General features: G+C 44.8%; 2 protein-coding genes and 1 non-coding gene across 5 annotated transcripts; 1 reads left to right on the plus strand and 2 right to left on the minus strand.

Moving 5' to 3' along the window:
• Nucleotides 1–7,978: 7,978 nt before the first annotated feature.
• Nucleotides 7,979–111,589, minus strand: TDRD9 (tudor domain containing 9). Of its 3 annotated transcripts, XM_053595688.1 has the most exons (36): nucleotides 111,327–111,589; nucleotides 89,099–89,205; nucleotides 79,535–79,632; nucleotides 77,053–77,274; nucleotides 75,837–75,959; nucleotides 66,797–66,877; nucleotides 62,426–62,590; nucleotides 61,484–61,587; nucleotides 55,682–55,746; nucleotides 53,677–53,731; nucleotides 53,449–53,533; nucleotides 52,557–52,614; nucleotides 49,757–49,861; nucleotides 47,185–47,282; nucleotides 46,643–46,774; nucleotides 44,506–44,671; nucleotides 44,356–44,419; nucleotides 44,220–44,283; nucleotides 43,865–43,909; nucleotides 43,022–43,075; nucleotides 39,431–39,547; nucleotides 37,914–38,021; nucleotides 35,783–35,883; nucleotides 31,752–31,925; nucleotides 30,138–30,249; nucleotides 28,670–28,882; nucleotides 28,312–28,401; nucleotides 27,282–27,542; nucleotides 23,529–23,684; nucleotides 22,768–22,838; nucleotides 21,294–21,403; nucleotides 20,749–20,845; nucleotides 17,749–17,887; nucleotides 15,047–15,165; nucleotides 9,999–10,071; nucleotides 7,979–8,607 (listed from the first exon to the last, which is right to left on the minus strand). In XM_053595688.1, exons 1-36 carry the CDS (start codon nucleotides 111,581–111,583, stop codon nucleotides 8,506–8,508), a joined length of 4,191 nt encoding a protein of 1,396 aa, XP_053451663.1. In that variant the 5' UTR covers nucleotides 111,584–111,589; the 3' UTR covers nucleotides 7,979–8,505. The 3 variants fall into 3 exon arrangements, with proteins under 3 accessions (XP_053451663.1, XP_053451665.1, XP_053451664.1); XM_053595690.1 differs by lacking the exon at nucleotides 49,757–49,861 and having other exon boundaries at nucleotides 111,327–111,363; XM_053595689.1 differs by lacking the exon at nucleotides 22,768–22,838 and having other exon boundaries at nucleotides 23,503–23,684; nucleotides 111,327–111,363.
• LOC128589354 (U6 spliceosomal RNA) lies at nucleotides 94,829–94,935 on the minus strand. The gene has a single exon (XR_008380947.1). It is a non-coding gene; the product is annotated as a U6 spliceosomal RNA (small nuclear RNA).
• RD3L (RD3 like) lies at nucleotides 100,959–101,921 on the plus strand. Its single transcript, XM_053595691.1, has 2 exons — nucleotides 100,959–101,257; nucleotides 101,624–101,921. The coding sequence occupies exons 1-2, from the start codon at nucleotides 100,959–100,961 to the stop codon at nucleotides 101,919–101,921; spliced, it is 597 nt and encodes a 198-aa protein (XP_053451666.1).
• Nucleotides 111,590–113,374: the final 1,785 nt, after the last annotated feature.

The raw sequence follows: 113,374 nt of genomic DNA on the forward strand, positions 1-113,374 counted from the left end.
ATGGTTATCAACCTTCAATCTCCTAAAAGAAAACAATTTTCAGCCCCAGATCCTGTTTCCAGCTAAACTGAGTTTCATTTACAATGGAGAAGTTAAATACTTTAATGACATACACACGTTGAAGAAATTTGCCATAACCAAACCAGCTCTTCAGGATATTCTCAGACTTATCCTCCATAATGACCAGCATAATGCTCTACTGCCAAAGTAAACTCACTCTGAAATTCTTGATCAAAACCCAACTTCCACAGTGGGGAAAGGATTAAAAATGTCCACTGGGGGCAGCGCCTGTGGCTCAGTGAGTAGGGCGCCAGCCCCATATGCCAAGGGTGGCGGGTTCAGACCCAGCCCCGGCCAAACTGCAACAATAAAAATAGCTGGGTGTTGTGGCAGGCACCTGTAGTCCCAGCTGCTCGGGAGGCTGAGGCAAGAGAATCGCGTAAGCCCAAGAGTTAGAGGTTGCTGTGAGCAGCGTGACACCATGGCACTGTACCAAGGGCGGTACAGTGAGACTCTGTCTCTACAAAAAAAAAAAAAAAAAAAAATGTCCACTGGACTTTCAAAAAGCTTGACACCCAAAATACTACCAGGCTTATCAGTACTCTGAATTAATGTGAATGGCTTAAATTGTCCTCTTAAGAGGCACAGGTTGGATGACTGGATATAAAAACTCAGGCCAGATATCTGCTGCATACAAGAATCTCATCTTACCTTAAAGGATAAATGTGGACTCAGGGTGAAAGCATGGTTGTCCATATTTCAGATAAACGGAAATCGGAAAAAAGCAGGGGTTGCAATTTTATTTGCAGATACATTAGGCTTCAAACCAACAAAAGTAATGAAGGACAACACCGATCACTTCATATTTGTTAAGGGAAACAATCAACATGATGAGATGTCAATTATTAACATGTATGCACCCAATTAAAATACTCCTCAATTTATAAGGGAGACCCTAACAGACATGAACAATTTAGTATCTTCCAGCACCATAACAATTGGAGATTTTAACAACCCTTTGGCAGTGTTGGATAGATTCTCCAATACAGAACTAAGCACAGAAATTCTGGACTTAAACTTCACCATGCACAATTGAATTTAACAGATACCTACAGAACATTTCATCCTAACAAAACTGAATATGCATTCTTCTCATCAGCCCATGGAACATCCTCTAAAATTGATCACATCTTAGGTCACAAGTCTAACCTCATCAAATTTAAAAGTATAGAAATTATTCCTTGTATTTTCTGAGATCATCATGGAATAAAAGTCGAACTCACCAATAACAGGAATCTGCATACTCATACAAAGAAACTAAATAACCTTATGCTGAAAGATAGATGGGTCATAGATGAGATTAAGGTGGAAACTGCCAAATTTTTGAAACAAAATACTAATGAAAACACAAATTATCAGAACCTGTGGGATACTGCAAAGGCAGTCCTAAGAGGGAAATTCACAGTGTTGCAAGCCTTCCTCAAGAGAACGGAAAGAGAGGCAATCAATAACTTTATGGGACATCTCAAGAAACTGGAAAAGGAAGAACACTTCAAGCCCAAACCCAGCAGAAGAAAAGAGATAACTAAAATTAAAGCAGAATTAAACAAAATCAAAAAGAAAACATTATTCAAATGATCAATCAAAAACTTTGTTTTTTAAAAAATTCAACAAAATTGATAAACCTTTGGCCAACCTAACCAAAAATAGAAAATTAAAATCCCTAATATCATCAATCAGAAATTACAAAGGCAAAATAACAACAGGCACCTCAGAAATTCAAAGAATACTTAATGAATACTACAAAAAACTCTATTCTCAAAAATAACAAAATCTGAAAGAAATTGACCAGTACTTGGAAGCACACCACCTTCCTAGACTTAACCAGAAAGAATTGGAAATGCTGAACAGGCCTATATCAAGTACTGAAATAGCATCAACTATACGAAATCTCCCATAAAATAAGAGTCTGGGACCAGATGGCTTCACATCAGAATTCTACCAAACCTTTAAAGAGGAACTAGTACCTATATTACTTAACCTTTTCCAGAACATTCCTTCCTTTTCCAGAAGGAATACTTCCCAACACATTCTATGAAGCAAATGTCACCCTGATCCACAAACCAAGACCCAAAAAGAAAAGAAAATTATAGACCAATATCCTTAATGAATATAGATGTAAAAATATTCAACAAGATCCTAGCAAACAGAATCCAGCAACACATCAAATGAGATATATACCATGACCAAGTGGGTTTTGTCCCAGGGTCTCAAGGTTGGTTCAATACATGTAAATCTATAAATACAATACATCACTTAATAGAATAGTTTAAAAAACAAAGACTATATGATTCTCTCAATAGATACAAAAAAAGCTTTTGACAATATCCAGCATCCTTTCATGATCAGAACACTTAAGAAAATAGGTATAGAAGGAACATTTCTTAAACTGATAGAGGCCATCTACAGCAAACCCACAGCCAATATTGTATTGAATAGAGTAAAATGAAAACATTTCCACTCAGATCAGGAAGTAGGCAAGGTTGCCCATTCCTCCACTGCTTTTTAACATTGTAATGGAAGTCGTAGCCATTGCAATCAGGCAAGAGACGGCAATCAAGGGTATCCAGATAGGGTCAGAGGAGATCAAACGTTTACTCTTTGCAGATTATATGATTTATACCTGGAAAACCCCAGCGACTCAACTACAAAACTCTTAGAAGTGATCAAGGAATACAGTAGCATCTCAGGATACAAAATCAATACTCACAAATCAGTAGCTTTTATATATACCAATAACAGTCAAGCTGAAAAAACAGTCAAGGACACTATTCCTTTTACAGTAGTGCCAAAGATGATGAAATATCTGGGAATTTACCTAACAAAGGATGTGAAAGATCTCTATAAAGAGAACTATGAAACTCTGAGAAAAGAAATAGCTGAAGATGTTAACAAATGGAAAAACATACCATGTTCATGGCTGGGAAGAATCAACATTGTTAAAATGTCCATACTACCCAAAGCAATATACAAGTTTAATGCAATCCCTATTAAAGCACCAATGTCATACTTTAAAGACCTCAAAAAAATAATACTTCGTTTTATATGGAACCAGAAAAAACCTTGACTAGCCAAGACATTACTCAGAAATAAAAACAAATCAGAAGCCATCATGCTACCAGACTTCAGGTTATACTACAAAATCTATAGTGATCAAAACAGCATGGTACTGGCACAAAAATAAAGGTGTAGATCTGTGGAACACAACAGACAATCTAGAGATGAACCCAGATACAAATCGTCATTTGATCTTTGATAAGCCTATCAAAAACAGGCATTGGGGAAAAGAATCCCTATGTAACAAATGGTGCTGGGAGAACTGGCTAGCAACTGAGGAAGACTGAAACTGGGCCCCCCACCTCTCACCACTGACAAAAATTGATTCTCACTGGATAAAAGACTTAAATTTATGACATGAAACTATAAAAATATTACAAGAGAGTGCAGGGAAAACACTTGAAGATATTGGTCCTGGTAAATATTTTATGAGGAGGACCCCCTGCAGGTGCAGCAACACCAAAAATAAATTACCAGTATTTGATCAAGCGATCAAGCTAAAAAGTTTCTGCACAGCTAAAAGCACTACAACTAAGGCAAACAGGCTTCAGAATAGGAGAAGATTTTTGCATGTTATGATTCTGACAAAGGTCTGTTTAACTAGAATCTACAGAGAACTCAAATTATCAATAGGGAAAGAACAATCAACCCCATTTCTTTGTGGGCAAAAGTTGAACAGAAATTTCTCTGAAGATGACAGACAAATGGCCAACACACACATGAAAAAATGCTCATTGTCTTTAATCATCCAAGAAATACAAATCAAAACCACTTTCAAATATCATCTCTCATTACTGTAATATTAGTCCACATCACAAAATCCCCAAACAGCAGGTTGCTAGCATGGATGTGGAGAGAAGCAAACACTTCTGCACTGCTAGTGGGATTACAAACTAATACAATCCTTAGGGAAAGAAGGAGAATTCTCAAGAAACTAAAAGTTGACCTACTGTTTGATCCCACAATCTCATTACTAGATATCTACCCAGAAGAACAAAACTCGTTTTACCACAAAGACATCTGCACCAGAACGTCTACCACAGCCCAATTCATAATTGCCAAGCCATGGAAGCAACCTAAATGCCCATCAACTCACAAATGGATTAACAAATTGTGGTATATGTATACCATGAAATACTATTCAACCATAAAAAGATGGAGAATTGACATCTTTTGCATTTACCTGGAGTTAAAACTTTTTTTTTTTTGAGACAGAGTCTCACTATGTCACCCTGAAGTAGAGTGCTGTAGCATCACAGCTCACAGCAACCTCAAACTCTTGAACGTAAGTGATTCTCCTGTCTCAGCCTCTCAGGTAGCTGGGACTATGGATGTCTGCCACAATGCCCAGCTATTTTCTGTTGTTGTTATTTCAGCTGTCATTGTTGTTTAGCTGGCCCAGGCCCAATTCAAACCTACCAGCCTTGGTGTATGTAGGTGGCACCCTACCCACTGAGCTACAGGTGCTGCTGAAACACATTCTTCCTAATTAAGTAGCTTAAGAATGGGGAAAAAAGTATCCAATGTACTCAATACTATTATGAAAACAATATATAAACATGTACACATTTCATACAAATGATAAAACACAAACATACACTAGCAATGGAGAGAACTGAGAAGGGAGAGGGGAGGGAAGGGGGGAGGGTGACTGGAGGGAGAGGGGAGGGAAGTGGGGAGGGTGACTGGAGGGAGAGGGGAGGGAAGTGGGGAGGGTGACTGGAGGGAGAGGGGAGGGAAGTGGGGAGGGTGACTGGAGGGAGGTGGAGGGAAGTGGGGAGGGTGACTGGAGGGAGGTGGAGGGAAGTGGGGAGGGTGACTGGAGGGAGAGGGGAGGGAAGTGGGGAGGGTGACTGGAGGGAGAGGGGAGGGAAGTGGGGAGGGTGACTGGAGGGAGAGGGGAGGGAAGTGGGGAGGGTGACTGGAGGGAGAGGGGAGGGAAGTGGGGAGGGTGACTGGAGGGAGAGGGGAGGGAAGTGGGGAGGGTGACTGGAGGGAGAGGGGAGGGAAGTGGGGAGGGTGACTGGAGGTAGGGGGAGGGAAGTGGGGAGGGTGACTGGAGGGAGAGGGGAGGGAAGTGGGGAGGGTGACTGGAGGGAGAGGGGAGGGAAGTGGGGAGGGTGACTGGAGGGAGAGGGGAGGGAAGTGGGGAGGGTGACTGGAGGGAGAGGGGAGGGAAGTGGGGACGGTGACAGGAGGGAGGTGGAGGGAAGTGGGGAGGGTGACTGGAGGGAGGGGAGAGGGGAGGGAAGTGGGGAGGGTGACTGAGGGAGGGGAGAGGGGAGGGAAGTGGGGAGGGTGATTGGAGGGAGAGGGGAGGGAAGTGGGGAGGGTGACTGGAGGGAGAGGGGAGGGAAGTGGGGAGGGTGACTGGAGGGAGAGGGGAGGGAAGTGGGGAGGGTGACTGGAGGGAGAGGGGAGGGAAGTGGGGAGGGTGACTGGAGGGAGGTGGAGGGAAGTGGGGAGGGTGACTGGAGGGAGGTGGAGGGAAGTGGGGAGGGTGACTGGAGGGAGAGGGGAGGGAAGTGGGGAGGGTGACCGGAGGGAGAGGGGAGGGAAGTGGGGAGGGTGACTGGAGGGAGGTGGAGGGAAGTGGGGAGGGTGACCGGAGGGAGGTGGAGGGAAGTGGGGAGGGTGACTGGAGGGAGAGGGGAGGGAAGTGGGGAGGGTGACTGGAGGGAGAGGGGAGGGAAGTGGGGAGGGTGACTGGAGGGAGGTGGAGGGAAGTGGGGAGGGTGACTGGAGGGAGAGGGGAGGGAAGTGGGGAGGGTGACTGAGGGAGGGGAGAGGTGAGGGAAGTGGGGAGGGTGACTGAGGGAGGGGAGAGGGGAGGGAAGTGGGGAGGGTGACTGGAGGGAGAGGGGAGGGAAGTGGGGAGGGTGACTGGAGGGAGAGGGGAGGGAAGTGGGGAGGGTGACTGGAGGGAGAGGGGAGGGAAGTGGGGAGGGTGACTGGAGGGAGGTGGAGGGAAGTGGGGAGGGTGACTGGAGGGAGAGGGGAGGGAAGTGGGGAGGGTGACTGGAGGGAGGTGGAGGGAAGTGGGGAGGGTGACTGGAGGGAGAGGGGAGGGAAGTGGGGAGGGTGATTGGAGGGAGGTGGAGGGAAGTGGGGAGGGTGACTGGAGGGAGAGGGGAGGGAAGTGGGGAGGGTGACTGGAGGGAGGGGGAGGGAAGTGGGGAGGGTGACTGGAGGGAGGTGGAGGGAAGTGGGGAGGGTGACTGGAGGGAGAGGGGAGGGAAGTGGGGAGGGTGACTGGAGGGAGAGTGGAGGGAAGTGGGAAGGGTGACTGGAGGGAGGTGGAGGGAAGTGGGGAGGGTGACTGGAGGGAGAGGGGAGGGAAGTGGGGAGGGTGATTGGAGGGAGGGGGAGGGAAGTGGGGAGGGTGACTGGAGGGAGGGGGAGGGAAGTGGGGAGGGTGACTGGAGGGAGGGGGAGGGAAGTGGGGAGGGTGACTTGAGGGAGGGGGAGGGAAGTGGGGAGGGTGACTGGAGGGAGAGGGGAGGGAAGTGGGGAGGGTGACTGGAGGGAGGGGGAGGGAAGTGGGGAGGGTGACTGCAGGGAGAGGGGAGGGAAGTGGGGAGGGTGACTGGAGGGAGAGGGGAGGGAAGTGGGGAGGGTGACTGGAGGGAGAAGGGAGGGAAAGACATAAGAAAATGAAAAGCCACATACTGGAGGAAAATATTTGCAAACATGTACCTGATAAAGGATATCTACAATATATAAAAACTGTTAAAATTCAGTAAGAGAAGCTGATTAAAAATGGGCAAAAGATCTGAACAGACACCTCACCAAAGAATACATGTGGATGGCAAATAATCATTTGAAAAGAGACTTGACATCATGTCATCAGGGAACTGCAAATTGGACCATTGGGACACCACCGCACACACCCATGAGAACCGAGGGACACCGCCGCACACACCCATGAGAACCGAGGGACACCACCGCACACACCCATGAGAACCGAGGGACACCGCCGCACGCACCCATGAGAATGGAGGGACACCCCCTGTGCACCTCAGGACAGCTGCACACCCTCAGATATGGGACCAGCAGTCACACTCCTTGGTATTTACCCAAATGAGTTGAAAACTTGCGTCCACACAAAACCTGAACACAAACATTGATGGCAGATTTACTCAAATTGCCAAAAGCTGCACGTAGCCAAGATGCCCTTCCACAGGTGAATGAATAAAGGCAATGGTATATTATTCAGCAACAGAAAAGAGTTATCAAGCCTTGAAAAGACACAGGGAACCTTAAATATTATATAATATGTATTGATAAGTGGAAGACACCACTCTGAAAAGGATACGTACTATACAATCCCAAATATGTATCATTATGGAAAAGGCAAAACTATAGAGACAGTAACAGGAAGAGTGCTGGCCGTGGGAAGGGGGCATCACTGGTTTGAGGGCTGTGACTCTGAGACCGCAGCCTTTAAGGTCTCTCCCCAAGCCATGCACTGCGGGCCCCAGGTCTGCAGACGCTCCCACGGATGTGACAGTTTCCAAGACCACTACACAAGCTTCTGTCTATGATCCACTTTGGTGCCCAAATACACACGCTTCCCGCATTTCCTTGTGCTCTGTGAACTGCCCCCCTGGAGTCTCGCCTGTCACCTGCCACCTCACGTCTTTTGTGAGCTCGCTGCTACTCAGTCTTCCCTGGCTGTATTTACAAACACTCCACTTTTCAGACCAAACCCTGATATAAGAGTTGACTTTTAAAAGAGATTTATATCCTTGTATTAGTTTTGAAAACTTGGAAATTTTTTAGAACAAAATACATTTCAATCTCATCTGACTAAAAACCATCAGAAACAAAGCTTTGTATTGAATGTTTTTATTATTTTAACACAGATGTGTTCTTGCCAGGTAATCTGATTTCCAAAACATGGACCAAGAATTGCAACGTAACTAAAACTCATAAATATACAAAACTGAAGTTAGTTTTACCGAAATTAGGTATTTTCCCTCATACAAAAAGAAAATCAGAAAATACCAGGTAGTTTTTTAAAAAGAAAAAAACACCACAGTTTTTCCTTGTGGTAAACTGGAAGTCCTGGTTTTTCCTGTACTCCAGGTTTAAATCACTTAGAATATAGAAGGACATTCTGGAAATATACGTGTAAAATTAGCTACTTATATTTACCTTAATAAAGTCAAAGCAAAATGCAGCTCTTTTTCCAAATGAAGTCTTCTTTCAGAACAATTTTTCCAAAAATATTTAATACAGTGATTTTCTGTTTCTAGAAAAGACTAGAGTTCCCAATCCTTCCCACTGGAACAGAAACACCACTGTCCAACAACCACCCAAAGAGAACAGGAACCCGGTTGGAAGCTGCGGGCACAGGCTGCAGACAGGCCCCGGATCCACCCCTGGTCAGGTGCTGAGCACAGCCAGGCTGTGAAGCTGGTAGAGGAAGGTGTTCTTCCCTCTGCTGCTCTCCCGGCCAGCCTGCTCCATCACCAGCTGTGGGTCAATCTAATTGGACAGACAAGAGGACCAATCACAAAAGCCCGATGACAGGGCTTTTCCAGACATAAAATCTCCCACACACACAAAGACAGCAGAAAAGTAGTCTTTATGCTTCAAAAAAATATTTATAGAACACTTCTCTAATCCCACATTTTATACTATGTATTTCAAAATTCATTTTTTAATTCATGTTTAATAATACAGCAACATTTACTGACAGACCCATATAGTCCTATGTAAATGTGAACAGTAACGTTGTTTTAAGTATTTAAACATCTAAGTTCTAAGGCATACCAACCTTGAAATGAAATTCTGCTTTCAAACTAAGTCCTGCTATTCTATCTGTTTCAAACACCCCTGACTGAGGGCCACTGTGGCCAGTGCCATGTCCCCCTGGGCCAACAGTGGAGCTGGCTCCAGTGACATAAGCCCTGAGGGCCCCAAAATGGGAGCCCAGTGGGGAGCAGAGGTCTTGGCCTTGGGGAGCAGAGGACTCGGCCTTTAGATGCAGGTGGGAGACACAACACCCAGAGCACCCCCTCACTTACACTGCCCAGTGACCCAGAACTGCCCTCCCGACAGTTCACTTACCAAGATTGCCTGGCTCTGGAACGAAAACTTAACATTCTTTCCTGTTTCCTTTCCCTGTTATCACCTTTTACCCATTTCAGAGCCTTACACACAGGAAATGTCAGGAAACCTAGCACGGCCCCGCCCTGCGTCACAGCCGGTGTGAGTTCTCCACACGTCCCCAGGGTGAGGCCCTCACCACCACATGAGGGTATTTGATGGTCAGGGGCCTTGGGAGCTGATTAGGGATAGATGAGGTCACAAGAACAGGCCCCATAATGGGATCAGTGCCCTCGCAAAAGGAGACACCAGAGAGCTTGGTGGTTGTGTGCCACGTGAGGTCCCAGCAGGCACAAGCCCTCATGGAACTGGCCAGGCTGGCACCAGCTCAAGGACATCCAGCTTCTAGAACTGTGAGGGACAAGACCCACTGCCCAAACACCACCCACCTAACTGCTGTGGGCATTCTGTCACAGCGGCCTGGGCAGATGAGAACACACAGGACCTCCTGTGAGCTGCTGGCCAAAGAGTGTCTCGCACAGACCTGGAGAGCTGAAGCTCCAGCACAGCCAGTCCCAACCATTCTCTGCAAACGCCCAGGGCAATCAAGCCTGGTCTTTGGTTTCCACCACAGCATTGCAGAGAGGATGCTGCCTAGAGAACATCCACCTGGCCAGTGACATCCCCCATTCACCACTATAACCACGTACTTCACTCCTATCTGCTCCCTGGGCCCTTAGCCGGCCTGGTTCTGCGCCCATGTCTGCCCAGGGCCTGAGCCCTCGCCACGTGGCCAACTGCTCCAGGGCAGCCTGCTTCCCACTTACCTGATTCCACTCGTACGGCTTTTCATGCCACTTAGGAACAATCTTCTCTCTTGGTTTTAACTGACAGAACAAACTAAAATAGAAATGAAAAATTAAGTTACCTTAACTATACATTAGTAATTAAAAACATCACTGTGATTTTTATACAAAACGATGTAAATCTTATATTTCTCTCATAATTAGAACTACAATAAATTTTTAAGAGGCCAAAACCTCTATACTTACTATCAGAAAATACTTTAATCAACAGCACAGACCAGAATGGAGCATGCAGGTCCCCAGGGCCAGCCCACCCTTGATGCTCCTCACAGACCATGGCATCGCTGAGCCACGCTCTGTGGAATTAACAGGACACTTTACATCCTTGCTCTTAAGCAGCCATGACAAGTTGGAAACATCAGTAACTTAAAAGACAGAGAGACCGGGAATGCCAACAATGAGGTGAAGAGCTCTGCAAAGCCTTTCTCCCAGAAAACTCTAACACAGGACAAAACTGTCAAAAACAACCACTTAAGGGCAAATGACAAACAAAAAAGCATTCCTTTAAGAAAACTACCCGGGCGGCGCCTGTGGCTCAGTGAGTAGGGCGCCGGCCCCATATGCCGAGGGTGGCGGGTTCAAACCCAGCCCCGGCCAAACTGCAACAAAAAAATAGCCGGGCGTTGTGGCGGGCGCCTGTAGTCCCAGCTGCTCGGGAGGCTGAGGCAAGAGAATCGCGTAAGCCCAAGAGTTAGAGGTTTCTGGGAGCCGTGTGACGCCACGGCACTCTACCGAGGGCGGTACAGTGAGACTCTGTCTCTACAAAAAAAAAAAAAAAGAAAACTACTCAACTCCAGGTAGGAAGAGCAGAGTCTGCAGAGTCCCTGCCTGGAGCTGCTCCCACCCACCAAGCACCTGCCAGCTCAACACGGCTCCACGGTGCTACCAGGCCCAGGCTGGCCTTAAAAATGCAGCCAGGGGAGCTTGCTTTGAGTTGGAGCAGAGAGTGAGAAACCCTCCCCCCTTGTAGCTCTGTCAGGGCATTGAACACCTACAGACTGTCCTGAAACTGCAGAGGGAACTCCTAGGAAGAACACTGCTACAGATGGCTAGTAGCTCTCCACACGCCCTGCCCGCTAGGAAGGGCGCAGGCATGCTGAACAAGAATGGGCCACTGGTGAGGGCAGGAGCCTGGAGCTTAGGGTTTTAAGCACAACTTCTGGCTGTCACTGGCTGAGTGCTAAGCAGACACAAGCCTAACAAGCTAAGCTAAAAACGACAAGAATAAAAACAAACTAAACTAAAGGAAGAACCCAGGCATCAGTGACCTCACAAAATGGGGTGGGGACAGACTCAGTCCAGGCAAGCTTCTAACAAAATTAAAGCAACAACTCTGGGGACTTGCTACACCACATAATCTAAAATGCTCATTTCCAAAAAAAAAAAAAAAGAAAGAAAGAAAAGACACGCAAAGATACAGGAGTGTGTGGCTGCACCCAGCACAAAAGTATGCAGCTGACTGAGGCTGACTGAGTGGGCCTAGACGTGGCTTAGCACACGAAGACCGTGGTGCAGCCATTGTAGACGTGTTCAAAGCACCAGCAAACCATATTTAAAGAATTAAGGGAAAACTCAATGACTCAAAGATGACCTCAACAAAAATTAAAAACTATAAAAAATAACCAAATGGAGATCCTAGAGTTGGAAAGTACAGTAGTTGAAATGGAACATTTCCTAAGCAGATCATCATCTGCAAGGGTCTGAGATCACATGAAGAGTCAGAAAATACACAGACAGAGCCACAGAAATTAGGTAGTCTGGAGGAAAAGGAGGAAAAAGGGTAAAGTGACCAGAGCCCCACACACCAGTGGGGCAACATTAATTGTATTAACGTGTTTAATGCTGGTACACTAGCGTGTGTAATATAAACACACATGTGATGTGTGCACACCGATATACGTGTAATGGATTCACACATGTTACCCACACACTGGTAATGGTGTCATATATGCATCCAGAGACACTGTAGCTACTCACGCCAGTACATGTGTGCACGTGTCCTGCATGCACACTGACATGCCAAACACACTGATAGACGTGCCATGCATGCACACTAGCAGACATCATGTGTGCACCCCAATACACTGTACTGCATGCACCCTAATACATGTGTCATGTATGTGCACTAATACGTGTATAATGTAGTGTCTTCGAAAAAGAGAAGAGAGTAAGCATAGGGCAGAAAAAAATACTTGAAAAAAGTCAAAAATAAAGGGCAGTGCCTGTGGCTCAAAGGGGTAGGGCACTAGCCCCATATGCTGGAGGTGGTGGGTTCAAACCCAGCCCTGGCCAAAAATGGCAAAAAAAAAATTTTTTTCAAAAATGAAAATAGGTTATTAGTATAAAGAAAGAAAAAGGTATGTCATGCAAATGGTAACTAAAGAGAGCCAGAGTGGCTGCATTCACATCACACAAAATAGACTTTAAAACAAGAAACATCAATAGAAATAAAGAATGATATTTCATAATAATGGTAATGACCCCGAACACAGGGAATCCTTAAAAATCTACAAAAAACTAGAACCAGCAACACAGCGGGCCTGGAGCCAGCAGGACTGGAACCAGCGAGGCACGCAACCCATTGAAAAGCATGAAGAGACAACTGCAAAAACCCAGGGACTTTCCAAACCTCCCCTTTCCATAACTGACCCTGAAACCTTCCACCAAATCTCTCCCTCAGACACACTGCCTTGAGGTGGCACAAGGAGACAGGCTGGAGCCCATCTCCTGTCTCAGCTTCCTCACAATAAACCTCTCTCCACAAAAACAGGGCACTTTGCTGTTTGGCTCTCCACTGCCCATGAGCAAGGCCCCCGGTCTGGTATTGGTGTTACTACAAGGACAGACAGAAACCCACAGGGCAGATCAGAAAGTCTGGAATGCACAGACCAAACGTGCACTGCTCCACAGTGGACTGTGCCTGAGCAAAAGGCTACAACAGGACAGCCTTCAAAAATGCCAAGCAGAGCCCCAGAAGCCACATGACTTGGTGCCCAGAGCAGTGTCAGAGAGGCCCAGTCTGTAGAGACAGTGAGCAGGTCAGCAGCTGCCGAGGACTGGAGGGGAGAACAGAACTGTATGCAAATGGATGCAAGGAACTTGAGTTTTTACAAATAGCTTTATTGAGGTATAACTTACATAGCATAAAATTCTTCGATTTTAAGTGCACAGTTCAACAGTTTTAGTAAATTCATGGAGTTGTTCAAAAACCACCACCATTTCATTTTAAAATATCTGTCAGGGCTTCGCACCCATAGCACAGTGGTTACAGTGCCAGCTGTAGGCACCAAGGCTGGTGGGTGTGAGCCCAGCCTGGGCCAGCTGGACAACAATGACAACTGCAACAGAAAATGGCCAGGCATTGTAGCGAGTACCTGTGGTCACAGGTGCTTGGGAGGCTGGGGCAAGAGAATCACTTAAGCCCAAGACTTGGAGGTTGCTGTGAGCTATGTTGCCACGGTACTCAACTGAGGGTGATATGGTGAGACTCTGTCTCAAAAAATAAAAAATAAATAAATAATAAAATATCTGTCGAGCAAGTAGCATCTGATGGCTCATCAGTAGAAGTCTGAGCACCCTGTCCCTGCATCCTGGTATGGGAGCACTGCCTGGAAGGAGGCTTTGCTCACACAGAAAAGGGACAGAGCAAGACCAGTTTCAGTGGTGGCTATCGGTCCCCATGGCCAGTGGCTCCCCAAGCCGAGGCAGGACCCTGTCCCCACCCTGCAGTGAGGTTGACTAAGTGCCCCATGACACACATGCTCTCCCAGGACCTTTTAAAGGAGGACCCTCTGTGTCTGAGATGGAACAGCCTTCCCACATACAGCAAAATGCCTGCTCCGGCTGCCCTACCTCCATCCTGTGGGGAAGCTCTTCTGGCCCAGCGTCCATTCTTAGATGGCCAAGAGGAGTCAACACACTACAGTTATGAAACTGTCTTTCCCTCTAATAGTCATGAGTGACCTTTTGTGGATGATGGAAGTACTGTGAAAAGCTAGGTTTTGCTGATGGATTGCACAACTATAAATTCACTAAGATCAGTGAATTGTTTTTATGAAAGCATCATTTATGGCAAACAAGTACAGTTACTTGTTTGGGGGCACAGGGTTACAGAGGCTACAAGCAGACCCAAGAGGGAATCAGGTCCCTGCAGCCCCATCTCACCTGGCACTGGCCACATCACATGTGCTGGGCATCTCATGTAGGTTAAACTTCAACACAAATTTTGCATTAAAATATTTTTATGTAAAAGTAAAAGACTAAAATTGGCCTTTCCTATACTTTTCTAAGGCAGCTTTAAATATTTAATATCTTCTTACAAGTGCTTATTAAACCAAAAGAAATGCACCCAAAATATACAGGAAGGAAAGTCACCGTGACACCAGATGCCACTTGCTCCTGGACACCTCCAGGTCTGAGCCAGCCCAGGACAGTCAGGCAAGGAAGGACAGCCTGGCCTGGGAGGCTGGCTTTGAGACAGACACAGAGTGGATGGGCCGGTGCCCCCTGCTTCTCCTCTGGGACTCCACCCACTGTCCTCAGCCTTCCCTGGGCCCTCGTGTTGATGTGGGCTCACGGGCTATCCCAATAACTGAGTGTGGCCATGGAGAGTCCAGCAAGAGGTGTTGGGGTCGGTAGGGGAGGAGAGTGAGGTCAGGGAGCTCCTTCCCTGTAGGGAGAGGGCTCCACTCCCCGCTTCTCCCTAGAGTATCCACACTGGTCAAGGTGGACACAGTCCTGTATGCTGTGGGCTCCCTATATCCCGCCCACTGCCTGAAATGACCCCTTCACTATACCCTCTTCCACCTGCCCCCTGTGAGCGTGCCCACCATTCCCTGCCACTCCCCACACAGCTCTGATGCTGATATCCTGACACCCTACATGCTGCCTTGGCACTGGAATCCCGCTCTGGGCAGCCAACAGCCCCATCTCCTGAACAGCTCAAAATACTCACCACCAAAGCAGCCAAGAAGGTAGCCAGGAGGAGCCCCCAGTGCCACTCAACTTACCCTAAGAGCTTCTGACGGGCATTATCCTGCAGCTGCGCGATTCTCTCTGGTCCAAGGTACTTAGATCCATTTGGGCCGTCACATACTAGCTTATTAACAGCAGCCCTGAGAATATTAATCTGTAAATAAATAGCAAAACAAGTACTCATATGGCTCCACTTTAATTGAATTTCAGTAAAGAATTCATGGCCTTCTATGACCACTTTTAATATGGTTTCTGGGGAAATTATTAAAACAACAGAAATGTAACATGAATAACCACAATCATAATTTAAGAACTAGTTACCAAAAGAAAAAAAATTAAAACTCAGCATGAAAAGTTCAGACTTTGGAGGATAAACACACTTTTTAAGCTTCTACATTAACAAGCAATATAGTTTAGCCATGGGGCTACACAGCTGTCACCCATCACGGACAAGTCTGTGACCTTGCTGTTCACAGAGGCCTGAGAAGTCCCCACCCCGGGCACCATGTGCTGTGTTTTCTTGCCAGCCTTTGTCGTGGTTTTCAAATAAACCATGGAACTTTTGAGTAAATTCAGATCAATGTATAGCTGCAAGCCAGAGCTGACAGGCGCTGCAACCCACCCGGCCCTGCTGCAGGTACCACATCTGCACAGCTGAGAAGCCGGCGCGGGGCAGCCAGTGACCAGACTTCAGGTTGTGTCTGGATCCGACCCATCTTTCTGTGACTGCCCTATTCCCATCCCAGGATCCAATTCGAGGCCCCAGACTCTATCTGCCAGTTGCTCAGCCTTGTTTTTTGAGACCTTAACAGTTTTGAGGAGTTCTGGGCAGGTATTTGGCAGACTGTCCCAGTTTGGGTTTCTGATGTTTTCCTCACAGTTAGAGGGAGGCGCCCTTCCCGCACAGCCCTTGAGAATCAACCCTGCTGGGAGCTCGATGCTTACTGACAGTTTCTCCAGCCTGCAGTCTCTCTGTTCCCAGCTGGGGCGCTGTCCTCCAGAGCTCCCTGACCTAAACCCTGAGTGTGACTGTGACTGCCTCTGTCACAGTCATAGGTCATGGGCTGTGTCATTGCCTATGTTCCAGCCCTGGGGCACAGACACTCCACATGGGGTGTTTTCAGATGCATACCTGAAAGTTCCACTCTCACAGCACACGGTTCTGTGGGTTCTGACAGACACCCAGAATCTGGGACATAGCACCATATAGAAAGCTCCTGACCAACCAAGCCCCCCAGCGTCACCCACCCTCAGTGACCACTTTTCTGTTTTCCATCCCTACAGTTTGGCCTTTTTCCAGAAAGTCACTGACAGAATCACATAGCAATAAGCCCTTGAGTCCCGGCTTCCTCCACTTAGTAAAACTGTGTTAGATTCGCCCACACTGTCACACGCATCACCCCCTCATGTCACTGGACAGTAGGCTGCCCAGTCTGAGCAAGTTCAAATAAAGCTGCAGATAAACACCTGCAGGCAGGTCACTGGCCCACATGGTGAACACATGGACCTTGCCGACAAACCGCCTCCCTAGGCACACAGTGCCTCCCTGCGCCCCTGCAGCAGCGGAGTGCGGGGTTGGCGGCTGTCAGTTTGAGGTCTAGCCGTGGCAGTCATCACCTGCATTGTCCTAGTAACATAACATGCTGACTGCCATTGTGGCTGTTTACTGCCATCCATATTTTTATTTGGAGGTTTATCTTACAATTAGGGTATGAGCCCCCAGGCATGTGACTCACAGGCACCTGCTCCCAGCCTGCTGGTCAAGTCTCTAAGGGACTTGTGCAGAGCATAAGTTTTTAATTGTGATAATGTCCAACTTAGCTTTTCCTTTCAGAGACTGTGCTCTGGGTGTTGCACCTACAAGCTCATGCCAAACCCAAAGTCAGGTAGGTTTCCTACGTTCGCTTTCCAAACGTTCCCAGTTTCCCTTCTTACAGTTCAGTCTAAGAGTGTTGCTGTGAGGACACTGAGCAACGCCTGCCACCTGGGGGTGCTGCTCAGCGTAGCTATCAACTTCACAGAACTTCTGAGAAGAAAGGAGTTTGAGAACCACAGAGAAGTGTTTTTCAAACTGTGGTGAAAGGGAAGTTTTTTTTTCCCATTTTGTAAAAACACAATAAAAATTAATTATTAGAACAATGAAATATTACAATGACATATAAAATACAGGCCCATATCTTCTGTCACCAGATTCACAAGACACACACATGCTTTGCCCCTTTGCTGCAGTCTCTAAAAGATTAATCTGGCCCCTGCCTCTGTCACCTCACACTGGCAAAAGTCACACTGCCAGTGGCTCTGTTCTGGAATCACGTGTGCACCCGGCCCTCAGCTCGCAGGGCCACCAGGCTGGGCAGAGGATGGAGGCAGGACCGTCCTCATTTCCTAGGATGAACCAGCAAGGAGGCTCCACCAGTCTGGACTTGGAGGAGACCTGAGGTGCCAGAGACCCCAGCAGCCCCCACCCCGGTGTCGGGTCTCACTGCCCATGAAAGCGTGCTGGGCCAGGGTTTACCAAATGGGAAAACTGCGAGCACGTCCAGCAGAGAGCCACTTTGCACAGCAGTAACAACAGTGGACAAGCTGAGGGGTGATCTCTTCGTGGTGGGTGGCACGGGGGGGCACCAGGCGTGAGCGCCTCCACCCCAGAGGTGCATCTCTGTGGACATGCCCTGGTGGACGATCCAAACAGGGAGAGGACTATGACGAGGAGGACTGTCACAAGCAGCGCTCTCACCTCAACAACATCCTCCACGTTGAAATGAACATCAAACGCGAGCTCAATGTCGTGCTCCGGCAAGATGGGGGCCCCCGTGGCTGGATTCCACCCCAAGCCACACAGGACTCCGGTGTAGCACTTCCCATCGCGAGCAACCCTATTCAGAATGTTTTTAAAAAAGTTAATTGTTCAACATTGTTAAACCTCCTGTATTGATGTTAAGAAAAATGACTAGTAAAATCTAAACTAAACTAAATTCTGCTAGCCCTAGCAGAAACATGCATTTCACTTGGGCATCTTTTTCTTCCAGATTTTACACTAGAAATAGAGATACGTAGTTATTTTCGTAAGAAAAGCAAATTAAGTGTTTCTAGTAATCCAATATTAAGTTTCTCATTCTCACTGTGGCAGATAACGAAAAGAATATTTTATTACATACACGTTTTCTCCCCTACTGGCTGAATTCCTTCTATGGGTTAAATTCCTTACTAGGGAGATTTCTGGAGAAAAGGCTACACAAGTTTATGACCTGTGAACCAACTCTAGCACTTAGCAAAAGGCCGAGAAGTGCCTCTTCCACCATCTCATCCTGAAACATATACACACTTATGATACAAAGCGTCATGTCCCAGTTTTACCAAAAGCTCAGCATGCCCCTCTGACCACCAGCTCGCCCCGCCATTTCCATCTCCCAAAGCCTCCTGCTTGCTGGCCCTCAGCTACTGCCATGCCACCAGCCTGATCTGAGGCTCTGGCCTTTCTCACCCAGGCTCATGTAATGACTCGCAGACCAATTTTTCCCCCTACTCCCACCACTTGCAATCTTTTCTCCGTACAGCAAGCAGTGGTAGCTTTTCCAAACAAATCCAGTACTATCACTCCCTTGCCTAAGGCCTTAGGAGGACCAGGAACAAACCAGTCTCTACTCCAGACTCCACCTCATCTCAGGAACCAACCCCCCATGGCCCTCCAAAGCCAGTCCTGCCCCCTCCCCCAGCACAAACACACAGCCCACAACCCTCTCCTCCGGGGCCTCCCTGACTGTGCTTGCCAGAGACGTAAATAATGAATGCCTTGTGAAATATATGGCTAATTCAGACTTTTTTCCATCATCTATATCAATTAGTTTTCTTCCAGTTCTGAGGTATAATTGACAAAAATTATACATATTTAAGGTGCACATGATATTTTGACAAATGGACACATAGTGAAATAATACCACAATCATGTTAATCAACACACCCAGCACCCCAGGGACAATGTTTCTGGGGGCCGTGAGAGTGCACGGCCCCTTTCTCAGAGGAGTTCCAGGCACAGCATGGGACTTCAGCTGCAGTCACCATGCTGCACAGTGGGCTGCAGAGCTTCCACCTTGTAACCCAAAGTTGTTGATCCAGGTTTTCATAACAAAACATAAGCGAAATAGTTTTCTTCATAGTCCAAAAAACATACGCATGAATCTCAAACTCCTAAATGTGTACATGCCACCTCTGTCCATCTCATCTCACTTGCCTTTTTCAGTTATTGAAAATGAAAGAGAATCCAATTTTAAACTCACAATTTCAAGCCCACAGATACATGTCTAACTCATTTATAATGGATACTTTAGACTAAAATTGAAAATTGCAAAAATCATGACAGAAACAAAAGCAGCAAATCCCCTGAGGAGTATGGCAGCGATGTGCAGACATGGCTTCTCCTGAGACGATGCACACAGAGGTGCTGAAGTTTGTACATGTCTATAGGGCTGGTTTCTCTAGACAATTAATGTTTAAACACAAGAGAAGCACTTTTATAGTAGGCTGGGACTCTCTACATGAGCCAAATAAGGAAATATAATCCTCAAAAGTTAAATGTTAGCTCACCTGAAATACCGTACAAAAACATCCTGTTAACCACCCTGTACCGGGCATAGTATTAATCCACCAAGTGTTGATTAAATAGCAGTAGTTGTGAAAAGTCTTAAGTACTGTCCAAGTCCCCAGGAACAACTTGACTCTGCACTTCCCGACCTCAGGCCTGTGTGCAGCCCCGGCTCCCGTGAGACCTGAGCATGTCCCATTCTCAATGCACTTTCTTACCACCTCTCACTTTCAGTGACCTTTGCATTCTTCTTAAATTTTCAAAGCCTTTTTAAAAATATAGGCTATAGATCAAGATTTTTTAAATCATAAAATAGTGCAGGAACACACTTGAAAGTGAATCAAACACTTTTGAGACGGAAAGTGGGCACTTCCTGGTAACAAGGGAGGTCTGTGAGCTGAACCTGGGTGACAGTGACCATCGCAAAACTCATATTGTGAGACCTCTGGCTCATAAAGGGCAACACGGCTGCTGTCACCCTTGGCCTCCCACCACCATGCTGAGGAAGACCAAAAGACCACCCGAGGAGGTCTCGTGGAGAGAAACTGAGGCATTCAGGCAGCAGGGACCACAGCGTGAGCCTCAACTCTGACTCTGTTAAGCACAGACTAGCTGTCTGCTGTGTGCCCTCACCAAATTCCCCACCCACAGAATAAAAATGGTGTTTTAACCCCACTGAGTTTCAAGGGAACACAGCGGCTGGCACATCAGTTAAGCTGCCTCCCCAGAGTCCACATTCCCACACATCTTCTTTGTAAAGTCTCCACAGAAATCCTGCTTGATCTTGGCACCAAAAGGAGCTACCATCTGCAGAGCTCTGTCTTCTGACCTCTCAGTTACCACAGTGAGAAAGACTGACAGGGTTCTACTGACAGCTGTGACCAGAGAACTCTCTAGCACCCATGGCCCACTGACAGCACAGGACACCGCAGGTGCTGGAACCTCACGCCCAGCTCCAGCCTTTGCCTGGCCTCTCCCTCAAGCTCCCATGTGGTGTCATGTGTACCTTTGTAAGCTCTCAGCTGCCTTCTGAAACATGGCCAAGCATAGATATATCAAAATAATGAAGGCTTGATCACACGCAACCAGAGGTGCCACAGACAAGTCTCCTCTCCCACACCCACCCCTGCCCAGGGTCCGTCCCACAGGCCCCACCTTAGCTCCATCACCGGTGCGAAGAGCATGCTGAGGAGGGCCGGGAGGCCAGGGATGGGTGGCATCAGGGAGGTCTCTCTCAGCAGCATGGTTGAACCTGCCAAAGGTCGTATGTGTCAGGCATGAAGTTGAACTGTGAAAAGTAGTGCGCCCTCCCCGCCCACTCCTACGTACCCTCAGGCACCCCCTGTCTGATGAGTGTCCCATAGGCTGCCCTAACAGTAAGGAACTCCTAGTTCTTTGTTCCCAGGGCACCCCACAGAGACAGTACACTACAACTTAGCACTCCACTTAGCTCCATCACCATGCCAACAGAGGGACAGCTCTCTGCCCTTTTCCTCCTCATTAGACCACCAGGTTTCCAGCTCTGTAGCCAGCCCTGGCTGATGAACAAGCCAACAAGGAGGCAGCAGTTCCCACACCCCATGCAGAGGGACAGGGCGCAGTGCCCCACAGCTCAGCCTCTGTGGTCAGAGCACGAGTGAGAGTGTGCTCCCCACGCAGAGGCAACTTCCCAGTGGTGGAGCAATGGAGCTGCAAGGTACCAGTGGCATTCACGGACAGGGACGCGGCCACCAGCATCCTCTGGTGCAGGTCTTCGGGGGCGTCACTGATGATGACGGAGTTGATGCTCTCCTTCTCGATCCAGACACACCTGCAGGAAGACGGGCAGCCGTCAAGGGTCTGCTGACCCCCAGCCAGGAAGCGTGCTCACATCGTGCCCAACCCACAACTTGGACATTTCAAACATTCAGTCCAATGAAAACGCAGATGCTGGACAAGCTAAACCACATCTGACGCCTGAGTGCCTCCTCTCACCAGAGCACCGCGTGCACTGAAGTCTTCCACCCTCTTCTCTCCTGCAGGATCCTAACTATTCCTAAGTACTTCGTGCAGAGGACACCCAGACCTCCCCCTCCACCTGACACCCTCTGCACTGAGCCACCTGCCCAAGGGGCACTTGCATGTGTGGGCAGAATGTAGAGTCCCATGAAAATGCAGACTCCAGGGTGTGGCCTGAGCCTCTGCACTCCAGTTTGTGCTGCTGGTCCCCACAGGGCACTGTGAGAAGCCAGGGCTTCCCAAATGCTTTAGCCAGCATCTGCCATAAGCCCTACAGTCCCCCATGGCCCGCCCATACTGAAGGCTGTCAGACCCTCATGCACAGACTCTCAGAGTCAGGCCTGCACACTTGGTGTCAGCACCACCCCTCCCACCTCACCTCCTCCCCACAGCACCCATACCTCAGAGTTTCCTTCAGGTCTTAGATTTCTCTGGAAAAACCTCATGGCCTTCTGAGTGCCACCTGGGCCCCTATTTGCTTTTGGAATGCTCTGTGTCCCAATCAGACCTTATCACCCTAAGTTATAATCACCAGTTTTCTTTTCCATATCCCCCAAGAAAAAGTAAAGCCTCCGACTAAAGATTCTCCAAAATGTCCTACACAGGATGGTGGGGAACATGGTTGGACGTTAGCTCCTCCAAACCTCAGGTTTAAATCCAGGGATCCCCAGTGTGGGAGCTGGACCTGGTGGGGGCAGATCCTTCATGCATGGTTTGGTGTCCTTACCATGGTAAGGAGTGAGCTCTGGCTCTGTTAGTTCACTCCAAAGCCCACTGTTAAAAGAGCCTGGCCCTCCTCTCTGCCTCTCCCCTCCTCTCCCATGTGACATGCCTGCTCCCCTTTCTCCTTCCATCCTGATTGGAGGCTCCTGAAGCCTCCCCAGCAGCAGGTGCTGGTGCCGAGCTTCCTGAACTATTTGCAGAACTATGAGCCAAATAAATCCCTTCATAGATTACACATCCTCAGCCATTTCCTATAACAACACAAAACTAAGGCAAGTGGTTTTCATGTAAGAGAAAAAGAATACCTTAAATCTGGGCTAGGTGGGAAATTAGAAAGAGTTAGAAAAGGTAACACATGCCAACAGGTTAGAAATAAAAATTAGTTCCAGATGGGGTCTATAAATAGAGAAGCAGAGAAAAAAATAACTGATGCGAAAGGTAAGTTAATCATACCTGAACTTGGATATTCTGGTCAAACTATGACACTTTAGTTCGTAAGGGTTAAAAGGCCCATGGAGAATTGCCTATGTGCATAAAATACAGGAATTATCACTAAGATACACAATATCTCTCAACATGAAGGTAAACATCCCAAAATCAGCCTATAATTTTTAAAAAAGGCTACATCTCAATCATAATACCTTCAAGATTCAGTGAGAAAAAGGTACCTTAAAGAAGGTACTTTTCTGGGATGTAACTAATCCTCCTCCATGGTTTCACCAACATCTCTCTCTCTTTTTTCATTTATATATACGTAAAGTCTTGGCCAAAGAAAGGAAACACTGTCAAATAGCTTGGTAAAAATATTATTCTTTGAATTGCAGCAGACCAAGCCAGGTGGCGAAGGCTCGGGTAATACAGGCGGAGTCCCTGGCAGGGCGGGGAAGGCAGCCAAGTTCCCTGTGCAAACGGCAGGCAGCACGCACTCCAATGGCCAGTCCTCAAAAGCCCACAGCCTGTGTTTCCACCAATTTGGTAAAACACACACAGGTTGGTTGCCTTTGGAAAAGAAGGTTAAAAAACAAAACTAGTCAAGGCTTACCTCTGAACCCCACCGAATGCTAAACCCTGCTGTTCTCTTATTCATATAGGCCATTCATCATAAAAGCCGAGGGAGAGGAAACTTCATGACTACCAGCCACAACTTCCAGTGTGTAAAAGGAGGAAGATGTTATGTTTTTTAATTACATTTTGAAACAACTGCTGCACGTCACCTTGCAGTTTGGAGTCCCCAGTCTATTGGAAGAGAAGTTCTCCAACAGAATCCGTAGCAGCTGCTTCTCGTCATCCTTCACGGGAGACGACACAGATCCCTCTGCCGAGTTTTCTACCGATTTGGAGAAGAGGCCCTTGAGCACTTCATGGCTTTGCTGAACAAGACAAGAAGATTTTGTTTGGGCAGCGCCTGTGGCTCAAGGAGTAGGGTGCCGGTCCCATATGCCAGAGGTGGCGGGTTCAAACCCAGCCCTGGCCAAAAAAAAAAAGATTTTGTTTTTCTAAAAAAAAAAATGTATTAAAAGCACTTTATTCCAATCTAATAGATATTTTATAGGCATTACCTTCACTCTGATCTCTGCGTCCTTAAGGGGTAGAGAGACAATTTTATCAAGTTCATTTGAAAATTCAAACAAAATAAATAAGATAGCTTTTACTGTATCACAGCTATCAGAGAACTTGAAAAAGAGAAACATTTTTTTAAAAAAACCTTTTTACACAAAAGTTTGATCTTAACACTGGGAATACAAACATAATTCCCTGAAGTGTTTTCGCATATTAGTTACAGCACTGAAGGAGCTCCAGCCATCGCTGTCCGGTCTGTCTGCCTCTCCTGATGCCCCACATCCTGCACCCCAGAAGAAATTACATAAGTGAATAAGACCTTCAACATCAGCCCCCAAAGTGGCCTCTGATCATCTCAACAGATGCAGAAAAACCATTTGATAAAATTCAACATACTTTTGTAATAAAAACTCTCAATGACTATTGTGAGATTTCAGATCCCACAATATCTGGGATACACAATCAACTAGAAATAGAAGAAATATACCTCAACATAATAAACGCCACATATGACATGCCCAGAACCAACAGCACACTGAAAGGGGAAAAACTAAAAGTTTTTTCTCTAAGAACTGCAATAAGGCAAAAATGCCACCACTCTCAGCACTCTACTCAACATAGTACTGGTCCTTGCCAGAGCCGTCAAGCAAGAGAAAGAAACAAAAGGTATCCAAACTGGAAAAGAGGAAGCCAGACTATCCCTCTTTGCAGATGACATATTAAATATAGAAAATTCTGAAGACTGTACCAAAAAAACTTATAAAGTTTTACAAATAAATGAATTCAGTAAACTTACAGGACATAATTATTAACACACACAAAAAATCAATAGTGTTTCAATACACCAATAACAAACTAGCTAACAAAGAAATCAAGAAAGCAATCCCATGTAAAATAGTCATAAAAACTCCTAGGAATAATATAAACCAAGGATGTGAAAAACATCAACAAGAAAAAGTAAAAAACACTAATGAAAAAAACTGAAGAGAACACAAACAAATGAAAAGACATCCTGTGTTCAAGGACTGGAAGAATTTATATTGTTAAATGACCATGCTACCGACGGTAACCTACAGATTCAGTGCAATTCTAATCAAAACACCGACATTATTCATGGAAGTAGAATAAAAATCCTAAAATTCATATGTAAACATAAACTTCACATAACCAAAGCAGTCCTCAGCAAAAGAACAAAGCAGGAAGCATCACACACCCCGATTTTAAGATTTACTACAAAGCCACAGTAACCAAAAGAGCATGGTATTGGTATGAAAACAGGCACGTATATCAATCGACAAACAGAGAACATGGAAATAAATCCACATAATTACAGTCAACTGACTTTTAACAAAGGCACCAAGAACATACAATGGGGAAAAGACAGGCTCTTTGGGAAATGGCACTGGGGAAACTGGGGTCCAGACACAGAGGAGTGAAACTAGAGCCCTGCATCTTGCCACATAAAAGATCAACTCAAAATGAATTAAAGACTTAAATTTAAGACCCCAAACTATAAAACTACTGTAGGGGAAATGCTTTAGGAGATTGGTCTGAGCAAAGATTTTATAGCTAAGACTTCAAAAGCACAGGCAACAAAAACAGACCAATGGGACTATATTAAACTAATCTTCACAGAATCAACAGAGAGAATAGAAAACCATAAAATGGAAGAAAATGTTTTCAAACCACTTATCCAGCAAAAGACTTATATCCAAAATACACAAGAAAGTCCAAAAATAGCATAAAAAGCAAACAATCCAATTAAAAAGTGGGCAAATGATCTGATAGACATTTATCAAAAGAAGATACACCAACGGTAAGATAAATACGAAGAAATGCTCAACATTACTAATCACCAGGTAAATGCAAATTAAAACCATAATGAATTACCATCACAAATAAGAAAAGAAATAACCACAAGGAAATATCTTACCCCAGTTAGAATGGCTATTATCAAAAAGACTAGAAGTAAATGCCAGCGAGGATATGGAGGAAAGGAAACTCTTGTACACTGTTGGTGGGAATGTCAGTACAGGCGTTGTGGAAAACAATATGAGGGTTTCTATAAAAACTAAAAATGGAACGGCCATATGGTCCAGCCACCCCACCATGCTCTTTTGGTTACTGTGGCTTTGTAGTAAATCTTGAAATCGGGGTGTGTGATGCTTCCTGCTTTGTTCTTTTGCCTAGGACTGCTTTGGTTATGTGAAGTTTATGTTTACATATGAATTTTAGGATTTTTATTCTACTTCCATGAATAATGTCAGTGGTGTTTTGATTACATTTGCACTGAATCTGTAGGTGCAATTCCTTTCCTCTGGGCTGGTATTTGCCCAAAAGAAAGGAAATTAGTCAGCTCCACCTCCATTTTATTGCAGCATATTCACAAGTGGGATATGCAATCAACCTAAAAGTCCGTCAAGAGATGGCTGGACAAAGAAGACGTGACCTGCACACACAATGGAACACTGTCCAGCCATAAAAGGAGACCCTGCCATCCATGGCACCATGGATGAGCCTAGAAGACATCATGTCAGGGGACAAGGCAGGCACGGGGGACGGAAACCACGTGTCCTCACTCACCCCCGCTACAAAGTCAGAATCGATGGGAATGAGAGGACAGCTGTGGCTATGAAAAACAGAAAAGGCTGGGGTGACAGGGTAGGAGGAGTGGGCTGCGTGTTCTACAGCACTGAAGGGTGGACATAGCCATCTGTGACGTCACATGCGTTTTCACAAAGCAGGAAGCAAGGATTCTGAGTGTTCACGACACAAAGAAACAACAAATGTTTGGGGTGATAGATTTGCTGATTATCCTGATTTGACCATTACAAATTATATACATGCCAGAATGACACTCTGTACCCCATCAATACATACAATTCCTATGTATCAACTAAAAATAAAAGGAAAAAATAGTGGCATCTCTGAAACCTTCAGAGCAAGAAATACAACTTTAGAACTGGCTGAAATATAGCAGAACCTCTGTACATTGGTCTCCCAAGGGTAATTTATAATAGACTGGTCAGCATATGGAGGTGGTGACCAGAAGGAACTGCTCTACTGACACGGCCATGAGGTGAATGTCCAGTCTGTGAAAATTAGGTCAGCTGAAGCAGGTGGTTGGCTATGGAGATTCTACTGTAATTGAAAACAATTCTAAAATGCTTGAAATATTTGAAAGAAATATTAACTACCTCCCCATAAGGGAGACAAATCTTAGAATTCATTTTTAAAGCTTCCCAAAGAGAGAACATTTCTTAATTTCCATTCTAAAAGAAACAAGAATAAAGAAAAGCGATAAATATGCAGTCACCGTAACTAGGCTCAGAGAAGGCTAGAAGACATGAAAATGGGGCTGCAGACCCCTCACCAACAGCACCCCAAGGACGAGCACTCGCACGCACTTTGGACTCGTAGGACTCCTCCATGAGCTCGGCGTGGCCCTCCCTGATGAGCACGTCTCTGAGGTTGATGGCATCCTGGACCCGGGAGTAGCGGTACACGTCCACGTGCAGCACGCTGTGCACCACCGAGAAGACCTTGACCAGGAGTGCACAGCCACTCACCAGGGAGGTGAACCGTTGGCTGGCCGGGCCGCTCCAGTGCTCCCCACAGACCAGAGACCTGGCTGATGGCCTCATTTTGCAAATCTTAAATTCCAAAGCCTACAGGACAGAAGGGCATGGCGGGAACTATTTTATTAATGTATGCAACACTCATTCCAGACGCCACTGAAAAGTGACCGTGCTCATGTGTCTTTAGGGTTTACATAAAGATCTTACAAAAAAAATAATTTGAGGATAGTGAGGATTTCATAAGACAAGAAACTTGATTTTGATTTTTTTAACAACAAAAGAGTTCAGAATAACTTTTAGATTGTTTTCACACTGATAGGAAGGTATATGTGAATATGTCTCCAGCCCCACTATAGACTGGTTTCAACGTAACCAGAAACCTTTGGAAACAGTAATAGAAAATACTACTGAATTAAAACAACTCTTTTTTTTTATTAATATTTATTTCCTTTTTTTTTTTTTCCCAGACAGAGTCTCACTTTGGTAGAGTGCTGTGGCATCACAGCTCACAGCAACCTCAGACTCCTGTGCTCAAACAGCCTCCCAAGTAGCTGGGACTACAGGTGCTCACCACAACACCCGGCTATTTTTTAGAGACAGGGTCTTGCTCTTGCTCAGGTTGGTCTCAAACCTGTGAGCTCAGGCCATCCACCCACCTCGGCCTCCCAGAGTACGGGAATTACAGGCCTTCATATATTTTGGAAGAACAGAAACCAAATTCTGCTAGTGACAAAACAAATCCCTTCCCTATTCTGAGCCCTGCTTTCCCTAGCTATGAACTGAGTGGGGTGGGGGGATATGACTTGCAGAATCAGATCTAGTATTCAGCATTCATTCCATGGAATCTTCTCCACCTTACCTGAAAGGGAAGTTCAAGAAATTGACAGGGAATCTCCCGTAAAAGATCCAGATCTACATGAGACCTATTACCATAATCTACAAAGAATACCTGGAAAATAAAACAAGCACACTCTTCAGAGCAGAATTAAATCAACGCCCTGCTTGAGCACTGCAACAATCTATTCTAATTCTGTAATTACAGAATCCTTAGAGCGACCTGAGCTTAAATTCACACATCGATGACGAAAATAATTTAGACTACTTTTCTGATTACAATTAAATTTAATTTTCACCTATAATTACAAAAGATGTTCTATAACTGCTACAAGTTTTAGCCTCATTTCTCTTTGAGTGATTTTTTATAGAGAAAAACATACCTCAGCAGAATTTCCAGAAACATAAAGAATTTGAGCTCTGAAGTAGCTTTCTTTATCAAAATCAGCAAAGGGTGCCAAACAGACCAAGTCTGGGTGTGGGTGACTAGGCAAGGGGGCCAAGTTCAGTTGGTTTATTTCAGCAGTAAGCTTTTTCAGAATCTCTGCATTTTTTTCATCAATCCTATAGCCCCAAAAATGTCCTACTTCAACCACCTAGAAAGGAAGAGGAAGAGAAGTGGAAATGAAATTGGCTAGAAAGGATTTCTACAAAGAGGACTGTAAGCGTAAACCATGGGGCTGACACACTGCACCCCATAGCCATTTCACATGCTGTGTTTCTTATATTTTACAGGTTTTTAAATAGATGTTTATCAGAAGAGGGGACCCTCTGGTCAACACAAGTAAGGAAATATGTGTTATGTAGTCTTTTCTTGGAAGAACAAGACTCATTAGCATGTAAGAGTGCTAAAGCTTCTGGGAGGTCATAAAAGAAAAGAGCCATTTCATCCTTGTTTAGTGCAAGATGAATCCCACAGGGCCTGCAGGTGTCCTGTGGGGGTAGGAGCTGGCCCGGGGTAAAATGCACAGCCCACCAGACAAGGGGTGGCAAGTGGGAAGGGTGGAAGGGTGGACATTCCATCAAGAAGGGCTTTGCTGAGCAGCTTATGCCCATGGCCACCACCAGAAAGTGAAAGCCACAATGCCCAGGGTTTTCCAATCTGTCCAGAATCCAGACTTTACAGGAAATTTCCCAATGTATAGCAACAGATTCATAAGAAAGCATATAAGTATTTTAATTTTTATTCTAAAGTAAAAACCATACCCAAATAATAATTGTATTACTGCTAATTTTGTTAACATAAACTGAATTATACAAGCATATATCATTATGCCTACTAACGCTTTTATTTTTATTTATTTATTTATTTATTTTTTTTTTTTTTTCGAGACAGAGCCTCAAGCTGTCGCCCCGGGTAGAGTGCCATGGCATCACAGTTCACAGCAACCTCCAACTCCTGGGCTCAAGCGATTCTCCTGCCTCCGCCTCCCAAGTAGCTAGGACTATAGGCACCCGCCACAACACCCAGCTAGTTTTTGGTTGCAGCCATAATTGTTTGGCGGGCCCAGGCTGGATTCGAACCTGCCAGCTCAGGTGTATGTGGCTGGCACCTTAACCACTTGAGCCACAGACATTGAGCCAACTAACACTTTTAACATGTATCTTGTTAAATCTAATTTCAGCATTTTAAATGTACCTGACATTTTGAAAATTAACTTTGATTCTAGAATGAGTATTTGTTTCATTTTCATTTTAGCCACATTTCAATTTAACAATACAGTGATTCAAGTTTGCCCACATGGACTAGATTATCAAGGTGCACAGGCTGTGTGAGTATAAACTTACCCCGCCTGTGTGTACAACATGGCAGTTTTAGATTAAGGAGAAGCTTCACTGCATCATTCTCACCTCTGTGACGTCAACAGTTAGCAGGAGATCTGTGACCGTCTGGGACCTGTCACATGTGTTGAACGAGACTTGCATGGGGTCCACTGTCTGCTTCTGGAAGTCCACATTCACCCTACAGAACATGATTTTTTTTTTTTTTTTTTTAGACAGAGTCTCACTAGGTCACCCTTAGTAGAGTGCTGTGGCATCACCACTCACAGCAACCTCAAACTGTTGGGCTCAAACGATTCTCTTGCCTCAGCCTCCCAAGGAGCTGGGACTACAGGCGCCTGCCACAACACCTGGCTATTTTTAGAGACAGGAACTTGCTTTGACTCAGGCTAACCTCAAACTTGTGAGCTCAGGCAATCCACCCACCTCAGCCTCCCAAATGCTAGGGTTACAGGCATGAGCCACTGCCCCTAGCCAAGACCATGATTTTTTTTTTTTTATTATGTCGCCCTTGGTAGAGTGCTGTAGCATCACAGCTCATAGCAGACTCTAACTCTTGGGCTTAAGCGATTCTCTTGCCTCAGCCTCACAAGCAGCTGGGACTATAGGTATAGAATATGATTTTTTTAAAAAAAGACAATAAAAATTAAGTGTTGCCAAGAAAATGTTTCCATATGTGAAGTTTTCACTTAAACTATTCTAACATTTCCATAGAAAATAACATTTTCAGAAAATATTTAAGGCTAAAGATGACGAATTTGATTTCATCACAAACATGACTTTCCAGCAGCTTCCTAAGCTATCCTCGAAGGGCACACACTCCAGCAGTCACACACTGCCATCCAGAACCACAATCTAAAAGCCAAGACTCAGACTGGTACAGCAGCTCACACCTGTAATCCCAGACTCTGGGAGGCTGAGACATGTGGATTGCCTGAGCTCAGAAATTCTAGACCAGCCTGAGCAAGGATAAAACCCCCATCTCTACTAAAAATAGAAAAACTAGCTGGGCATTGTGGTAGGTGCCTGTAACCCCAGCTGCTCGGGAGGCTGAGAGAGGAGGACCGCTTGAGCCCATGGGTTTGAGGTTGCTGTGAGCTATGACACCATGGCACTCTACCCAGGTGAGACTCTGCCTCAAAAAAATTTAAAAAGATGAAAAATAAAAATAAAAGCCAAGACTCCTCTTGAAGAAAATGTACTTTTACAAGTATAAATTCTCAATATAGGACCTGCCATGTTTCCTAACTTGTAATTTCAGAAGTGAATGGCTTAAACCTTTAGAAAAATACACTAATCCACACTTGGCTTAGTGCTATTAGAAAGCACACAACTGTCTAATCAGCCCAAGAAGTACAACGCACCTCTTAAAGCAGTAAGATAGTAAATGCTGAGCTCTGGGATATAAAAGACAAATTTGATAAAAATAAATTTTTTCTCTCCTAATAGTTTTGTTCCAAAACAAAGGGAAAGGACCAGGCGTGGTGGCTGATGCCTGTAATCCTAGCTCTCTGGGAGGCCAAGGTGGGTGGACCGCCTGAGCTCACACGTTCCAGATGAGCCTAAGCAAAGGCAGCAGCTCCACTCAGCTCCAAAGCCGATGCTGTTAATGTGAACTAAAGCGAAGTCAGATCAGTGTCATCCATGCCCCGTGTCTGAATTCATTCAGGCAGGTGGAGGTACCTCGTGTTGCGGAGCTTGGACACGCTCCCAGCCTGCACCTTCCCCTCAATCTCCTCCGCGGAGTGCACGCTGAGCTCCAGGGACACCTTCAGCTGAGACATCTTTATGGCCATGTACACTGCAGGGAGGGTCTTAAATCTCTCTGTCGGATTACGTGAGAACTCCACAAAGGCTCTGTTCCACAAACACAAATTAAAAGATAAGCTTAGCAGGCATCTGATAAAAAAGAAATGCATACTCGCATCTCTCAAGATCAGACAGAAATTCTGTCACATCTCTCCTCAAAAATGCCAGCAACTCTTCAAACTATAATTAATCATAACAGTATTTATTGATTTAAGGGAAAATTATTCACTTATGAGAAATAAAGTTACAATGACATGTCTTTAAAACCAAATATAATCATTTTCAGCGTAAGGCAGAATAAACATTTAATTCACATGAAATTTTCAGCTAGGAAATCTTAATTTTCATAACTATAACAGAAAGACAGTTTATCTTTCTTTGCTTTTTGCCACTATAAAGTAACACGTGGGTAGGGAAAGCCACACAAGCGTGAAGTTCAGGGACTCTTATGTCCCTGTTAGTTTACTATCAAGCAACGCTAGTGGCTGCCCCCACACGTGTCAGGGTCCCACACCAGCCCATGCTGTAGGGTGTGCAGCAGACACGGGCAGGCTGCCTGAGGATGTCTGTGACAAGGAGACCCATGAGTTTGCCCTGTCAGTTGTGTGGATGTCCCAACACCCTGGTCAAGATAGTAGCCACAAGTCACACAGATTCATGACCCTCCCGCTGTTACAAACCACTCTAAAGCAAGCTTTCTTAAGGAAACGTCCTTGTGAGTGACAGGAGAGGATGCCAAGCCAGAGTGTCGGGCCCTCTCGCCACCGTGTCCTGAACAACCCACTGCCTGCAGCCTCCTTCCACCACTGCCTGACTCACCTGTTTCCATCTTAGCTCTTTTCTTTAGAAGACTCCTAAGTGATGATTGTGTGTGGAGGACAAAGGAGAGAGAAGCCCGAGTGGGTCAAGTCTTCGAGTGTGGACACAGAAAGCAGAGGGCTGCAGGGGCATACGCCAAGGGCTGCAGTTTAATAGAAACTACAGCAGAACCTCCACAGCCCACACTCCCAACCCCTTAAGTGGACCTGATTTTCATAAACTGGATGTGCACCCCATGTATTAGTCAGTACAGTAGGCTGGCTCCTTATGTTGAGACTAGCTCTAAACACTGACCAGCGTGCTGTAGTCCGAGGGGCCACCACACAGAGGAGCTGCTGGTCCTCCACACTGGTCTCACCCTCACTGTCTCTGCTGTGCCTGCTGCTTCCAGGACTGGCCCCTCCTCCTATCTTGCCTGCTTCCATCTGGCACTGATTCAGATCTGAACCCTGAGGGTCTCCAAGCGCCCATCTATTCTTGTTCACACTCATCTGCTACAGAAGACCACCCAAGAGACAGTACCTGGCCCCTGCAAATCAGGTTTTACCAGACACTGTCGCTGTGCCGAGCACCATCCAGCACTTTCCAGGTCAAGACCAGCTAGCGTCCTCCTCCTGCTAAAGCATCAGCCTGACCCTGCTCCCCCTACCCCTCCACCTGAGTCCTGTGTGGATACCACTGCACCCACACTGGGTCGCAGAGAGAACATCCTCTGACCTTCCAGGCCTCTTTTCTGTGGCCCTTCACAACAGGCCAATATCTGTGGAGCCAGTCCCACCTCCACCCTCTGCTGCACTTTTGAAAGCTTCTTATGGAAGAAATGGGGTGCCAGGTCCCACCAGCGTCCATGGCCCAAAGCCCTTCACACTCCCACGAGTCTCCCATGAAGGAAGCCCTGCTGCACCAGACACAGGGTGGCTCCTGCTCTCTGAATTGCTCTTGTGTATCCTGTGCTCAAATATTTGAATCACAAGAAATGGTGCTGGTATAATCAGAAAGAATACTGGTACTTTCCCCAAAATTGGCATGACATTTGTATTGTGACTAAAAAGCTGGAGATGTAAGGAATGCAGTAAAATGTACGTCCCTAGACAGAGGTCCCCAATAGCAAGAACATGAATCAAAGATCCAGTAGTCAAGCCTAGTGAGCAAAGGTGCTGTGACTCAGTGACAGAGCAGACGTGTGACCACTCCAGTTAGAGGGATGTCCCCGGACAACGGAAACGCAACCCTGGTAAGTGAACTTCCAGTAGTCAAGACTGCTTAGCTGTGATTCCAGTTTTAACCACGTGATTTTTAACATGACGAAGAATATGACTATTTATATTAAAATATTTAAGAAAACTTCAGACACTAAGTTTAATTCATTAAATCAATAAAGTTGTTAAAAGTATTTAGAAAGGTGGGCGGTGCCTGAGGCTCAAAGGAGTTGGGCACCGGCCCCATATGCCGGAGCTGGTGGGGTCAAACCCAGCCCTGGCTAAAAACTGCAAAAAAAAAAAAAAGTATTTAGAAAGGTTATTTTTTGTTACGATTATGAATCTTCCCCATGAGGATGGATAGGCCTACAAAGAAAATCAATACATTAACCATAGAAATGGAACTTAAAATACTGGAGAGAATTAATCCAAGCTGAAAATGAATTTAGTATGTTCAGCTTGAGTTAATGACATTAATCAAAGGCAAAGTAAAATGTTCTTATTTACTATATTGACAAAGCTTTGTCAAGTTAAATAAAAATTTATGAAACATTTGTAGAAGCTTGGCACCTGTAGCACAGTGGTTATGGTGCCAGCCACATACCCAGGGGCTGGTGGGTTGGAACCCAGCCCGGGACTGCTAAAACAACAATGACAACTACAACAAAAAAATAGCTGGGCTTTGTGGCAGGTACCTGTAGCTCAGCTACTCAGGAGGCTGAAGCAAGAGAATTGCTTAAGCCCAAGAGTTTGAGGTTGCTATGAGCTACGATGCCATAGCACTCTACCGAGGGTGACATAGTGAGGCTCTGTCTCAAAAAAAAAAATCTACAACAATGGAAAACAAATTCTAACTTTAAAAGTTAAAAATCAATTTTAAAATGGAAATAGTTGGCTTGGTGCCTGTAGCTCAAGCAGCGAAGGCACTAGCCATATACACCAGAGCTGGTGGGTTCAAATCCAGCCCAGGCCTGCCAAACAACAATGACAACTGCAACCAAAAGATAGCCTGGCGTTGTGATGGGCACCTGTAGTCCCAGCTACTCAGGAGGCTGAGACAAGAGAATCACTTAAGCCCAAGAGTTAGAGGTTGCTGTGAGCTGCTCACACCATGGCACTCTACCAAGGGCGACAGTCTGAGGCTCTGTCTCAAAAAAAGAAAAAAACAAACAAACTGGAAATAGTCTTGTTTGTGGAAAGCACAGACTTACAGCAACAAGCCAACACATCCTGTTCCTCTCCTAAATTAAAACCTGAGTGTAACTGAGTTTGTACAGTGTTTGTCTTCCAAAAATATTTAGAACCTATATGTTTTAAATAACTTATTGTAGACACAATATTTGGGCCCATCCTTCGGGCCTACAAAGTAACTGACTATAGTGACTCACAAAGAAATTCTGGGGACAGCATGGTAAAGTGACGAGCACAGCACGGAGTGGCCACCCGACCACTGGCCACACAGCTCAGCTCCTTTAGGAGGTTACCTAGTCAGAAGAAAGACAAACTGCTACTGACAGTAAGATAAACCAGTGTTCCAGGCGGTGGAAGGAGCCCAAGGAGCTCCTGGCCCAAGGAGCAGGGCGCCAGCCCCCATATTCCAGAGGTGGCAGGTTCAAACCCAGCCCCAGCCAAAAAACTGCAACGACAACAAAAAAAAAAAAAAAAAAAAAAAAGGACGGCGCCTGTGGCTCAAAGGAGCAGGGCGCCAGCCCCATATGCTGGAGGTGGCGGGTTCAAACCCAGCCCCGGCCAAAAAAAAGAAAAACAATGCTCCGTGTGAAGACCCTCCTGCTTACACATGTAGCTGGCTCTGAGAAGCAGCACATGCAAACTCATTAGCACTGTGCCTCCTTCCTAATGGCCACTGGTTACAATGACACTACTTACTTGGCACCATCAAACACGATGGAGCGCACCTGCCCACACTGTCTGAAGAGGGACTGCAGCTGCTTGTGGTAGAGGAAGCCATAGGGCGGGATGTGCTTCAGCTGCAACACAGAACAGAGGTTAGAGCAGTGGAGACACAACAAGCTCGGAGCAGCCACCGATTGTGAAACCCACTTCACTGTCATACGGATTCCAGAGACCAGTGTACTGAAAGGCTTAATGACATGTAACATATGACTAAGTTTTAATAATAATTGTTAAATAAAGGCTAATTCTTACCCCATTAAAGTAGCCTTGCAGTCTAACACAGAAAAATTAAGATTTCTTTACTTCTGTTTTGGTTTACCTGAAAATAATCAAGCTAACTAAATACATTTTTAGCACATTAACTGCCACTGTGAACTACTTTTTTAAGCTTTCACATTACTTTTGACATTGCTAATTTTCACGTTTTATATTACTTTTTTCTTAACTCGCAAGCATTTAGTCACACTGTACATCATAACCTCTTGGCACCTGTTATTTGTTATTAAGAACTTATATTACTTTTTATTGATGTATATTTTAGGATAGTTTTGTTTTCAAAGTTTTTATTCTATTTTCATAATAAAATACCATGGCTCCAAAGAAAAATGTTCTTTTGTGTGTGTGGCAGTCAATGTGTCAAAAACATAATATTTCTACAGAAAATAAATGAGAATGAGCTAATCAGAGGAGGGAGTGTTTCACAGCACTGGAGCAGAAGGAACCCGCCCACGGCACCGCTGCAGAGCTCTCTCACACTCAGTACCTCTCCTGAGCCAGGATGACATCTGCCACCTGTGGCCCTGCGTGGGGCCCTGCTCAGCGACCAGGCCTGCCTATGTCAGGGACCCACAGCAGGCAAATGAAGGCATGGCTGGGGCTCAGGCCTAAGCTCAAATCCTGACACCTGCTGGAGCCAAGTGTCTCCTTAGGCAGGTTACAGGGTGGCCATAAGACTCAACTGCTACATCATGAAATAAGGATGATCCAGCTGAAAAGATCAGTGTGAGGCTCAGAGAAGAACAACAACGGTGACATATGGCCTCTCCAATAGTGAGGCATGAACAGCTACAAAGCAACTTCCATGACACACACAGCTGACTCTCAGCCCCCGGGTGCCGTCACCATGGCCAGGAGGTGGGCATTGCCCCTTGTCTGAGGAGAGCCTCATAGGACCCTCCCCAGTGCAGAGCTGGAGGAAGAGCCCCACCAAAGGACCAAGGAGTGAGAGAGGCAGCAGCCAAGGAGCCTGATGGCCTGATGGCCAAAGGCAGCTTTAAATTAAAATCCCTTCCATGGACACAGACCAATCTCAGCTGCTTGTCTCCAGCATGAGCAAGAGCTCCTTTCAGGGCTCCCCAGAGGTCTCTGCCTGCACGCGGCAGTCACCTGTGACCCCTCTGTGACAGTGGGAACACTCAGCACAGTGAGAGCAGCCTGGCCTGAGTGCGCAGCACGCCAGACCCTGATCTGAGTGCGGTTCACCCCTTTACGGATACGGGATGTCTCACAACCCACTGCACAGCCCTGCTGCTCGAGCCGTCAGCCTGAAAGGCCTGCAGACGCTGGCCCAGTGGTCAGTGCTGGAGGCTGGCAAGAGTCACCCAGAGCACTTACAGCTGACTTCCAGGCCACACCTCCTAGCTCAGATCCAGTGGGGGCCCTCAAATCTGAACGTACAAATAATAAATAAAATACACACTCTCTTCATGGTTCTGGGCACCCAGGTTGGGGACCTAAGCTACTGACAATAACATTTTTTGTGTGTGAAATGAAGTTAAGTAACAAAATGTTTTCAAACTTATGAAAAATTGTCTTACATCCTTCGAAATAGCACATACTCAAATGGCATCAGCCACACACACATGAATCCTCAAAGCTTCCCTAAGGCCAGGTCTGTAAGAGGGAGGCAAGGCCTCAGGGACAAACAAACTTGTCTGAAGAGGCCAAACCAGCCTAACAGGCCCTCTGGGGAGGCCGGCAGCACTCACAGGATCACAAAGTCAGGGGTCAGAGCACTCTGCACTGGCCACACTCACAGGAAGCCCCACGTGCAAACCCACGGCTCCTCTACACCCAGGAAGGGCAGCTCGCCCTCAGCACCTACCACAATGGTTGTCTTTGGGTCTTTGCCAGCCAGCTCCCGCACAGCCATCTCCTCGTCAGGCTGCCCAAAAGTGAAGTAATTTGGATAAAAAGCACCAGCCAATACAACCTGGAAAAGAAACTTATTTTCATGAAGGAGCAACATTATTTCAGCAGTTATTCTCACCAGCCCACTAATCTATAGATGTATAGATGGGCACCGGACCTCTCACTCACTGAGCAGAAGTACGTTATGTCAAGACCTTCTTTAAAATAGCCAGAGCACTTCTCAGAATGAGGTTCAGGAGACACCAGTGGGTTCCACAATGATACTAACAATCTCACACACAGAGTTCCCAGGGCTGGGCAACTTTCTCCACCTTCTCCCTGGCACAGGACTACCGGTCCAGGACTCTCTGAGATGTACAGGTAAAACTCCACTTGGGACACTGAGACTCGAGGCGGCAGAATGGCACACAACAGTCCCCTCTGAAAGGTATTCTGCAAAGAGTCCCTTCCTCACACACTCCCCTAGCCTAAGGCAATTTTATACCTAGAGAGATGCTCACCTTCCCATCACCCCAGTCCATAGGCACTCACTAGCACCCCATCCTGTACACATCAGCAGCCCTCCTCCAAATCCTGCAGCAGAAGCATCCTCCACCTGCCAGGACACATTCCTTCCACAAAGTTCCTGTGAGCTGCCATCTGCCTCCTAGTGATCAGAATCTACAACCTCAAAGTTAAAATAATATTTTCAGTGTTAGAGAGTAGCTATATACCCTGAACATTAAGAGCAGGGGTTCTCAACTTTCCTAATGCCACAGCCCTTTGATATAGTTCTGTGGGTCACGACCCACGGGTTAAGAACCGCTGGTTAAGAGCATTTTCACTTCCTTAAAATCTAAAACAACAAGATCACTCCTGAAGTGATGACAACAGCTGCTGCTCTATACAAACACTTCCCTAGAAATGAGAAATTGTCTGAATCCAGTAAATAAGCAAAATAAATCATAAACACTTAGCGGTCAATAAATAAATCGACTTAAGGACACAAAGAACAAAGTCAAGAATTCTTCCTAGGCCAGGAACAGTAGCTCACGCCTATAATCCTAGCACTCCAGGAGGCCAAGGCAGGTGGAATGCCTCAGCTCAGGAATTTGAGACCAGCTTGAGCAAGACGGAGAACCCATCTCTAAAAAATAGAAAAACTAGCTGGTGTTGTGGCAGGTGCCTATAGTCCCAGCTACTCGGGAGACTGAGGCAGGAGGATCACTTGGGCTCAGGAGTTTGAGGTGGCTGTGAGCTGTGACACCACGGCATTCTACCCAGGGCAACAGAGTGAGACTCTGTCTCCAAAAAAAAAATAATTTTTCCTGATTCTCAAACACAATGTGAACACTGTGGACCTGAAACTTCTCTCGAGGCATAGCTGGTACCAAAGAGCAGTATCTGAAAAAGCAGAGTAAGCCCTTTCTCAACCACAGGCCCTGGTAAGCAAAAAGAGTCCGTTAAAAAGAGTCCAGGCAGCTCGCTCACCTGTAGGATGAACCGCTGCTTATATCCGTACTCCTGGTCCATGACAGGTCGCCGAGAATCCACATACATATTGAACTGTGAGATTCTATTCTTCAGTTCTTCATACAATTCAGCCACCTAGGAACACACTGAAATCTGACGTCTGAAAGCAGTATGTTATCAGAACACTGAAAACTCTGGAAATTAAGTGTTAACATCCATGAGATGAAACACTGCCGCTATTGGCATCATCTTATTAAAGATTAAACAGTAAGAAATGGAAAAGCAATCAACACTAACAAAATACCAGAAGAGGAAACCATCCCTGCTTCATGGTCCCCATTCACAAACTGGCACCCCTGATGGATGCAGTGTGCATGCAGCTGTGACCCCCAGGAGGGCAGAGCAGCAAACCAGCCCTCCCCAGGCCCTGCCACAAGCAGGCACTGCTGCAGTGACCACAGACAGGGCAAGTGGCCAACAGCCAGACAGCCTTTCCAAAGGGAAGGGACCAATATGCAGCTGTGATAAGAACTGTTCCAGAGTGCCAAACTTCAGATGTACACACAGGAGACACATAACTCTGATGACCCACAAGCTGATCATAAGTTTAGTCACCACAAAATTATCTCAATAAATTACAGAAAGTAAAAAGGTATAATCACACGTGTGAACAAGTACAGAGAAAATAACTAAAAAGAATTGGAAGGACAGAGAAACACAACAACCAACTCCCAAGGGGAGCCTTGGGCCTGGAGAAAGAAAGGGGTCTACTCAGACACTCACCTATGCACGCCTACAACACTGAAATCTTCCCTGAGACTGGACCACACACAACTGACGTTAAAAATTAAAGGTATGCCACTTTCTCTACTAAAAAGCAATAAAACCAGAAATTAATAAAAAAGAGATTTTTAAAACCAGTTCTTTCTACCTGGAAACTACCAAAAACTTAAAAATCCTTGAGTTAGGCTGGATGCAGTAGCTCACAGCTGTAATCCTAGCGCTCAGGGAGGCCAAGGTGGGAGGATCCCTTGAGCTCAGGAGTTCGAGACCAGCCTAAGCAAGAGCAAGACTCCATCTCTACTAAAGACAGAAAAATTAGCCAGGCATTGTGGCAGGCACCTACAGTCGCAGCTACTTCAGAGGCACAGGCAAGAGAGCCTCTTGAGCCAGGAGTTTGAGGCTGCTGTGAGCTATGATGCCAGGGCATTCTACCCATGGCAACAGAGTAAGACTCTGTCTCAAAAAAAAAAAAAAAAATCCTTGAGTCAAAAAAGATAGCAGCACAAAAAGAAATCATAGATAAGAAAAACGTGACCCTCCCTACTCGTCAACCTACTGCTGTACACGTGAGCACACACACAACCTAGTGCCATACACACGTGAGCACACATGACCCAGCACCATGCACACGTGAGCACACGTGACCCAGTGTCGTACACACGTGAGCACACATGACCCAGCACCATGCACACGTGAGCACACATGACCCAGTGTCGTACACACGTGAGCACACACACAACCACAAGCCAGTGTCATCTATGATAGAGGCAAAAATTCCAGAGAAAATACTGGTAATCAGAACCCAGCAATGCTTTGAAAGAAAATACTGTAATCCAGCAGTTTCTTCCAAGATACAGGTTGAGTCTGCAGCAGGACACCCGTTACGTGGCTTTGTGCAGGGTCAGGCGCTCACAGCACCTCAGTCAGTGACGGCACCAAGAGCAGGTGACCCGCAGAGTCACTCCGGAGCCGCACACTCCCCATTCAGGGGCACAGCAGACAGCACAGTGCATCCTAACATGTCTGTGGCAATCCTGGTGCCAGTCACGTAAAGTTCTAGCACCTCCAGTGTGTATCCTATAAAACACAGCTGACCCTTGAATCACATGGATTTCAACTTCACAGTTGCACTTATACATGAATCTTTCAGTTGCACTTATACATGAATCTTTGAAGATTGAAAATACAAGTATAGGGATGTGAAACCCAAGTATAGGGACGGCCTTGTTTACTAATGTAAACAAGTAAGCCGAGGCTAATTTTCATGGGTTCTACTGGGTCAAGGGTAGGGCTTGAGTGTGCCTGGATTTGGGCATTTTCAGGAGACCTGGAACCAATCCCCCAAGTAGATTGACAGACAACTGCTCTTGACGATGATAAACAACTATGTTACTGGTTACTGGTAATTACTATACTATGCTTTTAGGGTGTATTCCTTCTATTTTTAAAAACTGTAGCTGGGTGAAGTAGCTGACATCTATAATCCCAGCATTCTAGACATCTAAGGTAAAAAGATCACTTGAGGCCAGGAGTTTGAGACCAGCCTGAGCAACACAGCAAGACCCTGTCTCTACAAAAACAAGAAAAATTAGCCATCACATGGGCTCCTTTAGTATCATCTAAACAGAAGGCTGAGGCAGAAGCATTGTGTGAGCCCAGAAGTTTGAAGCTGCAGTGAGTTGTGATGACATCAGTTCACTCTACCCAGGCAATAGAGTCTGATGTTATCTCAAAAAAAAAAAAAAAAAGTCAACTATAAAACAGCCTTACACAGAGGTGCCCTGACACTGCCCCTGAAGACATTCCCGCAGGGCAAGACGTGGGGGCAGACTTGCCACTGACAGCGGTGACCCTGTGACCCTGTGTAGGCCTAGGGTAATGTAAAATTCACAAAAAAGTTTAAAAATTAAAAAATTTTTAAACAGAAAGGCTTATAGAATAAGGATGTAAAAAAAGAATTTATACAGCTATATAGTATGTATTTAATTTAAGCTAAGTGTTACTACAAAAGAGTCAAAAAGTTAAAAATCTATTTAAAAGTTTGTAATATAAACAAGTAAGCCAAGGCTAATTTGTTACTGAAGGAAAAAAAAAAGTATCAGTTTAGTGTAGCCTAAGCGGACAGTGCTCATTAAGTCTGCAGTGGGACCTGCAATGTCCTAGGCTCAGGCCCTCACATTCACTCACCTCTCACTCACTCACTCACCCATAGCAACGTCCAGGCCTACGGCCTGCAGTGACAGTACAGTGGGTGCCCTACGCAGGTGGCCACTGTGTATCTGTCATCATCTTGCCATGGTGACTTTTCTATGTTTAGAAACACAAAGACTCACTCTGTGTGCATAGCATTCAGCTCAGTAACATACCACACAGGTGCTGCACAGGAGCCACAGGCCCACAGTCCAGCTGTGTGGGGCCATCCCACCCCAGCTGTGTTAAGCACCCTCTGTGGTATCTGCACAACAAAATCACCAATCGACATATTTCTCAGAATGCATCCTCATCAGTAAGTGATGAACGACTGTTTTAATGGGTTAAAAAAAAAAAGACCCCACGTCTATCTCAGGACATCCTGAAAAAACATTTCACATGACTATGCTGCATATGGAGGGAAAAAATTCCTTAACTTGAAAAAGAGCATTTGTTATAAACATAAGTAATTACCATGCAACCAGGTGCAGACACCCCAGACATGCCTCCTGAAGCTGGAAGGAGACAGGAACCTGCTTCTTGCAATACTCATCACTACCCTGTGTTGTTGGTGGTTAATGAACACTTGATAACTCAACTCTATTTGCATCCATGTAGTCAAAAAGTTTAACTCACCTCTCTAATTCTCTTGATTTGAATGTAATTTAACCGTCCCCAGTCAAGTTCATCCTTTAAATACATAAAAGCATAATATTCAATATTAAGGTAATAATTAGAGTTTCATTTGCTACAATAATACCTGTCCCATCTAAAAATCTCCTGATGACTTCGAAGCACTGTGCCTCTGAACTTCAAGCTGACCGAGATGTTCCTTCTCCAGGTGCAACCAACTTCACACTGAAGGCAAAAACCACAGGTCCCAACCACAAACATTATACAGAAACTCTTCTTAGGAGTTCACCTGTCCCAAAAATTAAAGGTTCAAACACCTGGATTATGGTAGGAATGGAGTGTACACACCAACGAGGGCCACAGTGCGCCCGACTCTGTGAATGGCAACTATGCAGAGACCCACATCTTACTGGTACAGACACATCCAGATGCAGCACATCTAAACACAGACCTAAAAACAGCCTTTTAATCAGTTGAGAAGGAAAAGAACAAAGCCTGACCAAAAGAAACAGAAGGCCAACAGGTCAAGTTTCTGTTAAGCCATTACCCAAAATTTATCTGAAAATAATAAAAGCAAAGGCTGCATGCAGGGCTCTTAACTTGGAACCAATAAGCCCTGCTCGCCACCCACAGGCAAGGCGGCCCTGCAGCTGCCTCCCCAGAAGGGCGACTGACAACCAAGGACCGGGCTGCTGCGGTCACAGCCTGTGCCTCTGGACAGCGAGCACTGTCTTCAGTGACCACGGCGCTGGTGCCGGCCAGTCATGCTGGTGGGCAGCGACCAAGCAGAGCCTGCCCTCTCCACCTGGGGCCCCCAGAGAGCCCAGCCCAGCCCAGCCCACCAACCTTCGGGTGCCGCAGCTCTCCTCGGTGCCTGCAGGCCCGCCACATCTGCAACAGAGGATCTGGAGCTTCAAAATAACGTACTGGCTATGTGAATTTTCTCAAGTCCACTTTCAACACATTATGACCATAGGCAATTTACAAATGTAATGCTTTCCATCAACTCCATAAAACTGGCCTCCTGCCCCAACTCACTACCCCCAGCACAGTTTGTTTATTTAATGTTGGACACCAGCAGCCTTAACGACACCTCCCTGAGAGAAAGCATTTTCTCTCTCCACCCAACAAGGGCATCGTATGAAAATGGGCTAACAGTCTGTAGTAGATGCTTCTGTAGGTCACCCAACAGGAAACTTACTTTAAACGCCTCAACCAATGCAATACAGTCACTCTTACTATTGCCAGAGAAATTCACTTTGTTCCTATAAACAGATAACAAAATGTCATTCAGCGTCAGAAACAAAGTGGCACTTCAAAGTATGAATCCTAAGTACCTGTATCCATCGAGATGCTGCCGAAAAGGCATTGCAAAAAAATTCTTCAAAGAGAGAGCTGCCGCTAAAAACAGAAAACACAGAGGATGTAAGCTTGCTGGAGCAGTGCTTTGTAAGCCCTCCTCAGCATTTCCTCCTTCTCACACTCACCTATAATCAGACATTCATCTAGACATCCAAACACATGTCCGAGGACGATGAGCTTGCCGAGCTGCTGACTGACAGGGAGCTGGGCTAAGACTCTCCCCAGGAAGGTCAGCTCCCCATCGTGGGGGTTCTCTTCTTCCCTCTGTCCACTGACCGCAAGTGCTCCAACCTTCATAAAATAAAGTGAGTGCTGTTAGCAAGCACAGACTCACTCATACTTTTAAGGCAGAAAGTCCAAAACAAAAAATAAAGACCAAATTTTGGTAGATAAGGTTCTAAAACACATCTAAAGCCAACTTATGAAAGATTGATGCCTCAAAAAAAATTGTTTTTAGGGTGCCCATAGCTCAGTGGTTAGAATGCCAGCCCCGTACACCAGGGCTGCTAAACAAACAAAAAAAATGTTTTTAATTCGTTCTTGAAACTTAGAAAACAGCTTACTAATTTTTTTTAAGTTTGATACAAGGATGTAACCCCCAAGAACACATCTACAAATCTACTTAATGCACCATTTACCGGATATTCGTGCACAGCACTAAACAAAGGACACCAACAACCACATCACAGTGACCCACTCACAACAAGAACTTAGTAATTACGTATGGGAAAAAATTTCCTTACCTTGACACAGTATGTTTCACAGAAACCCAAGTGTGGCTCATATACTCCCAGGTAAAACACCAGAGTCATTCTCAACTTTGAGAGTTAGAAGCAGAATGTCCACAGCCCCAGAAAATACTGTGTGTGTACACTGAGATACATCTTGTCCCAAGTCCTTGAAGGCAGTTTCAAGGGCAGAGCATGACTCAGGTGTGGGGTCAAAGGACCCAAAGCAGGAGAGCAGGGTCTCCAGGATCCAGGAGGTGAGGAGGCAGCTCCAGTGGGGGGACCCAGGAGGGAAGGAGGCAGCTCCAATGGGGGGACCCAGGAGGGGAGGAGGCAGCTCCAGGGGGGAAGCCAGGAGGTGAGGAGGCAGCTCCAGTGGGGGGACCCAGGAGGGGAGGAGGCAGCTCCAGGGGGGGGACCCAGGAGGGGAGGAGGCAGCTCCAGTGGGGGGACCCAGGAGGGAAGGAGGCAGCTCCAGTGGGGGGACCCAGGAGGGGAGGAGGCAGCTCCAGAAGGGAAGCCAGGAGGTGAGGAGGCAGCTCCAGTGGGGGGACCCAGGAGGGGAGGAGGCAGCTCCAGGGGGGGGACCCAGGAGGGAAGGAGGCAGCTCCAGTGGGGGGACCCAGGAGGGCAGGAGGCAGCTCCAGTGGGGGGACCCAGGAGGGCAGGAGGCAGCTCCAGTGGGGGGGACCCAGGAGGGGAGGAGGCAGCTCCAGTGGGGGGACCCAGGAGGGCAGGAGGCAGCTCCAGTGGGGGTACACAGGAGGGGAGGAGGCAGCTCCAGTGGGGGGACCCAGTGCAGGAGGAGGCAGCTCCAGGGGGGAAGCCAGGAGGTGAGGAGACAGCTCCAGTGGGGGGACCCAGGAGGGCAGGAGGCAGCTCCAGTGGGGGGACCCAGGAGGGCAGGAGGCAGCTCCAGTGGGGGGACCCAGGAGGGGAGGAGGCAGCTCCAGTGGGGGGACCCAGGACAGGAGGGGAGGAGGCAGCTCCAGTGGGGGGACCCAGGACAGGAGGAGGCAGCTCCAGGGGGGAAGCCAGGAGGTGAGGAGGCAGCTCCAGTGGGGGGACCCAGGACGGGAGGACGCAGCTCCAGTGGGGGGACCCAGGACGGGAGGACGCAGCTCCAGTGGGGGGACCCAGGAGGGAAGGAGGCAGCTCCAGTGGGGGTACACAGGAGGGGAGGAGGCAGCTCCAGTGGGGGGACCCAGTACAGGAGGAGGCAGCTCCAGTGTGGGGGAGGAACAGACAGAGGGAGCCAGCAGGACAGCAGGGCTCTGAGACTGTCTCTGACTTCTGACCCCAAACCACTGACAACATGAGGGTTGGGAGAGGAAAGAGCAGAGGCTGTGAGTTCCAGCAAGACCCAGTCTAACAACACAAACAGGCTGGAATCCACCACAGCTCACCACACACGCTCCTCCAAGGACACGCTGATCATCTCCAACAGCCACAATACCCAGAAGATGCCCACGTAATGAATCTCAGGTTCCCTTCCCTACCAGAAATCCAGCACTGACACGCATCCCAGTCCTACCTCCTTCAGCAGGAGGATCGTGCGCTCAATGTCACTCAGACGGGGAGGGGAGAGGGCAGTTGCCAGCAGAGCTCTTGGTTCACCCATGTCAAGTAATTTCACCTTCAAGACTGTGCTTCCCAAAGGACAGCGCTGGAAAGAACAACACAAACTTAGAAATAATAACTCAATCAGTTGGCTGATTCACATGACCAAAGAGAGTGGAAGAAAGAGCAAAGAGAGATGAGGACGGACAGAAAAAGCAAGCAAAAAATAGATCCTGTAACTATTAGTTACAAAGGAAACAGAAAACAGCAGCATTGAGGACAACTCTATTCAGAACCAGACACAGGGCAACATTCTCCTTGTCAAGAACACACGATGTGGGGAAGGCCACATCTGCAGCTGAGGCTGCCTCTCTTGTAAGCTGATGTGGGGCTAGAGTGAAGGTAAGACAGTGACTTTCTGGAATCAAAATCGTATGACACTCAAAATCATATTAGACTGCTCGGAAAAACTCTTTCTATGAAAAATTAACTTTGACAATAACCAAAGCAAATTACCAGCATCTCGGGAACAACATGATCGGGGATGGAGTTGTCCCAGAAGTCCCTGTGGATCAGTCTGTAGCAGTACCCTCGGGACACTCGTCCAGCACGGCCTGCAGGAGACAGGCACCACCACTGGGCATTAACCACCTTAACATCAGCACAGAGGTGTATTTAAGAACAGCCACTAAATATTAATTAAGAAAAACCTTAATTATTTTCTACCAGACTGGGTCAGTTAAAACCTTAGAAAAAGTTAGTGAATTCTAAATAAGTTAGTCTTATTCTATGGTTGAGACCAGCCTGAGCAAAAGTGAGACCCTGCCTCTAAAAATAGCTGTGCACTGTGGGGACGCCTATAGTCCCAGCTACTCCAGCTACTCAGGAGGCTGAGGCAAGAGAATCGCTTGAGTCTAAGAGTTGGAGGTTGCTGTGAGCTATGACGCCACAGTACCCAGGGTGACAAAGTGAGACTCTGTCTCAAAAAAAAAAAAAGTCATATTCTAAATAAGAACTTCTATGCTAAAACATTAGAATAAATTAGAGTAAGACCAGGTGCAAGCTTCTTACTGACCCACATTACAAAATCCAATGCATACTTCTAAAGAAAGCCACGTTGGCCCGCCATGGTACAGAAAGCAAACATTTCAAATAACATGCATTTCCCGCAAATGCACATTAACCACGGGTCAAGGGTGGTGACAGGCCCTTCCATAGACCTCAGCGTTCCTGCCCATCCTGCACCCTCCAGACCCAGCGCTTCCCATTCAAGAACTGAGAGATGACACACAGGGCGCCTGGAGCCAGGACACAAACCACTTCCTCCTGTGACTCACCCTTCTCTCTTAACACAGGACACCTTCCATGGAGACAGAGCCCAGGGAGGGCAGGTGTCCTTAATAAATACCCAGCTTCAAAAGAAAAGGGGCAGCCTGGGGAGCTTTCCTTCCCTGCCTGTGGGTGGGGGAAGATTGAGCAGAGTCTGGATTTCTGCTCTGTCCTGCACAGGCCTTCTCCAGCAGCCCCCTCATGGCCAGGACACTGCATGGGGCTCTGGACCTCCTCCTCATCCACCTTATGTGCAAATGACAGAAGAGTCTAAGAAAATTCCAAAGAGCTCGGTGCCCGTAGCTCAGCAAGTAGAGCGCTGGCCACATGCACCAAGGCTGGCAGGTTCGAGTCCAACTGGGCCTGCTAAGTAACAATGACAACTGCAACCAAAAATAGCCAGGCATTGTGGCGTGCACCTGTAGCCCCAGCTACTTGGGAGGCAAGGGAATCGCGTAAGCCCAAGAGGTTGCTGTGAGCTCTGACACCGCGGCACTCTACCCAGGGTGACAGCTTGAGACTCTGCCTCAAAAAAAAAAAAAGAAAGAAAGAAAGAAAATCCCAAAGAAATCCAAACCAACCAAAAAACCCTCCTGCACCTTATGGGTGAATTTGGCAAAGACACGGGACACAAGATTAACACACAAAAGCAATCACAGCTCTAGATTCCAGTAACGAATGTGCAGAAACCAAAACTGAATGCCATTCACTGCCTCTCCAGATCAAATGCCATTCTCAACCTGATGACAAGTTCCAAATCGGAACACTGGAAGCGCAGGGCCCAGACAGAGACAAACACACAGACAGCTCAGCAAAGACAGGGACAGTTCTCCACAAAGTGACCCCAACACAACTCCCATCAAGATTGTAAGGAACATTTTCAGATCCAGACAATTTATTCTAGGATCTACATGGAGGGGCAAAAAACTTGGAAGAGCTAAAGCATTTTCCTTGAAAATGAAGACTAAAGCAGGAAGCAGCACTCTATTTGGGGCTCAGACTATTTCATACTATGATGGGGAGAGGAGGGATGATGTCCTGGAGGAGGGAAAGATTCAGACCAAGGAAGCAAACTCAGGAGCCCAGAGACAGACCCACACAAGTATACTCAACCATGTTGAGACCCCATCTCTAAACAGAAAAATAGTCGCTGCAGCAGGCACCCCCAGTCCCAGCTACTTGGGAGGCTGAGGCAGGAGGATCCCTTGAGCCCAGGACTTTGAGGCTGCTGTGAGCTGGGCTGACACCAGCACAATGCAGTCTGGGCAACAGAGTGAGACTCTGTCTCAAAAAACAAAAAACAAAACAAAAAAATGAAGCCACAGCCATTTCTCAGGCCACACTAAACAATTGTGTCCCCTGACACTACCTCCCGCCACATAAGAGCTTAATCTGCCCCAAATGCACTAAGACGTGGCAAACTCTGAACTCTGTAAAACCAGTTTAGGAAAAATAATCCTCAAAAGATCAAAACTCAGAGAAAAATCAGAGAAAGGATTATCAAAAAGTAATAAGTGATCCACTTGGCTCCCATGACTACACACCAAAAATTTTTTCATTTCACTGTGAAAGACTGGCAATGTTGAGACCCTGGGGTCAGGGGTCACACATGAAGACCTACGGGATGGGAGGGGCGGGCAAGGGCTGCTCTGACAGGGAGATGCTGCTGCCCAAAACTGCTTTCAGGAAGGGGAAAGAAGCCTGACTGAGCCCCGTGTCACCACTGACATGCTACCGTGCTTGGACACAAGTGTCTTACCTTTTCTCTGGTTACAACTGGTTTTAGAGGCCCAACTCAGTCGCAGACTCTGATAATTTGTATCTTCATCGCAAACCAGAGTTCTAGTCAAACAAAAATCTATAACTGCCATTTGAAAAAAAGAAATGTCAACACCAAGAGATCACTGTAATAAATCACAGTTCATAGTGATAAAACAGCATGAAGCGTGTGGTCTGAAGAGGAGAGAGCACACGGCACACTGCACGGGGGCCACCCTCACCGCCCAGGACAGGGAGTCAGTCACATGCTGCCTTGCTAAGGACTAAGGGGTCTCTGGGCATTAAGAATGCACAGCCTGTGAAACCTAATGTGCCTTAAGGAGGACCCATCTGGACTGACCCTAACAAGTAACATGAAAACAGCAGCTCAGAACAGCCCCTATGCTGGACTGCCAGGATTCAGCCCTGTGTCTGTGTCCCTGCGTGTCTTTGCGTGTGTCCCTGTGTCCATATGGGAAGTGGGCGACTGGATGCATAGCTGAGTCTCCCTGCACATCGGTGTCCTCATTTGTAAAACACAGGTGACAAAGCCCTGTGGCCCCTCCAGTGTGTCTACAGGAAGGAGCTGTCCCCTGAAGACCGGAGCTGTCCTCTGTCCCACCCTCCTGGCTGAACCTACAGGAACAGGAGGCATCTTCACTGCAACCTCCTGCCTCTGGCTGCACCTGGCCCCCCAGTCCTCCCTCCCACCCACCCCCATGATTTTAGTACCCACTGAAACAAAGATGGCCACATTCAGCCTCTCAGCCCTTGAGCCCTGCCCTTTCCCCGACTTACTACCTGCTTCCTATCACAGACCTCCCCTCCGCTTGTTCTGTAATAGTGATCCCTCCTAGATCACAACCTGAAACATCCGTCCCTGCAACCAGAACTCCTGCCTTTCCTCTCCCAGCAACCACAGCCAACGGGGACCTGCACCTGTCCCTCTCACACCTGCCACTCATGGCCTTGCTGCCCTCCTGATACCTGACCTCAAGTGCATGAGCCACCAGGGCAGTCACCCTCACATAGGCCTGGGACCCCCCCTTCTCACTCTGCTCTGCTGTCTGCCTCAGTCACAGCCCTGCCTAAGGCAGCCCTGCACCTGCCACACAGCTCACAAGCTGGGGCGGGGAAGGAAAAGCAGGCCAAAGCTCGAGGCCCTGTCCTCCGGGTCACTGTGCTTCTCCCACCTCCCCCTAAGTGGCTGGAGTCTGCCTGCTCTCCTCACAGGCCTGCCCTGTCCTCAGGTGCTCAGTGACAGGGGTGTGGGCACCCTCACCTGCACCCTTCTCTCACCCACAGAGATCGCTAGCAGGTCCCCCACCCCAGCTTCCCTCTGCCCCTACGGCAGAAGACCCAGCACCTCCAGAGCACCATGTGGCCTCACTGGTGCCTGGATCACCTCCCCTGCTCTTTCTTGAGCCCCCACCAAAACTGCTCTTATTGTGGCCAGTCTTCAGTCTGGCTGTTAAGAGACCCATGTCACATTTGACATGCTCCTCCAGGGCACAACTTCAATGTCACCCTCTGCTTCCCTGACACGCTACCTACAGTTTCAAATGCCTTCCCTACTACTCCCAGCCCCACACTCCCCTGCTTTTTCTTATATTCACCATCATGTGTAACTTACTACTTTTTCTTTTTTGAAGACAGAGTCTCACTTTGTCGCCCTGGATAGGGTGCCATCACGTCATAGCTCACAGCAACCTCCAGCTCTTGGGCTCAAGCGATTCTCTTGCTTCAGCCTCCTGAGTAGCTGGGACTACAGGTGCCCACTACAACACCCGGCTATTTTTTTGTTGCAGTTTGGCTGGGGCCAGGTTCGAGCCCACCACCCTCGGTATATGGGGCCAATGTCCCACCCACTGCGCCACTGGCACCACCCTTTTCTTTACCTTATTTATCGCTTATCTTTCCAATAGCCACCCGTGAACACATCATGGGGACAAAAACTTCAGTCTGCTTTGCTTACTGCTATTTCCCCAACACAGACACAAAACACCTGCCAACTACCTCCTGCCCTGGTCACCGCTCCAGCCACGCTGGTAGTCCTATGGCTCCTCGACCCTGTCCCCTGTGCCTGAACCACATTTTTGCATGGCCCAATCAACCAACCGTGATCTTTGTTGAAATGTCACTTCCTCAAGGAGGTATCCCCACATCACGCTACTGGAAAGACCACTTTTCAATATCTGTAAACCCGTTCCCAGATTTCTTTTCCTATGTAATGTTTCTTTCCACCTGAATTATAAATATGTTTTTACCTCCCAATCACTGATCTCTCCCACAGAGCAGTCACATGAGGACTGGGGCTGTGTCTCTTCCACCACTGTGCTCCCAGCACTGAGAACTGGGCCTGGCACACGTGTCAGGCTCCCAAGTGTGAGCAAGTAGGTGCAGAGCTAGCTAGCAAAGTGGCTCTCACAGTACCTCAGGGCTTGCACGCAGAGGCAGGGCGACCACCTGGCTTGCCCTGGGGTTGGCACAGTACCCTTCTGAGCTGCCTTTGGGAACAGGAGCATCCTGGGCTCCTTCTGCAGCACCTACCCAGTCACAGAGCTCTCCCTGGGCAGCCCAAAGCTGTGTTTCCCGCAGGCCCCTTGAAGCACCCACAGACATGTCCCAAAATGGCTCAGAGGAAGAAGAGGTGAACTGAAAGGATGGGAGAGTCTATGTGAATCTACTTTTCTAGATTTTCTCCTCCAAAACAGGAAGAGATGGGGAGGGAGAGGGGAAATAAGAAGCCTGTAAGTGCAACACTACAGTTTATGTTGGGAGGTGAACAAGAAGCATCTCACCATACTTGACATCTGGAACCGTGACAGAGCTCTCTGCAATGTTGGTGGACAGAATGATCTATCAAACATCAAGGAAAAGAGGCTGACATTCCCACTATGTTCTGGACATCATTAACCAAGTTTAAAAAAACTCTTCAGCTCAAAAATTATTTAAGTGCTTCTTAATGTAAATTCTGAACTCAAATTTTGAAATTAACATTTTTCTATCTTATACAGGTCACAAATAATCACGAAGCCCCTGAAGTATGGAAAACCAGCCACACACAACACAGCAGGTGCTGAAAAGCAAGTAGGGCAAGACACAGGGCAAAGAGAAGCTGCTCCTGACCTGGACGCAGGAGATCTGGGGCAGTCCCAGAATTGTCCAGGGGCAAAAAGCATGACCAGGTTAACATTCAGAAGAAGGGCTGTAACCTATAATTGCCCTAGAATACCCTGTAAGGTCTAGGCTGCCTACCCTGCAAGTTCTAGAGCTCTAAACATTCTCACAGAACTCAAGAGAGCAGTCAAGCTCAGGGTCCCCAGGCATCCTAAGCAGCTCTAAAAGGGTCATGTTAAGATGACATCATTGTCCACACATGACCTGAGATCAAAGAATCCTCCTGAAGCAGGACTGGGAACACGGCTCATTACCCCAGTCACTGAAGTAGTAGTAGGGACCCCAGATCAATCCTCAAGTTTGAAACATGTCAAAGAATAACTCAAAGGCATCACAATCTCTGAACTGAGGAAATAATAACATACCTGGCTCGTCAGGCAAGCATCTAAGTGATGACCTACCGGCTACAGAACACACCACAGAAAGACGCTGACATGTTCACACTTTTCATCAGGAGATTCTCTAAAAAAAGTTACCTAAAGTGCTTAGCACTTGTCTTCCAAGCTTTCTCACCTTTCTGTACCCAGGGACTGGACTCAAAAATACATTATTCTGTTCTTCTAAAGTCACACTTGAATGGAGCGGATAGACCTGTAATCTAAGAAATTGTTAAAATAAAATCTCCAAAAAGAACAGATACACATGACATACAAAACTATTCATTGATAACTAAAATTATTTAAGGCAGAAACAATGTAATGGTTCAAAAGTAAAAATATAGTTATATAATTTTAAAAATACCTTCTGTGAACCATGTTTGTGAGAAGTTCATGCATATAGTTTATTTCACCCAGACCTAGGGAAGAAAAACAGTGCATGAGTGGGGAGGGGAATAAACCAATCTATATTTACTACTAAAAGCCAACCATTAAAGTCACTGTATCTTTTTCAAAGAAGGCCCTAACAATTCATTTTATTTTACTTTTTTATCCTATGCACCTAAGTCTACTGGAATCACAGGTATAAATGCACAAAGACATTAATTAGTAGTAGTCCAAAAATATGGGGGAGGGGAATACTCTTCCCTTCTTTCCACAGCAGTGACTCCCTATAAGTGCTGGCTGTATGAGCAAATTTATATTCCCCCTCAGCTTTTCCAAATTTCCTACAATGATCACGCAAAATCTTTAAAATCAAAACAATACATTGTAAAGTCTTGGTCATGAAGATATGCCAGCTTTTAAAATTAGGTTTAAATAATGTTTACTAACATATAAAGCCTGCATTATCAGCATTTAAGTCTGCTGTGGGTTGAATCCTGTCCCCTCAAAAGAAACACTGAAGTCCTAACTAACCCCAATAACTAAGAATGGGACCTTATTACAGGTGTGATTAATTAATGTGATGTCAGACTGCAACAGGGTGGGCCCTTAATCCAGAATGACTGGTGTCCTTCTAAGAAGGGAGGGAAGGAGGAAGGAAGGCAGAAAGCACGCAGACAACAGAGACAGACACAGACAGAGACACAGACACTGACACAGTCCCAGAGACAGAGAGAGATAGAGACACAGTCACAGAGACAGAGACAGTCACAGAGACAGAGAGACAGACACAGAGACAGCATCATGCTGTCACAAGCCAAGCAATGCCAGGGGCTGATGACCACCACCAGAAACCAGGAAGGATTCTAGCAAGAATCGCAAGGAGTCTGTCCTGGGGACACCCTGATGTTGTGCAGGGAGAGAAGAAACGACTGCTGTTTCAGGCCATTCAGTTTGTGGCACTTAGTTACAGCAGCCCCAGGAAAACAACATTGAACTGTTCACAGAACATCAGTTAATACATAAATACATGGCAAACTTGCATTCACATAAACCTAAATAAAAAAGACAATAAACCTAAGTGTAAAATATCACTTATAAATATTTCCTTTGGGCAATGTTTAGCAGTTAAAAAGTATCTCACTGTGGTATTCTCAAACTAACATCAATGTGGCTTTGCTTTGGTAATTTTTTTTCTTTAATATGATACCACACACAGAGTAGTGACTTGATAAATATTTATTGGGCAAATGTTAACACCACCATCAGCTAATGGTTGTTTCCTGCATATAAAATGAATCCACATCAGCCTAAGCCAAAATGACAGAAGTCTGAAACACAGGCTGCCTTCCAAAATTAAAGATGCGACTTTCGCTGCAAGCTTTTTGTTCTCCACAACTGTAAGCACAAATACGTTTATATTTTATATATTACCTTCCAACAACAGAAAATACCTGAATTATTGATGTAATCTTTCATCAATCTACAGTTCTTGTTAAAGCAATTAAACCATTTTGGAAAAGTACAATTTAACATAAATTCATCTTATCAGAAAGGTATTTTAAGAACCTAATTTCACAAACACTGAGAAAAGGACTCAAAGACTTCCCTGATGATTCTCATGGTATTAAATAACAGTATGTTTTATATTATTAAATAAGCTTTTAATGCAGACTGATGATGATTACATCACATTTACAACCACATACATGAAATGCAAGTTTAAGAAAGCCAAGTATTTTACTGGAAATTCTAAAGGTGAAAAGATTGCCTTCAAAACATAGAACTCTTCATTTATCAACAAGAAATATTTTAGGACAAGGGTTATAAGCCAAATTAAAAATCACATTTGTTAATATTCTTAATATTTAAAAAGAATAAACACATATGGTGAATACCATTTTTCATAATATGTGTGCTAGGCACAAACTTAGCCTCTATCCAGAGTATTATAATTCCAGGTTACAAAATCATGACATTCACACCTGGCAAAAACACCAACACACTGCTTCGCTCCGACACAAACTGGGCACCCGACCAGGTCTTGTTCCTGTTAAAAATGTGATGTGCATAAACGTTAATCAAAGTCGTGAGTGTTCCTGCCTCTCTAGAATCCTAATATTACTTTGATTTGAGAAGGCTCCTACAGATCATACAGTGTAATATCCCTCATTTTATATAAGAAAACACAGGCCTGGCTGGGCACAATGGTTTATGACTATAATCCTAACACTTTGAGAGGCCACAGTGGAAAGACTGCTTCAAGCCAGGAGTTTGAGACCAGCCTAAGCAATTATGGCAAGACCTCATCTTTACAAAAAAATAGAAAAATTAACCAGGTGTGGTGGGGCACATCTGTAATCCCAGCTATTTAAGAAGCCGAGGCAGGAGAACTGCTTGAGCCAGGAGTTCAAGGCTGCTGTGAGTTACAACTATGCCACTGCACTCCATACTGGACAACAGAGCGAGACCCAATCTCAAAAAAAAAAAAAAAAAAAACACCCAAAAGTAAAAGTAACAGCAAGGATAATAAAATGCTATATCACAAAATATTTATTGGATGCTAAAAAGCCATCAAAGAGAAATAGAGGAACAAAAAGGACAAAAACATAGAAAAAGCAAAATGACCAATATAAGTTCAACTATATAAATGATAAAGTTAAATGTAAATGGATTAAAAAATCCAATCAAAAGGCAGAGATTGTTAATTTAAAAAACATGATCCCACTTAGAACATGCTGTCTATGGGAGACACTTTAGATTCAGAGATACAAATAGACTGAAGGTAAAAGAATGGAAATTTTTTTAAAAATGGAAATTTTCCTTGATTGCACTAATGTACACAGCTATGATTTAACAATAAAAAAAGAAAGAAAAAAATGGAAATTTTAATCTGTTGTGCAAATACCACCACAGGAAAGTAAAATGGCTAAGATCATACAAAACAGACTTTGAAAGTATTACTTGACATACAGAGGGAAATTTCAGGCCAGGTGTGAATCATTTGTGGCTAGGAGTTGAAGACAAGCCTGGGCAACACAGTGAAACCCCCATCTCTAGAAAAAGAAAAATATTTAAATCAGCCAGGCATGGTAGCACATGCCTATAATCCTAACTACTTGGGAGGCTGCGTAGGGAGGATTGCTTGAGCCCCAGGGAATTCAAGGCTACAGTGAACTATGATTACCTCATTGCACTCCACCCTGGGTGACAGAGTAACACACTATCTCTAAAACTATAAAAATAACAAAAGCCAGTAATTATGGGAAAATATCATCAAAATATGGAAATAACAAAAATAAGTACATTCTATGATATGTAAGTTACATGTCAATAAAGTTATTTAAATTAAAAAATAGAAAATGGAAAAGTAAAAAGAGAAGTATACATAGCTAACTAGAAATTTTATACCTAACAAAACCTATTTCAGGAAAGAGGATGATTCTGGGTGCGGTGGCTCACGCCTATAATCCCAGCACTCTGAGAGGCCAAGACAAGTGGATAGCTTCAGCTCCTGAGCTAAAGGGAGACCCCATCTCTAGGAAAACTGAGGCAAGAGGATCGCTTGAGCCCAAGAGTTGGAGGTTGCTGTGAACTATGATGCCACAGCATTCTACCCAGGGTGACAACTTGAGACTCTGTCTCAAAAAAAAAAAGAATAAGGGTGAAATAAGAAAATTTTTAACTAAATAAAAATTGAAAAGTCTAAGATGCAAGATTAAATAATGAATAAATAAAATTACATATATTTGGGTAAATCTAAACACACTAACATTAAATGACATCAAATTTGTGGGAGTTTGGCTCGGCACCCATCACTCAGTGGGTAGGGTGCTGGCCACATACACTGAGGCTGGCAGATTCCAACCCAGCCCAGGCCTGCTAAACAACAATGACAACTACAACAACAACAACAACAACAAAATAGCCAGGCACTGTGGTGGGCACCTATAATCCCAGCTACTTGGGAGGCTGAGGCAAGAGAATTTTTTTTTTTTTTTTTTGTAGAGACAGAGTCTCGCTTTATGGCCCTCAGTAGAGGAGGCAAGAGAATCTTTAAGCCCAAGAGTTTGAAGCTGCTGTGAGCTGTGACACCACAGCACTGTATTGAGGGTGACATAGTGAGACACTAAAAAAAAAAAAAAAAATTGTGGGAGCTTTAAAAAAGCATAGCTAAATAGCACACAATTACACCTCATGTAAGCTAGAAGGTAGATGGGACTAGAATACAGCTACCTCACTCTAAGCTATCGTTCAGCCAAAAAGACAATTATTAAGTTCAGACTTTACATATGTTCACATTCACAGCTAACAACTCAAAGAAGAGCAACGTGGCCTCCCAAAGTGTCAAGGGTGGGGAGCATCGAAGGAGAGGAAGCTGCCCCAGCATCTAGTGCAGGCTGCTGTGAGGAGGGGAGCTACCTTCTCACTGTTTGCTGTTCTAAAATATGAATGTTATTCATCAACTATAGTAAAATTGTCACACTAACAGCAAAGGTTCAATAATATAAAACAGTACAATATTTTTAAAATTACATTCTCTAACCACCACTTGTAACTGAAAACTGCTCCTAAGGGAAAGCATGTTTCGATTTGCAAAGAACCAGCTAAATGAATGGATGTCCAGACTATAGTAGGACAAGGATGAGAGTCAGGAATACATTTTCATAGGAAATGAAAACAAAGGCAAAGAAAGGCTTTCAACAATTTCTACTAAGGAAGTACTTAAAGTTTTACCTCAAGATTATTAGTGATGACTTTTTTTTTTTTAAAAGAGACAGAGTCTCACTTTGTTGCCCTCAGTAGAGTGCTGTGGCATCACAGCTCACAGCAACCTCTAACTCCTGGGCTTAGGCAATTCTCTTGCCTCAGCCTCCCGAGTAGCTGGGACCACAGGCGCCTGCCACAACGCCCAGCTATTTTTTGTTGCAGTTTGGCAGGGTCCAGGTTTGAACCCACCACCCTCAGTATATGGGGCCAGCGCCCTACCCACTTAGCCACAGGTGCCACCCAGTGATATGACTTCTGTGTGTCTAGAAAAACTATTCTATCTTCTTTTAAAATTATTAGTCCTAAAAAAGTGCACTCAGGGCCAGCGCCTGTGGCTCAAAAGAGTAGGGCACCAGCCCTATATGCTGGAGGTGGTGGATTCAAACCCAGCCCTGGCCAAAAATTGGGGAAAAAAAAAAAAAAAGTACACTCAGCATGGCTTTAACTATTTTAAAGTGGAAATTTCCAGTGAAAAAGTTCCAACACACCACCTTGCTTTTAAAATACAGTGAATGCACAAAATTAATAAATGCTGCCCAGCTTCAAACCCAGAAGAAATTAGAGAATATTCATTGCACTTTACCCAAATAACGGAATACAACTCAAATGTTTATCAACCCCAGAATTGGTGTTCTAATAGAAAAAATAGGCAGTAGACTGGAGTTTGCTGACCTTTCTTTAGAATAAAGTTTTTGGCAAAACTGCTAAAAAAAAAAAAAAAAAAGACTTGGAGGCAGAGCAAGACAGCAGACTAGAGACATCCTCTTTGCAGCCACTCACATTGAGACAGGGGAGACAGGACTCCACAGCCCCCTCTGGCTAGGGTACTCTGCCCAGAAACACCACTCCAGGGGCACACTGAATCAGCAGGGGACACCAGGAGCCACAAGGAGGTCAGGAGCAATGGAAGAGCAGCACAGAAGACAAGTGCCTGGGTGTAGGCAGAGGCCAGCCAGCCCTCTGGTAGAAGGCTAGAGACAGGAAAGGCCTGTCCTGCAGTTTTTTGTTTTTTGGACTGGGCTGCTCACTGGAGCCACCCTGGGAGGGCTTGAGTGAGCCAGTAAACTGAAACGGCACCAGGTGGCTGGGATTTAATTGGCACCACCAATTGCAGGGCACCACCACTGTGGGAGGGCATCCTGAGAGGAACAGTCTGCAGGGTCCTAGTACACGGCCAGCTCAAGTGCACCTGCTGAGCTTGGGCAGCCATCCTGGGGTTGAGTTGAACAGCTCCTGCACTCCAAGGAAGGCCACTTTGTGGCTGGGGACTCTGTTTGAAAGATCAAGGCATGCCTCCTAAGAAATCTGGCAAGAGCTTCAGGATTCCATTCTCACAGGGACTGAATGCTAGTGAAACCACCAAGCCCTGATTGAGGGGAAATAAATGAGGAAGACAGGACTAAGTCTCCTCTGCAACTAGAGAGGGGCTTCTCGCCTCCATTTTACACAGCAAAACCATGCGTGTATTCTTTGTCTCCTAACACCACAGCACCACCTGCTGTCCAGGAAATACATTGGATTATATGCCTTTTCTCTATTCTCCTATCTTCTTGGACCACCACCTGGTGTCTAGGCAATATACTGCAATATATTTTTCTTTTTCTTTTCTTTTCTTTTTTTTTTGAGACGGTCTCTCCCTATGTCGCCCTCTGTAGAGTGCTGTAGCATCACAGCTCACAGCAACCTCAAACTCTTGGGCTTAAGCAATTCTCTTGCCTCAACCTCCCAAGCAGCTGGGACTACAGGTGCCTGCCACAACGCCCAGCTATTTATTTATTTTTTTTGGTTGGAGTTGTCATTGATGTTTAGCAGGCCCAGGCCAGGCTCAAACCCACCAGCCTTGGCGTATGTGGCTGGCACCCTAGCTGCTGAGCTACGGGCATCGAGCCTGCAATATATTTTTCAATGCATTTTTCCTTAGTTTTGTTTGTTGTAATTTTATTTTTTCATTTTTACTTTCTTCAATAGCAAGGGCCTAATTTTTGCTACAGTTTTTCTGCCCCTTTTATTCTTTCTTTTGTATTTCTCTTTTTTCCTCTTTTTGTAGAATTTTTTCTACTTTTCTCATTCACCTTTTCCACATAAATTTCTCTAACGAAGCTATCCCTTTTTGATTTTGTGTAATTTTATTTTTAATTTTATTTTTCTATTATTATTTTTTTCTGATCTGTTTTATTTTAGTCCGTTCTATATGCTATTTATGGGATGTGGCCTCACTCAGAGGGCTGGAATTAAGGAGAACTCTCAAAGAACTCAAATTAGACCTTTTGTTTGGTCCTGCAATCCCATTACTAGGCATCTATCCAGAAGGAAACAAATCATTTTATCATAAGGACATTTGCACTAGATTGTTCACTGCACCTCAATTTATAATTGATGTGGAAAAAATCTAAATGCCCATCAACTCAGAATGGATTAATAAACTGTGGTTATGTATACCATGGAATACTATTTAGCCATAAAAAAGATGGAGACTTTACATCTTTTATATTAACCTGGATGGAGTTCAAACACATTCTTCTCAGTAAAGTATCACAAGAATGGGAAAGCAAGTATCCAATGTATTCAGTACTAAATATGATGCCAGTAGATGATATAATACACACAAGAGAAAAACTCGATTCAATTCAAGTCGGGGGAGGGGGAACAGGGAAGAGGGAGAGGTACTGTGAGCTCCCACTTAATGGGCACAATGTAGAGGTATATGGCCCACCTCCTGGTGTGGGACATGCTACAACAGGGATTCTACCTAACAAATGCAAACATTATAACCTAATTGTTTGTCCCCTTACATTAACATGAAATAAATAATAGCATGAATTAATGAATGTTCCAAAACTATGATGGAATACAATATAGCAATAAAAATGAATAAGAAAAAATAAAATATACAATGACTACTGACAAAATAATAGTTTGATCTTAACATTGTAAAAACGTTCAAAAGATTCTAAATTTTAACAATTTTAAATCACACATACACCAAAGTACATGACCAGCTGGAGTGTGTCTCTCACCTGCTCTCTTTCATATCCAAGTCATCAAACATCTGAATTAGAGAGACAGCAACTTCATACATATCCTTAGTTATCACCGGTTCCTCCAGGAGATGAGGAGAGAGCTAAAAATGGTAAAAGGAAGAAGTCACAATGGTGAAAGATGACCACCAGGAAATGCTGGGGTTGGACAGGTGACTTTCTCCTTCAGTACATGACCATAACAAAGCACCCAAATAAAAATGAAAAATTTGCATTTGCAGCCAATATTTGAGACCTTGATGTGTCAGGCACTACCTAGGACAAGTGACACAGACAATACCATTTTCTTTTTTCTTTAATTAAATCGTAACTGTGTACATTAATGCATTTATAGGATACAATGTGCTGATTTGATATACAATGTAGAAAGCTTATATCAAACTTGTTAACATAACCATCACCTCACTTACTTATTTGTTATGGTAAGACATTTATACTCTGCTCTTAATAGTTTTTAAATGTACCATTGCATTATGCACATTAGGTGAGGTCCCACCAAATACCCTCCCTCCTTCCGGCCTCCCCCCTTCCCTCTCCTTCCCTCTCCCTCTCTTCCCTCCTTTCTGGACTATAGTTTTATCATTCGTATGAATGTGTAGGTGATTAGGTATTGATTTCATAATAAGATTGAGTACACTGGATACTTTTTCTTCCATTCTTGAGATATTTTACTAAGAAGATATGTTCCAGCACCCTCCAGGTAAACATAAAAGATGTAAAGTCTCCATCTTTTTATGGCTACATAGTATTCCACAGCATACCTATACCACAATTTGTTAATCCATTCATGGGTCAGTGGGAACTTGGGCTGTTTCCATTATTTGGCAATTATGAATTGGCCTTACAGTTGTAGGGAATGAATGCAGGTATAGTCAAAGGCAAAGTACATTTCCTGTAAAAGCACCATGGATTCCCACATACCCTGCAGTGGTGGATGGGCCCCAGGTCCTCCAGGTAGTGCTCCTCGATGGAGTGGGGCTTGCCCTCCACCTCAAACACATATGCAGGGTTCATCTTGTTCTGCACAGGGACAGCAAAGTAGTCTGCAAACTCCTTACAGTTGATGGTGGCTGACATGAGGACAACCTGCAGAGTAAGAGGAAACCAGTGAACTGAAACAAGAATAACTGAGACATTTTCAAAATGCCAGGCTTTTCTGCTTCATTTCTGTATCTAATAACTTTTCAGATTTTAAATAGACTACTTTGATATAAACCCTTGTGTAATACAAATTATTGTCATTTAAAGAATGCTTAAGAGACATAAACTTACTATTTCTCTCCAATTATTTTACCAAATGAGAAATTACATAATCCATTAAGGCTAACTTGTAACCATTTATCTGAAAGAAAATTTTGCATCAGAAAAGTACTTTTTTAAAAAAGTAAGTTACTTGATGTGTTCTATAAAAATAAGAGAGTAAACCAGCAAAGAGGAAGACGAGGAACCCAGAGAACCTTGGCTCCGACCAAGGAGTTGGAGAAGTCTCTGGGCGGAGAGAAACAGGGCCAGTGAGAAGCTGCCTGAGCTTTCAGTTCTGTCACAAAGCCAGGGTGTGATCATCTCATGACACTCAGCCTTGAATGGAAGGCGCCAAGTCCATAGCAAGTTGATTGTGCCCACAGAAGGTGACAGCACCTCAGAGTATCCACACCGTGCCTCCACAGCACCTGGCAGGCCTGAGCATAGCTCTGTGGCCTGCACAGACTTCCTACTAGATGGCAGTTAGATTTCTGTAAGTGCAAACAGTCCACAGGGACTGTCTTTATCTTTCCCTTTGGTGTTAGATACAAATGGTAAAAACTGTACCAACCAGCACTCACCCTGAGAAGTGAGGTCTCTGAGTGTGGAAGGAGTGCCCTGGGGGAGGAAGAATGAATATACCCAGGCCCAGCAGATGGCCTCAATTGCCTTAAGGACAGTGATAGTCACTAGTTTCAAAAGTCTCAAGAACTTGGGGAGGCGCCTGTGGCTCAAAGGGGTAAGGCACCAGCCTCATATGCCGGAGGCGGCAGGTCAAACCCAGCCCCGGCCAAAAACTGCAAAAAAAAAAAGTCTCAAGAACTGCAGAGCTGTGGGTGAGCCAAAGGCAGTGCTAACTGCTAGAGGCAAGGAGACTCAGCACAGCACAGCACAGCTCTCCACACCTGCCCTCCTGGGCAGCCCTCCCCTCTCCAGACAGACAAGGCAGCAGCCTGCCCAAAATACCCACTTGTCCAGGGTGGGATTGAGGTGAGTCTGGTCAGACAGAGGTGACAGCAGGGTGGCTGGAGGATGGCACAGAGTGGGGACTGAGGGAAAAACACGTCAGTGTGCTCAAAGGGATCTCCAATGGTTTGGGGGGAAAAGAACACAAGACCTTAGAACCCAGTCATCCACGCTCCCGCATCTCAGTCCTGTGACAGCAGCAGTCTTAAAAAGGTGATTAAGTAAGGATTTTTTGAGAATTTTTAAAAAAGCTTTTACAAAACAATCTAGAGCATGATTTCTAGTGGCCCAACTACATGTACCACATAAGGCTCTATATTTAGAAAATATGCTATTGCACATTATTTCTAATCATGAACGTACTGACTTTTAGTACTTCTTACAACATATAAGATACAAGCACCAAAGTCCTTGCTACCATTTTCTGCAGTCTGGTAGATTTTTTTTTTTAATCCATTAACATTCTTAACTCTCTTTACAAAACTAAAAAATACATAATCACACCATTACCTTGACTTGACTAGTCTTAAAAACTGAAAGGCTTAAAATTAAAGTCTTTTAAAAAAGTCTTACGGGGCTGGAGATTTCAAACCCAGCCCGGGCCTGCTAAACAATAATAAAAACAAACAAACAAAGCTGGTCACTGGCAGGCGCCTCCCAACTACTAGGGAGGCTGAGGCAAAAGAATTGCTTGAGCCCAAAGTTGGAGGTTGTTGTGAGCTATGATGCCACAGCACTCTTCCAAGGGTGACATAGTGAGACTCTATCTAAAAAAAAAAAAAAAAGGTGATGCCTGTGGCTCAGTGGGTGGGGCACTGGCCCCCTATACCAAGGGTGGTGGGTTTTAACCTGGCCCCGGGCCAAACTGCAACAAAATAATAGCCAGATATTGTGGCGAGCACCTGTAGTCCCAGCTATTTGGGAGGCTGAGGCAAGACAACTGCATAAACCCAGGAGTTTGAGGTTGCTGTGAGCTGTGACGCCACGTCACTCTACCAAGGGTGACAAAATGAGACTCTGTCTCTAAAAAAAATAAAAAGTCTTAAAATGAAATTTAAAGGCTCCCATTTGTTTTGTTTTGTTTTTTTGAGACAGAGTCTCACTATGTCGCCCTCAGTAGAGTGCCGTCGCATCACAGCTCACAGCAACCTCAAACTCTTGGGCTTAAATGATTCTCTTGCCTCAACCCGCCACAATGCCAGGCTATTTTTTTGTTGCAGTTATTTTTGTTGTTGTTGTTGAGACAGGGTCCCACCCTATGCCCCTGAGCAGAGTGCAGTGGGCGTGGCAGCTCACCACAACCTCAGACTTGGGCTGCAGGCACCCCGCTGCCTCAGCCTCCGGAAGCCGCTGGGTTTACAGGTGCCCAGCTGGGTTTTTCCATTTTTTTCATGAGTCGGGGTCTCACTGTCGCTCAGGCGAGTCTCGAACTCCTGAGCTCAAGCAGTTCTCCCTCCTTAGCCTCCCACAGTGCTGGGATTACAGGCATGAGCCACCGCGCCTGGTTATTTAGCTTGCCCCGGCTGGGTTTGAACCCGCCACCCTAGGTGTATGTGGCTGGTGCTGTAACCATTAAACTATGGGTGCCTAGCCAAGGCTCCCATTTGTTAAATAGTCTTCCACACCATCTTTAAGATTCAGACAAAGACTGGAAACAGCCGAGTCTCTCACTCCTTTCACAGTGGTCTTGAGCAGGAAGACGACCAACTGCCAACGTCAGGTCCGCACACTCAGTGCTACGGGCGAGACTGTGGCCCTTCTCAGGCAGAAGTTACCCTCACTTAGCAGTGCAGGGGGGAGGGTATTTCCCTAAACACTTGGCAAAACTTATGATTCTAAAACCAATTTTTTTCAATAACAGCAAATCCTTTAGCAGTCCCATCATATAATAATGTGTGTATATCAATCACTGCCACCTTTTACAAAGCTCTTTTCCAAAGACCTCTAAGGCTTAGCATAGCCAGGTAGAGGGCAGCCAAGCTTACACTTGTTCAGGTTGCATAATTACTCCAAACCCTTGGCTATTTTAGCCTAGTTCATGCCTTTCTCCTTTTTGTCCAAATAAGATGTAAATAATAGGGTCAGGCACGGTGGCTCATGCCTGTAATCCCAGCACTCTGGGAGGCTGAGGCGTGTGGATGGCCTGAGCTCAGAGGTTTGAGACCAGCCTGGGTAAGAATAAGACACCATCTCTAAAATATAGCCTGGCATTGTGGTAGGTGCCTGTAGTCCCAGCTTCTCGGGAGGCTGAGACAAGAAGATTGCTTGAGCCCAAGAGTTTGAGGTTGCTGTTTGCTGTGACAATGCAGCAAACAAGACTCTGTCCCAAGAGAAAAAAAAAAGATGTAAATATTTACTGTTTTCATCAACCTTCAGTTAACCAAACTTTTGTCTCTAACATAGTGGTACACATTCTGTTCTCAAATTTCACTGTGCCTTGGTGATATTTCTAAAACAAGATTACAGACTCATTCACATATCTCTATAAACTGTGGTATACTCATTCAACCCAAAGCAAGGTTTCTACACCCAGCATTCACTACAGTGTACTATCATTAGATCGTTTTTTGCAGCCTGAAAAAAAAGGTTACAATTTAAAGCAGCATGATAGCCAAAAAGCACCTATACTCTGATCATAAAAGCAATCCCATTAGCCCATTTCCTTGCAAGATTAGCTGTACTACACACAATGATTTGTAGAGTCAATGGTTTCAAAAGTCTCTGTTAAGACAGAGGGACCTCTGTATCTGCAGGGTACACATTTGTGGATTCAACCAATGACAAATCAAAAATATTCAGAAACAAACAATTTAAATATAGGTTTTTAAAACACAATGTAACTATTTCTATTGCATTATTAGTAATCCAGAGATGATTTAAGGTGCATGGGAGGATGTGCCTCGATTACATATGTGCACATACTATATCACACCACCTCCCATCAGGGACCTGAGCAACCTCAGACTTTGGGGTCCTCTATGGGTCCTCAAATTCCCCACAGATACTGAGGTACAACTGTAAAGAAAAAACTAAACAATTAATCTTAACCCTAAATATTTCTGTTACTCATGAAATCAAATTTACCTTCACAAAACGAGAATTTGTTCTTAAAAGTTTGCGGACTACCAAGAGCAGGAAATCCATTTCTTCAGTTCGCTCATGTACCTAGAAAATAAAAAGGGGCAGTGCCACATGGCATGAAGCAAGGCACAGATCCCTGTAGAGAGAGGGAGACTGGAGCGCAGTCAGCTCTCTGCTAACCACAGGTCTCAGGAGACCCAACACTCCTGAGTAAACGAGCAAAGAGCATCCGCCTGTGGGTCGCCGTCCCTCTGTATTTCTCCTCAGAACCCTCCCGACATCTGGGCAGAGTAACGTTCAGTAACATTCAGAACCCTTGGGCCTGCCTACCTAATACCACTCATGCCCAGGTCCCTTGAGACAGCCAAACACAGCCCCCCACCCACTCCCCAGCAAAGAACCTCAGATGGGCCTCCCTAGAGGCTTCTGCTGTGGTCCAAAGGCACAATGTTATGTGAGCCAGTAAGTATAGGCTGGAGACCTGCCAGTCCAACACTGAGCTGGGAGCCACTAGACCTGCAAAAGCCAGCCCAGTCAAAACCAGGAAACGAGGGTGGCGCCTGTGGCTCAGTGGGTAGGTAGGGCGCCAGCCCCATATACTGAGGGTGGCGGGTTCAAACCCGGCCCCAGCCAAACTGCAACAAAAAATAGCCAGGCATTGTGGTGGGCACCTGTAGTCCCAGCTGCTCGGGAGGCTGAGGCAAGAGGGTCCCCTGGGCCCAGGAGTTGGAGGTTGCTGTGAGCTGTGATGCCACAGCACTCTACCGAGGGCGATAAAGTGAGACTCTGTCTCTACAAAAAATTAAAAAAAAAAAAAAACAGGGAACGAGAACAAGGTCAGGACAGGAGATGACAGCACTGGCACAGGAGGGCACACTCCCCACAGCCACCCTATCGCCAGCCGGCCTGCTTCTCTAAAAGAACCCACTCACTCCTCAACCGTAAGGCCCTGCCCTGGGACATTTCCATGCCCGGAGGAGGAACAGATATGAAGCTGGAAAGCAGGAGTTCTCTCCTCTGTGCAACAGGCCTGACGATTGATCTCACACCTAATGCTACCATTTTTCTGACTTCCTACTATGGTAGATTTACAGAGAAAGTAGCATAGAGAAAAAGATTAAGAAATCAGCTGAAAATTACCTAACAATATTATAAATCTAGTTCTTATCTCATGCTCCCACCAACCTCTAGAACATTTCCTCAACACAAACATCCTCTCCTTGACCTGAGAAAGACAGACCAAGGCTGTCAAAGTGACCTGCGTCAGCTGTCAGACCCCACCACCTGCACCCAAGGCAGAAGCCTCTCCTCTGGGTCACACTCCCACCTTCTCTCTGGTTTTATCCGCCAGCCTTTCCCACCCTCTGCCCCACCTCCAGGGTCCCCTCAGCCCTCCTCGCAGTACAGAGATTATCACACACCAGCTGGAATGTGTGTTGGGGAGCTTGGCTGAGAGAAGAAACTATGCCATGCTGTCTTTATAACCACCACAGCACAGCTCAAAAATTGTTTACTGAATGAATTATCTGCACAAAGCTAGTTTATTCTTTTTCAAGAGCTGAAAAGTTAAAAATACTATTCCATTTTAACCTGCCTGGCCATTTTAAACTTTTGTTCTTTAATTTTTGAAATTCAGATCATCCCAGAGAATATGAAGAATAAATACTATTTGTAAACCTAAAACTTCAGGTATATTCAATCCACTCATTAAGCAAATAATCATCAGAGCTTCTACTAGGTCCTGGTGACGCAGAAGTTGAGAAGGGATGGGAAAGTTCTCTGGATAACCTCCATCCCTGTCTGCCCAGCTGTGACAGCACAGCCTTGGGAAGCGCTGTGCTGTCCTAGCAACACAGCAGGAATGGGCTCACACTTGTCATTCAAATACATATGTGCACAGAGGGTGTCACATGGCCAGAAAGGGGCCAGGTGTACTAAGAACACACTCACCGTCAGCACCATGGTCTCTACAGCAGGGCAGCCAACCTGTCGGCTTCTCTATCTGGGCCACATGCTAAACACAAACACTAATAAAAGCTGGTAAGCCAAAAAAAAAGGTCTATGCATAACTGTTATGATATCCACCACCACAGATAAAACTGTCTTCACATGACAATCCTAATTATGCAGCAGCCTGTTCAGGGAGTCTTAAAACTGTTAAGTAGGTCACAAGTTTATGATCACTAATATAGAAAATGTATGTACCTAAATAATAAACAATCTTTAGGGCTCTTTATATTTTTTATTACCAAAGAAGTGGGCAACACAAAACTAGTGTGACACTGTATCTGAGAAACTAAAGCCCCAGTATCTGGCTGGCCAAAGTAGTCGTAATTCTCAGTAAGCTCTCAAGGTGCTCATCAGATATTTTGGTTCTAACTTTACTCTTTAGATGCTTCATTCTTGAAAATAGTTGCTCAAATGTAGGTGCTGCCAAAAAGCAATGACATGAATAAGGTGTGACTGTGAGCCAAGGGTATTTGTCTATGGAAAGACAGCACCTATGAAAGTCCAGTAAAGAGATGTGATCAAATTTTTTTTTTTTTTTGTAGAGACAGAGTCTCACTTTATGGCCCTCGGTAGAGTGCCGTGGCCTCACACAGCTCACAGTAACCTCCAACTCATGGGCTTAAGCGATTCTCTTGCCTCAGCCTCCCAATCAAATTTTTCTTTATGTTGAATAAAGACTGCTGTCATACTGCAGTCTGTGCATTCCATGGGAAAATTGGCAAGTAACATATTTATGTCAATTGAAAATGAAGTCACAAAGGCATCAAAATATTCTTTTCCCAGGAACCTTGAAAGCTGTCTTCTAACCCTTATATCAAATCAAAAAAGCTGGCTACATATTTTTCAGTTCACAAGACTGTCTTTAGCAAACATGTAGAAATGCATAGAATTGTGTGACTTAATTTGAACATGCCATAATTTGTTTGATTTGGCATGCTGTTATGGTTTGAAACATTATACTGATAAGTTGGTTTTTATCTTGAAGACCCACGTTTAACTCATTTTTGGGGGGGGGGTATTTTATTTTTTCAAATTAGTATAAGGGTACAATATTTAGGTTACAGTGTTCTCAGTTCCAGGGTAAGGTTCCTTTTGTAGAAGAGCCCCTCACCCAGGGGCGTGTTACACACCCTCACAGTGTGCACATTAGGGGAGATCCCGCCTCCTGCCCCCCTCCTTCTGCCAAGCCTCCTTCCCTCTCCCCCCTCCCATTTCCCTCTGCCCCTGAACTGGACTGTATCAGTGTTTTATTGTTCTTATGAGCATGTAATTGTTTATATGCTGATTTTATATTAGTATGGAATACACTGGATATTTATTTTTCCATTCTTGTGATACTTTACTAAGATCACATTTAACTCATTTAAATGAATGGTCAAATCTAAAAATGCTAAATCTGTGAGTGAATTTTTATCATCAAGTTCTCATAGAAATTTGGTTTTTGATACCATAAATTAGGACTTGACAACATGTCACAAATCATAAAATCTTTTCGACATCTGGACTCAACTTACCCATCTTACTTGTGAAAAGTAAATGATGTTTTGCCACAATCAGCATCAATACTTTTAAGGAATTCCTGGAATTGGTGATGATTCAATCTCTTGGCCCTTATGAAACTCACAGTCTTGACAACCATTTGCATGATGTTATTCCTTTTTAAAACTTCTGCACACACATTTTCTTGATGTACCACACAATGATTCTTCAACAAGGGTGAGTTTGGGGCAGCAATTGCATCATCTTCTATTAGTTTTACAAGTCCCTCTCTCTCACCTACCATCACCAGGGCACCATCAGTAACAATACCAGCCATGTTGACAACGGACAAAGAAAATTGCTTTAACACATATTTTACTGCTTCATACAAATCCCTTGATTTAGTTGGCCTTTTAAAGAAACTAAAGAAGCCATTTCCTCAGTGACATTATATTCGTCATCAATACCACTACTAAAAATGGCACATTGAGCCGTATTTGTAGCATGAGTGCTGTCATCCCTCACCAAGGCATAAAGTTTAAAATCAGCAGCTTTACTCTCCAAAATTCTTTTTTTTTTTTTTTTGCAGTTTTTGGCCGGGGCTGGGTTTGAATCCGCCATCCACAGGCACCACCCTACTCTCCAAAATTCTTTCATTCGATTTTCCAGTGCCTTCAATTTGGCTGGCCATAGTCCAGTGAGACAATCTGATTTTAGAAATATCACCTTTTTGTCAGGGCAAATCATACCTGCCATACTTTCCATACATTGACTAATAAACTCACCATCAGTAAATAATTTTCTTTTTTTTTTTTTGCTAGTACATATACTAATATACTACCATATAACTAGCTTTTACAATGGAATCCATCTGTAACTTAAAAAAAAAGAAACTTTTGTTGAGAAGAGGATTGCTTGAATCCAGGAGTGTGAGGTCGCTGTGAGCTAGGCTGATCCTATGGCACTCTGGGAAACAGAATAAGATTGTTTAGGGGTGGAGGGACTTCAGATGAGAAAACACTTTTTTTCAGTTCTGTAATTCTGCAATTTTGTCCTCCTACACAAATCTGGCAGGTTTTTGCATGTGATGCCTTTCCAAATTATAGTCTTTGAAAACTTGCACCAATAATTCCCTACAAATTAAGCAGAGTTCCTTACTATTTGCTCTGATGAAAAAGTCATCTGTCCACTTTTTATTGATCAATCTTCCTTCAATCATAATTTTTCTTTTGGGGGGCTCTGTTTTCTTTCGGAATGTTGCAGTGAGGAAGGAGAAATGTATCTTATACTTCCTGGTGGTCCTGAGAATGCCACAAGAACAGCTGCAGAGGAACCCAGGCTCCAAAAATAAGAAAGAACTTTACAAAAAACACTAAGCAGAAATAACCTTGAAAAGAGACTATGTAACAACTAACAGCTCTCTGGTTTCTTGAGAAATATAATCATTAACTCTTTATGATTTTTTGCCTGCTAGCTAAAAACTTTTCCCATGGCCTAATATCTGTAACTGTAACTCTAAGTGTAACTGAGCTAAAATAGTATAAAAGAGTTTTGTAACAATTAGGAGGGCTCAGTGTTTTACAGCTTGAAGCCACTGACTTCCATCAGCAATTAAAAATCCTTCCTCTATAGTCCTGACGCAAGAATCTGTTGGTTTCGATTCAGTGTTTCCTACAACAGTAGAAGCCATGTTGGGATTTAAAACAAAAATAATAGATAAGGCACTATATTTACTTGTATTAGGAAAATTAGTTAAGAAAACAGAAAGTAATGTTTGGGTCCTTCCACATCTCAACTGCTGATGCAGAACGAGGCGGAGGCCAATTGTAAAGCGTGGCAGGCACCAACCACTGAGGTGTGGAAGTGCCTTACAAATAAAAAGGCCTACCTGACCGCTAAATAGCATTTAATGCCTCACACACTGTAATGGTTAAGTTGAAATATTATTAATAATCACTGCCTCACCAAGTCACCACGGGCACATGACATCTGATGGTGTCAATTCAACTGTTTGCACTTGGAAAGCTGCATACCATGTAAAACTGAAGCCTTCATACATACAAGAGGGCTTGTACCTATGTTTATTTCATATGCATACAAACAGTAAGAGCAGGTTCAGTACCCGTAGCTCAGTGGTTAGGGCTCCAGCCACATACACCAGGGCTGTGGGTTCGAACTTGGCCTAGGCCTGCTAAACAACAATGACAACTACAACAAAAAAATAGCCAGGCGTTGTGGCAAGTGCCTGTTGTCCCAGCTACTGGGTAGGCTGAGGCAAGAGAATCTCTTAAACCCAAGAGTTTGAAGTTGCTGTGAGCTGTGATGTCAATGTACTCTACAGAGGGTAACACAGTGAGACTATGTCTAAAAAAAAAAAAAAAAACAGCAAGAGGGTACCTATATTTTACATATGTACAAACAGGGAGAGCATACATATGCTTATTTTACCTGACATGGGGATGCAATGTTGTCTACAAAACTCATGCTCATGAACCATTGCAATCAAGTTCCACCAAAAATCACCAAAAAGCTCATTACATTTTAAGTAAGTTTACGATTTTATGTTCAGCCAAGGATTGGACACCCCTGCTCCAGAGTGAACTACCCAGGGATGAACTCAGCAACACTGTTACCTGTGGCCTAAACAGTGAACTTTAACCTTTAGTCTCCTTTCATGTAAAACAGGTTCAATTATAGCAAGAGACTCAATAAATTAACTATCATGAACCTCATGATGCTACCTTTTAGCATACTTCCTATTATATTTGATCTATACCTAATGTAAAGACACTCAAAACTGCCATAATTCACAAGAAAAATCCTGGACCATATACTACCTCATGCTATTTTGCAAGGAACAGATCACCTCCACCTTCTCCTACTCTCCCAAACACCCTACAGTAACTTAAAACCAAATCATAAAGATCATAAATGCACAAACTCAGCTTTACCTGCAGTATATTTTAGTATGATTAATGATCACATATATCAAATCAGAGTGGGGAGACCTTACCCCAAACAGTTGCCAAATGACTTGATTTCAGACTCTTAAGTACCCTAGCCCCATCTCACAACCCCCACCAACCCTGTTTATTTGCTGATGTTTCTAACCCCTCTAGAAATAAGTCAGCTTCTCAGAAAAGAATTATGATGAGACTTAAAACACAAGAGAGTTTAGGGAGATGCCATTTCCAAGGCTCCTGGGAAAGATGTTTGAACACAACTTTCACCTCAAAAGCTCAAAAACCTCTTGTTTCAAATATAAGCAAAATTGGCTGGGCACCTATAGTTCAGTAGTTAGGGTGCCAGCCACATGTACCGAGCCTGGTGGGTTCAAACCTGGCCCAGGCCAACAAAACAAAACAAACAAAAAAATAATAATAATAATAATTGGGCGTTATGGCCAGTGCCTGTAGTCCCAGCTACTAGAAAGGCTGAGTCAAGAGAATGGCTTGAGCCCAGGAGTTTGAGGTTGCTGTTAGCTATGATGCCATAATACGCAGGGGTCCTCAAACTGGCCCACGGGCCACATGAGGCAGTGTAATTGTATTTGTTCCTGTTTTGTTTTTTAACTTCTAAATAAGATATGTGCAGTGTGCACAGGAATCTGTTCATAGTGTTTTTGTTTGTTTTCAACTATAGTCCGGCCCTCCAACGGTCTGAGGGACATTGAACTGGCCCCTGTTTAAAAAGTTTGAGGACCTCTGCACAGTGAGTGTCTCAATGTAAAAAAAAATAAAAAGGTCCTATTTAAAATATAAGCAAAATCATTTCAGGTGCAATGGGGCTCACATCTGTCATCCTGACACTTTAGGAGGCTGAGGCAGAAGGATCACTTGAGGCCAGGAGTTCAAGGCTGTAGTAAGCTACAACGATACCACTGCACTTCAGCCTGGGTGATGGAATAAGATCCTGTCTCTTTGGCGTGGATGTGGAGAGAAGGGAACACTTTTACACTGCTGGTGGGACTGCAAACTAGTACAACCTTTCTGGAAGGAAGTATGGAGAATCCTCAAAGCACTCAAGCTAGACCTCCCATTTGATCCTGCAATCCCATTACTGGGCATCTACCCAGAAGGAAAAAAATCCTTTTATCATAAGGACACTTGTACTAGACTGTTTATTGCAGCTCAATTTACAGTCGCCAAAATGTGGAAACAGCCTAAATGCCCACCAACCCAGGAATGGATTAACAAGCTGTGGTATATGTATACCATGGAATACTATTCAGCCATTAAAAAAAATGGAGACTTTACATCCTTCGTATTAACCTGGATGGACGTGGAAGATATTATTCTTAGTAAAGCATCACAAGAATGGAGAAGCATGAATCCTATGTACTCAATTTTGATATGAGGACAATTAATGACAATTATGGTTATGGGGGGGGAAACAGAAAGAGGGAAGGAGGGAGGTGGGTGGGGCCTTGGTGTGTGTCACACTTTATGGGGGCAAGACATGATTGCAAGAGGGACTTTACCTAACAATTGCAATCAGTGTAACCTGGCTTATTGTACCCTCAATGAATCCCCAACAATAAAAAAAAATAAAAAAAAATAAAAAAAAAAAAAAGATCCTGTCTCTAAAAATGGGGTGTGTGTGTGTGTGTGTGTGTGTGTGTGTGTAAAATCAATTAAATATGCCATCCTTACTGAGAAAAATCCAGAAATTGTAGAGGAAGGAAAGAATAATGAAAACTGACAGACACAAAGAGTTTCACAGTACTTTTATTGGAGTATTTTAAGAAAGGTAAATATATTGATGTATCCTGCATTTACTTTATTAATTTTTAAAAGCTATTATTATCCTTAATTTACTAGATGGAAAGTATCGGTGATGTGGCTAAAACTACATGCAATGAAAGTCCTTTTTACTGTCTAATTATGGCTAACTCCCTAACACAGAGTTTGGCAGACTTTTCCCACAGAAGTCAAGATGGTAAATATTTCCAGCTTGGTGGGATATACAGCATTTGCTACAACTACTTGACTCTTGTTTGGGGTGGAGTTTTTTGTTTTTTTTTGTATGTGTGTGTGTGTTTTGTTTTTTTTTTTTTTTTTGAGACAGAGTCTCAAGCTGTTGCCCTGAATAGAGTGCTATGGTGTCATAGCTTACAGCAACCTCCAACTAGTGAGCTCAAGCAATCCATTCCTCAGCCTCCCTGAGTGCTAGGATTACAAGCATGAGTCACCACACCTGGCCTGGACTCTGTTGTTGTAATGCAGAAACCATCATAAATAATACATAAACAAATGAGTAAAACTGTGTTCCAATAAAACTTTATTTACAAAAACAAGTGCCAAATTTGCACCAAGGGCTAGAGCCTGCCAATCCCTGCTATTAACAAGATGTTCTCAACATCATCGCTCATATCTTGGAACCAAGAGCAAAGACTAAAAACAGAAAATTAACATTCATAAGTAGATTAAGCAGATATAAACCCAAATTACTCAATCACCCTGCACAAGTAGGTAATACTTATATTACCTTACACTGTTTTCTTGTAACATAAGCACATGAGCATCAAAGCAGAGCTATTGAAGCATGCACTTACTTCATCGATGAAAACGTGAGTGAATTCCATCAAACTCTTGGCGCTAACTATTTTCTGAAGCAGGACTCCAGTTGTCATATAAATTAACTTAGTGTCCTCCGTCGCTATTTTCTCTAGCCCTACCTAAAATTGAGGGGGGGGAGGAGAAAGAGTTCAGGGTTACACAGCTTCACTTCACTACAAAGAAAGGGTACGCCCATTTTATAATGGATGTAAGAAATTTAAAAATTACTGTATTTTATCAGATACACAGTCCTAATTAAAAGTGAAGCTCTCAAATTGATTTTGTCGCTTTGGAGAGGGGGTTTATTTAATCACATTGCATAGAACATTTTTATATTAAGACAATTGAGGACAGGGAGCAGCACTTTGAGAGGCCAAGGTAGGAGGATCACTGGAGGCCAAAAGTTCAGACTAGCCAGAGCAACACCATTAAGACCCCACCTCCGCTAAAAATAAAAAATCAGGGGCAGCTCCTATGGCTCAGTGAGTAGGGCGCCAGCCCCATATGACAAGAGTGGCGGGTTCAAATCCGACCCTGACCAAACTCCAACAAAAAAACAGCCAGGCACTGTGGCTGGTGCCTATGGTCCCAGCTACTCGGGAGGCTGAGGCAAGAGAATCGCCTAAGCCCAAGAGCTGGAGGTTGCTGTGAGCTGTGACACCACATCACTCTATCGAGAGTGACAAAGTGAGACTCTGTCTCTAAAAAATAAATAAATAAATAATAAAAAATCAGCCAAGCATGGCACTATATGTCTCTGAGTCCCAGCTACTTGGGAGGCTGAGTCAGGAGGATCAGCTGGGGCCAGTTGTTAGAGTTTGCAGTGAACTATGACAAATACGAATACCACCGCACTCCATCCAGCCTGGGCAACAGAGAAAAATTCTATTTCTATTAAAAAAAAAAAAAAAAAAAAACAACAGTGTATGAAGACATCATCTAGACTACAAAAATACAATTTTAATAAAAGGATGACATCGTAAGAGCCATAAGCCTAAGATTAGGGAAATTAGAATTAAATTAGGAAATTAGAACTCTAATTTCCCAATTAGGAAAGAAATCACAAAAGATTTTCAAGAAATCCAGTTTTACTGTTTTTATTAATTATGCCACAGTTCTGTTCTATAAACCAAGCAGTTAAACAGTCACAAACCTACTATGAACATAAATGGAAAGAACAAAAAGAGAGACAAGGGCCCCCTCCAGTCTCACCTGATAGCCCACCAGGCCCCCCAGGGTCCACGCCCGCTCCCTGCTGATCCACCTGGCGATGCTGCTGGCCCCAATCTTCCGTGGCTGGGTGACCACAATGTTGCAGTAGGCAGAGCGCTGAATGTGATGGTCCAGGACGCACTGTGGGAGCTGTGTGCTTTTGCCACTCCCCGTGGCGCCATGAATAATCACCACAGAGTTACTCTCTATCAGGGAAATCACCTACAATTTTAGAGAAATTCTCTTTCAAAATCTCTTTCAGAATTTCGATGTAAAGTATTATCTATCAAAGGAAGACTTTCAGGATTTTTCTTCCATCTTTTTTTTTTTTTTTTTGTAGACACAGAGTCTCATTGTACCGCCCTCGGTAGAGTGCCGTGGCGTCACACGGCTCACAGCAACCTCTAACTCTTGGGCTTACGTGATTCTCTTGTCTCAGCCTCCCGAGTAGCTGGGACTACAGGCACCCACCACAGCGCCCGGCTATTTTTTTGTTGCAGTTTGGCCAGGGCTGGGTTTGAACCCACCACCCTCGGCATATGGGGCCGGTGCCCTACTCACTGAGCCACAGGCGCCACCCAGGATTTTTCTTCCATCTTTAAGTTCATTTATTAACGAACCATCTAAACATCAGGAAAGGGAGTGAGAGGGCTACAAATGGTGCTGCATCTACCACCAGCTGACTCTTCCACTTCCACAGTCCTACAACCCTGAAGGCCAAGTTAACTTCAGCTCCCCAGGGCTCAATTTCTTCTATAAAAATGAAAACACTAAACTAAGTTTCTGTGGCACTAAGTGTAAGTTTCTAGTATTTTAAAATTTTGTAATGAACTTGGATGTAATTCTACTGAAAACCATGAAAACAGAGCTGTTACTACACTCGAATGGTAACATTTTCAAACAATTAACTTCCACTGTCCACTTACAGAACATATGAAGCATTTTTGCTTTTTATATTTTTATTTTAGATTAATGTAAAAGTACAATTAGGCTACAATGTTCGCATTTGTTAGGTGAAGTCCCTGCTGTAGTTGTGTCACGAACCCAGGTGTGCCATCTCACCTTACGTTGTGCCCATCAGGCGGAAGCACACTATGTACGATGCATTTTTTTTTTGTCCCCCTGAGTAGAGTGCTGTGGTGACACAGCTCACAGCAACCTCAAACTCCTGGGTTCAAGCAATTCTCCTGCCTCAGCCTACCAAGTAGCTGGGACTATTGGTGCCTGCCAAAACACCCGTCTATTTTTTTTTTTTTTTTTTTTAAAGACAGGGTCTTGCTCTTGCTCAGGCTGATCTGGAGCCTGTGAGCTCAGGCAACCCACCCACCTCAGCCTCCCAGAGTGCTAGGATTACAGGCATGAGTCACTGGGCCCAGCCCACATATGAAACATTTTTAAAAACTCAAGTCCATTCCTCCACCTTCACCCTAAATTTAAGTAAGGTCTTATCCTTCTACCAATTGAATATGATTAAAAATACAAATTAATTTAGATAATGGGCTCTAAAAATCACTTAATAAAGCTCATCTATTCTATAAAAGTTATATGATTTTTTAAAAAAGTTATATAATTCAGTCTAAAGCAAAATTCAATTAAATTTGGGTCATGGTGACTATTCTTATAATCCCAGCACTCTGGGAAGCCAAGAAGGAAGACACCTTGAGCTCAAGAGTTCGAGACCAGTGTGAGCAAGAGTGAGACCTCGTCTCTACTAAAAACAGAAAAATTAGCTGGGCATGGAGGTGTACACCCATAGTCCCAGCTACTGTGGATGCTGAAGCAGGAGAAACACCTGAGCCCACGAATTTGAAGTTGCAGTGAGCTGTGATGATGCCACTGCACTCTAGCCATGGCAACAAAAACTCTGACTCAAAAAATAAGCAAATAAATTTGAAACATCTCCATTTTTTGTAATTGCTTTTTCCACTATAGTTAAGATTTCAATATACTTACTTTTAACCACACTTAGTAACATGTAACTAATTAGAAATGTAATCATCTGGCCTGGCATTGTTAATATCTGTATATCTGGCCTGGCATTGTTAATAAAATGATATCAGTGATTGACCAAATCAATGGGCAGAAAATAGGGTCAATACTGTAAAAACCCAGTGGAAATGCCAGAGTGTATTATTTGCTTTGCAAAAAGATTTGACAATGAGATTCTTTAAATAAACATCTCTCCTAGGGAAGACGAATATTTATTACAAATATTTCAGAGAAAGGGAAGACTAGATACCAAACTGAATGTCAGAGGAGATACACTTTGGCAAAGACTAAACAATTAAAGCACAAGTCAAAAGAAAAGTCATCAATACGGTTAATACACGGCCCAACCTCCACACAGCCCTGGGCCCTATCACAGAGCCTCGCACACCAGGGATGTAGTCACCTGGCAACTTTCAAATTGTAAACCAAAAAGTGCTGGGCCTCAGGCATTTATACCAACAGCAAAATTACAGTCTAAAAAAAGTAATTTTACCTCTTCCTTACATCGATTTATAGGCAAATCAGGATACTTGTAAGTTGTCTCTGGGACACACGTCATATTGCTTAATTTAGCCAAAGTTGGCCTTGGACCTAAATTAAGACAAAACAAATACAATGCTATTTCTCATCTGAAAAAAAGACAAGGTAAACAAATCAACATTATATATAATATATAGATACAGCATATATATTTTCTATACACACAAAAATGTATTTTCTACAAGCTAACATTGCCAGCATGATAATTAGAAACTTCCCTTACTAGGTCACTATAAATAAAGCAAAGAAATGAACTGAGAACGTACATATCCATCCATCACAGCCACCACATTGCAGGCTCAGCACTTTCTTTTTTTTTTTTTTTTTTTGGTAGAGACAGAGTCTTACTTTGTCGCCCTCGGTAGAGTGCCATGGCATCACACAGCTCACAGCAACCTCCAACTCCTGGGCTTAGGCGATTGTCTTGCCTCAGCCTCCTGAATAGCTGGGACTACAGGCACCTGCCATAACGCCCGGCTATTTTTTTGCTGCCATTTGGCCGGGGCCAGGTTTGAATCCACCATGCTCGGTATATGGGGCCGGCACCCTACCCACTGAGCCACAGGCACCACTCCAAGGCAGGGATTTTCAACCAGCCTGCCTGCCATGAGAGGGTCTTAGGTGTGCTGTGAAAATTTTTAAGGATCATTAATTAAATTACTAGAAGTTCAAAGTACAATATGTTCTTTTTTTTTTTTTTACTTTTATTTTCTGATCAACACAATTTAAGTGTGCTACAAAAGTTTAACTAAACACTTCTACTTGAAATTTCAAGAGAACAGGTATTGGTTGTGTTAGTCTATTGTGCATTGCTATAAGGGAAATACCTAAGGCTGGGTAATTCATGAAGGAAAGAATGTTATTTGGCTCATGATTCTGCAGAAGAACAAGCATGGCACGGATCTCTGCTGCTGGGGAGGCCTCAGGGAGCTGCAAAGCAAGGTGAAGGGGGAGCAGGTGTCACATGACAAGAGAAGCTGCAAGAAAGGGAGGAGGTGCCAGGCTCTTTTAAACACCCACAAGATGAGTCCGGCAGAAGCAGAGGGAGGAGGGTGCCTATAAACTAATAAAGGGAGAACTCATTCCCCAGGGTTCCTCCCCCACAACCCAAGCACTGCCCACCAACCCCACCTCTGACCCTGGGGATCAGATTTCACTGTGACCTTGGGGGCAACACCCACACCACATGGGGTCTCATGAAAAGAGGACCCTGACAGCCTCTGTGTCTCCCCACCGATGATGGATGCGCTGCTCTCTAAGGACTACAAACTCTAGACCTCTGGTGTCATTTCACAAACACGCAAATCATCAAAATCCTCAAGATACAAATGATCCCTGGGAAGTAAGTTTTACTTACAAAATAAAACTCTTAAGCTCCTTCTCTCCCAAGTCCCCCATGCCGAGCAGTACCTCCTCCCTCCTGCCTGACAAATCAAGGGGCCATGCTTTCCTTTTGCCTTCCTACACCTTTTTTCTTACACATAATCTCACTTTCAAAATTGGCCTAGAAATATATGATTAAAATATGGCTATTTTTCTATATTTGAATCAAGGTGTGTGGTACTTGTTCTCAATTTGACAGAGGAGCCAGATCTGTCATCACGTCTCAAAGCAAAAATAGCTTCCTACAAATAACGTTCTCCTAGGCACTAGGGGCTACTGACATGGGAAAGTTCTCTAAGTCCTCCTGTACAACTTTTAATCTTCTAAACCACCTCATGAATGATAGCAAGCCCACTAAGACAGGGCCTTTGTTTCCACTATAACATCTCACTTCACTTCCGTTCCTGTTCTCAACTTTCATGCCGGTCACTGATGCCTTCTTCCTGTCCCAATTGGTGTACCTGAGCCTGATGAAACATAGCACATCAGACAGCGGTCAGCATCCCCCGCTACCCTGTGGACTAGGGCAGACAGGGGTCCCTGAGCCCAGACACAGTCAGGGGCAGAGTATAAGGAAGAGCTATTGAAAGGGGAGAGGAGGTGACAAAGATTCTTTTAGAAAGACAAGAAAGGCAACTGTGTTATTTTTGGTTCACTGTGCTGCAAACAGGCCCTGTTACTTTGACGACAAATGACATGGCTTACATTCCTTGATTACATACATTTTGACAAAAATTTTATGACAAAAAAATGCCAGAATTCCTAACTGTGCTATCTAAACTATAGCCCCTTCTCCATATAATGCACAACATGAGCTGACATTTTTGGGTCACTGTCTGAAGCAGACCCAGCACAAATCTGCCTCCACACATACCACCAAGGTGGACAGGAAGCCAAATGACAGGAATGCCCATAGCTCTACCCTACTCCTTCCTCCTGAGTTAGCAACAAAATAAAAGGAAAACCATCATGGACAACTTAAGGCAAAGCAACAAACTACATATGACAAAGTAAAATTCAAAAATTTTGAGAGTATAAGAGAGAAAAACTAAAAAAAAACAAAAAATACAAAAATGGCATGAGAATACCTCAAAATTTGCTCTTATTTTCCACTTATCTCTTTATGCTAGGTTATTTTTTTCTTTATCCTAGGTTATTAACTTTTTTTTTTTTTTTGTAGAGACAGAGTCTCACTTTGTCACCCTCAGTAGAGTGCCATGGCGTCACACAGCTCACAGCAACCTCCAACTCCTGGACTTAGGCGATTCTCTTGCCTCAGCCTCCAGAGTAACTGGGACTACAGGTGCCCACCACAAACATTAAAATATTTTATATAAACTGGGCAAAACTGGAAACCATGAAAATCGCTAGTTCTCATCTCTAAGCCACCCCACAGTATCATCAGCTAAATATAAAATCCTACCAAAAGCTCTGCAGAGGTTCCAAACAGCATACAAGGGACTTTAACTAAAAAAGTACTGTGTCAGCTCACAGGAGAATACATTTCTTATCTTAAAATTATCCATTACAGAAAATAAGTTTAATTATTGCATTACTGATTGTACCATAAAATTAAATCTTAAAAATAGATAATTCTGGATCACTCTCTCCAAGTATGTGATGGTATTCTAAATATACAACTAAACTTAACATGAAGGGAGAACAATGTTTCTCTTCTGATATTAGACATTCCACGCGTAGGCCATTCCTGTAAAAAAAGCTCTAAGTGGAGTGAGAAGAACCACAAACTACATCAGCAAATTCAAACAGCAGGAGCGCTTGGGCTGTGGCCTTTAGTTACAACCTAAAGACACTATCCCAGGACACATGCAAATTGTCATGAGAAGGCAAAAGAACACGGCCAGAGTCCACAACCCAGAACCAGGCCAAAAGTGTTAGGAAAAATTTAAATTACCAATGCTATTAAATCTCTATTTTTAAAAAAAATGATCATCCTTTATACACAATGAACCTAACCTAATCTACAGAAATTCAATGAATGTTTCTCCTTGGATATCTAGAAACAATTTCTTTAAACGCTTAGTTATAAGTGAAATAATACATGTATCATACCAAAACCAAAAGTATTTTGAACTGGATATAAATAGACGTTCATGTTGAAATCTATGGTGCTGGACCTAAATTAGGGCATTGATGTGATCTCATGATTTTAATATAAATAGACACAGAAATGGCTTTGTGTCTACATGGCAGCCTGTATATAAATCACATCTACACATGCATACACGCGGATGTGTACACACACTATGCACCATGCATGCACAGACATGTACACACAGTACACACGCACATACACGTGTACACACATACGCACAAAAGATACACATGCACAGAGCCATGCGCACAAAAGGTACACACGCATACACAGGGATACACGCACGCACGGCACACGCATACACAGGGATACGCGCGTGCACGGCACACGCATACACAGGAATACACGCACACACAACACACGCATACACGGGGATACACACATGCACGGCACACGCATACACAGGGATACACGCACACACAACACACGCATACACAGGGATACACACACGCACGGCACACGCATACACAGGGATATACGCACACACAACACACGCATACACAGGGATACACACACGCACGGCACACGCATACACAGGGATACACGCACGCACAACACACACATACAGGATACACGCACGCACAACACACGCATACACAGGGATACACACATGCACGGCACACGCATACACAGTGATACGCACAAGCACGGCACATGCATACACAGTGATACGCGCCACACGGCACACGCATACACAGGGATACGCGCACGCACGCACAGCACAAGCATACACAGGGATACGCACAAGCACGGCACACGCATACACAGTGATACGCCCCACAGGGCGCACGCATATACAGGGATACGTGCACGCACGGCACACGCATACACAGTGATACGCGCCACAGGGCGCACGCATATACAGGGATACGCGCACGCACGGCACACGCATACACAGGGATACGCGCACGCACGGCACACGTGTACACAGGGATACGCGCATGCACGGCACACGCATACACAGGGATACGCGCGCACACGCACGGCACAAGCATACACAGGGATACGTGCACACGCATACACAGTGATACGTGCCACACGGCACACGCATACACAGGGATACGCGCCACACGGCACACGCATACACAGGGATACGCGCACGCACAACACACGCATACACAGGGATACGCGTACGCATGGCACACGCATACACAGGGATACGTGCGCGCATGCACGGCACAAGCATACACATGGATACGCACAAGCACGGCACACGCATACACAGTGATACGCGCCACACGGCACACGCATACACAGGGATACGTGCACGCACGGCACACGCATACACAGGGATACACGCACACACGGCACACGCATACACAGGGATACGCACATGCACGGCACACACAAACACAGGGATACGCGCACACGCACGGCACACGCACGGAACAAGCATACACAGGGATACGCACACACACGGCACACGCATACACAGTGATACGCGCCACACGGCACACGCATACACAGGGATACGCGCCACACGGCACACGCATACACAGGGATACGCGCACGCACAACACACGCATACACAGGGATACGTGCACGCACGGCACACGCATACACGGATACGCGCACGCACGGCACACGCATACACAGGGATACGTGCACACATACATATGCACACACAATAACCCAACTGCTTCTATGGTCCAGAAGCACTTCAGCATTTCAAATCATGAGCAGCACCTCCCTGCCCCCTGGGGCGCTCCTCCCCTGCTCCTTGTGCCCAAGGCATTACCAAGTCCTGTCCAGCTCATCCTTCAACTGGCTCTCCTCCTCCACAGCCGTCACCCCAGCCAAAGGCAACATTGAGCCTCCCCCTTCAAGCAATTCCTCCAGTTCTCAGATCCACTCCGGCCCTCTCCAATCCATTCTCAAGAGTATTCTGTTCAAAACACAAATCCAATCATAACACCCCCTCCTCCCTTCACACTCACCCCAGGATAAACAGAGACCCTTTCCCAGCTTCCCACTGCTCTGAGTGCTAAGATCAAAGTTCTCAGCTGTGGCCCACATGCCCTGGCTGGTCTTGCCCGCTTCATCCAACTTCACCTAGTACAAGCACCAGTGTCCTTCCCCAGCTGCTATACCTTATGCCACAGACTCAGTGACTTAACAACACCCTCATCCTCTCACAGTCCTGGAAATCACAAATCAAAATCAGTCTCACTACAATGACGGTATTGACATGGCTGCATCTTCCTGGAAGCTCGTGGCCGAACCCCTGATCCTGCCACTCCAGCCTTTGGCATCCACTCCGTCTCCAACCACTGAGTGGCCCTCGTGCTCCCTCAAATAAAAAGCTGTGGTGACCCTGGGCCCATCTAGACAATCTTCCTAGCTTAAGATCCTTGACTTACTCCCATCTGTAAAGTTCCTTTTACCAGGAAGGTGACACAGTCCCCTGTTCTGGGGAGTAGGACATGGATGTTTTCGGAGGCTATTGGCCTCCAGCTGACTCTGCCCAGTCCTTTCACACCACTCTGCATTTCCCATCAACAGTGGCCTCCCTTACAGGGCTGGCACCAGGCCTCTCCATCATTGAATTTCCGCACACGTTTCTCCCTTCACACAAGTCCCACATCCAGTCATCTTTCCACACTCAGCTTAACCATCCCTTTCCTGGTAGCCCAGCTCAGGTCAGAAAGCCTGCCTTTCACTTCACTGAGCCCCAAAGCACTTGACTGTGTAACTGCATGACTGGATGACCATCTCTGCAAGAGGAGGGTTCAGGTCTTTTCACTTGTCCTATTCTCATTACCTCCTCCAGTCCCCAGAACACACCTTAGTAAATACTGATGACTGTATGAACCCTCCGCACATAGGCAAAACTATGGTTTACATGATTACTGAGGGAATAGCTCCAAATATATTAAGAGGCCACACATAGCGAAATCAAAAAGCAATTTCATATACGAACCTAAATCAAAAGTTCTGAGAACAGATATTTTGAATTGCAAGCATTCATTTAAAATGAGGAGCCTTTAACTGAGATCCTTGAGTGTGGCTTTTTGACTGAAGCCAAATCGTACAGAACAAATCCTAGTATAACAAAGGGTCCTGCACTTGGGGACCTAGAGGGCCTTGAGGCCACAGGTTCCACACCCCTGCAGAAATCTACTCGGCCTGGAGTAGGCCCAGCATGCAGAGTGCACTGGGCTCATCCGCATATCCCAAGGCCAGTACATACACAGTGTGACAAGGAGGATCACACCGTACAGGGTCTTCAGTAAGCTGACGTCCTCCCAGATGACAGTATTAGATGCCGAAGTAAGACGCGTGGCTATCCCACATTTCTGCTGAAGCCTCGCAGCCCCCAGTCCTCTGTTTACTGGTGCGTAAGTGACATCTAAGACTCCTCACAGGTGAGCAACAATTCAGTGAACTTCTTATACATATAACTTTGTACTTTCCTGAACTTAAATGAAAATAGATCAAGGACACAACGTACATTGAACTCTCACTTCCAGTGCTAATGTACTGGGTCGTTCTAATACATCTCCCTCCAAGGGCAGCTAAGATGCTGGATGAGATACACAAGCAGCCACTTAAAACAACGAAGGACAAGGGTACATATGAAACTTAATAAATGGAGAATATAAATGTCTTAACACAATAACTAAGAAAATGCCACGAAGGCTATGTCAACCAGTTTGATGAAAATATTTCAAATTGTATATAAAACCAGCACATTGTACCCCATGACTGCATTAATGTACACAGCTATGATTTAATTAAAAAAAAAAAAAAAAGGACTAAGAGACAGTGAGGAAGCCTGGCCAGCCTGCCATGAGGCAGGGCCACCCAAAGAAAGGCAAAGAACCGGAGGCTGAGTCTGCCCCAGGTGAAAGGCAAACGAGAAATGACCCAGAGTACAGCACTGCAACCAAAAACCGAGAAGTATGAAAATGAGTGAGGCACAGGTAACTGCTCGCAATTTTCCACAACTAAGGAAAAAATCCCAAATGATATTGTCAAGAAGCCCAAATAAATCCCAAGGATAAGGATGAATATACTGTGTGTGGACTTTAATTCATAATTTTTTTAAGGGTAAGAAGAAAAGCAAAGTATCACTTGAACCACACCCCTGCCCTTCAGTCTCCCAAGCATGTGTGTACTAAGTGAGAGAGCAAGAAGCAGAGCTTCATGGTTCTGCTAGCAGAAGTTTGTGATAGATAACCTGAGAAAACAAAAAATTTAAAAGGCAATCAAAAGACCTGTTAGCATCAGGCCTAATTAGTATTGTACAAATTAGGCCTGATGCTAACAAGAAAATTAGCTCAGGAAAAAAAAACTTCATATTAAGAAGGTAAATTACTCTAGGCTCAGTGCCCATAGCTCAGTGGGTAGGGTGCCGGCCACATACACTGGGGCTGGCAGGTTCAAATCGCCCCAGGCCTGCTAAACAACAATGACAACCGCAACAAAAAAAATAGCCAGGTGTTGTGGAGGGCACCTGTATTCCCAGCTACTGGGGAGGCTGAGGCAAGAGAATTGCTTAAGCCCAAGAGTTTGAGGTTGCTGTGAGCTGTGACACCACAGCACTCTACCAAGGGCAATATAGTAAGACTTTGTCTCAAAATTAAAAAAAAAAAGAAAGATAAACAGAAAGTAAATTACTCTAAACTTTGTACCCTTGGGGCAGTGGGACTAAGGACTCTTTACCTTTTATTTTGTAAATTTCTGCATGGTTTAAAATGTGACTTTAATGTTTATTGTTAAAAAAAAAAAGGCGGTGGCACCTGTGGCTCAGTGAGTAGGGCGCCAGCCCCATATGCCAAGGGTGGCAAGTTCAAATCCGGCCCCTGACAAACTGCAACAAAAAAAAATAGCCAGGTGTTGTGGTGGGCACCTGTAGCCCCTGCTTGGGAAGCTGTGGCAAGAGAATAGCCTAAGCCCAATAGCTGGAGGTTGCTGTGAGCTGTGATGCCACAGCACTCCACCAAGGGTGACAAAGTGAGACTCTACCTCTAAAAACAAAAAAAAAGAAAGAAAGAAATGTGCTTGTGGGGCTGAGCTCGGTGGCCCCTGCCTATAATCCAGTCCTGGTATTACTCTGGGAGGCCAAGGTGGGAGGATCCCTGGAGCTCAGGAGTTTGAGATAAGCCTGAGCAGGAAAGAGACCCTGTCTCCACTAAAAAAAAGGCTCTTGTAAGTTTTTTGGGTTTTTTGCAGTTTTTGGCCAGGGCTGGGTTTGAACCCGCCACCTCCGGCATATGGGGCCAGTGCCCTACTCCTTTGAGGCACAGGTGCCACCCTCTTCTAAGTTTTTTAATGAAAATTGTAAGTAGTTTTAAGTTATAGTAAAGAAAGACACAATTGGGCAGCGCCTCTGGCTCAGCAAGTAGGGTACCAGCTCCATATAACAAGGGTGGCAGGTTCGAACCCAGCAGGGCCAAACTGAAAAAAAAAAAAAAAAAGAAAAAGCCGGGCGTTGTGGCGGGTGCCTGTAGCCCCAGCTACTTGGGAAGCTGAAGCAAGAGAATCACCTAAGCCCAGGAGTTGGAGGTTGCTGTGAGCTGTGATGCCATGGCCCTCTACCAAGGGCAATTATTAGTCTTCCATAGAATAGATTATTTAGGAACTATATTGAAGATAGAAAAGAATTAAAAATAAACATTTTACAACTTAACATATATTCATCCTAATTCATCCAAAAAGTTCTGAATTAACAGTGTGCATTCCGGGCGGCGCCTGTGGCTCAGTGAGTAGGGCCAAACTGCAACAAAAAAATAGCCGGGCGTTGTGCCGGGCACCTGTAGTCCCAGCTACTAGGGAGGCTGAGGCAAGAGAATCGCTTAAGCCCAGGAGCTGGAGGTTGCTGTGAGCTGTGTGAGGCCATGGCACTCTACCAAGGGCCATAAAGTGAGACTCTGTCTCTACAAAAAAAAAAAAAAAACTGTGCATTCCTTACTTTGACAAAAATATTTTGTTTCTTAAAGACTTTTAAGAACTTAATGTTTTAACAAGTGAACCACTCATGCATCATATTTGAGATAGTTAAAGATACTTGTTTACCTGGCCCACTGTTCGGTTGGTCACTGCCATACAAATCAAATTCTTGTGCTTCCAGTTGTCTGTATTTGTTGATATACTCCATTTCCGAGGTCTTTTGGCTGAGTGACCTGAAAAGAATAGTAAAAGTCAGTACATTATTTCCAAAATCCAAGAACCTCTGTGTGCTGGAGAAGTCTTGAACCATTGTTTTACATTAAGCCATGGGAAAAAATGCAAACAATCGATAGACAAATGGAAATGGGTTCACACACACAGTTACCAGGTAGACACAAACTGAAACAGTGAGGAACCATTTTTTTCACCCATCAGATATACAATGAAAAAATACGGGCGGTGCCTATCGCTCAAAGGAGTAGGGCGCCAGCCCCATATACCAGAGGTGGCAGGTTCAAACCTGGCCCCTCCAAAAAAAGAAAAAAAATACTCCCAGAACATTTATATGGGTGAGGTGGTCAATGGGTACGACCACTTATCCTGATGGGGAACCTACAGCATTTGTAAAACACACATCCACAATCCAACGTCGTCTTTCCTCAGAATGTTTCTTGGAGCAGCTGTGAACAAAGGAGCACATGCAAAGACCATGAAGGCACCAGATCACCCAACGCCTGCCGTGTGGAAGGTGCTGTCTCAGACACTACAAGTAGCAAAATCCTGGACCTCACAGAACTTCCGTGTGGAAGGTGCTGTCTCAGACACTACAAGTAGCAAAATCCTGGACCTCACAGAACTACCATTGAAGAAGTAAGATGCTGATCAGTGATACAGAGAAAAAGACTTAGTACCTTTTCACAAAAATTATAACTAAAACCTGAAAAAATGTAGACCAGAGGGACAAGCTGAAACTCTGGCACGCCCTAGACATGCAGTGTCTCACACCTGTAATGCCAGCACATAGGAGGCCAAGGTGGGAGGACTGCTCAAGGCCAGCAGTTCAAAACTAGCCTGGGCAACATAGTGAGACCCTGTGTCCACATATAATTTTTTTAAAAACTTAGCAGGTGTGTGGCTAGGCATCCATAGCTCAGTGAGTAGAGGGCCAGCCACATACACCGAGGCTGGTGGGTTTGAGCGCAGCCCGGGCCTGCTAAACAACAATTCCAACCAAAAAATAGCCAGGTACTGTGGCAGGCACCTGTAGTCCCAGCTATCTAGGAGGCTAAAGCAAGAGAATCGCTTAAGCCTAAGAGTTTGAGGTTGCTGTGAGCTGTGATACCACAGACCTCTACCGAGAGCAACATAATGAGACTCTTGTCTCAAAAAAAAAAAAAAAAAAAAATTAGGTGTGGTGGAACACATCTGTCGGCCAAGCTACTTGGGAGGCTGAGGCAGGAGGATCACTTGAGCCCAGGAGTTAAGGTTACGGTAAGCGATGATCAGGCCACCATGTTCTAGCCTGGGTAACAGAGACCTAGCTCTTAAGAAAGAAAAAAAAAAAAATAGAATGCCATACCTCTACTCATGCTAATACATAAAAATGTTCAGAACATTAAGTAGACAACTCTCATGTATAGCAGCTATCATTTTGTCTTATCAGTATCTAATTTAAATGTACTGTTGTCAGAGAAGACTCTACAACATGGACTCCTGACATCTGACTCACTATATGTGACGTTCATTCTGCATGCCAACTTAACTGAGCTAAGGGACACTGGACGACATTACTTCTGGTAGGTCTGTGAGGGTGTTTCCAGAAGAGATTAGCATGTGAAGCAGCAGACTGAGTAAAGATCTGCCCTCACCAGCGTGAGCATTATCAAATCCATCCAAAAAGGATGAGGAAAGAGAATCCCCTCTCTGTAAGCCTGGACATCCATCTTCTGCTCCCCTGAAACACTGGAGCTCCCAGTTCTTGGGCCTTCAGACCAATAGCCCCCCTCCCAGTTCTCAGGCCTTGGGCAGGGACCATCAGCTCCACTGGTCCCAGGCCTTCAAACTCAAGACTGAATCTCACCACCGGCTTTCCTTGTTCTCTAGCCTGCAGAAGGTATACAGTGGTATTTCACAGCCTCCATGATCATGTGAGCCAATTCCAATAAATCTCCTCTTACAGATCCAGATCTATCCTCTTGGTCCTATTTCTCTGGAGAACCCTGGTTAATGCACATTAATAGAATGCTGTTTGCAATAAAGACAACCTTTGCCTGATACCAACAGTTGTATCTCCATTCTTCTGGTTACTGTTTACCTGGTACTTACTTATGAACTCAGTGAGCAAGTGAGAGTATGCCAGGAACAGTCAAGATAGACTCAGGAGGCTGGGTGGCTCCACTGGAGTCAGGAAGAGGATGGCAGGAGACGGCAGTGCCAGAGAGTATGGAGTGAGCGGGGGAGTTGCCAGTGTTGGGACAGGGAGTAATTACAAAGATTTGGCTTTTGTTCTGAGTAATCTGGTTTTGAACAGAGCCATAAATAACAATATCTGATTTATTTTTAACAGGATGGCTCTAGCCAGGTTAAACAAAACATGATATTTAAAGGAAAACATTTGCAACATACAGCAGAAAAGTACATTAAAAGAATTCCTTTAAATTCCAGGGCGGCGCCTGTGGCTCAGTGAGTAAGGCGCCGGCCCCATATGCCAAGGGTGGCGGGTTCAAACCCAGCCCCGGCCAAACTGCAACAGAAAAATAGCCGGGCGTTGTGGCGGGCGCCTGTAGTCCCAGCTGCTCGGGAGACTGAGGCAAGAGAATCGTGTAAGCCCAAGAGTTAGAGGTTGCTGTGAGCCGTGTGACACCACGGCACTCTACCTGAGGGCGGTACAGTGAGACTCTGTCTCTACAAAAAAAAAAAAAAAAAAAGAATTCCTTTAAATTCCAAAGCTTTAAACCTTTAAAAACCAAAGATATAAAAAACAGAAATATGATTTTTAAACTTTAGAAAGTAAATTCATATTTCAATTCAAATAAAGAGGGCCAGGCGCAGTGGCTCACATCTGTAACTCTAGCACTCTGGGAGGCCGAGGAAGGAGGATTACTTCAGTTCAAAAGTTCAAGACCATCCTGAACAAGAGTGAGACCCTGTCTCTACTAAAAATAGAAAAAGCAGCTATGCATGGTGGCACCTGTAGTCCTAGCTGCTTGGGAGACTGAGACAAGAAAGATCACTTGAGCCCAGGAGTTTGAGGTTGCTGTGAGCTATGACACCATAGCATTCTAGCCTAGAGCAACAGAGTAAGACTCTGCCTCAAAAATAAATAAATAAATAAAATAAAACAAGTATTTTAAAGAGGAAATAATCTTGAGAAAAGCCTTTAATTTCTTTCTTTCTTTTTTTGAGACAGTCTCAAGCTGTCACCCCGGGTAGAGTACCGTCATGTCACAGCTCACAGCAACCACAAACTCTTGGGCTAAAGCGATTCTCTTGCCTCAGCCTCGCCTCCCAAGTAGCTGGGACTACAGGCGCCCGCCACAATGCCGGGCTATTTTTTGGTTGCATTTGTCATTGTTCCTTAGCAGGCCCGGGCTGGGTTCAAACCCGCCACCCTAAGTGTATGTGGCCAGCGCCCTGCCGAATGAGCTATAGGCACTGCCAACCCATTTAATTTCAAAGTTTCTCCTCAAATATTAACTTATTTTTTCCAATTTTTTATTGTGGTAAATATATATAACATGAAACTTAGCACCGTAAACATTTTTTTTATTTTTTTTATTGTTAAATCATAGCTATGTACATTAGTGCAATCAAGGGGTACAATGTGCTGGTTTCATATACAATCTGAAATAATCTCATCAAACCATTCAATGTAGCCTTCATGGCATTTTCTTAGTTATTGTATGTAGACATTTGTATTCTGCATTTAGTAAGTTTTGCCTGTACCCATTCTAAGATGCACCGTAGGTGTGGCTCCACCTATTACCTTCTCTCCACCCTAACCTCCCCCCCTCCCTTACCCTCCCTTGGCCCTTTCTCCATATTCTTGTACTATAACTGGGTTATAGCCTTCATGTGAAAGCTATAAATTAGCATCATAGTAGGGCTGAGTACATTGGATACTTTTTCTTCCATTCCTGAGATACTTTGCTAAGAAGAATATGAAAGGTGCACAGTTCAGTGGCATTAAGTACATTCCCACTGCTATAAAACCATCACCACCATCCATCCCAGAACCTTTCCATCTTCCCAAACTCTGTCCCCATAAAATACTAATTCCCCATTCACTACCCTCTGCCCCTGCAACCACCCGTCTATTTCTGTGAGTACTCTATGCTATGAGTGGAATTACAGCATTGGTCCTTCTGCGACTGGCTCTTCTCACTCAGCACATTGCTGAAAGGTTCGTCCACGCTGCAGCAGGTGTGCAAAACCCCTTCCTTTTAACGGTTGAGTGACTGATACTCCACTGTATGGCCAGGCACATTTTGCTTATCTGTTTGTCAGTGGACACTTAGGGGCTCCGAGCTGGGGTTCCATCCCTGCTGGGCGGCTGCTATGGAATTCAGTGCCAAATACCTCCTGGAGAAGCTGCAGTGGGACCTGAAAGCAGAGCACAGGGAGGTGGAAGATACAACTCCCAACCACTGCACGTGCAGCTTCCGAGTCCTGGCAGCAGCGTGCGAGGAAAGGGAAAAGCCACTGCTTCAGAGACACAGGCTGGTGGGCTGCCCAGAGGAGAGCTGCACGTCATGCTTTTGAGCAGGAAACCCTGATCCCAGAGCAGTGGGCCTGTGAGCAGCAACAACGAGGGAGTAGAACTTGCACAGCCATTAAGTTACAAATGAGGAGGAAAAAACGGACACTTAGGTTGCTTCCACATTTTGACTACTGTGAGTACTGTTGCTAAAAACCTGGGTGTACAAAGCTCCTTAAGACCTGACTTTCAATCCTTTCAGACATATCTCCAGATGTGGAGCTGCTGGATCATATGGTGATTCTGTTGAACTTTTTGAGGAAACACCATACTGTTTTCCACACTGGCTGCACCACTGTACATCCCCACCAGTAGTACACAGAGTTTCAATTCCTCTACATCTTTGCCAACATGCATTTCTTGGGGGGGTTTTTGATGGTAGCTATTCTAATGGGTGTTGAGTTAATACCTCAGTGTGGTACAGATGTGTATGTCTCTAATGACTAATGATGCTGAGCATCTTTTCATGTTATTTTTGGCCATTTGTATATCTTCTTTGGAGAAGCATCTATTTAAGCCCTTTGTCCATTTCTGAACAAGGTTGTTGAGTTTTAGGAGTTCTCTATTCTGTACATTAATCCCTCTGACATATGATTAGCAAATATTTTCTCCTAATCTTTGTGTGCCTTTTTACTCTGTTGAAAGAGTCCTTTGATGTACAAATTTTCTGAATTTTCAAGTCCAATTTGTCTTTTCTGTCATCTATGCCTTTAGCGTCACATCCAAAAAAAATCCCTGCCAAATCCAATGTTGTGAACATGTTTCCCTGTGTTTTTTCTTCTAAGAGTTTTATAGTTTTAATTTTACATTTAGGTCTTTGATCCACTTTAAATTTTTTTTTTTTTTGAGACAGAGTCTCAAAACATTTACATTTAGTTTTATAGTTTTAGTTTTACATTTAGGTCTTTGATCCACTTTAATTTTTTTTTTTTTTTGAGACAGAGTCTCACTATGTCACCTCATTAGAGTGCTATGGCGTCACAGCTCACAGCAACCTCAAACTCTTGGGCTTGAGCGATTCTCTTGCCTCAGCCTCCCAAGAAGCTGGGACTACAGGCACCGGCCACAATGCCTGGCTATTTTTTTATTGTAATTGTCATAAAAATATGGAACGCTTCATGAATTTGCATGTCATCCTTGCACAGGGGCCATGCTAATCTTTTCTGTATCATTCCAATTTTAGTATATGTGATGCCTAAGCAAGCACTTAATTTTTGTATGATGCAAGGTAAGGGTCCAACCTCATTCTTTTGCCCACAAACATTTAGTTTTCTTAGCACAATTGTTAAAAAGACTATCCTTTCTCCATTAAATGCTCTTGGCATTCTCGCTGGAAATCACTTGCCCATATATATCAGGTTTATTTCTGGGCTTTCTATTCTCCTCCACTGTCCACATATCTGTCTTTATGCCAGTTCCATGCTATTTTGATTACTGCACCTTGTAGTAAGGTTTGAAATTAGAAAGTGTGACTCTCTTCCAGCTTTCAAGACTATTTTGGCTATTCAGGGTCTTTTGATATTCTCTATGAATTTTAGGATAAATGTTTCTATTTCTGTAAAAACATCACTGGGATTTCAGTAGAGATTGCATCAAATCTGCAGAGCACATTGGATGGCACTGACGACCACTCAGCAATATTAAGTCTTACAACCCATTAACATAGGTTCTGTTTTCATTTATTTACATGTTCTTACTTTCAGCAATGTTTTGTACTTTTCATTGTATGAGTCTTTCACTTCTTTAAATTAATTCCTAAATATTTTATTCTTTTTGATGCTATGGCAAATTTAACAGTTTCTTGTTCAGGTTGCTCGCTGCTAGTGTAAAGAAATGCAACTTATTTCTGAGTGTTGACTTTGTGTCCTGCTACTTTGCTAAATTTACTTATTAGTCCTAACAATTTTTTGTATAATCTTTAGGGTTTTGATATATATAAGATCATATCACCTGCAATCACATGATTTTACCTTTTCCTTCCTTTTTATTTGTCTTTCCTTATTGCTCTGTCTAGGAGCCCTTCTACTAGGTTGAAAAAAAGTGGTGAAGGCAGCCCCTCCGTGCCTTGGTCCTGCTCTTGAAGGAAAAGCTTTCAGTCTTTCACCACTGAATATGATGTCAGTTGTGGACTTTTCATATATGGATTTCATTATGTCGGTAGTTCAAGTGTTGGTATCTTCATAGTTTGAGTGTTTTCATGTGAACAGCCTAATGATTTTTAACTTAAGGAAAATGAACCATGGGGGCGGCGCCTGTGGCTCAGTTGGTAAGGCGCCGGCCCCATATACCGAGGGTGGCGGGTTCAAACCCAGCCCCGGCTGAACTGCAACCAAAAAATAGCTGGGTGTTGTGGCGGGCGCCTGTAGTCCCAGCTACTCGGGAGGCTGAGGCAAGAGAATTGCTTAAGCCCAGGAGTTGGAGGTTGCTGTGAGCTGTGTGATGCCACGGCACTCTACCGAGGGCCATAAAGTGAGACTCTGTCTCTACAAAAAAATAAAAAATAAAAGAAAAATGAACCAATAACCCAGAACTTTTAATTCAGTAGCAAAATGAATTAAAACAGAAAGATATTAGTCTTGCCACAATGAAAAATCTTCCTCTAACTGTAATGAAATGCTGTTAGGTACAATATGAAGTGGCTCTGACTGTAATATAAACTTGTGCCTGGCTCCTCACTTGTTCATCAAGGGTCCTTAATTTTGTTTTTCCAGACTTTTTTTCTATGTGCTTCCTTACAGATCTTAAAATTTTATATAGATACACACACATGAAAATGATCCTATTTCACTTTGTGTCTTTATAAAGGTTTACATCCTATTTACGTTTAGCCTAGAAAACCATGACCAAAAAGAAAACTACCTAATAGTTCAAGCTTTGTCTCCCACACAAAATATCCTAATGAAGTTAAAATTCATTAGAAATAATTCATTTATTCAACTAAAATACCTGATAAATTAAAATCCAATGTTGGGGCGGTGCCTATGGCTCATTAAGTAGGGTGTCGGCCCCATATACTGAGGGTGGCGGGTTTGAACCCGGCCCCAGCCAAACTGCAACAAAAAAATAGCCAGGTGCTATGACGGGTGCCTGTGGTCCCAGCTACTCAGGAGGCTGAGGCAAGAGAATTGCCGAAGCCCAAGAGCTGGAGATTGCTGTGAGCTGTGATGCCATAGCACTCTGCCGAAGGCAACAAAAAACAAAAAAAAAAATCCAATGTTAGTCTGGTTATACCCTGACAAACAGCAAAGATCAATAAAAAGGAACTCCTTTACCTTGACTTGCAGATATCTATGTTCTCTATCTACACAGTAGCAGGGAAACAGGGTGTCCCAAAAGTCACCCCTAAAGTCACCATACATAAAGTGGGAACTTGTAGCTAAATGAAACTTTATTTTAAAAATATTCACCATAGGGCGGCGCCTGTGGCTCAAGGAGTAGGGTGCCAGTCCCATATGCCGGAGGTGGCGGGTTCAAACCCAGCCCCGGCCAAAGCCACAAAAAAAAAAAAAAAAAAAAAAAAAATATTCACCATATTCATCTGACTCAGCACCTGTGGCTCAAACGGCTAAAGCACAAGGCACATACACCTGAGCTGGCAGGTTCAAATCCAGCCCTGGCCCACCAAACAACGACAGCTGCAACCAAAATATAGCCAGGCATGGAGGTGGGCCCCTATAGTCCCAGCTACTTGGGAGGCACAAGCAGGAGAATCGCTTGAGCCCAGGAGTTGGAGGTTGCTGTGAGCTGTAATGCCATGGCACTCTACCCAGGGCGACAGCTTAAGGCTCTATCTCAAAAAAAAAAAAAAAAATCATAAAATCTTACAAAATAGGCTTGCATCTGTGGCTCAAGCAGCTAAGGTGCCAGCCACATACACCTGAGCTAGCAGGTTCGGATCCAGCCCAGGCCCACCAAACAACAATGACGGCTGCAACCAAAAACAGCCGAGTATTGTGGCGGGTGCCTGTAATCCCGGCTACTTGGGAGGCAGAGGCAGGAGAATCGCTTCAGCCCAGGAGTTGGAGGTTGCTGTGAGCTGTGATGCCACAGCACTCTACCAAGGGCGACAGCTTGAGGCTCTGACTCAAAAAAAAAAAAAAAATCTTACAAAATATTTACAAAATACTCTCTACGTATTGGTCACCTCTTTGTAAAATTTTTGTATTATAACCAATGAGTGATATGTGGACTCTACTTCAATCTAATAATCTCAGGAGACAGGACCAAAAAATACATAAAATCTGTAACACAAGCAGCACACCTTAAGTTCCAGAAAAATTGGTTCACACAAGTAAGTTCAAAAGAAAGTATACTCAGTGTGTGCTGAGGTGGTGAGAAGAAGCCCAGGAAAGGTTAGGCTTGGGTGACAGTCTCAGTAGTAGTAAGACAGGCATCAAGTCAGCAGAGAGATTTTTCTTTTTTTTCCAGATAGTCTCACTCTGTTGCCCAGGCTAGAGTGCCCTGGCGTCACAATTCACAACCTTAGACTTCTGGCTCAAGTGATGTTCCTGCCTCAGCCTCCCAAGTAGCCGGGACTATAGGTGCCTGCCTCAACACCTGGCTAATTTTTCTCTTTTTAGTAGAGATAGGATCTCACTCTTGCTCAGGCTCGTCTTGAACTCCTGAGGCTCAAGGGATCCACCTGCCTCAGCCTCCCAGGGGCCAGGATTACAGGTGTGAGCCACCTTGCACAGCCAAGGACAGATCACTGCCCTTTAAATCTGTGTTCAAATGAAATCCCTCACCCCGAAAGGCCTTCCCTGGCCAGCTATAAGCGGGAAAGGTATGTCAAGTCTATTAAATAACTCGCAATGACCTGCAACCGTGCTAGACAATCCATGTACTTACATTTGTCTTCCCACTGGAAGGCTAGTTCCCCGTGGGTAGCAACTAGGTCTGCGCTATTCACTGCTCTGCCTCAGCCCCTAACCATCCAGGCTGCAGCTGACAGTGAACACATACCTGCTGAGTGACTGATGGCAGCAATTACAGTAGGGGACAGAGCAGAGCCTAACCAAAAAGGGAGGAGAGAGAACAGGAACACAGACCAGTCTTTCTGAAAGTTTAACAGTAAAGATAAATAAAACCAGAGTTTGAAGGAAATGCAGGCTAGAGGCAAATGTTGATGTTTACCTTCAGACCAAAAAAAAAAAAAAGGAGCTGGTATTTAAGCTGGTCCCTGAAAAAAAGAATTACAGTATGGATACACGGAAAAGAGAAAGACTAAGCATTTCAGAAGAGTCAGTTTAACCAGAACCAATGGGTCAGATGCAAGTGTGGCACGTGTCAGGGCAGGACAGCTGAAACAGACAGCAAGCTAGTAAGGTGGGCTCATGTGAGGCCACCAAGGAAGGCCTTGAAGAGAAATTTGACTCAGGCTCCACAGCCTGTAAATTCTGATATTTTTGTTACCATTTCAGAGGGGGAAAAAATTAAGCAGTAACAAGAAAGTGATTCAAAGGAAGAAGTGGCAAGATTCACTGTAATTCAGTATAAAATTTGATAGGCCGTTGCTGTCACCATGAACTTGGCTCCTGGCGTTCTCCCAGCACCACACACAATGCAATGTGAAAACCTCTAGCTGAAGATAACCAACCCTGACGTGTGGCTCTAACGCATAGGTGACTGGAACTGTAAGCTGACCAGGCACATCACTCTCACAGACAGGACGTGCAGGGCCGACTTACAACGTCTATGCTTCCCTGCTCATTTGGAGGGAAAAGCAAAGCAAAACACAAGATACAAATGTTACAAAAGGAAAAGCCACTACACAGTCTTTTAAAGACAGCCAGAAAGTAAGAGACTAACTCTACTCTTCAGCAAAAGAGGAACACTTGAATAGAAAATCAGCAGGATGAAGATCATTACACACCAGACCTCCACCTAATAGTAAGTGTTTCACATTCAGCTCTGAAAGAAAACACTAACTCATTTTCTATGATTAATTATAAGATTCAGTTTGGAACTTTGTACGTTCTGATACCTCCATTTTTTCCTGAAAACCTATTACTGCCTTATCACCACTTTCAAACAGATTATAAAGTATGTTTTAAAACCCTACTTAACTTTTTATATAGTAATTAATGTACTCTAGTATTTCACTTTAAATGTACAAATTTAACTATTTTGCGATAAGAATAAAAATTACTAAATATTTCACACATGATGATATCAGCATTCTTTGCCTATTTTGCTCAATCACAATGAGCTCTCTCAGAAGCCACAGTTTTCCAAATAGTTAAGTCTGATCTATTTTCCTGCTTTCATTACAGGGGACAGTGACCTGGCTTCTAAATGGCCTGAAAGTTAAGCTGAAAAAATAAAAGCAACACGGTTATTTTTAGAGCTCTACAGGCATAAAAATACAGCACCAAACTGTGACCTGCAGCTATGCACAGCAAAGCATCACACATGCAACGTCTTCACATTAGCCCGGAGCGTCCGTGGTGCTCTAGACAGCTATTCCCATTTCATTACCAGATGAGTCAGAATCCATTAGGACTAGCATCCATAGTTGCTCGCATCTTTTCAAGTAGACTAAGCTACATTTGAAAGGTAGAGCACTGTACAATTTGCAAAGATTAAATAGTAAGTTATTTTTGTCATTTCTTCTAGCTTTCTTACAAGGTGAGTTAATGAGCATTCACTCCAAAAGAAGACATCACAACCTCATTCCTAACATAGAAAGTTATTTCAAATACAGTTTCGGTGGGTAAATAAGGAGGCTTATTCCTTCAACAGAGGACACAGCCAGGAGAACAAGACATGCCCAAGTGAAACACAGCTTCTTCACTAGTTCAAGTAAACTCTGGCGACATCTCATCAGATTCATCAATTTAACAGGTAAGTTTTAAGTCTTTTCTGTACAAAACATAAATCACAAGTGTGTCTGTAGATAGCACTCTCCCATACATTAATATTTAAAGCCTCTAAGAACTTTTAATAGCAAACATTCATGTTTTCAAAAATTGTTTGGTCTGTAGATTATCTCTGACTTTGAATATTTAATTTCTACTTAGGAATGTAAAAGTATTTTCCAAGCTTGATTTTTGCCACTGACCTAGTTAGAAATTAAAAGCCTTTAAATGCACGTTCTAATATTATTTTAACCTGCATATCTAACCAGTGAAAAATTCATGGCAAATTTATCATAAAGAAACAAATATTTTCTCATCAGAACCTTAATATTTTATGCAAATAAGCAAGTGAGAATATTTCCATAGGCTAAAAATGCCACTTTTTGGCTGGATGAAATGGCCAAAGAACGACTCCTACAAACCCACAGGCTACCCTGGCTCAGACATAGTGACAAAGACTCTCCTTCGGGAATTAAAATGGCACCTAAAGGAGCGGGAGAGATTAATACAAGAGATTGAAAATGAACAGAAAGTGAAAAGAACAGGTGTGGATTACAACTGGCTCAGAAACTGCCAGAACCCCCACATGACTATCCCAGCAACTGAACAAAGACAACTGGAAGCTCTTTGCTCACAAGTTCAACTTTGCCAAACTGGAATGATTCTCAGCAGGTAAAAACACTGTTCTCTTCTTATGTTATCTGTTCATGTTCTTTAGACTTTAAGTGTAAAGTCCCCAGATATTTAGACTGGAAATTGTTTCCCATCATGTAAATTCTTTAGCCATGTATATCAAATACCAAACTACCAAAATCCTGAGGGACAGAATAAATAAAACTGTCTATTGGTTATCTTACTGGTCAGACTTATTTTTTAATTATATTAAAAATTTCTTTACTTGAAGCATAATTTTAAAGCAATATGCAGAGTACTCAAAAGGTGGGTTACTAATATACAAGTATTTTATTTAAGTTATATTTTAGAGATAAAGGGATATAACAAGAGAAATTTTCTGAAATATTACCACATTCCCTCTAGATTTCGAGAAGTTTTGGCAGAAAATGATGTACTGCCATGGGAGATAGTCTACATCTTCAAGCAAGTTCTGAAAGACTTCTTAAGCAGCACAGACGGGGGGAGTGAGCAGCAGGCCTCAGGGGGTGCCCAGAGCACAGGCTGTCGTGCTTCTTCTGCGGCCCCCAGAGAAAGCCCCGTGAGTGCAGGCAAAGATGAAATACCCACCATTTCAAGTTACGTGGACAAAAACACAAAGAACAGGTTCCCAATGCTATCACACAGAATATGGAACCTGCCATATTATCATCCATCAAGTTAAGTTACTGACAGAGGAATTTTTATGATCATTTTAGAATCAGAATTCTTAATATTAAAAATGAGAACAAGTGATGTGACCTCAAGTTTCTCTTTGTTGCAGTCAGAAATTAAAATTCCTGTTGATGTAGCTTATATTTTAAATTCTTTTTTAACCATTCTGAACATTCTATGTTTTCATTGACCCGTATGCTTTTAACTAAAATGTTTCCTAAATATTGTGAAAAAATGTTTGAAGTATTTTCTTATACCTCAAACACACCTCACAGGAACTAAGGCAATTTTATTTATGTGAAGTTTGACGAATTCTGTATGAAACTCAGACTTTAACCTCAATTTTTATTCTAAAAAGAAGCTGTGTATAGAATGAAATAAATGATTAAGAACCTTACCTTCACATTACAACACTGAAATTAAGTTCACATCCCATCATGTCGTCATTATTCCCGCAGGGGATAGAGCAAAGGGGGGTGGGGAAATGTGCTGTCAGAAGCAGAGCAGTGCTTTACCCCAACACTGAGTTCTGGTTGTTTTTTTTTTTTTTTTTTTTTTTGTAGAGACAGAGTCTCACTTTACTGCCCTCGGTAGAGTGCCATGGCGTCACACGGCTCACAGCAACCTCCAGCTCTTGGGCTTACGTGATTCTCTTGCCTCAGCCTTTGGAGCAGCAGGGACTACAGGCGCCCGCCACAACACCCGGCTATTTTTTTGTTGCAGTTTGGCCGGGGCTGGGTTTGAACCCACCACCCTCGGTATATGGGGCCAGCGCCCCACTCACTGAGCCACAGGCGCCGCCTCTCGGCTCTGGTTTTAATCACAGTTTTAATCTCCACCTTAAGGAAATACAGAATAAAACACAGCTCTATATTAGGCCAATATAAATAAGGGCTGATTAACAACAGCCCTTAAATTTGTTGTTTAATAACAAATAACTGCTACTCTCCAAGAAAACCATTTAATGCTGGTGAATAATTTAAATCTATATTGTGCCCATGTAAAATAGCAAAATAGTGAATACATACAATTTAACATTTCATAACTTCATTCTAAGTATGAAGCTATGCATAAGTCAGATTTCTCTTTTTTTGGTAAGGTGCTAAAATCTTTACCATTTTTTCTTTTTTTGAGACAGACTCTCACTATGTCACCCTGGGTAGAGTGCTGTGGCATCACACCTCACAGCAACCTCAAACTCCTGGGCTTAAGCGATTCTCTTGCCTCAGCCTCCCAAGTAGCTGGGACTACAGGTGCCCACCACAACACCCAGCTATTTTTTTGTTGCAGTTGTTTAGTTGGCCCAGGCCGGATTTGAACCCACCACCTCTGGTGTATGTGGCTTGGTGCCATAACCACTGTGCTACAGGTGCTGAGCCATCTTTACCATTCTTAGAGGTAAATCTAAGGAACCTAATGTCTATAATTTTGTATTTGTAGATTAATTTTCTTTCATGTAAAAAAAAATATATATGTATATATGTGTGTATATGTGTGTGTGTGTTTGTGTATATATATGTGTATCTGTGTGTGTACATATATATACACACACAGATACATATCAAAATGGGAACTAAAAATACACTCCAAAAAAACCTTCTAACTCTATTCTCCCTGCATTCTTAGCCAACTTCTACACCATTTTCAAGTGATCTCTATTTGGTGTTAAATCCATATCATGTAATAAACAGTGTCTACCTGACCCTGATTTAAAACACAGGTAAATGAAAACACAACACTACAAGGATCTGAAACAAGGACACCTCTCATTCCTGTTCCCTTTCTATTCAGTTTTCTTCTTTTTTTTTTTCAGAGACAGTCTCACTTTGTTGCCCTTGTTAGAGTGCTGTGGCGTCACACAGCTCACAGCAACCTCCAGCTCCTGGGCTTAAGCAATTCTCTCCCCTCAGCCTCCCGAGTAGCCTACCACACTTTCTGTTCAGTTTTCATGACATATTACATTTGACTTTTTCAACCACTGTAAGACTTCTTAGAGTGGAAACTACTGTATTTGCAGGAGAGATCAATGTCCCTAAAAGTGCACAATTGCTTATTGTGCAGTGAATAGAAAGTAGCAAACATGCCAAGAGCAATGGCTCACATCTGTGACCCCAGCACTCTGGGCAGCCAAGGCGGGTGGACAACTGAAGCTCGGAAGTTCAAGACCAGCCTGAGCGAGGCCACTGTCTCTACTAAAAATAGAAAAACTAGATGGGTGTGTGACAGGCACCTGAAGTCCCAGTTACTCAGGAGGCTGAGGCAGGAGTATCACTTGAGCCCAGGAGTTGGAGTTTGAGGTTGCAGTGAGCTGTGGTGCGACCACAGCACTCTAGCCTGGAGATGCAAGAGTGTGAGACTCTGGTTCCAAAAAGAAAACGAGAAACAAAGCAGCAAACATGAGTTGTAAGAAAATGTTATTACCTTAATAGTAAGAACATTTTTATTTTAAACAGAACCTGCAGTTTGTCTGTGAAGTCCAAAAGATCAGGGAACACACCCCAAGAGGCCCAGAACATTTCACTCTCTCTCCAAAGCAGCCTCACAGCAAAGACCCCATCTCTAAAACTAGCCAGGCATTGTGGCGGGTGCCTGTAGTCCCAGCTACTTGGGAGGCTGAGGCAGGAGGATCACGTGAGCCCAAGAGTTTGAAGTTGCCATGAGCTGTGATGCCACAGCACTCTGAGAGCAACAAAGTGAAACACTGTCTCAAAATAAAAATAGCCTAATAACCATATTTCTTCTGAGAGTTATTGGTGTATGTTATTTAAAACAGTTGTTTCTAGAAAACCTACAAATCAAAAAAAATTTAACACAACTTCTTGACTATTAATAGATCTGTTTTTATACACTGGGTTATTTATAATACCTAAAGCTGGCAAAGGAATCATGGTTAAAAATATGGGAAGGGGCACAGTTGAGAGGACTATGGGAATGCTTCAGGTGTATTTCATCAAGGGAAATCAAGGCTCAGCAGCTATGGCACAGGCCACAAACACCGGGGCTGGCAGGTTCGAACTTGGCCTGCCAAACAACAATGACAACTATAACAACAACAAATAATACCTGGGCATTGTGGCGGGCACCTGTAGTCCCAGCTACTTGGAAGGCTGAGCCAAAAGAATCGCTTAAGCCCAAGAGTTTGAGGTTGCTGTGAGCTGAGACACCATAGCACTCTACCAAGGGCAACAAAGTGAGACTCTGTCTCAAAAAAAAAAAAAAAAAAAAAGACAAAGTAGTTTCAGTAGAGTAGCTAAAATTTTTGGCTAGGGAACAGTAAGAGTAAATGAATCCAGGTAAAAGCACTTGGCATAGGCTGGGCGTGGTGGCTCACGCCTGTAATCCTAGCACTCTGGGAAGCTGAGGAAGGTGGATTTCCTGAGCTCACAAATTCAAGACCAGCCTGAGTCAGAGTTAGACCTCATCTTTAAAAATAGCTGGATGTTGTGGCGGGCAACCGTAGTCCCAGCTACTTGGGAGGCTGAGGCAAGAAAATTGCTTGAGCCCAAGAGGGAGAGGTTGCTGTGAGCTATGATGCCACAACACTCACCCACAGTGACAAAGTGAGACTCTATCTCAAAAAAAAACAAACATACAAACAAAAAACACTCTGAACAGTACCTGACACATAATCAGCTCTCAAAAGCTATCATTACTGAGCCAGGCGCAATGGCAGGGCCTATAGTCCCAGCTCTCAGGAGGCTGAAGCAGGAAGATTGCCTGAGCCCAGGAGTGAGGATGCTGTGAGCTATGATCACACCACTGCACTCCAGCCTCGGTGACAGAGACATTGTCTCTCTCAGTCAATTTTCTTTTCTTTTCTTTTGAGACAGAGTCTCACTAAGTCACCCTGGGTAGAGTGCCGTGGAGTCACAGCTCACAGCAACCTCAAACTCTTGGGCTTAAGAGATTCTCTTACCTCAGCCTCCCAAGTAGCTGGGACTACAGGCGTCCGCCACAACGCCCAGCGGGCCAGGGCTATGTCTGAAACCGCCAGCTCTGGTGTATGTGGCTGCAGCCCTAGCCATTTGAGCTACAAGCAATTTTCTAAAAGGATAAATAAAAATCAAGAAAGAAGACAGCTAGTACACACATACACACACACACTAAAAGCATAACTCTTCAGACTCTTCATCAACTAGTGTTCTCCATCTCAGTAACAACAATAATACCTACCCACTCAATTCTACAAGACAGAAATCCCAGAATCGTTCGCTCCCCTGGATGAGGAGGTGCCAAAACCCACACACACGGTAAGAAGATGACTGGTCTTCTGAGCTGGTCTTCTGATCACAACCAAGACTTGGAAAGAGAGAAGCAGCTGAGACTGACTAGAGAGGGCAGGTAAGAAGGCAGGGGAGGACCTCTTTGGCTGTGGAGGTCACAGGAAACTTCCCTAAGGAGCAGACTTTGAACAAGCCCAGAATGATGAAGGGAGCCAGTTGGGGGAAGACAAGGACAAGGGGAGCCCTCCACACAGGAGAGAGGAACTGCAGCTGCTGCTACGTCCAGTCTGGTATCTTCCAAAGAAAGGCCAATGTGGCCAGAGGGCAGCAGGCTGTGTGCCCGGCAGAGGAAAGCTCATTAAGTCACAAGGCAGAGCCTAAATTTTACTCTAAGGGTGACCTATCATGCAGAAAGTCCCACCTGTGCTCAAAGAGCCTTCGGCATTATTTACTCTCAAATTTCTTCATACAACAAATATTAAATAGCACCTACTTCATGCCAGCCCTCTTCCAGGTACAACAAGACATTATCTGGGGTAAGGAGGAGATGGGCGTACAGTAATCCAGACAAGAGAGGACGGGGCTTGGGTCTAGAGTGGTGAAAGATGAGCAGCAGGCAGTGCTGAGCTCCTCGCTGCCTCACAGCTCATCTGCCACCTCCCATTCACTCACCTGCTCCAGCTACACATAGTAGACAGAGATGCTCCAATAGTTTTTTAATCAATGGGAAAATTACCTAATAAACTAAATCTATTACAGACCAAAAGGTCTTTAAAAACATGGACTTTGTGAATAGGAACCAGGAATCCTTGGAGAGTAACAGAGACAGACACCCAATCTACACGAGGCCTAAATACTGAAAAGCAGCAAGGCCTAAAGAAAAAAGCCATGTGCTTCAGAGTCAAACACATCCCTTCCATGACACAGCACGTGGCCTGGGACAAGTCAAGTTCCTCAGCTACTCTGAAACTTCCATCTGTCAGAAAGACTGAGATTGGTCCTCTTCAGTGAGACACACCAGGAGGTAAACTGATAAGAAGAAAGGAGGGGAATGAAAGTGATCACCAGATAATGGAAATCTGCAAGTCTCTGCAGCAAAGCCTTCTTCAGGACAAAGAACATTGTCAGCTGCTAAGTCAGACACGAAAGTAATAATTAAGCAAGAACATCATGATCCAGGAGCTAATGTGCACCGTGAAGAAGAAACCTCAAAGAGACTCTGGACAGAGTGCACAGCAGCATCGGGAGGCTCCCCCCAACGCCCGGGCCCAGGGCTGCCAGCCAGACAGCTGCACCACCAGCTCTAGAGGACAGCGCTCAGATGGTCTGCACAGTGCTAAGGTGAAGGAACAGGAAGGTAAGGACAAGAGGGTACAGTATGAAACGCCATGCCATGTGGGAAGCCCATAAAATCACTGGGAGTATCATCTGTGAACCCCTCTCCTGCTCCCCACTTCACCAGCCCCTCCCCTAGGCACCCCACTAAGCTTTTGTCAGGGAGAAACTCACACTGCACCCCACAGGGACCCACCCCACCCCACACGACTCTTAACCTGTGATACAGACTGGTATTTTGTCTCTCTTTACAATGCTAGTGGTCACAACTCACAAAGCCAATTTAAAACGCCCTCCCAGACTGGACTCCTGGGATGCCATGCAAGCTCATCTTACCCCATCCCTACCAAATATACCACACTGTACAAAAGACCCTATGCTGACAAAAGCCATCCTTCCTCAACAGCAGATACATCCTCACTGATACCAAAACTACTGGAAAGACATCATTTAACAAGTACTCAATCATCCTGTGTGCCAGGTTCATGGGTCAGCTCAACTTGAGTCTGAATCCCAGTTCTACCACTAGAATACAGAGCTGCATAACAAATTACTACAAATTTAACAGATTAAAACAACATAAATGTTATCTCAAGTCCAGCTGGATTCAGCTGGGTCCTCTGCTTAGGATCTAAGACCAAAAGCAAGTGGCCAAAATCAGCTCCCTGCAACTGCAGGACTGAGGTACCCATTTCATTACTAGCTATCAGCTGGGATCCAGCCTGTGCTCCTAGCTTCCCACATTCCTTCTTAAGCTTTCCACATGGCCCCCTCCTAGGAATATCTCTTCTTTTTTTTCTTTTTTTTTTTTTTTTAAGACAGAGTCTCATTTTTCCCCCTTGATAGAGTGCAATGGCGTCACAGCTCACAGCAACCTCAAACTCTTGGGCTCAAGTGATCCTCTTGCCTCACCCTCCCAAGTAGCTGGGACTACAGGCATCCCCACAATGCCTGGCTATTTTTTTTTTTTAAGAGACAGGTTGGTCTTGAATTCTTGAGCTCAGGCAATCCACCTGCCTCAGCCTCCCAGACTGCTGTGATTACAGGTATGAGGCACCATGCTCGGCCCAAAGGCTGGGTATTTCTTGGAATTTGTCGTTGTTTTCTTTATTAGGCCCAGGTGAGGCTGGAATCCACTACCCCTGGTGTACAGATGACCTACAGCAGCCATCTTCTAGGAACATTTCAAATCTCTGACACCTTCTGAGAAATTTTCTGCCTTTTAGGGCTCATGTGATTTAGACTGGGCCCACTCTGCTACTCTAGGTAATCTCCCTACTTTAATATCTATAACCTTAACTATATCTGCAAAATTCCTTTTGCCATGTAACATTACTCACATATTAATAGGTCCTAGAAAACATCACTTACATCTGCAAAATCCCTTTTGCTAGGTAACGTTATGTATCCATAGGTTCTGGGGGACATCTTTGGGAGGAGGTGTCATTCTGCCTATCAAGACAATTTGCTACAGGAAGTTGGCCAAATCACCTTGCTCCCACAAGCCCATTTCTTTTTTTTTATTATTTATTTTTTTTTTTTTTGTAGAGACAGAGTCTCACTTTATGGCCCTTGGTAGAGTGCGGTGGCCTCACACAGCTCACAGCAACCTCCATTTCCTGGGCTTAAGCAATTCTCTTGCCTCAGCCTCCCGAGTAGCTGGGATTACAGGCACCCGCCACAACAAGCCCATTTCTTAATAATGCCATCAACTCAGAGGGTTGCTGTGCTGACTAAAAAACACAGCTACGTTTAGCTGAGTGCCTGCTACATGCAGGCAACTCTGGCCCTGGATCTGCACATGTGCAGCCTAGAAGGTACCTGCAGAGGAAGGAGCGCCACTCACAGGCCAACACTGCCTCTCACTAGTGAAATTTTAAAATTAAAACCTGTATGGCAATTTCACAAAGCAATTTTACACATGTCGAATCTAATAATTTTTAAATGGGGCTGATATTTTGTCTTTTTTCATTTCATTGCTCTGAAAATTCATTTTATTGATTTTACATAAGTCTCAGTCCATGAAGGATTGGAAACTAAAAACTGGTCCTTAGTAGCTAAAATGACATCTAAATCTACACTTTTAGTTTCTGACAAGTTCAATAATTTACCTCCCAATATCATAATGAGTTATTTAAAAGCAATGCCATTTGTCACATTAAGATGTAGAAAAGCATTTAAGCAGGGGAGGTGGCCTATAGGATCACTTACCAGAGCAATTCAAGGAAACAAAAAGCACAAAAATGTAAACAAAGCAGCCACCCTGAAGCTGCACAAGGGTTCTCTTTGTCCTCTCTATACCTCCAAGAAACAAAATAAATTCACCAAAGATCCCAAGGTTGTACCTGAAAGGACAACACAAAGGCTTGAAGAAACCCAGGAAAACCTGCCACAGGCTGTGCCCACCCATCAAATCACGTGACCAACAAGAGTACATTTTTAAAAAAACGAAACGAAAAAAAGCCCTCTCCACTGTAAAGGCTGCTCAATTGGGGGCTGGGCAGGAATGATGGAGATACTTCAAGGTAGAGGTATTTCCTATGTTGGCTGTCTCATAGAAGGGGCAGGAATTTCTACTCAACTGATCTAGGGCTTGCTTCTAAAAACAGATGTCCTCTTGCCTTTTTATTACCACCAGAATCTCTTAAGCAGAATGACAGACAACAGCCACTTAAGTCACAGAATAAGGGAGGAGGGACCACAAAACTGATCAAAGATCCAGCCTTAACACTCCCTGGTGTTTACCCCAATCAGCTGAAAACTTATGTCCACACAAAAACTTGCACACAAGTCTAGTTACTGCCAAAACTTGGCAGCAACCAAGATGGCCTTCACTAGGTGGATGGACCAACTGTGGTACATCCACACAGTGGAGTATTAATCAGCCCTATAAAGAAATAAGCTAACAAATCATGAAAAGACACAGAGGAAGCTCAAATGCATATTAAGTGAAAGAAGACAACCTACATACAATATGATTCCAACAAAGTGACAATATTGAAAAGGCAAAATTATGGAGACAGTGCCAAAAAGACAAGTGGTTTCCAGGCAAGTGAGAGGAGAGAGGAATGGAGCACAAAGGATTTTGGGGGCAGTGCAACTCTTGTGTATACTGTTAGACAATGGCAGCTGCATGTCATCATACATTTGTCCAAACCCACATAAATACACACCAAGAGTAAACACGCCTACAATAATAATGTATCATCCTGGTTCATCAACTGTAGCCAAAGGTACCAAACTTATGCAGATGTTAACAGTGGAAACTGTGGGATGGCAAGGTTACTGGAGAGCTCTAACTCTGCTCAGTTTTTCTGGAAACCTAAAACATCTTCAAAAAATAGAGTCTATAGGCTCAGCGCCTGTAACTCAGCGACTAGAGCATCAGCCACATACACCGGAGCAGGAGGGTTCGAATCCACCCCGGACCTGTCAAACAACAACAACAACGCCCCACCACCACCAAAAAAAAAAAAAAAAATTGCCAGACGTCGTGGCGGACGCCTGTAGTCCCAGCTACTTGGGAAGCTGAGGCAAGAGAACCGCTTACGGTCAAGAGCTTGAGGCTGCTGTGAGGTGTGACGGCCCCGGCACTCTACTGAGGGTGACAAATTGAGACTCTGTCTCAAAAAAAAAATAGTCTATAGATTAAAAAAAAAAAATTATCCTGTAGGGAACTGCGGGATGAAGTACCACAAGACACGCATACTCTAGGTCAGGGGCGGTTTGGGGACCACCTTATTTTGGGGCCGCCACAGCCACCCAGCAGCTGAGCAGGGCAGGGGCTCGTGAGGCGAGTCTGACTGGGGCCCGCGCCGTGCTCGGCCGCACCTGCTATCCGCGAGCCTGCCTCCTACCTTCCGAACGCCGCTGCCGACCGCGCCGGAGCGGGAGCTGGGGCTGGGGCCAGAACCGGAGTCTGGGCCTGGGCCTGGGCCGGGGCCTGGGCCTGGGCAGCAGAGCTCGCGCCCGGGGCCGCGTCCTTGCGCTGAGCCTCCTCCCGGGCCGCCTCGGCCGGAAAAGCAGGCGGCGAGCCCAGCAGCTCCACATTCGTCACGGTCTTGCCGATGGTAAACCAGTCGTTGATCTGGTCAAGGGTGAGTTTACGAAGCATGCTGGAAGTCTGCGCTCCTGCACCGCCTTAACCGCCCAGCCGCAGCGGCGAGAACAGACTACCGCGGACCCCAGCCCGCAGCCCGCCGCCCCTCCCGCGGAGGCCGTCCAATCAGAAAATGCCGCGTAGCGGGGGCGGGTCCCATCCCAGCACGTGCAACCCACGCCGCTAGCCTCGTGCTTTCAGCCCTGCCCCTCCTCGTGAGGCCTGCCGGGAGCCGGGAGCCGCTGCTCACACCCCACCCCCTCCTCGCTGCCGCACAAGGCCTGCTGGGAGTCTCCCCGCCTCCTCCCCAGCGCGCGAGGCCTGGCCAGGAGCCACCACCAGTCCGCCTCCCGGTACCTGGACCTAGCAGGAAGGCTTGAGCCACTGTGGCTGTCCCTGGGGTTGGTTTAACCAGAGGCCCTCAGTATTTGGGCGCCCAACAAATGGGCCTCGAACCACTCCTTGTCCTCTCCGTGTGAGGCCTGCGGACTTCAGGCGACAAGGGATACGCACTTGAGCACCTGCTGTGTGCTGGGCCCAGCACAGAGCAGCGCGGGCAGAGGGCGACACACACACACCCCAGAGCTTGTGCTGTACTGTGGGGGCGCTCCGGCTGCCAAACACGGCATCCCTGCATCTAATTTGGGAGCAGAGGAGCAAGGAGATCAGGGAAGTCTGCTTGGAGGAAACAACTCCATGGAGGACCTGCTAAGGATAGGGTCCTAGCTAGAAGCCGGGCAGGGAGCTCTCAGGATGACAGCGGTGGGGGCAGGGGGCCGTGGCCAGTTGGCAGGCAGCCCTGGGGTCTGAAGTGAGCACGTGGAAGAAGTTCCCTGGAGCCGGAATCATAACCTGCATCTCAGGTGGCAGTATCTACACACAGTTAGACCAAAACAGGTGTGGGCAAGTGGCGCAGATGTGGAGGTCATCACCAAACGGTGAATAAAACACCAAGAGTGAGAACGTGGCTCACATCTGTAGTCCCAGCACTTTGGGAGGCTGATGCAGGAGTTCAAGACTCCATGTCTACAAGAAATCATTTCGGATGTGGGGAGCCCTGAGTCCTAGCTACTTAAAGGCTAAGGGAGGAGAATGACTTGTGCACAGGGTTTGGAGGCTGCAGTGAGCTATGATTGTACCACTGCACTTCACCCTGGGTGACAGAACAAGCCTGTCTCCAAAACAAAAGGGGTAGAAACCATAACCCTAGCAAACACTCTGAAAGAAGGGGTGGAGGGAAAAAAATCCAACAAAGAATACAAAGATAGGCAACAGAATCAGAAGAGACGTGACTTCCTGTCCTCAGTGCTGAGGGCAGTGTTTGGCTCGTGTGGGCTCTCAGGAAAGAGCCAGGTGAATGAGTACAGAAAGGTGTCAAGAGCCCAAGCAGTTAAAGACTGGAAAATGTCAAAAAGAGCACAACTGGAACACAGTGTAGACAGAAGTCAGACCAGGTAGGGTTAAGCTAGTGGTATCTCAAAAAATGAACCCAGGGCGGTGCCCGTAGCTCAGTGGGTAGGGCGCGGGCCCCATACACTAACAAGGGGTTCAAACCTGGCCTGGGCCAGCTAAAACAACAATGACAATTGCAACAAAAAAGTAGCCATTGTGGCAGGAGCTTGTAGTCCCAGCTAGTTGGGAGGCTGAGGCGAGAAAATCCCCTAAACCCAAGACCTCAAGGTTGCTGTGAGCTGTGATGCTACAACACGCTACCCAGGGCAACAACTTGAGACTCTGCCTCAAAAAAAAAAAAAAATGAACCCAGCATGATACTAAGCCAGGAGTCCTGGTTCCAAATCCTGACAC

The sequence above is a fragment of the Nycticebus coucang genome, chromosome 6, assembly GCF_027406575.1.
Source record: "Nycticebus coucang isolate mNycCou1 chromosome 6, mNycCou1.pri, whole genome shotgun sequence".
In the NCBI taxonomy this organism is placed as follows: Eukaryota; Metazoa; Chordata; class Mammalia; order Primates; family Lorisidae; genus Nycticebus; species Nycticebus coucang.

Coding starts and splice junctions, on each gene's coding strand:
- RD3L (XM_053595691.1), top strand. CDS start 100,959: ATGCCACTTTTTGGCTGGATGAAATGGCCAAAGAACGACTCCTACAAA. Junction 101,258..101,623: donor ACTGGAATGATTCTCAGCAG/GTAAAAACACTG, acceptor CATTCCCTCTAG/ATTTCGAGAAGTTTTGGCAG.
- TDRD9 (XM_053595688.1), bottom strand. CDS start 111,583: ATGCTTCGTAAACTCACCCTTGACCAGATCAACGACTGGTTTACCATC. Junction 43,910..44,219: donor CATTGGTTGAGGCGTTTAAA/GTAAGTTTCCTG, acceptor CCTCTGTTGCAG/ATGTGGCGGGCCTGCAGGCA. Junction 15,166..17,748: donor ACGTGGAGGATGTTGTTGAG/GTGAGAGCGCTG, acceptor ATTTATTTACAG/ATTAATATTCTCAGGGCTGC.